Source organism: Neltuma alba, unplaced genomic scaffold (genome assembly GCF_004799145.2).
Source record: "Neltuma alba isolate B1F8T4 unplaced genomic scaffold, ASM479914v2 tig00012714_pilon, whole genome shotgun sequence".
NCBI classification, from domain to species: Eukaryota; Viridiplantae; Streptophyta; class Magnoliopsida; order Fabales; family Fabaceae; genus Neltuma; species Neltuma alba.
Genome location: NW_021637140.1, coordinates 249,715 through 384,090, shown reverse-complemented (window position 1 = coordinate 384,090; position 134,376 = coordinate 249,715). Strand labels below are relative to the sequence as shown.

Sequence of the window (134,376 nt, the reverse complement as noted above, 5' to 3'; positions counted from 1 at the left end):
GGCTCTTTCAGGACTTGAAAATCTTGTTTCTCTCAACATCTCCTTCAAAACAAGTTCACTGGCTATCTTCCGGACATCAAGTTATTCCATCAATTGTTACCAACAGATTTGGAAGGAAATCAGGGCTTGTGTCCAAGTGGCCGGGATTCATGCTTCATTAGCAATTCTGCAATGGCAAAAGCACAAAATGAAAGTGATTCTAAAAGAGCTGAGAGAATCAAATTGGGCATAGGATTGCTAAGTGCCTTCACCATTGCACTGGCAATCTTTGGGATTCTTACAGTGGTTCGAGCAAAGAAAATGGCTCAGGATGATAACGATTCTGAGATGGGAGGGGATTCGTGGCCTTGGCAGTTTACACCATTTCAAAAATTAAACTTCTCCATCGATCAAGTTCTAAAATGTCTGGTGACTCTAATATGATAGGAAAGGGATGTTCAGGTGTTGTTTATCGTGCAGAACTAGAGAATGGCGATGTCATTGCTGTGAAAAAACTATGGCCAACAACGGCTGCTAGATATGATTGCCAACGTGACAAGTTGGCAGTTCATGGCAGAGGAGTTCGTGATTCCTTCTCAGCTGAGGTTAAGACCCTGGGTTCCATTCGACACAAGAACATTGTGAGGTTCCTTGGTTGCTCTTGGAATCGAAATACTAGGCTACTTATGTATGACTACGTACCAAATGGGAGCCTGGGAAGTTTGCTGCATGAACGAAGTGGTGGAAACTGCTTGGAGTGGGACATCAGGTATCGGATATTACTGGGAGCAGCTCAAGGCTTGGCCTATCTTCACCATGACTGTGTTCCTCCCATTGTCCATAGGGACATCAAGGCCAACAATATTCTCATAGGTCCTGATTTTGAGCCATACATTGCAGATTTTGGGCTTGCTAAACTTGTTGATGAGGGAGATTTTGCAAGATCCTCTAGCACACTGGCAGGTTCCTATGGCTACATTGCTCCTGGTCAGTACGATGGTCCTAAAGTTCATCTCTATTTTTTGTTGGTCTTTAATGCTAACATATATTTATCATTTACCACTAACTGCTATGCAGAATATGGATACATGATGAAGATAACAGAGAAAAGTGACGTGTATAGTTATGGGATTGTTGTATTAGAAGTACTAACAGGGAAGCAACCAATTGACCCAACAATACCAGATGGGCTCCACATCGTTGACTGGGTTAGACAGAAAAGAGGAGGAAGTGAAGTGCTAGATCCAAGCCTATGTGCAAGGCCTGCACCTGAAATAGAAGAAATATTGCAGACTTTAGGGGTGGCTTTGTTGTGTGTGAACGCTAGCCCAGAAGACAGGCCAACCATGAAAGATGTAGCCGCAATGCTTAAAGAGATCAGGCAAGAAAGGGAGGAATATATGAAAGTTGATGTGCTTCTTCACAGATCTTCTGCAAATGAAGAAGATAATAATACTAATAATCATTCAAGTGAAGAGCCAAGAGGGGATACAATGAAGCAATCATACCCGTAAACAGCAACAACACTAGTTTTTCTGCCTCTCTTCTTGTCTCTCCTTCGTCCTCCAATACCAAAGTCACATTCAAATAGTCAGCACCAATCATGTGGTTAGACTTCTACTGTTTTTTTCGCTTGAAAAGTTCAGTGTGGACCCTTGGAGTTTTAGGGCTATGGTTTCTCTGTGTACATGTCCTAATAATTGTGATCAACAAATAAGCTCTGTTCTTTCTAATTTTCCTTCTTTGCAGTCTCTAATTGTGATTTTTAAATTAGAAAAAGCAGAGACGTTGGCACAGCACATATATACAAATATTGCATCACAAAAAGATATAAAATATGAGTATAATTTTTTGCCGTTAAGATTATAAAATAATTAATCAAAGCATTGCATAGTATTATAAGAATAAATTGATAGCTTAATAAGTATTTTTTATTCAACTGGAATTTCGGATAGTGACAAAGCATCTTATTAAATAACTTCTGTACATAAATGTATTTGGCTGGCATGATATTAAGAACATGGAAAAGAAATTCATCTAAAATATTTAACTAAACAAAAATAAAAGTAAGAGCACCCCGATATCCTTGGCATACCAAACCCCGGCACTCAGCCTTCCGGGTCTTCCTTGTTCCAATCCATTCATTTGAAGACTAAATTAAGACTTCGGCCAAGAAAAGGAAAAATTAAAAAAAAGACTGTCGAAATAAAAAAATTTTAAAGAAGGACCCATTATAGCATTAGTGTGAATTTTGATAACAATAGTATGAGTTTAACAATAATTTTTGTGACTGAGTCTCTGTATAACTTTTCAATTTTTAGGATCTTTTTTGTGATTTTTTCCCCAAAAAAGACTTTTCCGGTTATTAATGTATGACTTAATTTAAAGTTGATATTGGTCTTATATGTAATACTTATTTATCAGTTTTTTTTAAATTAATGTTATTGATATTTCCTCTAACAATAATCATAATACTTGCAGGTTCCAGCCTTGATCATTGCTTATAATTACCACAATACTCACACTCGCAACTGTTGGGATTTCTCGGTTTGATGAGCACGCAGCAACCAATGTTGGTTGCTAAGATTTGAAGTCCACTTTAGAGGCTTGTTGAAGGATCAAACAAGATCATGGCATTTCTTAGGTTTCTTCTTCTGGGGGATGATGGATGAATGGAGAAGGGGAGGTTTCGTTTCAGAAATCAGAATCAAAGTAACATTGGGAAGTGGAGGCATATGAGCCGCTTGTGTATTGCCTCCTTCAATATTCTCGGAGATTGCTATCAACCTGGCCAGGATGGCCCAGCATTTTGGAGTCCGTTTTCGGCCCAATAGGCCCTGACTTTAGTTCAAGGTCTCAAAAAGCCAAAGCCCATGAAATTCCATACCCACTTCAGATTTCATTTCAAGGCGGAGATTGTTGGAGAGGCGGGCACCTTCAGACGCATTTCCATGTACTTGATGAAATTAAAGTGCAGGCAGCCACATTGACAATCGATCACATACAAAATATTATTCCGCTTATTCTTACTTGTTGTGACTGCAATTACATATTACAGTATATACAATCCACTCACAAGGCCAATTACATCCACTCTCTCCATATATATATATATATATATATAATATAATGCATTCCAACCACAAAGTCCATTCATTAGATTAAAGCCTTTGCTTTCCACTCTAAACTCTGCCTTCATAATCTGTGTTCCCCTCCCCATAGGATCGTATCAGTTTATTTCCTTTCTAAATCTTTTCAGAGGCGACGATGGAGAGGGCGCCTCATTATTAGCAGCCGCCAGGTTTTTCTGATGCGTTTTTCCGCCTTTCTGCTCTGATCTGCTTTCGCCACCCCTGCTTGCCTTACTTTCACCCCTCTTATCAACTGTTTTTGTTCCCACCAAAATTAAATTCATTCACGTCAGAATCTATTATACTGCAATATTAATTACTGCGCGCGCGCGTGTATATATATATATATATTACTTATCTCATTTAGACTAAAGTAGTTAAAAGCTAAAGCTCACTTACAAATTTGCCACACTTGACATCTGAGTACAACACTATGAAGTCTCCCTCTTGCAGTCCATTGGCCTTCACGAAATCTCCTGCAAATTATGCATGCGTGTTCCAGTTAACCCAATCCACATCATAAAAAGACAAGAAACAATGCCAGGTTGATAAGCTTAGCGCACCAGTATTCTCGAGCAGATACATCCTGCTTTTGTTGTTTGGCCAGTATCTGAGACTCCCCAGATGAGAAAAAGTCCAACAGAAAATTCAGTTCTACTTATGAGAAAAGAACAAATCAAACCGAACAAGAAATTTAGTTCAGGCGATGTAATACCTGTAGCGCATGTTCCAAACACGACAAGTTCCAATGTCTTCCATTGCTATAGAAATGCCATCTCTCGCCTCTAATTCTGGCAAGTGGGTTTCTGCCTCTTTCTGACATATTTAATCAACAGCCAGGATAATAACATTCACATTTTCACGACCTTATGATATTATCGTAAATTTGTAAAAATTCAAATTAAGGACAGGATCGATTAATAATATACTTTTGGCAGCACAATTCTCCCCAAGCTACCAACGTCACTTTGCTTCAACACTTTTGAAGAAGAAACTTCAGGTTCTTCTCTGTCTTCAATCCCTATAAAATTAACGCACTACATTTATTATGCCCATCAGTTATATATCTTAAAGTCAGAACAAAAACCAGATAATTGGGAGGAAAATGGAAGTAAAAATACGCATAGTAATCATTAGTAATCATAAACTTATTACATGATCGTAGGGATCAAATTATGCAGATTGACTCACCTGACGCCTTTGATCTGTCGATGCGACACTGGTTTGATAATTCTGAGCTTGCATGGCTGTTCGATCCAGAGCCGGCCGGGTTTCAGCTGGAACGACTGGAACCACGGAAGCTGCCTCCTCGGCCAGTGCCCCCCAGTACGCCCAATTGGCCGGATTCGCAGAACCTCCGTTGCAATTATAATCACGTCCCAATCTTGCAAGCGGGTCATTATTATCATGATTCTGTAGTTGGCTATGGTGTTTCTGGCTCCTATGATGAGACAAAAACTTTCTCTGCCTCGCCATCCTCTTTTTCCTTGCTTCTTTGGTCGCCGAGGGGCCTAACCTCATTAACTTATCACCCGCCGCCATGCCTTGAAAATAATGATATGAATACTGATTCACATAGCCGTCAAATCCCGCCGCTACTGGTGGGCCAGCCTGGTGGACATTATTGTCCCCATATGATGACTGGTTGCAGTGGGGAGCAATGGTGAACTGAGATGGAGGCCATGAATGAGCTGCTTCCAACATTTGTATTCCGTAATAGCAGGTTGGTAGGAATTGATATTATTCGAAGCTCCATTTGAATATGGTCACCCGGATACCCAATCAAAGGATAAGAAGGCGGCGGCACGGCTACCATAGTCGCCGGATCTGTCCCATAAGGCTGAGGATGAGAGACCCATGGACATGACTGAGGTACTCCAAAGAAATTAGGGTTGGAATTAGAGCTAGGGTTTGTGAGGAAATTTGGAGGCGCACCATTGTCATTATTATTAATGTCACTCTCCTTATTACAACGGCTTTTGTTTTGAAGATGACTAGTTTGAACCCATTCAAGAATAAGCTTCAACAATTGCTTCATGGCTTCTTTTCCTCCTCCTAAGCGCTTCGCAGCACACTCTATGGTTGATTTTTTGAGCTTAACGCTCCTCAAGTCATTTGCAGAGACGCTATCCTTGTTCGTTTTGAGCCACTCCAAGAACACGTCGCTCATTTCCCCATCTGGGTTTCCTCCTTTTCCTTGAATCTCTTCTTCGTAGTTATTATCATTAAAGAGCACATGCCGATCTTGATCCTCTGATTGCTGCAGCAGTGTAATTGCATGTTGTTCCTGCTCCCGCTCTATCTGATTCTGGGGATATTCTTCTAATGGGCAATCCTCGTCTTGAAAAACTAATGCCGGGTCGAAAAAATCGTTGATCTCTAACATGTCCAAGTACGGAAAAGGCTCCTCTATCTCGACAGCACAATCGTAGGCGGTAAAGGGATCTCTGTGGAAGCGGCGGAGGACAAAGTTGCTAGTGCGGTGGCGGCGGCGGCTGCTCCTCCATCCGAAGATTATCTTCGGCATCGGACTTCAGAACTGCCCATGACACGGCAGAGGACGATGATGATGATGTAGCGGTGGAGGATGAAGATGTTGTAGAGCACGTCGTGGTCTTGACTTGCAGTGCTGGAGTTGAGGAAGATGACGAAGAGGATGACATGCATGGAAAATCTGGAAGAGGAGGAAAATCAGCATAAAACATGGAGACATCATTCACACCAAGAAGATCGTCTTGTTCATCTTGAAGCCAGATCTCAGTTTTGTTAACATCCAAGGCGTTTTCTTCCTCCATGGCTATATTACCACCTATAATTTGCATGCAGATAGATCAAAGGTTATAACTCGAAGGGGGAAAAAATTAAGAAAAAATGGGGTTTCAAAGAAATAAATTACAGAAAAGTAGGAAAGCAAAGGCTGGGTTTTGTTCATACCTTGCATGCAGATCTCCCACTCGAAAAAGATTGAAATTTGTTGAAATCTTCTGGAAAACTAGGCAGTGTTGAGATTCGTTTTGGAAAGATCAAAACAGTAGGAAGAGAGGGAAAACCAAAACTGGATGCTGTTTATTTTGTTCCCGGTTTTGCCACCCTTTGCATGCAGAGATTTTCCACTTTGAAGACTTTTGGACTTGTACGTGTTGGCTTCAGATGTGGTTTTTGAGAATAGGAGAGAGAAACTCGATATGAGAGGTATGGGCAGGGAGGAGAGACTTGGATCAGAGAGAGGAGCAAAGGCTTATTTGTGCGCGGATACGAGGCTAGTGAGGGATCTTTCAGTAATACTGTAACCAATTAAGGAAGCAAAGAAGATAAGAGCCCGCTTTTGCAATAACAGGCAGCAGACCTAACAAGAGAGGCAGCATAAAGCATCTGATTAATTCTATCCACAAAGAGAGAATTTAAAAAAAAAAAAAAAAGGATAACATAAACAATAGTAAACCAAACCTCCCTTACCTTCAAAGAAAGCGACTTTCTCTCCCCTAAAACCCGAATCTTTTGAAAATTATTCCTTTTTTATTCAAATTCGGTCATCATCAAACACACTCAAATTACCAGAACTGGAAAATATTTCCAACGGGGAAAGGGGAAGAAAACTTTCAGGCAGCCAAGAGAACTGTCACTGGGAAGACGAAGGAGGAATTAATGAGATGGAGAGGGAAAGAGTTCCGAAAGCAGTAAACCAATCACGGCGTTCACAGCCACATGCTTAAAATTGGACTGTAATAGAGTGAAGGGAAAACCCCCCATGTGTGAGTTCTGGTTTGTTCTGGGAAAGTTGTGAATAGAACAAATATTATTTAATGCATTTTGAAGATAAGTTCAAACGGGTTTGGGAGTTTCGCTCAATAAAATAAAGCATGAAGTGAGAGAGAAAGAGAGAGTGGTTGAAGAGGGAGGTTTATGAGGGAGAAGGAGGCAGTTTTTGGAGCCCGGCCCCTTGTTTGAGAGAAAGACTCCGGATTTTGTGCCAGGGCCATACGTTCACACCTAAATGGCGTACGCAAACGGTGCGCCTCAGAGTCATTAGAAAGAAAGGTATTGGGTGAAATTACCGCTCACATTTCTACTGCACATGGCAACTTTGATTCTACTCTACTGCTCATTTAGGGTTTCAATTCGTTCAGAAGGAAGCAGACGGTCAACGCATCTGCGTTTCTACACCCTTGTCACCCAATAGAATTGCATATCAGAAGGTGCAAAAGTAGTTAGCAAGGCGCATACTTATGGGCATTTAATGAGAGAAAATTCCTCACACACACTAATTTATAGGCCTTGGGCTGTTTTAATTTCCAATAAAAAGTTGACACATGGACTTTTGAAGCACGACATCTCCTAATAATGATGTTTTGTTGTGAGAAAAAGGAAGTAGCAAATTGGATGAATTCATCTGAGGTTAAAAAAGAGGAAGAACATAATGAATTCATCAGAGGAGTACGCCCCTAGGGGATGTATTTCACTGCGCTTAGACCACGCATGAGCATATATATATATATATACACACATATCTATGTATTGTTACGTGGAACAGTTTTCGGAAGCTTGCGGCAGAAGCAGTGGGAGAATGTTGTTCAAGATGGGACTCTGGCCAGCAGATAAAAGCATCATCACAAAATTATCCACTGCGGATCTCGGAGCACTCTTCCTTCTGTTTTAGTTCGGGCATGTCTGAGACTCTGCACTTGAAGAATGTAAATGAGATGTACGTCCTTAATGTTATGTTTATTGAAGGAAGTGCTGAATCCGAAGTGATGGGCCGCTTCCTTGCAAATTATAAGAAAGGAAGGAAAGGAATAATGCATGTTATAGTCAAGTGTACTCTTCAGCTTTGGCTAATTTCTTTCCCCTGCAACATAAAAACACACACAACACCTGATCCTAAAAGTAATTCCGTCGATGCTTGACTCTATGTTTCATATTTGTAACTGGTGTTACGAGAGGAGAAGGTTAACTTATAAGGGGAAAATCAAATTGACAAGCCCTACGCTGAGCAAATGTACAAGACTGCCCATTATTCCTTTCCATTTTATACTTGAAATTGCACCTTGCCCGTGCGGATCGGACATATTTGGGACGTCGTCAGCCTCCATTTTCCAACCAGTTTCACTTTTTTCTTTTTTGGTTCAGTGGTAAGGCCCGATAACAAAATTTGTGGCCTTGTGAATAATGAAATTGGATGTTTCGGAGGGGAATATATAATGCTACTCTTTAGGATCGAGAAACTTGAGAAGTCACTCTAGCTTCTCCAACACAGCTGACCTGATTGTTTCTTTGGTTTTGTGCAGGATGATAATGGATTCAAATCCTAGAATAAAGCAGCTGCAGTGCAAATTATATATATATATATATATATATAATGAGAATGATGAAATGAGGGTAATAAAAGTAAAAGAGAAACTCGGGGGGTTGTTGCACTGCAATATTGTTAACAACAGGAGTGGGGTTGATGACGAATTGGTGGCTGCTTTATGCACGCTGTCTTGTGAGTTGTGATTTCACTTTCCAACTTCTATGATCACATCATGGTTCATGGGCTTAATTAATTGAATCCAATAAGGCCCGTTATGGACTGTGTATATATGGGGTCGGTGCGGTCTGCATCCAAACCAAGCTACGACGAAATGTTATTCAAATTAAAGGAACATCTGATCTGATCTCTAGTTTCATCCTCGTTCGTATCAGTCCTTGTCAGGATGTTAGGTTTTCATTGTGAAGCTTTCATTAAATTCTTCGCTGTCCTCAATTTCACGGTCGATTTGAATTGTGTTGAATCATGTCCACATAATAATTTCTTCTTGAAAAAGTTATGCTTTTTAATAAAGTACATTTGATTCCCGTTTGATATTCATGGTGACAATTAAAAAATGGTAATAAATATTGGTGATGGGTTAGTCAATTGTGAATGCATGAATACTAATGGGAGGAGGAAATAGAGCTGAAAAGGACAGCCAAAGTGAGTGGTTGATCAAGCAAGCGTCCATTTCCAATCCCTTTCCATGCAAAAATAAAATATATTCAGAAATTTGACAAAAATTAAACGCCACACAAAACACACACGCACACACGCACACATTTCTATTTGCATTTCAATTACGGACGGACAGCTACATCCATTGACCAATTAATTTAAGGTCTTTCTTGAATTAATTAATTAAAGACACAGGGAATTTAACAGTAGTACAAGACAGCACCATGCATATTATTCTTTTATTAATGTAGTATTGATATTGATATTGGTCGAGGATGAGGACCAACATATATAATTGAGGCATCCATCCATTTTGTTTTTTTGTTTTGCATGAACAACACGACAGCGCACTTTGCACTAGCTGGACTTGCGCATCTGTCCATGCAAATTATCATCTAATGACCCCATTTTTTTAATAATCTATGATAAAGAATGATCTTAACTATTTTCAGTAAGTATAATGACCTTCAAACCTTATGAGAGGTTATATTACTTTTCCTAAAAGTAATTACTACTAATAGTTTGAGTAGTTTTGTAAAATGTAATAATATTCTGCAAAATGTTTTATAAAGTTCGATAATAGTTTTAATCTTAAAAGTAATTATAGCTTAGATAGACCTTTAAATAACTTTCCTATGTTTAGGTTAATCCTAATTAAAGGCAGTCAACACGTTTCAGACCACTAAGGAACACTTTTGGAATTTGGATTTTACTGTGATGTATGCGTTGTCTCTTTACCATATTAATTTGATATGACTTCACCGGAATGGGGGGTTGAGTTTTACGTTGCCAAAATATGCTTTTAAATTTTGTTTTTTGGCCAGCGCTTTAAGAGTTACACTTTAAACTGCCACGTTATCCATATTATTTATGTTTAAGCTGAGGTTATTACTTACTTTTTATGTTTGACGCCACTATATACGGTTTTATTTTAAAAAAATATCCATTATATATATAATACTACATATATAGCACTACCTCCGGTCTTAATTATAAGACTTTATTTGTATACTACAGACGAGGTCTTATAATTAAGACCGAAGGTAGTAGTAATTAATGTTACCCAAATTTTATATATTTATAAAGCTAATAAGTTACAAAAATAACTTATTTGCTGTCATCTTTTCATGTATCAGTATCTATTGATTTGAAAACAAATATCTACACGTAACTATAATATTAATTCTGTAGGTTTTTGAAATAATTCAACTTAACACTGCATGATCGATTATATCGAAGTCGTGTACTCATGTTGCTTTTGAAAAGAAAAAAATTGAAGGGAATGATTTTAATTCTATTAAATAGAATTATCTTTAGTCAGGGTCATTTAATTAGACCTAACTATTATTATTCAAGTCCTTTTAATGGTTTATTTATTCACATCTGACGAAGGACATACATCATCGACAAGAAACAAAATAATTAATTATTAAGATCAACAAAACCAAAGTTGTGATCTCAGATCTGATTGAGACACTGATCATATTCGCACACTGCGGCAATGGCTGGTTGTAAAATCTAAATCAGTTAATTACATTTAATTAACTTCTTTTAATTAATTCTCAAGTTTGGATTAATTCCACCACATGCATGCATATGCCGGGAACAAACAACTTTATTCCAAATTAATATTTATATCCATGAGATGCCTTGTTACTTTTCTGCATTCGTACACGTGCTTCTGTTTTTAGTTTATTTGAGGCTTGTTAAAATTAAAAACACCATAAAAACCTAATAATAATAATAATCAATTAGCTCTTGTTTCGGCCAGGAACCTTTCATTATTTACTTAATTAGAGAATGTTCGCAAGCCAATGTAAAACTGGTGGACCTATAATTTTTTTAGTTGTAGTAATTCGCCATAAACTATATATATGTCTCATCAAAAAATATAATAAGATATTTGGTCTCAATAAAGTCTTGTAAGATTCGAATCTGTTGTATTATGGGAGTCCTTTAGCTAGAAATCTCCCTTGGAGATGCTTATTACACTATAAATTGGTTTCGATGTTAATTTGATTATTTTTTAGTATGACTTAAATTAAAAACATTGAAAACAACTGACGATCAGATTAAAGAAGGATGGGGAAATAATAGAGATGTGGGGTCGATGAAAATAAAATGCAGAGACAAGAATGGCCGCACGTTAATCCAGTGAGATAATGAAGTTTAGCAAATATAGGACAATTATTTTAGCATTTTACATTGACATGTAATAAAAGCGGCTTCCGAGCCCCCAAAAAAAAAAACACAATAAAAGCTCCTTCATATCCTCCATAGGATGCCATATGGTCTCTCAAAAAGAGAATCAATGAGAACAACACACACTTTCTGGTCAATAATTTCTCCCCCTTTTTGCTCCCATATCTGCTTCTTTAATCCTTACTGTACTTATCGTTGTCATATAATTAATTCAATGATTACATAACCAAATTATATAATACATGCATTCATCTGTTTCTTCTCTATCATTTTTTGCATTGCTATTAATATGCATTGTTTTCCAATTTTTCTTCTGTACCGCAATTGCCTGTGAATTGATGATAACAATTACAATATCACTTTGGACGATACAAGATGTGAGATAGGTTGTGCATGAAACTAGTTGTGATGATAATCTCATTCTAAGCTTAAAATAATATATTTGATGAATAAAAAAACACAATCTGAAGTGGGTCCCTCGGCCTGCGTTGCAAGTGGGCCCGTGCGCGTTGGCATTGCTTTCCTTTATTTCGTGAATGAAACGGATGACATTCACTACTCTTTAAGAGGCAAAAGCAAAAAGTGATCAGTGTCAAACGCGTTTTATCTCATCTTTTAATGCATTTAACTTATTTGCAATGTAAAAGTTTGTATGTGACAGTTAATTAGAAGAGATTGAGAATGGATGAGAAATCAATTAAGGAGTTGAAAATGAAGCCTGAAATGAAGAATAGGGGTTGGATATAAAATGGACGTTGTTATGTTAGTATACATATATATATATATATATATATATATAATAAGGTTTTTTTTTTGGGGGGGGGGGGATCGGAATCTGAGAATGATTGAGAACATGTGAAAGAACGTGGGGACTCATGAGGACGCCTTGGAATCTCACTCTCTCTTTTTCCTTCAATCTCATCACCCAAATTCAAGAGAGGGAAAGTGAAAGCTGCCGTATACACATGTATGTTGAAAGAGAAAGAAGCATCATTCATATAAATCTCAGATCATACCCTGCCTCGTCCATGTGGTATACAATATCCTAGCTAATTCCATCAACTGGTTTCACTCATTAATATATTATCTATCTATGTACACCCATCCAACTCACTCACTCACTCAATCTAGAGATTCAATAATTGTTCCTTTTTTATTTTATTTTCACTCAGCCTACCCACCTAAATTCAAAAGAATCAAATCTACTTGTTTGTGATCATTGGCGAGGAACATATATATAGCGATAATTTGGGCAAGTATTGGATCATGAGTGTTGAAGCATGCACGTACGTACGTGCAGATCAATGCGTATATATGTATAAGGTTGAGAATACATATATTGATATTAATTGGTTAGTGGTAGAATATATGAATGAATGAATGTTACATTAATATTTGGAGAAGGTAGATGCCATACGTAGTTGGGCGTGAGGGACAGAAGGCAGCACGAGAGTCGGTGTAGCGATGCATATGTCTTTGTGGGTTTTGAATAAAATGAATAGTGAAGAACATACTTTATCCCCAAACACGCTCCTCGGTTTATCAAACGATAAGATCCCTTCTTTCCAACACCACCAATCCCATTCTCAGATCTCTTTCCTCATTACTATGAGGTTGCATCCGCGAAGTTTCTATTTGAGTTCCCCACATGCTCCTGCTGCAGCCACCACATATATGCTTCTCTTCCTTTTATATAGTCATGTTTCTTCCAAATTAATTATATGCATATATTAGTTTATTCATATATAATCCTGTCCTTTACATATTCTCTTGCATACCACTTTTATTTCCATATATCTCCTATCTTCAAGACTAAATTTACTATTTTCTTTTTGCATGCGACCGTTCGGAGAGAATAGTGACTCAAGTGGCCAATTATATTGGAGCCTGTGACGCATCAGTTTTGGAATTGAATGACTTGGTAGAGTATCCAGAGTTCTGATAAGATCTAAGAATCTTTGTATATATTCTACAGAAGAAACATAAATAAGTGCAGAACATGAGCAGCATATATTTATTAGGAGTGGCATGCATGTAGCTTGGGATGAAATGTATTTAAGCGGTGAGTAAAACCATTTAGGAGGAGCTGTTAGTTAGTGTTTATTTAATAATGAGATGAAGTGAAATAGTAAAGAGCGTTCAAATCCTTAAAAAAAGGAAGAAGTGGAGCGGGGGGGCGACCAATCCAATCAATTACGTACAGGGACCAACGTAACGTATATTTTATCATCATGTTATGGTCCAAAGATACTGACAAAGCAACGAAAGTGGTTCGGAGTTATTGACGCGCCCTGCAACGTACGTGAATGTCTCACAAATGCTTTCCTCACACTCAGGTATCCTTCCTTCCTTGGAAGTAGAAGTTAGAACTGCTTCCTTCTCCATGTCCTCCGATCCTTCTCATTCGCTTCCACTACTTTCGTAAGAGCCGATATTAATTAGTTGGAGCTGTAATGTTCAAACACTTCTTATTTTATTTCGTATTACTAATGTATAAGCAGCTGTCGTGCCCTCTTGAGCAGTGATCTTTATCGGTTTTTGGAGGCAATGAGTTGGAAAATTTTCATACTCAAATTAAAGTACGACCACCACCGTATCGAGGAAGATGCTGATGATCTCGAAGTTACCATGATGTTTTTAGGTTTCCTTTGGATTTGGGTGCCCATTTTGTCGTCTTTTCATGCTCTTTCCCTTTGTCCTCTCTCTCCCCATTCCTCTCATCACTACCCTCCATATTGGGCAAAAGCTTTCATATATACACTCATCACATTAATAATATTCACTTTCACTCCATCTCCCACATATATATTATTGCAAAATCATTGTCTCTCTCTCTCTCTCTCTCTGTTGTGTCGCGCACACAACAAAAGGGACAAACTTGCCTCTCTCCTGCAAAAACATGATAATTCTTTAATGATTTTAACATTATGTCCAATGGAGAGTTGGAAGTCACCAAACTCAAGGTGGATATGCATGTCTGATCTGTGGAGTCGTGTGTGTCTGTACACACACACAAAATTTACTCATCCAATTTGATTATAAAAATAGCAAGATTGGAATTTGTATTACCGCTCCAAACCGTTGCTCACAACTAGGATTTCTCGATGTGCTACAAATTTCTCCGTACTTTCTCTACCAGTGTAGCTTTGACTGCGCATGAGATGAAACATCACAATCATCATTTTTTGACAAAAACAAGTAATTTCAGTGTTGGAAACATGAAATTAACTGCTCCGGATACTATACACTCCATATTATAATACTCTTTTTTTTTAATATTAAAAGTATTCCCAACCAACAGGCAATAACTAATCTCTTTCGAAGCAAAGAGATCATATATAGAAGAATTGAAGAAGCAACCCATGCATCGTTCAACAAGATCTTTTTTCATATATATATTGGTAGAAATTAATTTTCCTAACCAAATAACTTAAGAAACCTTTTCTATACTCTTTTACTCTTATTCATCACGAATAATGAACAAATGCCAACTCTGGGTTTGAATTTTACATTTTATATACTACTCCTCCGGTCCTTAATATAGGATCTAATTGTCGAATTAATTTTGGTCCTAAATATAAAACCTATTTTTTATATTTATCAATTTTTTTTAATTATTCCTATGATACTCCCTCAAATATAATCAAGCAGAAGGGAGGGAGGATATTAAAAAGATGATTATGATATTTTAGGAAAAACATGTCATATTTCTTATAATTAACTAACTTATCTAACTTCTTTAATCTAATCAAATTATTTAAATAGGTATTATATTAAGGACCGGAAGAGTATTATATTATAAGTCACTTTATGTTTTTTATAATCAAAATAAAATTACCTAATTTAGACATGCTAATAAAATAACTTTCACTAATTTAATTTGTCTAAATTCTTTTTATCTTTTCATTTTTTTCCCTCTAATTAATACCCATCATCCTTTTTATTATTAACTTTGCTCTAAGATGGGCCAAGTCTTTTTATGTGGCATTTGAGGAAAAGATTACTTAAATTAATGACTCCTATAAATTTGTAAATTGTTTTACAGAAATGCTATACTCTCCAAAACTTATTATTCTTCTGGTCCTTAATATAGGACTTAATTGTGGAACTAATTTTGGTCCTAAATATAAGACCTATTTCTTATATCTATTTTTTTTCAAATCACCCTTATTGATATTCTCTCAACCATAGTCAAGTATGAGAAGAGGGAGGATATAATAAAAATGATTAAGGTATTTTAGGAAAAACATGTCATATTTATTATAGTTAACTATTTATCTAATCAAATTAATTAAATAGTCTTATATAAATATCGGAGGAGTATTATATGGCTAAAATAGCTGTTTGACGTGGTCCTTTGAGAGTTGTCGTCATTCCCATAGCTTCAAAATACTTGTAGTAAATCTGCATGTATTGAATTACGTTCTTGATATAGTACTCCTTCGATCCTTAATATAAAATATATTTAACTAATTTGATTAAATTAAGAAATTAGTAAGTTAGTTAATAATAAAAAATATGACATGTTTTTCCTAAAACACCATAATCATTTTTCTTAATATCTTCCCTCCCTCTTCTATTTAATTATGGTTGAGGGAGTATCCATGGGGTAATTTAGAAAAAATTTATAAATATGATAAATAAGTCTTATATTTAGCACCAAAATCAACTCAACAATTAGGTCCTATATTAAAGACCGGAAGAGTATTACTTGTTAGTCAAAGAAACTATTTATCTTATCTGGCTGTGCTAAAGTAACTACTTCAAAAGATGAAAACACATTGTCATCTGGAAACAACTTTCAACTAAAGACATATTGCTATCAGATAAAGCGTATTGTTAGAGTATGATGCATTCGATAAAGGTCTTGGTTTGAATAAAGTAACATTTAAATTGCTTTGTAGGTCTTTTACAGTGGAATATTAAACAACTAATTAATCATATTTTCATCGAGGAAAAGTTCCTGTAGTCATTAATTAGATTAACTTTTCTCATCAAGGGAAAGAAATTGAACAGCAAATCTAATTTTCAAGGACCAAAATCAAACCTTTCCAACGAAATACTTATTTTATAGTGAAATTCCCGAAATCATGAAAGATTAGTCAAGGGGCTCTATTTGACTGTGTCATCAAAAGTCCTATAACCAGACGATTAATGATAATTGATTATGATATGCAGTTGTGCACCCGTTAAAACTTCACACGCACATGTAATTAAGAATTCATCGATATACATAGTACTGCACTAAAATTAATAAATTATATACTACTCTTTCAGTTCTAAATATAAGATCCATTTTACAGTGTAATTTATACTATAAAATAGGTCTTATATTTAGGACCAAAGGAATATAATAATAATTTGCTCAATTAATTGATCAAGATTGTGGTGATTAATTACTAGTACAGCAAATTGCCTCTCAAATTATGATAAAACCATCCAACAAAATACAATATTTCTAACACATGTAGAAAGAAGAGAACCTGTGTAGTCAGTTGAGATTTGGGGTGATCAACATTAATTGAGCATCAGCAGAATATTTAGCTGCTGCAAATGAAAATATTCATTCGACTGGTGAACACATAAAGTCACTCTATTGGACATTAACATCCTCATAATTAACAATGCAACCTACAACTATTTAAAGTGGAAAAAAAAAAAAACAGGTTAAACGAAGAATAACTAACACATATTCCTAGGGTTTTCACAGGATCTTAACTTTTTTGGTCCAAATCATAAGATCTTAATTAAAGAAACAAAGCACTCACCATCCATCCTCGAAAGCTCTTCTCTCGATGTCGGGACAAATTGAGGAGTACTAAAGTTTAATTTGTTAATGAAATTGAAGCCATACTAACAAAAAACCAGAAGCTTCAGCACATAAAGGAACTGAGATTTCCTTTTGTTATTCCTATGGCGGATTGCTGCTAGTAGCGGAAGAAGAGATAAACCCGGAAAGGTCAGTCCAATTAGCAGCAGCAGTATTAGAATTACCGGCTGTAGTATTCCAATACTGCTCGTGATTTGTTGAATTGTTATTCATCCCCAAGAAGTGCCTTGAAAAATTCGGTTCCCGGTGATTATGGTCTTCCATTTTCACTGAAGCTAGTTGAGTTATTACGCCAGTTGGCACCCTTGGCCGGAGTTGACTTGAGCCGCCGCCATATCCCGGCACCGTAGCTCCACCTTCAAATTGGTACAATTCAGGCGAAGCTTCCAAACCAGTTAAGAAGGGAAATTGTTGTGTTTGTGGCATCCGCCACTGCTCCAAACCTCCGCCGCTGCCGCTTGCTCCCCCTGCCAAAGCGTTTCCTATATGGAAACTCAAGTCACCTACTCCTCCCATTGGACCTGAAATTGCGCTATAATTACTCAAACCATAGTTCAATCGCATCTCTCCGGATCCAAACTCTGTGAGTTGATGCAAAGGAGCCGAGAACCTCAGCGATGGAACCTGAGGCGAAAGGCCAACTATATCAGCAGCAGAAGCACTGTTGGAAGACGCTGAGTTGGTTGAACTAGCACTGCCTGTGTGGCAATCTGAGCTCACCGGCGACGACTTTGAGCTGCTTCCTTTGCTTCTCTTGTTCCTCCGGCAACCCCCACCGACCGGGACACTTCGAAGGGCCCCGCCTCGAGTCCAGTACCTTCTACAGGTCTTGCAGAAGTGGCGAGGCTGAGAGAGGCTGTAGTTGTTGAAGTAGCAAAACTTAGTATTGGCGGAATCACAGCGAGGGCATTTTAGCGCCGCCTCCGGCATGGGTATGTTGGCCATCCGAGCCCTATCAGCCATGGAACCAGGCCTGATGGAGCCGGAGCCACTGGCACCATGAGCCTGAGTAGGGGGCAGCGGCGGCGGAGGAGGAGGAAGAAGCTGAGAACCCGGGCCACTGCTACTTCCAACCTGATGATTGGGTTGCTGCAACAACATAGAAGAGGAGGAAGAAGCAAAATTGATATTAATAAAAACAGAAAAAGATGGAGAAGCAGCAGAGATGAAATATGTTAGTATATTCAGGAAGCAGGTAAACAAAAGTGAGAAGAATATTGTTTTTAGAATTATGCCTTTTGGACAAAAAAAAAGCACATACAAGATAGAATTAAGGTAAGGAGTGGGGAGAATTTGAAGGAAAAACACTTAAAGTTTACCTGTTGATGCCAGTTGGCCGGATCAAGATAAGGATGCATGGAAGAAAAAACCATGGCTCTTGCTCTGGGCGCCTTTCTTTTGTAAAGATAGATAGAGGAGAGGAGAGAATCACATCATAGGGGAGAGTTAGAGAGAGATGGAAAGGAAGTGAGAGGAGGAGGGAATGAGAGAAGCAAAAATAAAGGAGGAGGTTTTTAAGTATTTATATATATGAACTGCGCAGTTTCTCATAAGCGGGCCTCTTTTTGTTTTATTGCTTTTTAGGGTTTTGAGGATGAAGTTGCTGTGTGTTTCTTAACCCATAAGCTTCTTTTTGATGCGCTCTCAGGAGAATTAATTAAGTAAATAAATAATAATGGATGTGTATCTATGTGCTTTGGATGAAGGGCAGGGCTATGAGGTGGGGAAGCTAAGGCCAGCGCAAATGAACTTTGATGATGATGGTGGTATTATATATATGTGATGAGGAAACTTAAATGATAATGAAATGGAAAAGGAGGATTGGGTTTGGGTTAGTGTCGTGTGTCCTGACCGAATGAGCCTTTGTTAGGGTGTGGCCTCTTCTCGCCTTCCCCACTCACTTCTTTCTTTCTGGCTTTTGCCCTGCATGACTTCCCCACCCTTTTCCCCTTCACGCGCCCACTTCACCACAATTACAAAATACCTAATTAACTACCTTCTCTCTTTAATTTGTTTTAATATGTTTTTACCGTCTCAAAACTATCAAACTTCTAAATAACGATTCTTTTGTTTACGAGCTTATATATATCCGATGAGACTACTAAATACCTCTTTCAAGGGTTTTATTACGTTCAACCCTTCTGTAAACATGATAGATAACAAAGAATGAATCATTAAAAGAAATCTTTTTTCCTCATATTCATGCAAATTCAAACCCAAAATATTTTATTTAAGTAGTCTTAGCTCTTTCACTAGGACTAACTGCTGTCGTATTTACATGCATTTGTGGGAAAAGATTTCTTCAAAAAAAAAAATTCATGCATATTTGCACGTAATAATCATCACAAGTAAAGTACTTATTGGTGAAAATTCAATAAGCTACATAGGCGGCTGGTAGACACAAATTTCCAGTCCTATAATAACATTGGTTTATGCATGAGGCTCTGAACATACGTGATCTCCGTTACGTTCTTGGAATTTATGAATCAAGAGGGGAAATTACAAAAGCCATGTTTTCTTAATTATATAAATCAGTACACGCTACCATTGCCCTCCATGCATCTTTAACTACAATATAATTCCCAAGTTATATTAATCTCTTGTTTTACATTTCCATATTCTCTCCCAAAAATATAATGAAAGTTACGAATGAATTTTAATCTCTCTGTTTTTTAATTTATACCCTCTCTTTTAATTTGATTATTTTACCACATCTTGTTTTAGAATTAATTTAGCTCATTTGCGTATAGAGAAAATCTTTGAAGATGAAAATTCACTTTGCATATGAAGAAAAAGAGGAAAGTAGATAATGACAATTAGGAGCGTGCGTGCATGTGTACGAAATGATTTGCAAGGTCAGTCGTCTCTCTTGTATTCCAAAATCAAAAACAACGAAGACATTGCGACTTGCGAGTCAAAAATTACTTTATAATTGTAATGACTAAGGGTATGTTTGGCTAAACGAGAGAAGGGGAACGAAAGGATTTTAATGGAGGGAATGGGAGGGAAGGAGAGTCCCTTCCCTTCTAAAACTTGTATGTTGTGAAACAAAGAGAAATGATTAAAATCACTCCCCCTCCCCTCCCCTCCCTTTCCTCTTTAAATTTCTCGTACCAAACACACCCTAATTCTGTTTAGGCTAAAATGTAAATTTTGATGCAGAAACGGAACCAAAAGTAAAACAAAACAAAAGACGAACTCTTTTACTTTCGTGTCATGTCAAGATGCGAATCTCCGGAAAATATCGGCATGACTCAAAAGTTAAATAAAAGGTGTCAATAATGCAGTGAATTAAGTAACCCAGTTACTTATACTGCAACAATACATTATGAATCAAAACGGCGAAATAACGTAACATCAGAAATATGTATACATAACGTAGGATGGATGAGTCGCAAGATGATGCCACGGGCAGTCCACAAATTATTGGACACAGTGGGAAGCCTTAAGACACAAGGAAGACGACTTGTATTCCCATCAGAGAAATGAGAGGACAACATTTTAGTCAAAAAAAGCATGTTGACTTTTCAATCATTACTCCCCTATTATCTGTATTAACATTTTAGAATCTCTTCCCAGTGACCTGTTTTTTTTTTTTTAAAATAAATCCGAATGACCTTTTAATATCGAATTATCTAGATTCAATAGGGTTCCATTTTATATTTGAGTATTGCTGAGTCTGTTTGAGAGTGAATTTCATGATATAAATTTTTCGGTATACAAAATTTGATTTAACCATCACTGTTCACTAAAGCTATCCTCAGGTTCTTTATTAAAAATGAGAGGTACAGATTGTAATTGAAATTGAAAAAATTTATTAAAAGCGTATTTAGCATGAAAAATTACTTGTTATGTAGGATTAGATAAACTCATGCATGCGGGATTAGAGAATACCATGAGAGAAGTGTTATTTTCCAATCTCATATCTATGGGTTTACCTAACCTATATAACAAACAATTATTTATACTAAATACTTTTTTAATGAATTTTTTCAATCATAATCTCATTCTCTATTCCTTCGTTTCAAACAGGACCTAAGTTATCTCCATCATGAATATAGATTGATTGATGCATACATGGGGAGGGAAGAATGACACCATGCATCCAACTTGCTTTCTGATGCACCCCAGTCCAGAATTGATGTTGAAACACAGAAAACAATCCACAAATACAAGTCTAATGGACTAAGCCATAAACAGTGGTAAAATTGTACGAAAAACCCACAATACATAATCCTTACAGCTAATGAGTTAAGATACACAATCAGCGCATTCATCATGGGCCCATCATTTGCCCATGAGGAAGAATCAATTTTGGTTAAGCTTGAGCTCGACTTCCCCCAAATTTTGTTTCGATCAATCTTAAATTACATTTTTACCAACGACTTATACACAACCTGTGTTAATGGTTGAAAAATGCTCCTTTGAATCTCCCCTGGAGGCCATTCTTTGAAGCTTCATTCGTATGCTCATGTCTCTCTCGGGAAGGAATAAAAAAAACTCTGTACAGGATATGGGTAGAAAATTTAATTTCTTTCCCTAGTTATTTACACTGTTTGGACCTGAAATTTTCAGAATCTAACAGTTTCACCAATAGTTTCTCAAGCCTCTTTGAACTTGAAGTGGGTTTAAGTGCAACTGGATTGCCATGAAGTGCACAAGGATCTTTGCCCAGCACAGAGTAGCCCACACACCAACCTCCAGGTGTAAAATGTCCGGTTGATCTCTTCAAGATTTCTGAGTCAATTTTGTTGAGAACGGGATCGTCCTTGGCGAACTTTCGAGCAAAAGGTGCACCACTTTGAACCATGTCATCAAAATGTTCCAATTTCAACAACATAGGATGCTGTTTTGGAGGGTTGTCCCATTTTATGTAATGCAAGTCATGATTTACAGTAGTGTTCTGATAGTCCTTGTGATTGCAGATGATAGAATGAAAGTAGCCTTCAGGGGATGACACAAAATTTGTATAATACATCAGAAGAGTGCGAGGAAGATTATCCCAACCCCAAACGCAAAACTCTAGAAACGATCTTGTCAGGACAACCCATTCAGAACCTGAGCACATAACAACAAGAGTAACTCAAGAGATTAGAAGAACATAAAACTTCTGCATGTGAGAAACAACCAGACAGAACTGCAAGCATAGTTTACTTCCTAGTGCTCTACTGATGTGATTTTCAGGCCAGTTCTTATTCAGAAGTTTTCTCTGTCATGCAATGGCTTCATGAAATTAACATGGCTCTGAAACAAGCACTTGACCAGCGGTTAAACTTTCCAGAGATAAAGTCACGAGTTAAAGAGAGGCTGTCCCGTGGCAGTTCTCCCGTGAAAATTACAAAACCAATTTAGAGATGTTTTAAGTCCCATACAGACCAATATGCCAAGATTTGTTAGGTAAAAAATCTTCAAGTTTTTCCATCGACTTCACAGTGCAACATCCACCGAGATTATCAATCTCGCAACAACTTAGCACTGTACAAATAACAGGAATTGGAAATTATAACTAATAACGTGTACAAAACCTACTGTGGACAACAAATTCAAAGAGAGCCATATCATGTATTGTTACTGATCTGTATGTATATGATAATTCATGAGAAAACAATTATGAAAGAATTGGATTCCTATTAGGATAGAATTGACAAAAGAAGAGGAGCAAAAATAAAAAGTTTGTCTGGATAATTGAAGAGACAAGAGAATTCATATAAAGCTTAAAAGTAAGTTTAAACTAATACCTGTGAATAACTTGAAAGAAGATGGGACAGACCTTGTTTCCTTAGCCCAATAAACACCAGATTTCTTTGAATGATACAAGCCTGGATCTATAATGATAGGCATAGCTCTTTGACTCCTGAAATAACAGTTACAAGTATACAAATTAAAAGCAATATGTAAAATTTAAACCATTAAGTTCAAAAACAAACTGAAACAACATCAAGGTAACACTATTATGCTCACTCCTTCCAGCCAATACTACTTGTGTGCTCTATGAAGTTTAGATCCGTGGGAATGAATGAGAATATGTGTAGAAGATCTGAAGCAAGAAATGATATAAAATGGTCAGCAATTGGAAAATATCACAAAATCGAATTTATTTAAGAGCCACAAAACATAAGAAAGTACAGATTGATATATTTGCAGATACCACAGTTAAGCTAAACTAGAATATTTGAGGACAAATTGGGAAGTATCAAACAAGAACGTTGCATTGTTCCTGTTTTCAGTATCCAGACAGAGAAAACAACTAAATACATGTTCCTTTTACATGATTAGAAAGCTTAAAACCCAAGGAAGAAGGCTTTCCCCATATCAGTTAGAAACATATTAACGAATGGGAATAGATTATAGGCATGACACCAATAATTTTATACCATGACCTATGACCGAGCGCTACTAAGTAACCTCTATTGGATTTATCGATGCGTATGGTTAAGGTATCTCCTTTGGTGGGCTGAAGTCCGAGAATCGCATCCACCTTGAATGATAACTGCCAATATATCCATTGTAAAGAATCTTTTGAGGGGAAAAATGGCATTATTTTCTTTACAGTTCCATTATCAAAAGCATAGTTGAACAGTGTACAGTAATCGATATCATCGGCATATGAAGCTCAAGAACAGCAAGTGTCCGTCCCAAAGTCCACGCATTCATTTTATCATCCACCATCACGATGGCAATAATATGAGCAAAGTTAGCAAAAGGGCGTAATCTGTATCTGAAAACTCACCATCCTGTGACATGAGAGGATAATCAGACGCGCTTAGATTAATAAACCAATCCCAATCCCTTTTAAGCTTCAGAAGCATTGCAATTCCATGGAGGGTAGAAGCAATCATCGTCGGACCCTTGTAAGTAACCAAGTCTGCCTTACCTACCACCATCACATTCCTAAACTCGCTAAAAACAACTTCAGATTTCACATACTTGGCAAGCTCGAGTCTTTCAGCATCCAAAGCTTCGAGATCAAGATGCAGCATATAGTAGTTCCTGGGGTGATACGCTGCTTGAAGAATCCTCTTGAGCTGTGGTCCATCTCCTTTGGTACCTGTTATCAAGTACGCAAATCTGGGCAAAACCGGAAGCCCCAATGCGTCGTTTGGATCGAAACGGGTGAAATTGGGTCCGTCGTAGGAAGATCCAGAACCCGAAGAAGATTTGCTAAGCGCGCGAAAGGTGACCAGGAGGATGAAAAAAAGAGAAAAACCTGTAATGGTGGGCATGAGCCATTTCCGATCTGAATGATAAGGGGGAATGTGGTTTCGTTTCATCATCGCTTGGGATCGAGGATGAGAATTTAGGACATAAGAGAGCATATAGGTTCGTGAGATGTGTTTCTAAAAGTGTGAGTTGGCAAAGGCATGAAGATTTGATTGAGATCAGAAGTTCGGTAGCGCATTTTTGGTGTGAGTGTTGTTCTTACGCTTGAAAGAATGGAGAGGACGATGGTGATATACTAACCGAAGCTCCTGCAGCTTTAGTTTGAAAGCCGCATCGCCATCAAGTAGGAAAATGGAAGTTGGGTACTTTATCCCTTTAGCGAGCGTTGGCCTCTGAAGTCTAAACTAACCAGTAACCACTCCTTTTCGAGCAGTTATTATAATGGATCAAAAAGATAGTTTTATAAGTGTTTTTACGGTATACAAAATAAACATATGAAGAAATTTATATCGATTCACAAAAAAATGTTTCTGAAAAGTGATTATTGGATATCCAAACACCCCCTATAAGAATATTTAAATGCAAAAGCTAGGTACATTAACATCTTTGCTTCTCAATATTGGAGAGTGAAATTATTTATGAAATATGTATTCTTTGACAGACTAAACTAAAATGAAATTTTTCAAATTTGAACGGAACATAACAAGACCAGCTGCACTCTTGGGCAGCTAAAATCTCACATTAAAGGAAACCAGTAACAAGAAGTCATCATTTTTCTGCATACCACAATGAAACAGATGATAGAGGCATCAAAAGAGGATGCATAAATTTCTTCAAGTATTCTTCTTTTTCTATTTTACACAAACATGAATAAAGGGGGAAAAAAAGGAAAAAGGCTTAAAAAAAGTAAAATTCTGGTAAACAGGATAGATTCTCAACTCTGAGAATGTGCAGTTATGATAGAGAATTAGAGCGTTTAATTGGGGGAAAATGGGAAGCAGAATAGATGGAATGGCTGAATCTGAAAGAAGCTGCAGCTCTTCTCTCAGCTTCAAGGTAGTGACGAAGAGAAGGACAATCCTTCACATTCACTGCATCAGTGGTTTGCTTTGAACACAAGGAGGGCAGCCATGGCTTCATCTTGGGACTCTTCTTATTGTTGTCCTTCGAGGGTTTCATCGCTATTCTTGTTCTTGCCCTTGTAGATCTCTGTGAGAGTTCCAAGGGGCAAAAATCACCAACTAGCCTTCCAAGTGTGGTGGTCTTTTCATTGTACAACGATCCTGGGGACTATAACACACAAGACACATATATGAGGCATGGCTCAAAATAACTTCCTGCAAAATCTCAAGCCTCAAGCATTGTTGAACAAGTGATGGACGGTTTTACTTCTTCAAGGAAATAGTATTTGATTGTTTTAATAAAAGGCTCTCTCTCTCCTCCCTCCCTCCCTCAGTCCCTCTCTCTCAATGGTCACAAAAGTGTCATCGCTGTTTCTCATTCCTCAATCATTGTAGTTATGTTTGAACCCTTGCATTATTTTTTTTTTCAATTTTGTTTTGCTTTTGTTTTGTTTATCCACTTTAACAGAAAAATAATGATGTGAATAATCTCATTATCAAAACAATTATTTATATCAAAGTAAAATAAATAATGACAGTAATTGATAAATGATATGAACAATATATTAGTATGATCAAATTGATAGATACAAACACCAAGAAAATTAAAAGAGAGACATTCGGGAAACTACCGAGAAAATCCAGCCATAATAATAAAGAGAAGCAAAAACAGAGTAACTACTATGAATTGGTTCCACTTAATTAGAAGCTCAGGTTATCTTGAAAGAAGACCAACCTGCGATTCAAGATCTGGAGAAGAATGAGTGAAAGAAGTGGGAGAAGCAGTTAGTATTGATCCGGAGAAATCACTGCCAGTTTCCACTAACCCAATCCTCCCATTCAGTAATCCCAAGGGCCATCCTTCCTGCATCATCATTGTTTGGAATTCAAAAATGACCATCTTAAAATGAATTGACTAGACAAAAAGTATATTAACAAATTCAAATTTTAGTACTCTAAGTTTTTGAACCAAATTATATGTTCCAAAGTCGGTAAATACGATTGATCTCTGAGAAAAACGAAGTTTTTACCGTTTCAACTTTCAAGCACTTTAAATTCTGACCATCACCCACCCCAAGACCTCAACCCCAAATTGGGTAAAACGAAGAGGAAAACATCCTCAAACTTCGTTCCCCCATATTTCAGAAACACTCCAAATGATTCAAAGTAAAGAGCCTAAAAAATGCATAATGAAGAAGATGATGTACCTGCAGAGCCATGATTAGTGCGTTGGCTGAAGGATTTGCTAAGGCGAGATTTAAATGAAATAGAGGGATGAGTGAAGGAAAGAGGGTTCAAGAAAAGAAATTAGTGTCATTTTCACATCCTACACTCTCAGAGACATAACACCAAACAGGTCGAATTCAAAAATAACTAAAAGGGGTCCATATTCAACAGCAATAGTGTAAATTTTGGGATACTTAAAACGGCATAAGAAATAGACACAGGAGGTTTCTGGCTCCAAATTAAAACAATTCAACAGCGTTTCCTCTGGAAAGTGAAAACCACGGAAAAGTCAGAGAGAGAGAGAGGAAGATGAGAAAATGACTTTCTACCAAGACCCAGGTTTGTGGGGAACAGAAGTTGGTTGAAGTAGCGCAGGTTAGAGCAATTCCGGTAGACATATTAACGCCCCTGTCCCCAAATAAATGTTAGTTCTTAAATTTATTTCATTAAATGCGTTTATATATGTTCTGATTATTGTATAAATTAACTTGCACCCTATTTCGGCCAACAAAAACTCACACTTTACTTATTTGGGGGACAATTAATTCACATCATTATCTTATACATATTAATCATATTAGTAAACCTGAATTGTTAAATATATTGGATTTGATCAGAATTATTATTGAACAAATTTTGGTTGTACTTTCATTTCAAGAAAATTTTTGTATGAATTGAAAAGTAAATCATGTAACTGGAATATCTCTCTAGAAATAGGAAAGAATATCGACATTATAATAAAACAGAATCTGTAACGGGAAACAAGAAGAAAAGGACAGCATCGTAGAAGTATTATAGATTTGCTATTTTCATGTATGCGATCCCACTGGAGTATTATAGCTTTACACACAATTTTGTGTTTAGCTCATTTTGTCGTCAACCCTGACAAAACTTCAGGGCAAAGGAAAAAAATGAGAAAGCCCATGGTCTGGGAAAAAAGCCGTTACAATCAACAGTCATCTGTAAACTGTATCTGTAATATTACAACATCAGTAACCAACTTAGCTTGCACCATCACCAGATCGGTATTCTCCAATTCCTAGTAAGTCCTGGAAAAGTATAGTCAGACCAGAAATTAGTAAAATAATACAGCATTTGAATTTGGTCTGGGAAAACATTGAATTCTTAAGGCAAGCATAATAAGTAATGCATACGATCAAACAGAGAGAGCAAGTGAATTTAAAAAAAAAAAAGACAAAAGACAAAAAATTCATATTAACAAGCAGCATAAAATGGGGAATGAGCATTTGTGGCTAAAAAAACAAAATTTTTAAGTAACAGGAACCTGAATATGAAGCAACATGTTTTGGCTGAAAGATCATCGATGCATTTAATAGAAAAACCAAGTCTTATTAAATGATACGAGGTTAGCATATATTGGCTGGCCACATGACCATGTAGCCACATGAAGTACAAGTAAATTTGAGATGATTATATGAACTATTAAGTCACTTGAAGTATATAGGTGGAGGAAAAGCAACAAGAGCTATATAGTAACGAATAACTTCAAGTATAAATGGGGAAACTTAGGACATTGATAAAAGATGACTTACTTGACACGCTTTGTTTTTGGCTCTAGTCTCTGCCGTGCTTGGTACGTCATGATTCGGTTTCTGAAATCGCTTCTCACGCCGCTCACAAGAGCCCCAACCATCAGAGAACCTACCCCCTCTGATAGTGATGGGGTTAACCATAAAATGGCAACGTGATTGTGGTGAAAACGAAAAGCAATTAGAGAAGTAACATGAATTGCAACTACCGAATAGGGAAACATACTGCATGTATGCCCGAGCCACAAACTCAGCGCGTTGAACATTACGGTTCTCATCAAATTCAATATTCTTGTCTCTAATTTCAAAAGAAATATTGAAGAAGCAAGATATCTTCCTCCAACCTGTAGGAAGCACTTGCAGCATATTACATCTGATCTGATCTACTAAGTTCAACGAACAAAGAAGAAACTTCGTTTACCTGACTTTTTTATGAAAGGCTTCCCCGAAATTATGTGTAATCCGTCTTCTCCAAAATCTGTCCATTGAAGACACAAGAAATCGACAATATATTGGTCGGAAAAATTGCAGCTAAGAGTCGGGCCCCCTCTCCCCAAAAGGACCAAAAAAATCGCAGCTAATAGAACAAAATTACCGCCACTAAACTCCTGTGTTAGATACTTGCAAATAACAAGAAATCAACAATGGTTACTTGCATGACTTCTTGTGGCGAGACATGTGTAATATCATATGCAGGAAGATGGACGGACATAAATTTTATTGCTTAGCCCCCATTGGAAAGCAGCTGCTCATGTACCTTTGGGTTACAAGTATCACCAAAATCAAAGTCCTCGAACATATCTACTCAAGCAAGCTTATTATGGTTGTCAAGAAAATGTGGTTTCAATCAGTAAGGACATTTAAACAAAAACGCTGCTTAGATGTGCAATTATTTGTTCAGCATCAAAGTTAGGAGGGAAAAAATTGCATCTCCAAGCTGTCTAATTGATCGGAGTTGGATAAGCCTCACAAGAGAATGCGTTGAAAAGATGGAAATGATAGTAAGAATTATGATTTTATATGAGCATTATACTAACAGTACAATAGATAAGATAGAGTAATCCTAGATACAGACCTCTCAATGTTTCTTTGTGTCAATTATATGATTCACTTATCTCTTCCGTTCTATAACAATGAAGCATCCTTCTCATTTTCAAATTTTGCATTCATCGCTGACTAAACCATTAAGCAGGATATTGGAAGGAAGAAGAATTGACATCACATCGGTAGAAGTCCAAAAGCTTCCAGCAAATTAAACATATTAACTAGTATATCGGATAGTTACCGCCATAGCTGTATTTTGGTATTCCTTGAACAATGAAACTGAAGGGAACTTGCCAGAGAAGCCATGCGTCGTGATCTCCTTCTCTTCGCTCCTGCCACTATGCCCCGGAGAGACCTCTGTATAAGGACTAATCTCTTGCACTCGAAGCCTCCCTATCTCAGGCGACAGATGGGCCTCCGGTGAGGAATAAAAAGCTGCTACCGGTGGAGTTCGCTGCCCATTTTTCACCGGAACCAGAGGACTACTCTCGCTTGTCTCCGAAGAACAAATCCTTGCAACCTTCCTAGGAGGCCGGAATGACCAAGGTTCATGGTCTACTTCGCCGTCGCCTGTAGCCTTGGATTCGATTGAAGCCGAAGGGGAGTCCCTCGCGATTCTCTGGACCTTGGTCGGGGGCAAGGGTTTTGAGATCGGAGATGGAGATGTGCTATTATTGTATTTGATGGCAAGGGATTTGTACTTGGTTGCGGAACGGGAGGCGGTGGCGGAATCGATGACAGCCCACAAAGCGGCGTCGTCGAGGTCCTTGTCGTCGATTTGGGAGTACGCTATTGGGGAGGCCATTTTCTGAAGTCGGGGCGAATTAAGAGCAGAGTTTTCGATTGAGCAGCTCAGAGATAGGGGAGGACGGAAAGTGTTGGGATTTCGTAGTGTGACTCAGACGGGCGAATGAATTGACCAAAGAAGATAAGGCTTCTTCACGACTGTGAGAATGTGAATCCCATCTTGCCACTCTGATCCGGAGATCGGAAGATGCGCGGGTTTTTTTAATTTGAATCGGCTTCGTCTGGAAAAGATCTAAACGGCGCCGTCGGAAGCAGAACCATAATTTTTTTTTCCCGGCCCGGCATAATTGTTTGGTTGCTTACTCTCCATTTTCGTGTTTTGACTTTTGATCACAACTAGAGTCTTTGACTTTCTTCTAATTTCCTCTCATGTCTTTTAGATTTAAATTTAATTTTTTTTTGTATTTTAAACTTTCTTCTTTTGAGTTTTAGCAGAGCATATCATTAATGCATGTACTACTTTGCATCCAAAATTAAACGCTTTTACCACTTTTTAATTGTTATATTGTTATTTTTTGTTTATATAAATAATTAAGATAAAATGGATGACACATTTATATACATATACTCCTTTGGTCATTAATATAAGACCTATTTAGATGAAGAAAAGTATGTAAATTAGAAGTATGTATAAAATTAGTTAATTATAAAAAATATGATATGTTTTTCTTGAAATACCATAATCATCTTTCTTAATATCCTTCCTTCTTCTTTTACTTAATTATGGTTGAAGGAATATCTATAAGAATAATTTAGAAAAAATTAATCAATATGAAAAATAAGTCCTATATTTATGACCATAATCAACTCAGCAATTCAATCTTATGTATTAAGGATTGCCAGTTTAACCATGAAACCTATGATCTGGAGATATTTATGGTGTAATTTCCAATTTCACTTTTAAAACATGAGTTCAATATTTAAAAATCAAATATAAAATGTAAACTAGCAAATTAATAAAAAAAGGTTATAATTATTAAATAAATAAGGAAAAAAATACAAATATGAAGAAAGCCCCATTAAATGCATTATTATATTTGCATCCTTTTTTTAAGGGTAACACTCACTAATTTTTTTTTACCCGCCAACAACACTCACTAAATTTTTAACCATTAAAGTGAGAATCCGTCCCAAAGATCACCCTAGGAAAAATAAGCAAGTTGACTGATAATTTTCCAAATAAGAACGGGCCAAGAAAATGATTGGCAGAAGAAAAAGAAAACCGTTGACAGTTTCTTTACCTCCAAAATTCAGAAGCTAAACGATCCTCTTCTCCTTCCCTCGTTTCCTCTCTTCCACTTCTTTCTCAGTCCCAATACATCTTTCGAACATCAATCGAATTAAAAAAAAAAAGAAGAAAGAAAGAAAGAAAACAAATTATAATATCCAATACCTTTGTCTCTGTTGTTGTTTCTTTCTTCCTCACTTTTCCTCCTGTGATCTTTTCACCAAATTCCACGTTTCGCTGCATCGTCATGTTTATGTGAGATTCATCCGTCTTCTATCTGCCTGCAACAGAATTAAAATCTCCAAAATGGAGCGCAAGAAAACAATGACGATGAATTGGAAAGGTGTTGACGACGACAATGACGACGAGCACTTCTTCGAGAGCTTGGACGGAGCTTCGTCATCGGACGAGGACGAGGAATTCCAAGAAAGCCGCATGTCATTCTCGTCAAATTCTCAAAGATTCAGAATCATGACAAGAAAAGCGTCGACGGTACCAATGGCAGTGGCGATCCCTGACTTCGACTACAACATATGGATGGCGGCACCAGGATCGATCACTGAACGGAGGAGGCGATTGCTTTACGGAATGGGCCTAGACGAGAACAAGGAGAGTTTGCGGCTGGCCAGCATAGCAATCGGCCGTGCAATGACGAGGAAGTTCGAGAATAATGCTTCGCCCCGGCCTGATTCGTCCGGTAAGCCCGAAGAGGCGACGGTTCCTGATTCCCGTGATGCGCCTGTTGTTATAGCACCTAAAGCCGATGCTGCTGATACTACTGCTGCAGCTGCTGAATCAAGCGATGAGAAGAAAACAGAGCATAAAACAGTGTTTTTGCCGCCATCGGATGAGCATAAAACAGAGCAATCCCCTGTGCCATTCGTTCTCGTCAGGTCGCGTTCCGACGGAGACGTAGATTGCGATACTTATTCCTTGCCCAAGATGAGGAAAGAGGAACTCATAGGTATGGTTACTAAAAAGATGCTTGATTAGTGTTGGTTCCTTGATTAGTTTTTCCTGAGAAGAATGTGCCCCAAGATATCATCCAAAAATAATAATTTTGCACCCTTCACTTGGAAATACTTGAATGACTTGTAAATTAGATAGATACTCATCTTTTCTTTTCATGAAATTACCATTCAAACTGCCATCCTCAGTGAGCTTATTAAGTAGACTGCCACTCTTTATTGCTCATTGCAGGTAAGGTCTCAAAGCAGCGTCTGACAAGAACGTCGTCAGAGATCACTCTGGCTCGTCCTCGTATGTGCCCCTACACATACTGGAGCCCCGCCCCTGCTGCGGCGAAAGACGACGCCAGTTCAGGGGCTTCAGGGGATCAACAATCAAAACGCCAGCACGGCCGTAAACTAACCGCGATCGTGTCAAACACCAGGTTTGCTTCTTTCTTCCTCATCAAGAACCTCGACACCGGGAAAGAGTTTATCGTCACTGGGAAGGACCCCGGCGGTGATGGCAATTGGAGCAGTCTAAACGACATACAAACAGGGAAAAAACTAACGATGGAAGAGTTCGAGAAATCCGTAGGACACTCTCCAATCGTCAAAGAGCTCATGCGACGCGGGCGAGACAAAAACGATGAGAGTAAGCCAGGTGCGAACTACTACCTGAACAAGAGCTTGAGAATGAGTAAGAAAACTGGGGCTGCTCTGTTGAAGAACCTAAAGGGTGTGGCAAGTGGGTTCATTGGAGAAAGAGAGAGGTCAGAGAGCATCAAAGAATCAGCGCCTCCTAATTTGCCTCCTCTGCCTCCATCTGCGGCACAACCAGCCAACACAGATCCTAATCAGAAACAGACTAAGAACAACGAATGGATTAGGGTTAGGCAGAGCGGGAAAACTCACAAAGAGCTCTCAGCGTTACATATGTGTCAAGAATTTCAGGCTCACGAAGGGGGCATTTGGACCATAAAGTTCAGCTGGGACGGCCATTATCTGGCGAGTGGAGGGGAGGATAAGGTGATTCATGTGTGGGAAGTGCAGGAGTGCGAGCTCATGTCGTTGACCCCAGGGGAAGGCAATCTTACCCCACTTCATCCGGCGCTGCTTGCTTCGTCGGCCACCAATGAGGGCGCGGCGGAGGAGAAGAAGGGCAAATCTGGGAATAAAAAGGATGATAAGGTCCCGGAGCACGTTCATGTGCCCGAGACTGTGTTCTCCCTCTCGGACAAGCCCTTCTGCACTTTCCAAGGTCATTCCGAAGACGTTTTGGACTTGTCTTGGTCCAAATGTCAGGTCAGCCCACTTAATTTTCATTATGGAAATTCCTGCATGTTTAAACCAAGGGCCAAAATCTACATGAGCTGAAATTGGATGGATAACAAAATTATTTATCTCATAATGAAACGCCTAATGAGCTAAAGTGCTAAACTACCATATCTGAATGAGGCGCTTACTCTCTTTGTAATAATTGCAGTTACTTCTCTCGTCTTCAATGGATAAAACAGTGAGACTATGGGACTTGGAATTAAAGACGTGCTTGAAGGTGTTCACCCACAATGACTATGGTGAGGTTGCCATATTTTTGGTGTGAAAAAAAAAACTACATAGTGATGGTATTTGTAATGGCCTGATGTGCTGCTATATACATATGTTTTTGGTGCTGCACAGTAACGTGCGTACAGTTCAATCCAATAGAGGAGGATTATTTCATAAGTGGGTCCCTTGATGCTAAGATCAGAATATGGAGCATTCCTCGACGACAAGTCGTGGATTGGGCTGACGTCCATGAAATGGTCACCGCCGTTTCTTACACTCCTGATGGTCAGGTGAGCCTTCTCTACCCAACTCTTGTTCTGTTCTCCAGTATACGCAATATGATTGTGCAAGCTATCAACGTTGCAGGCTGCTCTTGTTGGTACACATAATGGCACTTGTTGTATGTACGGCACAGAAGGTACTAGCCAGCCACTTCCTCTCTATATACATTCATCACCATCCTGCAAAACTTGGAAGTCATGAATTCCTAAAATGTTGCAGATTGCAAATTAAGTCAAACAAGCACGATTGACTTACAACAGAGAAAGAAAGCTCCGCTGAGAAAAATCACCGGCTTTCAGGTAATTATGATATAGTAGCTGGCTATATAGCTTTAGTTTTGCTCCCATTATTGGAAGCAGTTTGATAGTATGGCAGGAACATGCAAATTAGTTACGGGCCTTGTATATGTTTTTCAGTTTGCACCAAGCAATCCATCAGAAGTGCTTGTCACTTCCGCTGATTCCAGGATTAAGATTGTAGAAGGCACAAAAGTTGTTCATAAGTTCCAAGGTGCCATCACAACCCTGAACCACGTTGGAATATACGTGCATGTATATCATGAGTCTTTCTTTGGATAGAATAATGTTAACATATATAGGTATTACGTGAACAGGTTTCCGAAATTCAAACAGTCAAATCGCAGCTTCATTCAGTCCAAATGGAAGACATGTTATAAGTGCAAGCGAAGATTCTCAAGTTTATGTGTGGAAGTATGATGAACCTCGACAAGGAGGCAACAATGCGAAAGCGAGAGCATTAGTTATGACTCGAGCTTTTGAGAGCTTCCCTTGTAAGGATGTTTCTGTGGCAGTGCCATGGCCTTTCACCATCAAGGGCGATCCCCCTCAAGCCAAGAAGACAGGTAAGACAGGTAATCTGCCCCCTCTTCCCAACAAGAAGGAATCAGATCCTTCCACCACAGATTCACCGCCCACGTTGCCGCCCCTTCCTCCTAAGAAAAATGCCACCGACGCTGAAACCAGCTCCAAAACTAATGATAATAACGAGGAAAATACTAGCTCCGCCGCTGACAGTGGTTCCAATGACCAGCAAGAAGTGGATCCCGCAGCCATATCGCGAACAGAGTCTTTGGCGTCAGATTCAACAACCAGCTCGACCAGGCATGATGATCCATCTGCTATCTCTGCGACCAATGCATCGTCCTCTTCCCGGTCTTCTTCGTCTCGCTCACTCGCTGATAATAATCAAGCAGCGGCTTCATCAGGTTATCCTGTGGCATGGGGCTTGGTCATTGCCACCGCCAGCATAGGAGGTGAAATTAGGTGCTACCAGAATTTCGGGTTGCCTAAAAGGATCAGCAGCGGCTTCTTTTGAGTTCTCTCTACTTAATGGCTTCTTTATTAGTTTCAGGAATACACATACAATAGTATCTCCAAGGGAGATTCGTTTCCAATCGTACGTAATCCTATCCATCTCCTATCTTACGATGGAATTCATCATTTCCAGACTTAGCGTCACAGACGGAAGTCCAGCCTCAGTGCCATGAAATGTCAGTCACTCACATCCTGGTGTCAAGGTAATCTCATCAGTTTTGTCATCATGATACACATCTCTATACATATTATGGTTATGTACTCTAGCTAGTATATATTTACATATATAAGCCTATGCTTGGGCGCGAGAAAATGTCCAACAAGGAAGGGTTCGCAAAGGGTTGACTTGTTAGTATAGACAAGGTAGAAAACTTTTTCAACAAGGATGATGACTTGGAAGATCTTCTGCCGTCACATGTATATAGACACTGATTATATTACAATAAAACCGATCATCAACTTAACTTGCATTTTGTACAATGCATATGACAAATTAATTAATGCGGCAACTTCTTGTGCTTCTTGTCTATTCTTTCTTCCCTAAAATCTGAAGACAGACTTACGTATATAGCGTCAAATCGAAGAAAGAATCTGTCAGTTTTCTTAAAGAAAGCAATCGTCTGATGGCCTTAAGAGATGAATATCACGATATAGCAAATATACATCAGAAGTTTCAGAACAAGTTCTCGTCCTTTATATACAGTATGTAATAATAGCAAAAACACCTTCATATAAGAACAAAAGAAGCTGATAATAATCAAAACTTGAAATTATTACAATCACACAGACAATAGCCTCTCTCTCTCTCTCTCTCTCTCTCTCTACACTACGCTACATTTTATCTTTTGCTATTCTTCGACTTTGCATCATCATTCCTATCAAAACACCAATTAGTAACCCAACACGATAAAACAATCAAGGTAATCAAAACTCTCTGGAGATCAAGTTCTCTTACATCACAAAGTAAAAAGTTATTTCTAATAACCCACCACCATAACATGTACATCAGGCGTCGTCATGGTTGGAATAAGCGGTAAGTGAAGATTTGCTATAATCATGTTCAACCCACCTTCAGTTTGGGAATTCAAATTAAACTCCTGACCACCCCATGATAGTTATATGAATTTCAATGCAACTCTCATCACACACGTGCCAATCACCAAGCGTACGTCTCATGATTTAAACACCAGAAGTCCAGGAGAGTTACATAGAAAGGTCCAACCTTCAAACTACAATAATGACAGATAAAAAGGGTAAAAAAAAAAAAAAGAACGCTAAAAAGCAAAATTTTGCACTTGCACCTTATTAGCACACACATGGAAACTATGGAACATGGTAGTTTTTGAGCCAACGAGATCACTAGGAGTCATTTCTTCGAACTTTCTTAGTGCTTCTGTGGGGATCGGAAAGTGGGTTATGTTGAACTGGGAATAATAGTTGGACCTCTTTTGATGAAAGATGAAGTGGAGTACTACTGCGCGTGTGAGTTGCTTTTCTTTTTAGCGATAGCTTGGGTTTTCTGGGTGCAGGTGGGCATTGTTTGACCTCTGGGATTCTGCGATCCAAAGAAGTTGGAGTTCTGAACCCATCTTCTCGTTCTTCTTCTTCATCATTTTCTTCCTCTTGCTCTTCTACCTTTAGCTTACAATTATCTTTTGATAATAAGGGATCTTCTGCTTCATAACCTCCCCGTCCTTCTTTCTTCTTCTCTATTTGGGCCGTAGAATGAGACTGGGAACTGTTTCTTCGGGCAAACCAGCTCTGATTTAGATCTGAAATTGGATTCTCCAGTCTCGTCGACGATTCTAACACGACTAAGTCAGAAATCACCGTAGACTTGGCACAGTTCGGGACGCTTTCATGGAAGTGATGATTTTGAAACTGGAGAGCGCGTTTTATGCTGACATCTTCATCGGGGTTCTCCTTTGCTAGAAAGAGATCTGAACTTGGCATCGTTGACAATAAAATGTGCTCAGTATTTGGGTACATAGAGTACTATGATTCAGAAGAGGATTGTTGGAGGCAAGAAAGAGGTGAAAAGAAGAGAGGTTGGTGGGTTGGTTATGGAGATCCCACAAATGGGATTATAGCATATAATCATCACTCATCAAATCACTTTCTTTGTACTTTTCTGCGTATGCTATGTTTCGGAAATAATATTATCTTTGGTTATTAAAGATTATTTTTAAAAATATTAATTATAACTTTGAGAAGATCTCACTTTTTTAATTTTAAGAATTGTCTAGTACTTCTATTAGAAAAAAAAAGAATTGTTTAATACTCACTTCCGGTTCTATTTATAAATTTCAAATTTAACAAGGCGTGTAGTTTATTTTATAATTTTTAATCTAGATTTGTGTCAAAATTTAATACTTTTTTTTAATGTTGTCACACTCTCTTTTATTACACTTCCTCTCACATTTTCTTTTATTTTTTTCGTTAGTTGTTTCTCTCACTTACTCTTTTTATAGATAAGAGCATGTTCCCAAAAAAAAAGTCTTTAACCCATTTATTAATTTAATTAATGTTAATTAATTTTTTATTATATGCATACACATCGGTTATTTGAAATTTATAATAAAAGAAAGAAGTATATAACAATAGCATCATTCCTTGTATAGGTAAATATTAATTTGTATTATATATAAATAAGATCCATTCCATAACTTTTTGTCTTACATATGTTTCTTTCATAGTCTATAGATTTGTTTGAGAAAGGAAGCAAAGAGAGAATGATATAGTGTAGACTGCAGACATATCCAACTTCAAAATCTGAATCTATTATTATTGTTGTTGTTGTTATTATTATATTGTTGTGGTTGTTTAATGTTTAATATACAGTTAATGAATATGTTGGAGGAGAGGGAGATGCACACTGCTTTCGTCTGTGATATATGCGAACTTTGATGCATCTAAGCAGCAAGCACGTGATGATTTGGTTGGTGGGGACCATTTTTACGCAACACGTTAGCTAGCTACAATATTTACCACATTGATGACTTCCCCTTTTATTTTGATTTTATGTTTGGTTGGTACATCGTCATCATCATAACTAATTTTATATAGGATGCTTTGTTTAACTTGCAAGCAATTGAACCACTTCTGTTCTAAAAGTTTCCAAAAGTTTGACTTTATCACAAGGTCCACATCAACTATATTCATTCCCTTCTTTCTTTTTCTTTTTCTTTTTTCTTTTTCCCCTTCAAGGCTTCTGCTTTCATCATCACTTCTATTTCCAAGGCATGCTCAGATTCTCGTTCCTTTTTATTCGCACTTTTTAATTACATTTCAAGTTGATTAATTATCGATCAAAGAAATGAAATTAAACATCATTTTATTAATTTCGCAAGTTAAGGAAATTGTGAATCCTTAAAACAAATAACTATCTATATTTATAGAGTACATGACAAGAGTTTGCCAACCATTTTCCTTCTTTGTTTTAATAGCCAGTGTTTATTTTACGTAGCTAAACATGCCTTCTTTTAATTAATTCCCCTAGTTTTGATTCTCCTCTTCCTATCACACTAACTAGGTATTATGGGTTTAGCTCAACCCCTCTAACCGATCATTCATTACATTACTAATATCAACTGCACAATAAAGAATGGGCAGCAGAAATTAATTGTTGATCATATCAGATCAGAATTTGGAGGATCCAATGATGGATCACATCACGGATCACTAAAATTCAACTTCCCCTGACATTATGAATCACCTAACCAACAAATTAACTAGAGGGCTTCTCTTAATTAGCATATACAAGTATGGGTATCTACGCATGGACCTCTTGCCGCCATATAAGCAATAATCCTTTTTAATCTTGTTGCTTTATGGAGTTAAAAGTCCACGCCCACATGTGTTTGGGGGTTGAAATCCCTAAAATTTCAAACTCTAAGGAAGAAAAATATGCAGACAAATGAAGAAAGGAAGAAGCTATAGCTTGTATTGATTTGTTTCGAAGTAAGTGTGTGTGTGTGTGTGTGTGTGTGTGAGAGAGAGAGAGAGAGAGAGAGAGAGAGAGAGAGAGAGGTATTGAAAAATAGGGTACGGTGGTCGCTTTCTTCTTTCTAAGGCTATGTCCAGAGAATAACGATTAAGGAGTAAGAGGACAAAAGCCATGGGAAGAGAGTTAAGTCACTCAGCTCACTCATCACAAGTTGATGAGGGCAATATAATATTGTAGACTTTGGATTCCCGTCACACAAAATGGAATCAAATTCAGATTTGGTAATTGGCTTTTTCAGCGCTTACGGCATAGCTGTCCTCCAAATATTATCAGCTATCATGCATATTGTTGAGACTGGGGGATATATATCCCCCCACAAACAAATCATAATTTATTACTACCATACAAACTAGATAATTAATTTGTAGAGATTAATAAATTTAGTTAACTTAGTTATTTGTAAAGAATACATACTACATCTGGTCTTTAATATAAGATCTTGTTTGACTTTTATTTTGGTCTTAAATAGAAGACTCCAATCCATTTTGTCTCTCATATTTATGTATTTTTTTTCAAGGTAGTCCTTCTAACAATGATAGTTCTAACCAATACATTTAATTAGTAAGGATATTTTAGAAAAGATACGACCTATTCATTACAAATAACTGATTTAACTTCTTTCTTTAATTTCATCAAATTAGTCAACTAGCTCTTATAATTAAAACCAGAGGAAGTATTAGTTTTCATAAAATATCCTCTTTAATAATTTATGTTGGAAATAACCCTCTCCCTGTAATATGTGCAGTATTCACTAGGGATAATTTGGTTAAAAAAATTATAAACGCTGTGCTAAAATTTTGCTCAAATCAATGCAATGGAGTTGATGACAAAGGCATATCATCTGCATGGTGCGTAGTGCGTACCATTATTAAGATATCGATATTTATGCTCAATATAATAAAGAAAGAGTTTGACTACTTTTTTACGTTAATTATGTTATAATTATTATAATAATTGTTATCCAAAAGTTTTCAGACTGCGAGGAGGAAGCTGATCAGATTAGGAATTGCAAGGTATGATTGAAGAAGGATGAGGAAGGTAACAGTAAGGGAAATGGTTTTCAACAAACAATAATTAGCTTTAGGGAATAGGAAGACTTTGGGTACCAGTGCATCATTGCAATTAAGGCATTTGAGCCTTATGATTCTGCCGGCCTCCATTGTCACCAAATCAATCATGTTCCTTATTCCTTCTCACCCTCTTCTTTCACCTATCCTCCGTATATTCAGGCGAAAAAAAAAAAAATCTATTCTCCATATATGGACCAGTTGTGGTCATCTGCATCTAATAAAATACTGGGCATATGTGTTCCATAAGATCATATATATGTAAATCCCCAAAGGAATCATCCTTTTTTTTTTTAACTACTCTCTAATTTTTAATGTAAAAGTTAGATATGTAATTTGCATATGCTAAAAAAGTTAGTTGAGTTAATTATTTATAAAAAATGTGTGTTGGTTTTCGTAGAATATCTTTTCAATTATGGGCATAAATTATAACACCCGTTTATAAAGACATTCTTATTATATGCAATCAATACTATACTTCTAAAAAAATTATAAATTTGATAGATAAAGTAGATTGAAATCTTCTATTTAGAACTAAAGTAAAACTCCTATATTTAGAATAGGAGGTAGTATAGTCCTATATATATTAGATCACCCTATGTGTGTTCTCTCCATTAAATTAATTGGATAAAGCATGATAACAGTGATATCCCAACAGATATATAATCTAATTAAACTGGAGAACCGCTATCGGTAATCAAAGTTGAGTTTTTATTCAATTTTTTTACTATATATACATCTTCCTTGGGCAAATAATTGATCTCTGTCATCTTCCGTGGATACAAATATTGGTGAGTGGTGACAAACTTTTTAAATCTGTTACACATGCATGCACATTATATATATGATGACTTGGATCATCCTTGAATTTTGCTTTTCTTGATCAAGCTTTTTCAACATTATGTGTCACGAGCTATGGCTATGCAATGCAACAAAAAATGGCAATTTCACCACATCCTTTTCTCAAGACAAAATGATGATCCCACCACAAATCCGCACCATGTGCTCAAACTACCTTCTCTCCTTTAAAGCCAATGGCTTTTCGAATTTCAAACATATGCCATTATATCCATCTTTATGGGATATTCCTGTCTCTGATTCCCTTGCTAACTTTCAGAATATTCCACAACATTTTTTACTCTGTCGAGACTCACTCAAGATTCGTAATATTCCTCCGGTCCTTAATATAGGACCCAATTCTTGAGTTGGTTTTGGTTCTAAATATAAAACCCATTTCTCATATTTATTAATTTTCTCTAAATTACCCTTATAGACACTCCCTCAACTATAATTAAGTAGAAGAGGGAGAGGGGGTATTAAGAAAAATAATTATGGTGTTTTAGGAAAAATGTGTCACTTTTCTTATAATTAACTAACTTATCTAACTTCTTTAATTTAATCAAATTAGTTAAAAAGGTCTTATATTAAGGACCGGAGGAGTATAATATTAGAAATATTTCATGAAAGAAACAAAAAGAGAGGAGATGAGGGGTGCGGTTCCCATCTAGAAATACATATTCATGTCTCTTTGGACTTCACCTTCCCACCCTTTTCCTCTTCACTGACTCCTTATTTTCTAATGTATGGCATTAGATATATTCGGGAATTCAATCGTTTGATTGCTTTTTTTGCTTCCATATATTAAAAAAAAAAAAACATGGTCAAAGTTGATATTAATTATATTCATGTGATCTGGGCTGGTGTGGGCTTAAGCATGGGCCGAAACGTAACTCATCATTCAAAATAGACCCAACTGTGCCGTGTGTTGGCTGTTTTTGAGTACACGGTTCATCCTCTTTCACTGAATTTTTAAGAGGTGTTTAAATAGAAACCAAACCATGATTTTAAAAATATTTTTACAGTTTACGAAGTAAATATGTGGAGGAGTTTGTCTTGTTTTGAGAAAAAGTACTTTTGAGAAACACTTTTCAATGTTACCAAACAACACCTTGATCAACTTTCATGTCTTTATTTAAAATGACACAACTTGATTAATAAAACACAAACTCGATGGTGCATCGACAGTCAGGGTGAAATTCGGAGGTTTAATGAGGAACGGAGAGATATATGATGCAGAATCATATTCGAATGTAGGAAATGACGAAAGTTGACCGTAGGAGAGCATGTGCTCAGGCAGACATGAGATATAAGGTAGAAACAAATTAAACGTACGAACGTGACGGGGAGAGATCGAGCGAATGATAAAATATACGAGGGCCAAGAGGATTCCCTGCGAGTAATTAATCATCAGCAATGATAATATTCCCAAACGGAATTCAGGAACTACAGGTGTACTTTCTGTAACAACACGACTTGAAATCTTGTCAAAACAGACTCTTCCACCAACTTGAACAAATTATATATATTTCTCTCAATTATTTCAATGACATTTCTCGCAACTAGCAATAATATAATAGTCATACGAATATGTTGAAGTCTAGATTTTTTGCATTGTACACTAATCTATAGGATATAAATTGTGAAGAAAGAATCAATGCAGGTTAGATCTAATGAAAGGAGTCAGTATCTATAACATGGTAAATCAATGTTTAAATTATCACCGAGAGAAGTGCTCATATTTAGTACTCAATAGTGCATTGAATATGATTGTTCTAATAGGAGGATACCTATGCCTACCAAAAAAATTGTGAAAAAAAAAGATTTAGGCCGTAAATAATTTGTTCCAGTACTTTCATGAGAATCACTTTTAATTTGTTCAGCAAATTAAAAAACACTTTTGGAAATTTTTATGACATTTAGTTTATCTACTGTAAATGTAATTAGAATATCCAAAAATTAGATTTTTAACTCGTTTGAGAAATTATTTTGATTAGCTTCTGAAGCTTCATCAAGTCGTTCAAGATTATATGAGTTATTAAAACAGGTGTCTAAAGGGGACAGGTTGTCGTCTCCGCCGCCTACGGCCGGACACATTCACCGACGCTTTAAACGACGACCCTATATATGTTTGGTTCCGGACTGACAATTTTAGTTGAACTGTGCATGCCTTCTTCGTCAAGTTGGCATCAATTATTCATAAGCCTGCATGACTATATAGCAGATGGCCCACAAAACCATGATCGGATTGAAAGCCCCATTTGCCTGTTTGACTGCTTAGTTCATCCTCTTTCAAAGTTTGCCCTCTACGCCAACCCAAACTTGAGGTTGTAAACTTTGATCTTGGATTAGGGAAATTCTGATATCATGTATATATGACCAAATATTAGGTTTAAATGAGGAAGAATACAAGAATTCACCTGCTAGAATTGGTGAACTTTTGACAAAAGTTGACCACATGATATATAGCAAAGCGCCCAACATTATTCTCAAACAGTCCTTGTTAATTCAACACTGACGACGTACTTGATGGAACTTACATATAAATAGATGGGTCACAATTATTATAAGTAGAGTTTCCGACAACATATATATTTGTGTGCGAGCGCGCGCGCATGCGAGGGGGAATTAGGTTATATTATAGAAGTCAATTGATTTTTCTGCAATCAGTCCTAACTTGACCATTTGGAGCAGTGAGAGGAGTGAGCTCACTCATTTTAATCATGGCATCAGCAAAGTCGTGGAAGAAAAGAGAAGAATCCCGGGCGTAATCTTGAACAAGAGAGTCTGTGCCGCCTCCATTGAAGAGCTCTTGGTCGGAGTGCAGCAGACCCTTCTGATTCACCAAGTTTTGGTAGTACAAGTTATCGAAAGAGTTTCCGTTATTGGTGGCGTCGAAAAATGCTAGGTTGCCGTCTCCGCCTAGCGCCGGACACACTGCTTGCTCCGACGTTTGAAACGACGACTCTATGTTGGTGTCGTTGTAGATCCTGTTCCTGAACATCCTGCACGCCGCCATCCCTATCGTATGAGACCCTGACAACAATATTCATCCAAAATCCCTCTTGGTTAATATAATTAACCCATATATAGCTAGTACGTAGCAATTAATTGTATGTGAAACTAGAGTGTTACGTACGTACCAGACAAAGCAACCATCTCTTGCTGAGAGAAGCCCTTGTTGGCGAAAGCAGTGATGAGGCTACTGAGATTGAGGAAGGGTGCTGGTAAATCCTTATTAGCATCACTAAAACTTGCGTTGGTCGAGTCTTTTCTTCCCAATCTCACTTCCCAGTGAGGTCCACCCAGCTGACACGTTTCCAATTCATTTATGCATGACACTGACATGAGAGTCTTATTCGCTTAATATGAAGAGAACCATTAAATCAAATCAAATCACTACTTACTGCATAAACAGAGTCCCTCGCAGCAACCGCCAGAATGTCAGCACATGAGACGACTCCGGGACACAATTGCTCTAGTTTATATTTTATGTTGTCTATAACATCAAATCCCCTCAGAGAATTATTGTTGGGAAATGCTGTTTTTTCACCCGTGAAATTTGCTGTGTCGTCCAATAATACTGACGCGTCACATCCCTATATATGTCAAAACACATCAGTCACATATACACAAGTCGACACCCATCTATACACTTTGCTAAATAATAATATTAAGACTATCAACTAATAATCCTCCGATTCCAAGACTTGTTCAGTTTTAATACCCTGGAAATAATGCACGGTTACGGCGTTGCACAATAGTACGGAACTAAATTTTCAGTATAGGCGAGAAATTATAATTAATTATGAGATGGGGTGAATATAATAATGAAAAGCAAACTTGCTTGGACGAAGCAGTCGTGGAAATGGAGACGGAGCAAGGAAGCACCCATGCGAGGCTCACTGGACACAGCAGTGACTACTTCGGCTTCAATGACAGAAAGAGCAAGAGGACATGAAAGTAGGTAATATGTGGAGGATAACTGAGCAACAGCTGTTCCACTGAGACATAACAGGAACACACAGAAGCTGAGTTTGAGGTGTCGATTAAGGAAAAATGAACTGGCAGCCATTGATTATTGATAGTATATATGATAGTTTGAGCTGGGAAAATGTACGGTAATGTTGGAGGACAGGCTCGTGTTTTTGGATTCGTCCTGAAACCTCAGCTATTTATACACCGTGTTTCAACTTTCAGGTATTATTCCCTTGTCTTGTTCACCACGTCACCATTATGTTTTAAACATTGAAGCTAGATTGTTTTCTGTTTTGAGTAAATTGTGATAGACATAAACTTCTTAATTAGAAACAATTTCCAGACAGATAGCCAATTGAAAAGGCAGAATATCCATGCAAATAGCCATATATATATATATATATAGTTGATTATGGCGTTAATAGTGGAGATCATGTGTTTACAATTTTAATGTTAGGTCCACTTAGGCTGCTGTTAGCTGTAGTGTGACAAACAAGTTGAGGTGTTAAGAACTTGCAGGTTCAACGGCAGATTTCATTGCAGATTCATAAATTGCCAATATTGAGACTTTGAGATCAAGTTTTTTCTTATATCTCTTCTAATATTCTTTAAAAGTTTCTTCTCTTGTAAGGCTCGAGAGATCTGGCATCTTAAGGGTGCTTGCGCATGTTCTGACATGTTAAAAATATGAAAGACGTGCGAAACAGGCAGCATGCACCTGGATGAGTGTGTTTTTGGCCAGAAAAACTAAAAGAAAATGAAACACAGTTTTGGTACATTTTTTTAATTTCGTTAGGTACTTGTCTCAGCTCCTTCCAAATGAGAACTGGTGGTGGGCTTGACCTGCTCACATGAGTAAGAATAAAAAAGCTTTCAATAATGACATTAATTATTAGTCATTACAATGAGACACTAGACTTTATAATTACATCTGGGTTACCAGATCTCATTCCTTGAAGGTACATAAAAGGCTTCTAACTTTACACATGAAGATGCTTTTTTGATACTCCTGTTTTAAGCTTCGTGGACTCATGAACTTATGGGCTAGAACTTCATCCCAAAATTAAAGCATGGCTCATCTGTGTTATGCAAAACTATTTCATTATCTTTCCGAGTAATAATGCACCTGAATTAACATTACATAACTCTCTCTGTTCAGATCCACTTCTCTTCATCTTCGCAGCTCATTACCATTCTTCCATTGTATCAAGTTAATTATGACCAATTATGGAGGAAACAACTCCAGCTCTAACTGTTACTTCACTCGGAATCATTCAATATTACTAATCAAAATAATCACAAAACAAGCTCTCGTAGGCAGTCCAATCGTTGGAGATATCGAGCAAATCTGAATAAAAGCATGTGTCTTTCCGTCGTTCTGCAGGTGAAACATGTGTGTGTTGTTCATGTCTTGTCCCAGAAGCCTCAGCAATACTTTGGAACTGTGCTACGCTTGTTTGATCTTCTTCATTGGCAACCTGCAATTTTAAAGCTTTTCTCTCTGCAGGGTCTTCATTCTCTTTTGCAAATATTGTTTTCCTACGTTTTCTTCTTCGACCACCTGTCAAACTTGACTTGCTCTTCCCTCTTGATGTCTCTGTTTCCCCATGATTATCCTAGTTTGTTATAGCAATTCCAAAAACAAAATGGTCATGGATTATGTTCAACATCATCCGGCTACCCAAATTAAGACTAATTAGCCATAGATTGGGGGGGGGGGGAAATCAATTTGTCTTCCAAAGATAGGTAAGCTTTTCAATCAACTTCTTCAAAATCAAGTCATTGAAATAATTGCATTTGTAAAATTCTCCTTCTATTTCATGTATATCGCAAGAATTTAACTTTAGATTTAACAATATACTCACTTGTAATTTTTTTTCAGAGGCATGATATTTGCAACTCAAATCATAGATTTATTTATCGGCAAGTACTTTGTACACACACAAAAATGAAATAATGTGACATTATTTTAACAATGAAGCAGTGCGATTCATTTTTAAAAAATATATATATGACGTATAAGAAAACACTTTTAATTACTTTGTAAACGGCCAAATTTGTCTATCATAGACTGAAATGTATTTTTTCCTCCCTTAGCTTTTCTTTTTTGGTCTGATATCCCCCTTTCTAATTTCATTTTCAGAAGTAGAAAAGTAATAATGGATGTATAAAATTTGTGTTTGACAAATATAAGAACTTAAATCAAAACAAAACTAAATTTTTGAATGCTGATTGAATTAAATAATAATAGGAATTGATATGCATGGGCAAATGATTAATAAAATAAAATTAACCTTGTTTTGTTGATCATTACCAGCTACATACTAAATTCTTACCTGGTGTAGGCTCCTAGTTACATCCATTTCCAGCCAGCGCAAATCTTAAACCTGAATTCTCAAAGCTGACGAGACTAGATTTGCTCAGTGAATGGTAATCGACATTGGAGAAAGATGAGATCCGTAACTAAGTTTGTGGTTTGAGTCTCGGGCTTTGAATTGTTATGATCATACTACAATTGTGATCAAACTGGTGACTATCTTCAAAAAATTTAATTCAATAATTTGGGAGCTGAGCTAGCTAAAGCAAAATTTATAATATTTTAGATGATGATATGAACTGCAAATGAAAGTGAGCTTTTAAAGATTATATAATTATTACAAGAAATAACCTCTGCGGTAAACAAAAACCTCATTTTAATTCTGTGGGGGAAAACCAGCAATTAGTAAATGTCGTTTAATTGTTTGTGTTTGAAGTTTTAAATTTTTCCTAATAAAAATTTAATTCTCTGAGCAATTGAGACTTGAAAAAAATAATTGTTTATTATGGAGCGGGATTGTTCCCATTGAATATAATTAAAATTGAACTTGTGACCAGTGAGAGTTATTTACTGTTACGCTAATTACTACCCGTGGCCTTTTGGAGGCTTGAAATAGGAGCTGGTTGCATATTTTAATCTGTGAATCTTAAATTATCTGTTATTATTTCTGCTCCTATATATGTGATTATAAGCTGTAATAATAAACTGATTTTAAAGCTTTGACGACTCTTCAAGTTTACTTTATTCCTTAATATTTCGACCTCGTCACCCGTGTGCACAAGTGAAACTTATTGTCATCTCAATAGTTTCGCATCATCTTGGATTTTCGTTATCAAAATACAAGGAGATATCAACATTTATATACGCATGTAGGATTCTATTGTATTTTATCATTCTGTCATCGATTAATAATTCGAACCCCAAAATTAAAGGAGAGAATTGAGAAGGCATAAATTAAATTAACAGCATAAGGTCATCATATATAACATAGTAAGCTTGATAATATGAAGGAGATCAGTTAATCCATGCATTATCACAGAGCATGAATGGTGATTAAAACTCATCAAAATATTTATCAAACAGGCTCTCGTACGCATTGAGATCGTCGGATATGTTGAGCAAATCAGTATCGGGAGAGGCCTGTTTTTGTGGTTCTGGGGGTGAGCTAGGGTTTGTGTTTTGTTCCTTCTGAGCATCCTGACCATCAGCTTTTTGAGTGGCAGCTTTTTCCCCATCAGTTTTCTGTTCTGCTTTTCCTTTTGTTTTTCTGTGTTTCCTCCTTCTTCGCCCGCCTCTGTAAATTGAGGACCTTCTTCTCTTTGATTTCTCCGCTGCTGCTTCTTCGTTATTGGCCTGATTCAAAATTAACCGTTATTTGCCAAACAAATCAATCCAATAATTAATAACTTCCCTTCTATCAAACTAACACCATGTTACGTGTATTAATCTTGTCCTTTAAAACACAAACATTCAAGAGATTTTACATATGAATGAATAAACTGATAATTAAGTTGGACATATCCTTCAGCTAGCAAAAGTAATTGAGAATAAAACTTCATTATGGCTTTTAAATGCGAATTCATCAATAGTATTGGCTATAGATTGAGGGAGTTCATTCCAGCGGCTCTTAAACTCAATGTTAAATAAGTGTAACAATATGCAAGATTATACTATTTGGTTAGAACAATTATTGCATGTGAACTTCACATCTCACGCCAATTTGGGTTTAAATTCTGCGCGGAAATGAACTGCAGTTCCCATATATATCTACTATATTACACAACTCTGAAATGGGAATTATGAATATCTATGTGTGTGTAATCTATACGGACACTATTATAAGAGTGAAGGAATAAGTCAATAAATCACCTGAACTTGTTTATGTGTATCCGGGCAAATCTCGTATAACATAAAGTCGATGACTTCATTCACAGATCGAAATGATCTCCTTCCTCTTGGGTATCGATAAAACTGCATCAGATATTACATTTTAATCAATTCTCCACTTTGTTCAACCCACGCTGTGTTTAATGTCTTCATATGGATCGATGCATTTGAAACCAGAATGAAATGTTTCAAGACTACAAATTCTACGTAGTCACACATGTAGGTATATAGTCTTAATTAAATATCATGTCTCAGTTTTCCACCCCACAAAAGAAACACAATAATAGAGTATTGCATCCAAAGTCGTATGTTTCGATGTAACCATATGAGTTCTTGGGAATGATCAAATATCAGTCATATGTATTACCATGTCGAGTCTCCCATGTGGGCGCATTCTGCACTGGATGTTCCAATTTTGCAACCTTTCTCTGAAAGAAAACTGAAGCGGTTTCATTGAATTTACCACCCCATCTCGTTCCTGCGGTTTTGGAAATGCGTAAGTCTGTTGTGTGTGTTGTGGTACACATCCACCCACAACGTTTTTACATCAAATGTAGCCTGTAAAATATATACAGAAATGCATAAACTTCACACACACATGTACGCAGATGTTCAGTTCCAATACAGTCATGATATTTCTATCCTCATTTTGACTGCCAAATGGGCGGCACACTTGGACAACTCGATCCTATTTATCTTCATTGGCAATTGGTATATGTCTCTGATCCATTCGCCAATTAATTATAGACAAATAATAACATGAAAACCAAGAACAAGAAATATTGAACAGCACTATATATGTTATTACAGGATTATCGTACCAAGAAATCGCGATAACATGAAGCAGCAAGGTCCATATCTACGTTGTTTTCTGTGAACAGTTGAGGACACTCAAAGCTGACGGCTATGTCCCCAATCACAACACTCGTTACCATTTGACTCTTCCCAAACGCAGGTGATTCCTCCTGACAATTTGAATTTAGCGTCATTTATGCAGTTACCAAGACGTAGTCAAGAATGAGCAGACAATACAATTCAGAAAGACGGTTGTAATGAACTTAATGTTGTGTCGCCCCCCGGGGGGGGGGGGTGGGGGAAGGATCGCCTACCCAAGCCATATCATTCTCTGAACTTAATCCTTGCTGCTGCAGTAGCGCGTATTTTTTTATTTGATCAACCTTTGCCTATATTATAAATCACCGCACAAAAAAGTTCATCAAAATATTTTCATGTTTCTTGAAAAGAATGCAAAACACAGTCATGTTTTGCAAAAGCTTGCATTCTGGTAATTAAGATAAAAATAGAAGAATTATGGAGATGATAGATGAGTAGAACTACTAAAAATTACGAAAAGATATGGTCAAGGTTAGGGCAACTTTGGAGTTTCACATCCCAACCCTTTAGCAACCACATTAATTCCATCCGGGGCTGCAATGAAATCATCAGATTAGCATTACAGCCTCCAAGAGGAGTCAGTAATGAAATTTATAAGTTTCTACCAGAATCTATCATCCGTTCTTGTTCATTTCAATGATGAGGTCAGGTAAATCACTTCCCTACTAAAAAAAGATTTTTTTTTTTAAATAATAGAAGAAAAATAGGAGGGGCCTAGAACCACAAATTACATTCCTTTATTCGACACGATCAAATTCTTGTAGCCAAGAAAGGGACCGGTCGATGAAACAAACAAAACATTCCTCTATTTAAATCGATCAAATTCTTGCAACCAAGAAAGAGGTTAGTCAATAAAATAGATAAAATAACAAAAAAATCATGATCAAATCGATTGTAAGTCATCAATTTGGGCAATCATTTCACTACTAACAAAGAAATCAGATTGAAAGGTAGGGTTCACTTACAGTCACTGTTAGAGTAAGGGTATCAATTAGTTTACTATGGAGTTCAAAATGTTCATAATCTGTGGGTTTCACAATCTCCCACCTAGTAACTTCCTGATTTTTCTTAGAATTTTGAGATCCAGCTCCCTCCATTGATCGATTTGACATTGCTTTATGCAAATGATCCGCCAGAGGAAGATAAATTGAAGACTAAAGCGAGACCTGTTTGGTTGCTAGAATCTAGATCCAGAGAAACAAGATAGACTCTCAAATATGCCTTGGGTAATAAAGGAGTGAGAAAGAAAATTATACATACGCATAAATAGGGAGAGAGTGCGGGAGAGGGTAAAATTTTTTTTTTTTTAATATGTACTGCCATAAAACATGTTTACTTTGTGTTTTTGTTTTTCTAAATATGTTTCCATTATTTTTTTATTTGTTTCCCAACAAATGAAATAGGGCAATATAGCTTTCATTAATACTATGTGTTACATATATGAAGAAAAGAATAAAACTAGGGGATAAATATCTTAATTATCATTTGTTTCGATAAATTATGTAGCTCTTTTAGGGCGAATTGCCATGTATTTTCTCATAATAATAAGCCTTTTATCACCGCCACCATCACCATTATTATTATTTAATCTCATGTTTGAATCTTCATTTTTTTTGGGGCCAATTTTAGTATGCATGGCTGTTTTTGCATTAGAATTTGCAAAATATTTATAAATAAAAAGTGACTATATATATTTTTTCTATGTTGGGGTGATGCATGTGAATCAAATTCAGATGAATTAATTTCAGAGGAAGTAGCAGGCAGCAAGCATGTTGTCTGGCAAAGGAGTCCAGCTTATAATTTTATGTCAGGATTAATATAATCTTTGATCTCTCTAGTTTATCTTTATTTTGGTTTTAGTTTCTTAAGTTTTAAACTATAAGTTTTAGTTATTCAAGAGACAAAATAGTTTAGATTTTTATTAAATTATATGCACTAATATTTTAAATGAACATAAAAGTTTATAATTTAAAATTTGAAGGATTAAAACTAAGATAAGAACGAATTTAAGAGATTAAAAATTATATACAAACCTGAACCTTTGGATTGCTGCTACTTACCTACTTCCAATCAATGGACGCGATTCCCTCTAATTAAATGCAATCAATGGAGGCAATTCTCTCCAATTAAATGCAATTAATGCTGCATGTTGAAAGGCTTATTCACAAAATGCTCATACATCCCATTCAAAATAAATAAATAAATGCTCATATATTCATGTATTTATCTATTTAGAAAAAGAAGGCCGTAAAAGAAAATGAAAATGTGATTCTATATATTTGGATCAACATATATGAATCCACACTTTCTCTTATTCCTGTTATAAATCATTTCTAGTTAATTCATTCATAGCAATAAAGACAGTCAAAAGCATTAAATTTATTATAAAATTTAAGTGATTTTTAGTATTATCATTAATAACTATACTAAATTCTAACATCATGTTAATTTTTATTCTCTAACTATTCTTATTATGTAGTATGGGCATAGATGACAAAAAATATTTAATGCTAATTTTTGGCCCTGAATGTTTAATGCTGCTTGAAACTAAGCAAATGTCTTATAAAAAGGATCAAGAATACTTATTAGTTGATGGCTTATAGTTATAATAAGGACTAGCCACTAGAGGGAGTATTTTACAAGTATATTAAATTATTGTTTCGTTTATTTCCTTCTTTGTTTTTTTTGACACACTTTATTTCCTTCTACACGTACCATCGAATAAATAAAATTAAATTCTGATGGATCTAAAAAAAAAAAAAGGAGAGATTAATCTAAATTTTAAATGCAGGAGTACATTTTGAAAAACAAAGGAAGGAAAATTACACAAACAGCGGGATCCCCTCCCAATTTCTCCTGTTATGAGTATTCATATACTCTATATTTTTACGCTACATAAAATTTTAAGAATAGAAGATGCAATTGATGAATTTAAATCACATATTTTTATGATGAATTTTATATATTGATATTATTGTCAATTATAATGATATTAATAACGAAGAGGCCAAATTCCTTAGTCATTGCCACGGGTTTTAATAAAATAAATATTACTATATATCACCATAACAACAACCAAAATAGAGAAGAGAGCACAAAATTTTTTTTGCTACAAAGTACGAATCTTTTTCTTTTACCATTACTCTCTGTTTTCAAAAGATGGGTTAGGCCGGATAAGACAAGTACGCCCATTTAAATTCTAAAAGTGCTAGCCTGCCAGGCCCTAAATGAAGAAAAACTCAAACCAAAACACAGACAAAAATTGTTCTTTGTTTTCATGTATTGGAAAATTTCAAAAAAAAATATTTTAAGTTATTTATTTTGAGACATTACTACTACTAGTGTTATATCAAATCATCAAAATCTAATCATAATTTTTTGAAGAAATTAAATATTGATTTCAGATATTATATAAATAAAATTTAAGAAATAACCTGCATTGTTCGCAGTGTATGAATTGTATAAACATATACTTCATATTGAATATAAAAAATTTACGATAATATTTTTCATGTTTAGAATAATTATAATTTTCGAAAATTTCAATATAATTATTTATTTGTTTGCCAGAAGATAATTATTCATTTTAAAGCCCACGGAGTATTAAACATTAATAATATAACATTTATTTATTTATTTTTCCGGACAGTGAAGTTTATTGATATAACGGGGGCAGAACTAATGTATCACAGATACGGGCGTTGAGTTGCATCAGCTTCCGATGCACGAACCCCTACCTATTCAGTTTCTCTGGGAAATGGGCTTCTTTTATTGTTGTGTTGTCCTTTTCGCAAGTGAATTCACTGGGGAAAAGTCAACGACGTCCTCTAGCTTTGAAGCCAACCAAGCGGGCAGCCCGGCTGCTTGCCTGTTGGTTCCACGCTTGTTCCTCTTCTTCTCCCTCCTTCTTCCCTGAGCGCGAATCGTGGTTCTTGTCTTCTTTCATGGCTAATCCTCATCTTCGCGCTCTACTACGGTGGCGCAAGTGGGCCAAGAAGGACTGGGCGATAGCCGCCGTGGGCTTCACTCTCATTGTCGTCTTTGCACTTTCTCTCATCTCCGATTCCCGGCGAAGGGTGAATGGTTCCGTAACCAACCCCTCGTTCGGTCTAAGCCAAAATGATGATCTCGTCGATCTGACCCTTCTTCGAAATGCTAAGGATAGAGGCGCTTGTATGTGAACTCAATCTCACTTCATCTCTAAATAATTAAAAACAACGCTCAAGAGTAAAGTCTATTACTTTATTGTATAATTTGAGCCTGTTTGCGCAGTTTGCTTGGATGGGAGCTTGCCAGGATACCATTTCCAAAAGGGGTTTGGATCCGGCTCTAACAATTGGCTACTTCACATTGAGGTTCTTTTGCTTGCGTAAAGCTTTATGAAACGCTCAAAGAAAATAAAAAGGAAAAAAAGATCACTTGAACTGCTTTATTACAACTGTGTTTGGATGTAGGGAGGAGGTTGGTGTAATACGATGTCTTCGTGTTCTCAGCGAAAAATGACTGCTTTGGGATCCTCAAAATATATGGATAGACAAATTCGTTTCTCGGGAATCTTAAGCTCTGACCCTGCGCAGAATCCTGGTGTAGCCTCTGCATCTTATGTAGCTACCTTATTGGCCATTGTTAACGTACCATATTGGTTTGGTTTCTTTTAGTTACAAACTGCAACTTCTATACCCGGCCATGTAATGCTGCTAACTCCGAGATAAATCCCTTTAACACTATGATTTGGAACTTTAATCTTTTTGGTACCAAATATCCTGTGATTAAATCATCATAAACATTTTACAAAATGTACATATAGCTGTGCTGCAGTGGAAGTAGTTTTAGTTGGTTGGACGTGAATATTCAGTAAACGGTGTTACTTAGCTTGGTTTATCAAACTACTCAGATTTCTTTAGCTGGAACAAGGTTAAGATACGTTATTGTGATGGTGCGTCCCTCGCTGGTCATCCAGAAAACGAGATTATGGTTGGTCTCGCTTCCACTTGTGCAGCATTGACTTATCGAGAGTTTCTTAATTATGTGCAATGGGTTTTCCATAGCTCCGTGACATGTGTGTCTATATAAGAAGTTCCTCTTGACATTTCTTTCTTGTTTTTGTTCTGTTACTTCAGAAAGGAAATAAATTATTCTTCAGAGGTCAGCTCATATGGGAAGCACTTATTGATGAACTCTTGTCAATTGGCCTGTCTGAAGCCAAAGAGGTTATTCTCCCATGCCTTTCTAACATATATCTCTCATTCTTTGCTCTCTAAAGTTTGGTGAAATTTTGACCAACTAAAGTATTGTACACCTGTAAAAAGATATCCGGCTCTCTGTTTAAATTTTATCACATCCACGGGTTATATTAATAGAATATCTGAACTAAGATGGGTACTTCTTTTAATGCTCATCAAAATCCCGAGGAGCTGATATAAATAATAAAGTCATTTTGTCCTTAATCCTTGTGCCATTGTAGATTATGAACCCAATAAAGCTATCATTGTTTCCAGCTGCTTTTATTTTTGTAGGAAATTCTTTGTTGATTGACTTGGCGAGTGCCATTGCAAACATGATTGTTAAGTATTGATGTAACTAGTCCAATGGGTTAATTATGCAATTAATTTTTTCCTTCTTACAATTGATTAGTTGATTTACCAAGAATGGCATTATACATAGATTGTAAATGAAAGCCGAATCAATATAACCTAGAGTGAAAGAAATTGTGGGATTATTTAGATTTTATTGACTAGCTGTAAATGAAGCAAATCCTTAGTGGACGTAAGTGACAGATGGAAGGTAGCACACAGAATATGCTTTCTTTTCATGCAATTTATGTTTATCTAATTATATTTTTGTTGCATTATACTGGTGAACTTAGATATGCAAATGTGACGATAGGCGGGTTGCTTATGCAGGCTCTGCTTTCAGGATGCTCTGCTGGAGGATTGGCAACTCTAATACATTGTGATGCCTTTCGAGGACTTCTTCCAAGGGAAGCAACTGTAAAGTGTCTTGCTGATGCGAGCTTCTTCCTTGATGAGTATGTTTCATTTACATATCATTGTCTTTTCCTGCCATAACCTTTTCTGATTGTTATTGAACTTAAAGTTTCCCAAAATACTTTCATTGTTACACAATGTATTCCAAGGTTGACGATTCTTTAGGACTGAGTCTGTAACTAGAAGATTTCAATTGCATTAAGCTATAACTAGGATTTGAAGCCCTTTTTGAGCGGATTCACTACTTTGCACGTACTTGTACGTTTCACCGACAAGCAAAATAAGAATTGATCCTTTTTTATGCCTTAAATTTCAGGAAGGATATTCTTGGCAATAACACCATGAGATCCTTCTATCATGATGTTTTCCAGCTTCAGGTAATGCATACCTTCGCTATTAAATGAAAAGGCATAGACACTTAGTTGGATGTTGCGAGCTTGCCATGAAACTAAGTAAAAAAATCTGGATATTATTTGAAGTGCTTTGCCATATGGCATCAATTTCTAATGTGTCAGAAGCAGACATGGGACTATTTTTTTGAACTTTACTTTATTTATTGAGTGATCTTTTTTTTCCCCCCCAATTTAAAGCCCAAAAAGATATTTTCCCAACTAATGTCTCTTCATGTTACCTGTCCTGTCAGAGTGTTATGAAGAGCTTGCACAGGGACTGCACTACTGCTATGGAACCATCTAGGGTATGTTTCTTCTTGCTTAGACACCCCTTAGTGCTCTTCAATGATAAAACTAAACGGTTTAAGGTTAGTTGGCATGATTCAGACCAACGATAAATGGTACCACCAACTGTTGATTTGCTTTGCAGTGTTTCTTTCCAGCCGAAATTATGAAAAGGCTACAGACTCCTGTGTTCCTAGTCCAGCCGGCTTATGACTTCTGGCAGGTAAATTTCCTCAATAAACAAGTTAAGTACCTAATTTTTTTTTTAACCCTATCACAACGACACAACCATATGATCGGAAGTTGGTATATCTAGATACAACATGTTCTGGTACCAGAAGGGTCGGATCCTCAAGGCCACTGGAAAAGATGCAGATTGAGCATTTCCAATTGTGATACTGATCAGATGGATATTCTTCAAGGTAACCAAACATCATAGCTGAAGGCCAACAGATAGTTCTGCACTACTATATTGCTGCTTCACAATATTGACTAGATGATATAATCCTGTTTGGAATATCCAGTTGCCTTCTTGGCAAATCTATTATATTTTGAGACGTCATCAATATGTCCATTACAGTTGTAAGAAGTCACATTGTTCACCAGCTGTAAATAGTGTAACTCATCTTGGGTTTTGTGCAAATACAAGAGACCTATTCTAGGTATACTAATTTAAGACTAGGGAATTCCTGGTAATTGACTGAATAGAAAGCAGTGAATGTTATATTGATTGATAACTTTTATGGGTTTAGTTACATGAAATAGTCATCCTGTTCCCTTATCCTACCGGGTCATATTTTGAAGGCCATAGTAAGATGTCTGCATTCAGTCTCACTTCATTGAATGATATTCCAGGGATGTACACTTTGCATCCATTTACAAGTTTTTTTATAGTACTGTTTAGGAATATGGTCTGAAGGAAATTAAGGCAGCATATCAGCATTAGAAATTTTTTTAATATTTTTAAGTTTGAACATCCTTTTTTCTGACTGTTGGTTGGTTTGCATGACTGAATATTGCCATCGAATTGGGATCTAACTTGGTGTTATTAAATATGAATGATAACTTGATTTGAGCAAGCTTTTATTGTCTTTTATGTATCCGTACTCGGTCTTGATTTTTTTAATGATCATTCAGGTTTCCGAAATTCTTTTCTGAAGTCCTTGAGTGAATTCCGCCCTCGAAGGGAGGTGGGACAGTTCATAAATTCTTGTTTTACTCATTGCCAGACTTGGATGTCTGAGACGTGGCATTCAGCCAGTTCTCCTAAAATAAACAAGAAGGTAAGTGCAGTTTCACTTCATTTTCTGTGGAGATCAGACCACATAATCATTCAAGCCAAGTTCACATTTGTGTTATAGGAGTCATTTAAATAAATTCAGTCTCTTCTCTATTTTCAGACGCTGTATACGTACTGTCATCACCCGATCAATTTGGCATTCTGGCATAAAAATACGATTCAATGCACTTAATGTCAAGTTACAAGCTCTCTGCTTAGAAAAGGATGTCTAACTGAGAAGTTTAAGTATTTTGGGATTATCTTTTCCTTTTGTACATGTCTATAACTTTAGCGTTTTTCTCCATGTTTCAATTTGAATTGTGTCCATCGGGAAGGGAACTCTTGGAGAAACGCAGCTTCAGGAAAGTGGAGCCTGTGTTCTGTTTTCTAATTCTTATCTGACTCTTAACTTGTCTTTTGGCCCATGTTTTGTTTTCCAATTAATCTGACTTCTAACTCATCTTTTTGGCTGCCATTGGAACAGACCATAGCTGTAGCGGTTGCTGACTGGTTTTTTGACAGAGAAGTGGTGAAACAAATCGACTGCCCATATCCATGCAATCCCACTTGCCATAATATGGATTTCACTGCAATATACTAAAATTTAGGACCTCGGTCTTCTTTGGCTATTCTATCTTGGATTGGCTATCTAGTTCACAAAGATATATTTTCATTCATTTCATGCTCTCAGCATGATCTTGGGCTTTATATCGAAATGGAGTTAGAGAAGATGATGCGGACCGTTGATGTTACTCGAATGCATGAAATTTAATCACCTCTCCTCTTACATGCAGCTTGAAGTTTCTCACTTTACCAGATCAGAAGTTCGGCGATCGAATTCTCTTTTTTTTTTTTTTTTGGTGCAGCAATCAGGTTTGAACTTTGTAGAAATTACCATAATCTCGCACCACAACTAGATCAAACCAAGTGGCTTACTGTACCATTACATTCAAATCTTTTGATTTATGACAATTCAGTTTCTGTTAGGATTTCCATATATATTACTGTGTTGATACAGTGGTTTTTTTCCTTTTTCTTTGTTTCTTAAATGTCTTAAAATTTAGATCAAGATTCTAAGATATATACAATTCTTTCGTTTACATTTGTCAATCGGCGCTTGCTTTATTAGATTGCTCACCATTGCTCGTGAATGTTACTGTACCTTTTTATGGTTATCAATTCTACTTCTACTACTATTATTATTATCATTATTATTTGATTGAGTTCTTCACTTTATTTGTATTACTGCTTCTTCACAGGAACCTGCAGAAGGAAAGTGAAGAGGAAATTTTACTCATTTTTTTTATAAAAAAATGTCTGAAAATTTGAAATCCTTCCCAGGGGTTTTTCCTGCTCAAAGGTCAAAGCTTGTTGGTCAACTCAATTCTGAAATTGATTAAAAACATGAAATACTAACTGTCATATGTTTAGTTTGAATTTAAAAGAAACATATTGAAAGCAACATTATTTGCATACCTCTGTTTGTGATATCTTTGCAGTTTGCAAATTAGTGACAAGCAACAAATGTGTTTGTAAATGAATCTTTAATTTTGTCTTTATAATTAGAAAAGCCTAGCCTCATCAATCTGGAACGTGACAATATGAGAGAAGCACCCTTCCTTCTTTTTTTTTTTTCTTTTTTTTTTCTTTAAGAAACAAAGGTGCATTCTGAGAATCGCTTGAGAGAAAAATCTATGATTAACAGCTTAAAGTGTTTAACACGACCAACATTCCATCTGACAAATATATTTGCGGAACAGAAAAGTGTGAAAATAAATATGTACAAAGGAAACTACCCAATGATTGCTTTGTCTGAGAATGGGATTTGGACTCTGGAGAACCCCCGGAGACCATGTGCAATCGGCACTGAGTGAGGAAATCAGAAAGTGTGGACTCAGAAATCCCGTACCCAAACACTTAATGGGCTCTGGCCCTCTATATGACCCTATTAGGTCCACTCCTTTCTTTAATAAAGGAATAGCCAAGCATAATAAACATATGACAAAAAACAACAAGGTTAATAACAAGAGTTGATCTAGTTAATAAGGAGTCAGCTTATAATATACAAGATCGTGAGTTTGAATCCTGTTGCCAATATAAAGACCTTGTTGATAGACAATTTGTAAGTATCTCTGTAAGCGCTCTCTGAGTCTAAAAGCATGCTCTGACCCTGGTAAGTCCCTGAGACCTAACTCACCTAAACTTTTTCTTACAAAAAAAAAAAACAACAGGGTTGGATTTAGCAGAAGAGAATAATTTCTCACAACATGACCAATCAAGTTTGAATTTCTATTGAAAGAGATACTCACATTTAGTGCCTAATAGTATTTTAAATAGAATTGCCTCCGATAAAAAAAATATATATGCATAGCAAAAAAAAAACACGTGATAAGAACATTATAAAAATGTGAGTTTCTATGGCAGCCCAAAAGGAGACGTTGAGGTTGAAATTCCATAGGGAAATATACGAGAATTGATTCCCAAGAAGCGTCCCTGGTTTTCATTACCTTGGCAACTGATGATGATGGACACATGATTCTATTATATTCTATTCCTCTAATCGAATTTCTTGTTCTGTTAGTAGTCATTTATCAACGTCAAATCTGATTTTGTACATTTCTCTGTTTACATATTTCATTTCTCACACTTCTATTATATACCCTTCATTTACCAGGCGGACAGAGGACTTTGTAAAATGCTCTCCAAATTGTCCTACCTTTTTTTTTCCTTTTTCTTTTTCTTTTTCTTTTTAACGTTTTTTGTTTAATTAATACATGTACTAAACCTTGCACACCTTCTAATCTAACCTTTACGTATTTAGATCTTTGGGTCATCTTCTGAAATTTGATCCTTATGTATCTTGTTCTCGGAAATATCATATTAATTTTTTTACCCATTACATAGTGGTGGATAAAATAGTTAATGAGTTAAAGTTTGACGCATTGATCCGTTTTATCCAAATTAAAATGTATAAGGTAGGTAAGATGAAAGCTAATCACACTAACTGCTTTTTTCGAAGTGAATTACTTTCGTGGGGGTAGAAAAAGAAGTGAATTAATTTCATTTCATTCCTGTAACTCATGAAGCGAATTTTTAATAGGTCTCTTAAAAAATTAGTGCAAAAACATACAGTAAAATTGTACTCCTCCAGTCTTAAATATAAGATTCTTTTTGTAGTGTAATTTAGATTACAAAATGAATCTTATATTTAAAACCGGAGGAGTATATTTTTAAAATAGATCCGTGAATATTATAGGGAGACTTGTAAAAAAAGTATCATCCCAATTATGTAGTTTAGAACTTAACTGAGAATTTTATTTATGAATCCTCTTATAATAGCGTAGAAATTTACAATTTTTTCCGCGTATTATTTCACAAGTTCTCCCAAAAAAAAAATCGCTTAGTACTTATTCAAATTTGAAAGACTTATCCATAATTTCCCCTCTACTAGTTCATTTCATTTTTGTCCTCATTAATTCAAAATCTCGTGTCTAATTTACTTGAAGTAAAATCATATCTGAATTGGCTTGCCTACATGAACAACATTTAATACAAAATTTAGTACGTAAATTCATATTTAAGCGTTGGCAAACATTTAAACAAGGTATTTCTTCTAACATCCTCGTTTATCTTCAAAATTTGATCATATATATGATGTTTGACTTTACATTTCACCAATAAAAAAAAGGCATGTTTCTTTTTTTATTTTTTACACAATTAAATACATGTATGCACATAAAAAATGTCAGCATCATCCCAGCGTGGAGGATGGCAACAAAAATGAAAAATATTTCTTTTCACCCGAGTGGTTGATTACATAAATAAATGGTTGGTCAACGCATATGACATCCCAGAAAAGAAAACAACATGGATGACGAAACTATCTACCTGGAGCAGTTGAATACCGGTTCCACCATGTAGAGCTTCCCTCATATCACAACTAAATTCAAGTCGTACACTCTTACCGATACCTAAACTCGCTCTCTAGTGTTATCCACTGCATGAATCTGGATTTTTCTGTGTGGATATATCTAACCATCTTTCTTGAACCGCCCTTAAAGCTCTTAAAACCTCACATTAATTAGCTTGTACGTCATGCGGCTGACTTCTGGCAAAATCGGAAATCTTCAATTCCTAGATTGCTTCTTCCACCGTTGTCCACAATTTAACCAATTAAAGGAATCAAATCATAATTTCAAAAGTGATTCTATGATATACGAAATAAATATGTAGAGAGATTTATCTCGATTTATAAAAAAGTATTTTTCCGTAACACTTCTCATGCCATTTAAACACCCTCTAAATATGTCACCATAGACTACATTTCTCAAATTCAAACTAATACTTCAATACCAATCGCTTTTCTTTTCTTTTTCCTTTAATCTAAAACATGATGACTTTAACAAGGAAATGCCAATTTTCTTGACTATCTTTATCATGATTCCAACTCTACTTAATTACGATATTAAACTCTTTTCAACCGCTCGGCTTCTGCAAGTAGTTGATTCCAGCTTCGCCTTTATTCTTCTCTGTCCTCTTTCTTCTAAACTATAACTACGATCAATTATATTCTCAAATTTTGTACAGGGATTTTGATTTAGTATAATTTAGAATACAATCTTTTATATCAGCTTTCTCTACTTTGAAAATTTTAATCCCATAAGAAGCCGTGGTCCTGTTCAGAGAAATTGAACTAAGTCAAATGATGTTATCTGTGGTGTGTCCAGCATATTGATTTTTTTTTTTACTTCTAATATCCTAATTGTACTTATAATCTCTCTAACAATCTAAAGTTTAAATAAGATTAGGGTGCGAGAAATACCATAAATAAGATTGAAATTCTCGATGTTACTGTACTCTTTTAAATTTTTAAGCCATATGTATTTGGTATTTAATTTTTAAAATCTGAGCGAAGCTTAAATTGTACTATTAACCCATAATCAAGGGGATTTATTATTAATTTTGGTACATAGTTTTTTTATAGGATGGGACATAGTATTCTAATACTACCTTCAGTCATAAATATAAGATCTAATCTATGGTGTAAATTACACTACAAATTCATTCTTATATTTAGTACTAAAAATAGTAATAAAATAATAGGCTAATTAATGAAATAAATACTATTTACACAATTTTTTTTAAAAAAACTAGAGATCATTTCAACTAGAAATTTTAAGAGGTGTTTAACTGTTTATTCTTCTTGACTGAGTTTAGCAAAATATCAAAGTTTCTGCCAAGTGTTGAGTTCAGCAGACATGGAAAGGAAAAAGCCCTGATTTTCATATCAGCAATTGTGATTCACCTCTTCATATTAACATAAACTAAATTTGATGTTACAGCAAAAAAAAGAGGAAACAACAAGAGGAGAAAAAAGTCATGATGAAATTGTTGTATTTAACTATTGTTAAAAAAACACTATTGTTTCCAACAGAAATTTGACCAACTTGTTAGTGTTAGTATTTTCCAAAGTAACTTCTGTGTATTCCTATTGTATGATCTCCAATCCAAAGAATTCACAAACCAGTTTCTCACAACATCGGCTTCCGGATTTTCATACCTAAAATTTGAACCAAACATCACACTCTACCATCAACTTGTTAATCCACCTTTTAATGTGTATACGAGGCTGATGAGCGCCATATTTTCCCCTCCAAGGAGATTATGACAATGGAAATATCATCATGAAATAAACGTCGTTCTCCTTGTGGGATTTCCAGCAACTCATGAAAATCCATACCTGCAATGCAAAATCACATGTCAAAGCTGTTCATATCCAATTATAATGAAAGAACCCTTTTTTCCGCCTTATTTTCATTATCATCAAGCACGTCAGAGAGTTGAATTCCACAATCTAATTCCAGAAGAAAAGGGCTTTTACCGGCTTTTGTTGCTGCTCTGGCCAAAGCTTCTTCAATGAGAAGTTGTGCAGGATCTATCTCTGGATACAAAGTCATGAAAAATTCAACTCTGTAGACTGCCTCTTCATTGGTGAAGTATTGGTAAAGTCCATCGGAGGACAATATCAAGAATCTGTCACTAGGGCTGAGCGTGTGGTGTTTAAGAGAAGGTGAGCATGTGATGTAGGGTGAATCCCCTATATAGTCCACTCTGAATGTCTCTAATACTGCATTGTTATATTTAGGCTGTCAAAATAACCCAAAAAGCTTTTGGTTAGCTCATTAATAAGCATGAAACTAATGGTTCGCATAGGTAGATTTTGAACCAAGGCTTGCCTCAGTCACTGTCAGCAAGCCAAATCTTTGTTAGTTTGTTGATTTAATTCTTATTACAATGCTTAAATTCAAACTCTGTGACCGTGCTTATGAACTAGGGATGCTTTAAACATGGATGTATCAGACTACCTGCTTGAGGAAACCAGCCCCAAAAGCCCTTGTGACATTCAAGTGACCTTTCACTCTGCCTTTAGTTACTGCAGAAGGATCGTCTGGGTGTTCCCTCCTAATTCTCTGAACCTCCTGGGATTTAAAATAGATCTCAAAATTAACCATCTTTATGGTTTTTCCCCTTTTTTTTTAAAAAAAGAAGTCCCGGGCATTACCTCTTTCACGTTCGCGCCGTGATCTACAGTGAGCTGAAGAGAATTCAAACCATGCTCTGAACTCTGAGCTAAAACTGCTCGACTATCCCCAGCATTCATTACGTAAACATCATCTCCTTTCATCAACACCACCAATACACAAGAACCCATCATAGCCAGCACTGGATCCTTCGTTATTGTATCATCAGAATCCTTCAGAAATTCGTCCTCTGCCTTCCTTAATGCCTCCGAAAGTGCTGTTAGCACATCAGAATGACTCAAACATTCTTCATTTGCTGATTCTGAATTGCCATTACTGAGGAGCTCCTTCAACTCAGCGTGAACAGACCAAAAGAGATTGTTCAGAAGATAATCAGTGGCATCTGGGCCGTTAAATCCATCGTAAATTCCAACGAAAACCCAACCATCATCCTCCGAAATCACAATATGAATTCTATCTTCCCCTGCTCTTCCTTGAGCCCACTGAAAATTCATACTTTGCACTGCACAACCTTCATCGTTTTCGATCTCATCTTCATCGTTTTTCTTCTTCTCTGAAGTGGACTCTCCGATCGAAACCACCCCTTTAATCGGTGTGACGCTCGAAATCGCTCTCCGAAAAATCTTCTTTAAACTATTATTGGGTTTTATCAAAGACCCATTTTTGCGATCAGATAAAGTCCTTTTGAATTTTACAGATTCAGTGCATTCTTGTTGTTCTTCTTGAAGGGAGCTCCCATTCAATCTCGGCTCAAGCCCCCCGATAGGACCCGAACCCGAATAAGAGAACCTTCCGTCCAAGGGGCTGGACACCGTGCCAGAGCTTGCAACGGAGGAGCCACGGGGCTGATGATAATGGAGGGGCATGGAGGTGAAGGAAGTGGAGGACTCAAACGATGCCGTTGCATCAAAAGCAGAAGCTCCGTGCTGGGAGGAATTGGCAAGATATATGGAAGGTGGGGTGGAAGAGTTGGCGCTCACAGAAGCGCCGGAGATTGATCTGAAAGTCATCTGCGTGGCGGAATCCTCGTCGGAGAAAATATTGGAGCAGGACGATAATCGAAATGGGTCCGGTCGAGTGTAGCAGATTGAATTGCCGAGAGACTTTTCGTAGGAATTGGAGGGAAACATTTCGTACCGGCGGGAGATTTCTCCGACACCGGAGGAGCATAGGCAGATTTTTCCAAAACCGTTACCCATTTCGGGAATGCCAAGAGCACAAAGTTGTGAGCTTTCGAAGAATAAGTAGTGGAAGGAGGAGAAAGAAGAACATGAGAATATGAGAAACAGGGGGAAGGAAGAAGAGGAAGGACGAGGGAGTTGACTTTTGGGAGGGTTGGTTTCATTGCTTTATTTGGAAAGGGGAACATTAAATAGGGTTTTTAATTTGGAGTTATAGTTGACTTTAGAATGAGGTTAAAAGGAAAGATTAGTGAGCCGGTGGTTTTGGTGTTAGTGAGTTATTTAGAAAGAGGACGATTCCTAGTGCCTTATTTTGAGATAAAAAGAGTCATTAATTTTGAAACTTTTGACTTTTGATACATTCATGTATCTTGTTAGTAACTTTCCGGCCAGAATTTCAAGTTCAATACTAAATTACTAGGATCACAGGAGTAGTGTGCTGTGGAGTGTGGGGTGTGACAGTGTGAACTATTGAGTAAGATTTGGGCGACTTTTATGAGTGAATTTATTTTTATTGAATTTTTAGGGATAAAAGATTTTGTTTTTTTTATATTTTTATAAGTCAAATTAAAGAAAATTTTATTTGTTTATCAATTCTATATCTTAATTATGTTCACGTCTTATAACTACATTTATGTCTCACTTAATTAGTCTAACTGATTTTTCTTTCTGCAACTTTGTTAAGTAAGATGGTTGAAATTTGATGTCTTGTTCTATTTCTACTTGCGTTTCCTTTTACTTGTGAGTTGTGATATCTTGCCTTGCCTAGCTAGAAATAGCAGCTTTTTCCCAAATAATTAAATACGGGAGCAGAAAATATATTTGGAACATCCATTGTCCAATGACTTTTTATTCAAAAAATTATAATTGAGGATTCAATTCAAAGATTTATAAAATTTTAAGTTAAAATCATTTTTAAAAGGTGAAAGGATAAATTTACTTATTATAATATCAGAAATAAGCATCAGGTACCATGATAAAATGTCAGAAGCAAAAATATCTATCAACATTAAAAAAAGATGCAAAAATAACCATGCTGTTAATTACTTCAATGTTGACTGTTCAAAGAAAAAAATTTTGAGATAAAAACACAAATGTGGTTCTTACATGGCAAAATGACATCCTAACTGAGAAAGGGGGAAAAAAATATAACAATTACAAAAGTTCTTTCCCTCCTCATCATGACATCACCACCGCTTTTCCGCCATCACCCACCCCGTGCCTTCATGATCATCATCACCTCCTTCCATCTGTCCTCCTCCCACCTGCACCATAAATCAAAACCCAAATAATCCTTCTAATATGGAGGGGTGACAGACGAGCCTCGGCATTGTAGGCGACGCTAACAGCAGGAACGCCAGCTATCGAATCGCCAACGGCTTTACCGTCGGCATCTCAGAATAACTAAATAAACTAGAATTTGAATAGGGCTCCAGGAAGAAAGTGGGACACTCTGAATCGCTAGCGGCTTTACCTTCACCGTCTGATAGAATAACGCCATCGTTGATAGGTTTGTAGTACTTGGAATTGCAATGGTGCATTAAGGCAGAACTGGAAGTGGGTTTTAAGGATTCCGGAGGGGTTTTTTGGGATTTGACGGATCTACGAGGAGTTGGGTATTTGGAAATTGGGATCAGAGGAGGAGTGGCGGCGTTGGCGATGGTGTTAGAAGGTGGTGGTGTCAACGGCAAGGACGAGAAGGGGTTGGGTCCAAGTAGTAATGCGACAATCACCATGAAAGTTTTGGAACAGGTGGGCTTTAGTTCAAGTTACTTGTGAATATTGAAGCTGCCATTGAAATGGATAGGAATTTTGAGCTTGCTGCTGCTACTTATTTGACCATAGTGAGCGGTCAAGGAGATGGCAGATGGGCATAGCGTTAAGCAAGAGGAGAGGTGAAATAATGAGCCTGTTTTTTTTTTTGGGAAAATTTCACTGTAGGACCGCAGAAGGCAAATAATTTCAAAGAGCCCCCAAAACTTTCTGAAACCTCACTGCAGGACCAAGGGACCAATCTGATATTAATTTTTAGAGTGAGATTACAATAATACCCTCCCTTTTTATTTTATTAAAAAATAAATATTTACCGGAGTTACTGTTCCGGCCACCGGAGGTCGGAGGTCCGGCCACCGGCGCTCAGGTGGCCGCCGTCGGGGTCCGGTCACCGGTGGCCGGAACAGTAACTCCGCGGGACCTCCAGTGGCCGGAGTTTTTTTGTTTAAAACAAAGTGGCCAGGGGAGGGTTTGAACCCAGGACCCCTTGGCACACACAACCAAAAGAGTTGTAACCATCAAGCCAAGCAACCCATTCAATCATAAAATGCAAATAAAACTACATATAACACAAAATAAACGCAACAGTCCAAATGTAAGTTAACAAGTGAAATTAGATGATTTACAAGTGGAATTTTAGAAATTTGCAACAAAAGTTAGGCAATTTACAAATAACATAATAGAAGTCATAACCCAAAATGCAAGTGTTTGAGTGTAAGTGAACAAGTGAAATTAGACGATTTACAAGTGGAATTCAGAAATTTACAACAAAAATTAGGCAATTTACAAATAACATAATGGAACTCATAATCCCAATACAAGTGTTTAAGTGTAAATGAGCAAATAAAATTTGAAGATTTACAACAAAAGTTTATAGATTTACAACCCAAATTTGGCAAACACAAGAGAATTCACAACCCAAAATGCAAGTGTTTGAGTGTAAGTGAACAAGTGAAATTAGACGATTTACAAGTGTAATTCAGCAATTTACAAAAATTAGACAATTTACAAATAACATAATAGAAGTCATACCCCCAAATGCAAGTGTTTAAGTGCAAATGAGCAAGTGAAATTTGAAGATTTACAATAAAATTTTATGAATTTACAACCCAAATTTGGTAAAACAAGAGAATTCACAATCCAAAATGTAAGTGTTTGAGTGTAAGTGAACAAGTGAAATTAGACGATTTATAAGTGGAATTTAAAATTTACAAAAAAATTAGACAATTTACAAATAACATAATAGAAGTCATAACCCCAAATGCAAGTGTTTGGCAAATGAGCAAGTGAAATTGTCGAATTTCACTTGCAAATCTATAAACTTTTGTTGTAAATCTTCAAATTTTATTTGCTCATTTACACTTAAACACTTGTATTTGGGATTATGAGTTCCATTATGTTATTTGTAAATTGCCTAATTTTTGTTGTAAATTTCTGAATTCCACTTGTAAATCGTCTAATTTCACTTGTTCACTTACACTCAAACACTTACATTTTGGGTTGTGAATTCTCTTGTGTTTGCCAAATTTGGGTTGTAAATCCATAAACTTTTATTGTAAATCTTCAAATTTTACTTGCTCATTTGCACCTAAATACTTGCATTTTGGGTTATGACTTCTATTATGTTATTTGTAAATTGCCTAACTTTTGTTGCAAATTTCTGAATTCCACTTGTAAATCGTCTAATTTCACTTGTTCACTTACATTTGGACTGTTGCGTTTATTTTGTTATATGTAGTTTTATTTGCATTTTATAATTGAATGGGTTGCTTGGCTTGGTGGTTACAACTCTTTTGGTGTGCCAAGGGGTCCTGGGTTCAAACCCTCCCCTGGCCACTTTGTTTTAAACAAAAAAACTCCGGCCACCGGAGGTCCCGCCGGAGTTACTGTTCCGGCCACCGGTGACCGGACCTCGACGGCGGCCACCTGAGCGCTGGTGGCTGGACCTCCGACCTCCGGTGGCCGGAACAGTAACTCCGGTAAATATTTATTTTTTAATAAAATAAAAAGGGAGGGTATTATTGTAATCTCACTCTAAAAATTAATATCAGATTGGTCCCTTAGTCCTGCAGTGAGGTTTCAGAAAGTTTTGGGGGCTCTTTGATATTAATTGTCTTCTGCGGTGCTACAGTGAAATTTTCCCTTCTTTTTTTTTTAAATAACCATTTAAAACAAGAAGTTTGAGAGAGAGAGAGAGTATGACAGGTGGGACTAAATTAATTACTTGGTGCATTGTGATTGGAGGGTGTATGAACGAGATTGTATCAGACGACATCTGGACAATAATGTGGAACTTTGCTCTGTTTTAAAAATTTTACGAGCATTTTTACTTCCAATATTTTATTACAGTGTCTGGTATTCCTTCTTAGTATTACAATAAGTAAATTTGACCATTTGCTCTTTTTTAAAATATAACCAGGAAATAAATATTTTATTGTCTGACTAGAAGATAGATAGGAAGCCGTTCAATAATACTACATCCGGTCCTTAATATAAGAATTTGTTTGATTTTTATTTTAATCTTAAATATTATATCCCAATCCACTTTGTCTCTTATATTTATATATTTTTTTTCAAAGTAACCCTTCTAACAATGATAATTCTAGTCAATATACTTGATTAGCAAAGATATTTTAGAAAAAACAATACCTATTTAGGATAAATAACTAACTCAACTTACTTCTTTAATCTTCTCAAATTAGTTAACTGACTCTTATAATTAAGACCGGAGGTAGTATATTAAAAGCAACCCAAAGAGTGAATAAAATTTAAAAATAATAAGAATCAGTCACCCAGAAAAAATAACGAGAACCTATCTTTTGACTTTTAGTAAAGTATATGCCTTTGTTTTCGACAAAATCTGAATACAGCGCATAATGCACATATGGAATTATACATATTGATAATAACGTAAATATTAATTTAAGGAGTATATAACGCAATTTTTTTTTTTTGCCAGCAGTATATAACGCAATTAAATTTTGGTCCATTTGACTTTTCGAAAGGAATAATGCACATTATTCGAATATTTGTACTCTCGGGATCTTAACATAGTTGAATTGGTCGTTATAAGGAAAAAATAACTCCTAATTAAAAAAAAAAAAACAGATGACTGATAAAAGAATGCAACGGGAACTGCAATAAATTAATACTCCTCCACTTCTTAATATAAATTTTATTTAACTAATTTAATTAGATTAAAAAATTAGATAAGTTGATTAATTAGAAAAATATGGTATGGATTTTTTTTTTAAAAAACACCATAATTATTTTGTTTAATATTCTTCTTTTCTCTCTTACTTGATTATCATTGAGAGAATATTCATAGGGATAATTTAAGAAAAATTGATAAATATAAAAGATAGGTTTTACATTTATGACTAAAATTAAGTCAACAATTAGATCTTATGTTAAAGACCGAAAAAGTACTCAAGAATATAATACTGATAATGACAAAATTTAAAATTGCTTAACCACGCCTCATTATTTGTCTTACAAGTTGCTCTTCTAAATTCATAATGTTAGTTAAAGTAGTTAATATAATATTTTTTTTCTTCTAAAAACACTCTAATCATCTTCCTTGCTTCTTCCTCCCCCCTACTTGATTATTACTAATAAAATATTAATAGAGTTAATTTAGAAAAAAATTGAAAAACATGTGAAAATAAGTCTTACGTATAAGACTAATATCAATTTTCTAATTAGGCCTTATATTAAGGATCTAGATAGTAATTGAAATTTAACTTAGTTTTCATTGATTATATGGACTGTTTTAGCATGGTAAAACTAATGCAAAATCTTATGTTAACTAATATTAATATGTTTGTCATCATGTTTAAAATTATTTATAAGTATGTTTTAAGTAAGTTGAGACAAAAGTTTTTTCACATATTTATTTGTATTCCGTAAATCATAATTAAAAAGCTATTTATAAGTTATTTCAAATCATTCAATTGTTTTCTCCTGGCTCTGTCCCTCTCTACATCGATTTATTTTCATGTTGATGTTTTGTATATATGACAACCTCCGTCTGATAAAAACCGTGGTTATAAATATAATAACGGAATGAAGAGACCTATGATTTAATTAAACGGGAAATTACAATCAAGTTTTAAAAAAAATAATTATTAAAAGGTCCTAATAACAATTTAATAGTCTGTAATGATAAATTTCAGAATAAATAATGATAACCTCTATGACTTATTTTGTAATTTTTTTATCAAGATTTTATATAATTCTCCTCTAAACCGGCCAGACATTTTTGATCGAATAAACGGGCAAGACATGAAAAATGATTCCTCCCCTCCACGCCTCCACCCAAAAAAACAAAGGTTTGTATTTTGTTTATAATGCAAGCAACTAAACAATAATTTACACTCTTACGACTTTTCCATGAAAGATATACCTACGTTTGCACTTACAACTCTTTGCAAAGGATAATCACCGCAATAAAACTTAGAATATTCCCTCATATATTTGTAGACATTTAATTTATTCATATTTATATTAGTTTGTTGGCCCCTGGGCTTTACATTAACTTATAACCAGAATATTTTATTGTTATAAAAACGATTCGTACGTCCTTGGGTTGCTAGGTTTGTCTAGACTTTGGTTAGCTTCTATGACTCAACCCAGATTAAATATTATACATATTCATAGTTTTTTTTAATATTATTTTGTTACATATATGAAGTGGTTCGATTTTATTCATAAATAATCTTCGATTTTGGTATAGGCACATTTACAAAATATTAGTCGATGGAGTGTGATGATATTGAAACTTTCTTCCATACAGCTAATACGGTAGGACGATTGCAACTTACGAAATAATGCAAATTGATTTTGATAGCTCAAACATTTACCTTAATTTCTTTTTCGCACTATATAATTGATAATAGAACAATATATACATATATAGTGAAAACGTTTTAATAATTACTCATCCGATCCTTAATATAAAATCCATTTAACTAATTTGATTAAATTAAAGAAGTTAGGTAAGTTAGTTAATTATAAAGAAAGTGACACATTTTTCCTAAAACACCATAATCATCTTTTTTAATACCCTATCTCCCTCTTTTACTTGATTAGGGTTGAGAGAATATCTATAGAGGTAATTTAGAGAAAATTAATAAATATAAGAAATGGATTTTTTATTTACGACCAAAATCAACTCGAGAATTGAGTCATATATTAAGTACCGGAAGAATATTATTGTCCTCCCCCATAACTGGATCGTGCTTAAGTCTAGCGAACCGCTGATCGCAAATCCTCACCCGCCACCCCCCCCCCCAAAAAAAAAAGAAAGGTGTCTGCTTTATCTTTTTCTCCCCAGAAAATATTATTTGTTGCAACTTGCGCTTGCATCCATAGATTTATAGTTGTACGAGATATAAAATGGTAACCTGTTTACACGACATGCAGATTTGGATATCCTGTCCACTTCATGCACAACTTATATATAAGATATCCTACTTATTTTCTATTGTGATCAAATAAATATTGTAATCAAATAAATCAGACGTCGATTTCTTTTTAACAGAAATTTTATGCAGGGATTTGAGCTCAACCTAAATCAAAGGACAGGGCAATTGATCCAATCCTACTAGATAATACAACTTCCGGTCCTAATTATATAATTTTATTTATAGATTATAAACGAGATCTTATAATTAAGACCGAATATAGTATTAATATTAAGTAATAGGAACCTATATTACGTCTTTTTTAGGCATTTAGTTAGATACTCTAGATTTAGGATGCCTTTTCAAGCGCTGTACCGAGAAATCAAATCCCTTTTCTTAGAAGTGAGGGGGGATGGTTTTGCTGCTAAGCCCACGAACCCGAGGGAAATAATCAGAGATTAGGTCCATGCCATATTCTTCTTCTAATTTTGGGCCTGGGCCTGGGCCTCAAAAGCCATATATAACGCGCATAATCTCACTTTCATTTTAGGTTTTTGTTGTTGCAACTTGGTCCAATAACCCTTATTACTTCCGATCTTTAATATAAAAATTTATTTAATTTTTATTTTAGTCTTAATATAAGAGTTTATTTACATTTTATTTTTTTAAAATATAAGATTCCAATCCATTTTGTCTCTCATGTTTATTTATTTTTTCTCAAGGTAGTTTTTGTAATAATGGTAATTCTAACCAATACGTTTTATTATCAATGATATTTTAGGAAAAACAACACTTATTTATTACAACTAATTAACTTAACTAATTTCTTTAATCTACTCAAATTAGTCAACTAATTCTTATATTAAGGATCGAAGGTAGTAGGACCTTAGATACTAAATATAAAAGCTAGCTACTAGCTCCAGCTCTTAATATTACTTTCGGTTTTTAATAGAAGAGCTAATTGACTAATTTGCACGGATTAAGAAAATTAGTTAAATTAGTTATTTGTAATAAATAGGTGTTATCTTTTTTAAAGTACCCTTCCTAATCAAGTGTCATTTAATGATACAGTTAAGATGTGCAACTAATAAAGTGACCACATTATGAAAAATAGACAAATATAAAAGACAAAGTGGATTGAGGGTCCTATATTTAAGATTAAATTGAAAATCAAACAAGTTTTTATATCAAAAACCTAATGTAGTATAAGAGCTATTTTGACATTCAATTTGATTTTAAATATAAAATCTCAATTCATTTTGTTTTTCATACTTAGTTATTTTTAGTAGTTCTTTAGTAGTTGCACATGTTAAAAATTCTATTAAATGGTAGTCCTAACTAACATATCTAATCAGTAAATGTATTTTAGGGAAGATAACACTTATTTATTATAAATAACTAACTTAACAAATTTTCTTAATCTATTCAAATTAATCAACTAATAACTATATTAAAAAAAATCAAAGGTATCAATTTGTAATATAAATTACCCTACAAACTAGTTTTTATATGCTAGAGCGGAGGTCTGTTTTGGTTTGTGTGTTGTCTTTGCTCAAGGTGCTGGATATGGCTGCCGAGTGGATGATGATGGGTTGCAGATCGATGTCAAGGTTCTTCTATTTCTCCGTCTTCGTGTGCCTTATCGAGTTTTCTGTTTCTGTAGATACTTGATTTTGTATTTTTACCTCAATCTCATAAGAGATTAATTGGATATTTCTATGTACTTTGGACGCTGATGAATCTTCTATGGCTGGGGAAGAAAATGGTCAGAACGCAGGATAAATACAGAGCAACACTAAAAATATTTCCTAATATGTTATGTTTTAATAAAAGTTAAATCCATTTTCTCCTCATACTCTCTCTTAAGATATACAAAGTCTTAGACGCATCGATTACTTAAACTACCTCCTTTTTTTCTTTCCTTTCTTATCAAAGGCATTTACAGACATAAATGCTTTCTAGCTCCTATATAAAATTTTCTAAGCTCTTGTAAATTTTTTATGGAATTTACCATTTATTATTTAAACCTAAAAAATAATATATCATGCTACCTTTTCACACAATAATATGTTTTTCTACCGCCAAGCAGTATTTCAATTTGTATTTTTAAGAGTTGGCAAAATAATTATAATTTGAAAAGTATTAAAAGCTTATTTGGAATGACTTAAAAATAGTTTTTTTTTAATTCTAATTTACGGAATACAAAGATATGTAAGGAAAGTCTCAATTTACATAAAAATATTTATAAACACTTTTTCTAATTGCAGATACAAATGAAATTTTGAAAAATGAAATCGTATCGTATGGTGCAAAAAACCAAACGAAAGAAATTTTGGGCCACACGTCCAAAGAGATTCGGCGTCCACAACAATCGGTCCAAGTTCAATTGGGCCCCACCTTAGGGCTGTTATTGGCTTATTGCATCTGTGTGGGTCCCATTTTCCTTTTCTAAGTGTTGACTAAAGATAAAGATGCTGGCCCAAAAACAAAAAAGACTGAAGATAAAGATGGGAGATTATCTCGAAGCCCATATATATACAATTACCGAGGGAAACGTGGATTAGTGGAGTACGGTGAACTCAGATTATCACGTCCCAAGCAAGGTATTTTCTGCTATCTGGGTTCTAAATATAAAAATTATTTGAAAATTTAAATTATTTCAAATATAAGACTCCTATTCATTTCTGATAAATTACGCAATATATGAAAACAAAACATCACAAGTCAATTCGTAAGCTTTCTGTGGGATGCACTGTACAGAGACTTACCCATTTAAATCGTATCTTGAATTTACTTGTATCCATATATAATGATACAAAATTACATAACGGATATCGTGAAAAGAATTAAAAAAAAAAAACTTATTCTTCGTCGTGTTTATATTATAGCATCGTTTTCATAAAAAAAAAGGAGGTTATGAATAAAATAGAGAGGAGTTTTACGAGTGAACTCTGAGGATATACTCAATTGGATAAATATTAAATACGTCTTTGTAGTTTTAAATCTAAGAACTGATTTGGATTTTTGCCTAAACAAGAGAAAAAGCAGACGCAACAGTTGGTGACTCGTTATTCTCAAGAAAACTTGATAGCTATATTATATAAACCCTTGCCAGGGCTTCTTATATACTATTACCTCTGGTTCTAATTATAAAACCTAATTAACTAATTTGAAGAGATTAAAGAAGTAAATTAAATTAATTATTTGTAATAAATAAGTATTGTTATTTCTAAAATATCCTTGTTAATTAAGTGTATTGACTAGAACTATCATTATTAGAAGGACTATCTTGGAAAAAAATGCATAAATATGAGAGACAAAATAGATTGGGGTCTTATAATTAAGACTAAACTAAAAGTCAAATGGGGTTTTATATTAAGAACCGGAAGCAGTAGTATGTTATACTTTCTCCATCTGCAGTACAATATAATCCATACATGACTACATATGAATATATTTGAATATATATCTGAGTTCACTTCACATCTATAAATACAGATTCCTCATAAATTATTGTATTCTTGAAAACTGGCGTATACCATGAATATTAGGGACTGCATTTGAAGTTTTCTTAACAAATCCATATATAGGATCATATTATATGCAAAGATGTTAATTAAATATTTTGTTATATTAACTTTACAGTCTAAGAGTCTGTTAAGAAGAAAAGGGAGAGGAGAGAAAATTTTGATGAGCTCATTTTAAAAAATTGAAGAAGTGGGGTTAGAATTTTTTGATTAATTTTAATTACTCTTTTATCTTAGATTTTTTCCTTTTCCAAATTTGATAACCCCACTTCTTCAATTTTTTAAAATAAGCTCATTAAAATTTTTCCTCCCCTCCCTCTCCCTTCATTTCCCTCATACCAAACATACCCTTAATAAAAATCAAGTACTATTATCTTCATTAATTTTAAGTCAACTTGGACTCGAGTTACATAAATAATGTATGACATAGAGATGGCATCTTTTTCTTTTTTGTTTTCTTTTTTCTTCGCCATTAATCGATAATAGATGTTTTAAGAGAGGTGTTCAACTTTCTCACGTTACTGCATATCTTTCGGCAAAAAACCAAAAAAAAAAAATCTTACGGAATGTGGCCGGCCAGCATCTCAAATCTCGACCGTGGACTTATCTTTGATTTTCTACGACTGTCATCTATGGTCGAGATCTTCATGTCATTATAGACCCCGGGACAAGCTAGAAATTAAAAAAGGAAAAATTACACTCAGGTCTCATAGAGTATAATTAATATCAAAAAGGTCATTTGAAATCGCGAAATGATTCTGAAGTCCCCAGGGACCTGTGTGTAATTAATTCTAATTGTGAAATTACCTACTTACCCTTGTTAATTTTATTGTAACAATTCGTTTACAATCTCAACAGTGGTTGTTAACAACTCGAGAAGACGTGATTGACAACCTCGGCAGTGCTGATGACAACTCACTCTGTGGAATGTCAGGGGCGTTGTTGAGGTTGTTAACCACCTCTTCTCGGGTTGTTAACAGCCACTGTTGAGGTTGTAAATAGGTTCAAATTAACAGGGGTAACTACGTAATTTCACAATTATAATTAATTACACACAGGTCCCTGAGGATCTCAGAATCATTTCGGGATTTCGAGGGACCTTTTTTATGTTAATTGTGCTCTGTGGGACTTGAGTGTAATTTTCCCATTAAAAAATTCCCTACTCTCTTCCGTCCATAAAAGCAACTTGGACAGTTTGATGTCCACAAAAATAATAAATAAAAGGATAAAAATACTATTTTCCGTCCTAGCTATTAAAAAAAGGATAAAAGATACAAGGCATACATAAATATTAAATATAAATTTTTATTATTCTTAGTGTGAGAAATTAATTCACCTGAAATGACAGACGAACGAGATAGAGAAGTAAAAATCGATATAAAAAAGAATAAATAATTAATTATTGCGCTTTCTTCGAATGCATCAACAACGCCATTGGAGAAGAAAGATTTATTAAATATAGTAGACGATGACCCCAAAAGACAAAAGGAGATTTAATTGATAGTAGTCGTCGTTGGATGATGAAACGTGGACGGTAGATATTGGCGTGGTCCGTCACGAAGGAGACTATAAATAGGGTGGTTCAGGCGGCTTAAATCATCTGTGCGTGTGATATCAGTGGTTGGATCTTCTTCTTCTCCTTCTCTCTGTTTGCTTTTGAGAATCAACATGTCTTGCAGCTGCACTAACTGTGGGTGTGGAAGCAGCTGCGGCTGCGGAAGGTTAAATTCTCATCTCTTTGAGCTTCTCTCTCTTTTCATACAATATTATATGTACATACATATATATATATATATCATATCTGGCTTCTTTGATTAATTGCTTTCTGAATTAATCCCTGACTTTTAAAAGTGTCATCACGGGGCAAATAGCTAGAACGATTATCTCTTGGAAACTAACCCCAAAATCAACCAACCAGCGGGCGTCAGCTGGTTCAAAATATAATTTTGATCCAATATGTACACGCGTGATGATCACTTTAATTATATGCGAGATAGATCGACTGATAGATGTTGATCTTCATATCATGTGCTGCAGCAAGATGTACCCAGACTTGAGCTACACAGAGAAGACGACCAGGGAGAGTCTGGTGTTGGGGGTGGCGCCGACGAAGGTGGAGTTGGAGGGAGCTGAGACGGGCGTCGCCGCCGAGAACGAGGGCTGCAAGTGCGGATCAAACTGCACCTGCGACCCCTGCAACTGTTGAAGCGCAGATCAGAAACAAGCAGAGATGATGACCCCTTCATGATAGATGATGCAGAAATAAGAGAGACTGTTTGTGTGTGCGTGCTTATGTTTGTTGTTTTTCCTGTACTTGTCGTCGCTGCCTGTGACTTTAATGGCCGCTGCTTTGTTTTCTATTTGGTTGTTGTCCATAAAGGTTCATCTCTGCTGATGAATGTGAAAAATATGTATCTTGGATGTGTGTTAAGGAAGAGACTGGTATATGATTGTCTTTGTTTCGTGTTAATTTGGTGTTAATTGTGAGATGGGAATTAAGCCGAGCGTAGTGAACACGTCAACGATACTGATATCTTGGTTATTTTCAAGCTTGGTGGCTGTAATGAATCAGTGGTAATGGACCATTTCAGCTATCGTTGGGTTGGCTGGCTGGTCTTTTTCTTATCTTGACGTGAGCCCTTTAATTTCAACCCATTTAATTTAAAGAAGGCAAGCAAATAGAAAGTGAGAACCATAAATATATGTGAATCATACACATACACGTATGTTTCAGTCTGACCCTTGACGTACGCTCTAAATGAACTATTCCCTCAATTATCTGAAAAGATTCATCATTCCCCTCTAACCTTCTTTTCTTATCGAAGTGTTCTACGCGATTCATCTTTTGACTCCTATCTTCTGTTTCGCCTTTAATTTGCCATTGACCCCTTCCAAAGAATCTCGGAGCCTGTTTGTTTATGTTGTTTGTTTTCTTGTTCTCAAAACAATTTTATAAAATTATTTTTTAGAATAAGTTCTGAAAACAAAAAACAAAAGAATTTGTTTGGATAATAATTTTAAAAAAATCATGTTTGAAAAAAAAACCGTAGAAAACCGATAAATAGTGGATAGTAGGATAGAAGAGAAGAAGATTTTTTAAAAATTTTCAAAACAAACAATAAAAAACACAAAAACAAGAACAAGAAAACATGTAAAAGTTGTTTTGGTTTTTAAAAACATGTTACTGTTTTTTATTTTTTTTAAAACAATCACCTAAAAACAAATTTCCCAACAATTCTTTTTATTTTTTTGTTTTTAAAAACAAAAAATTGTTTTCAAAACAAGAAACCAAACAAACCCTTGATTACTTCGCTTCTGAATTTTTTTTTTTTTGAAAAGGAAGAAGCAGGAACGATATAATTCCTTTAAATTATATTCAAATGCATGTTATAAGTTTTGCATCTTCAGGTGAAACTTATTATCAAGTATCAACGTCAAATTTACATTCTTTATATCTCTTTGGTTTTAATGAACAGCATGGTAAATCTCAAAAATGAAAATTCAAATGATCCAGTCTGGGTCACGGTTCCAAATTACCTGAAGTCATTTTACATGTCGAAATCAATGATATAAAGTAACCCTACTTCTCACGGCGACTACTAATTAAGAAGGCGGGGCATCGAGAATAGTTTTTTTTTTTTGGCACTTGATATCTTGTGATTAACTTTTTCTTTATTGTGTTTCCATGTATTGGAATTATGCACCGTTCATATATTTTCACTATCCATATCAATTTAAACTTTACAAATTATTATTAACTCTAAATCATCAAATTAAATCCCTTGGATAACGTGGACAAAGGTTCAAAGCAGTTTCTGGGGAAATTTCAATGTTAACACGAACGCTTGTCTGTGATTAAACTATTATTTGAATTTATTGGTTTGGAGTGGGGGCAGTTGAAGTTATATTTGTACGATGATTTAAATATTAGGAAGTATGCGAGAATGCGCGAGCTGCATACAATCATACTGAGTACGGCGGCATGCAAAGCAACTGGATCATAAAATACAGTTTGTGTCCCCCTCTTCGACAACGCAGCATTATTTAATTTAGTTATCCAGTTCACTACCAGCAGCTAATTTAGTCTCAATTATTAAGACGGCTTCCTCAAGGCAGTGGTATCTCTTATTTTTTTTCTAGAGCATAGGTATACTTTTATTAAAAGCAATTTTATTCGAGACACTACTATCGGGCACTCTTTATTAATTAATTCATATATTTTTCAAGTCTTTGCCTTGGAAGTTGTCCTGGTGCTCATACATCATCTCTTCATCAAATATATATGTAAACTCAGCTGTAATGTCTTGTCACCTCAGGCAATGCTCCTCATCTTGCATATGAAACTTTGTTAACTAATTTATAATAATTAAGAAAATTAGTTAAGTTAATGAGAAAATTATAAATAAAGACCCTCCAATATATAAAATAGCTATTAGGGACCTTGAATTTGGAAAATAGCTCCAAAGGACCCGGTCTCAAATTGTAAATATGAAATGATGATGAAATATCCAAAATGTCTTTCTGTTTTTTTTTCTCTTTCTTCCTCTCTAGATCTTCTTCCCGACCTTTCCTCCTCCTTTTCCTCTCTCTCTTCGTTCTCTCTTTCCTCTCCAAATTTCCTTCCCTCTCCTCACTCTTTTCCAAAGTATATGGAACTCACAATGTCTTTCGGTAATCCTCTCTTCATTGTCATCCCCCGTCACTTTCTTCTTATCTTGTTTAGCTGCTCTTTCGTTGATAATGAAGCCTCTTCCATCATTCTCTCTGTTGCTGTGGCAGGAGAGGAGAGTCGGGGAGTTTGAGGGAGAGTGACAGTCATTTGCAATGCTTGCAATGTGTGCGATGATTACTTGGTGCTGAGACAACGCTCAACAAATCTGTATTTTTATTCTTCATTTCTATTTTAATTTTCAGCTTGTGTTCATAATTGAAAATAACAAGTTTGATTGAGTTGTTGAAAATAACAAGTTGACAAGTTCTGATATCCACTTCATGACAAGTTCAGTAATGCGAATAATAAGTTTAACAAGGCAAATAACAACTTCTGATAAGCAATTCATAGAAATTCGAGTTTCTATGTTAAAATGACAGCATCTTCAGATTTCTTTAGCAGATGACAAGTTTTGATACACAATTCATGACAAGTTTAATAAGGCAAATAACAAGTTTAGTAAGGCGAATGACAACTTCTAATAAGCAATTCATAGAAATTTGAGTTTCTGTGTTAAAATAACAGGTTTCCATTAGTGATAGCACCCACTTCTGATAATTGCAAACAAGCTCTAAATTGTGAAAATCAAGTATGATAATTGTATTTCGGTGGATAAATCGATCAAGATGTAGGATGTGAGGAACAAATGAGCCTTAAATACAGTGCTAAACGAATAAAGTTCTCGCCTTATATGTAGAATTTGATGGTTTCTTGTTCATACGATATGACAATTTACATTTGAGATTTCATGGTTGAGGATGCACTTGTGAGTGGATATGATTATCGTAGTACATTTGCTGCTAGTGTTGATATGAGCATGCTTCTTGAGGGGCTTATGAGAGTTCTGGTGCTATAGTTTTATACATTAGGAGGAAATGAGAGGTGAAGTTGATGATGAAAGATGTTAATCAGAAGTGATTGCTGTCAGAAATCTGCATATTGTTATTTCAGCAGAGAAAATTACAATACGTGATGGGAACTTGTCATTTTACATACTTAACTTGTCATTCGCTATTATGGACTTGTAATTTACTGTTTATCAGAAGTGTTTGCTGTCAGAAATCTGCACATTGTTATTTTAATAGAGAAATTTACAATTGTATGGAAATGTTATGGGAACTTGTCATTTTACATACTTAACTTGTCATTCGTTATTGTGGACTTGTCATTTACTGTTTATCAAAAGTGGTTGCTATAAGCAATGTGCAAATTGTAATCTCAGTAGAAAAAGTATGAAAAAGTATGAAAACGTTGTGGGAACTTGTCATTTGCCATACTTGGCATTTTTCATTGTGAACTTGTTATTTCGTATTTATCAGAAGTGGTTGTTGTCAGAAATGTAAAAACTGTAATTCCAGCAAAAAAAAGTATGAAAATCTTATGGAAACTTGTCATTTTATAAATCAATGTGGAAATTCAGTCATTTTAACAGAAAAAGTATGAAAATCTAATGGGAACCTGTCATTTTAACACAGAAACTCAAATTTTTATGAATTGCTTACCAGAAGTTGTCATTCGCCTTACTAAACTTGTCATTCACCTTATTGAACTTGTCATGAATTATGTATCAGAACTTGTCATCTGCTAAAGAAATCTGAAAATACTGTCATTTTAACACAGAAACTTGAATTTCTATGAATTGCTTATCAGAAGTTGTTATTTGCCTTGCTAAATTTGTTATTCGCATTACTGAACTTATCGTGAAGTGGGTATCAGAACTTGTCAACTTGTTATTTTCAACAACTTATCAAACTTGTTATTTTCAATTATAAACACAAGCTAAAAATCAAAATAGAAATGAAGAATAAAAATTCAGATTTGTTGGGCGTTGTCTCAGCACCAAGCAATTATCGCACACATTGCAAGCAAACATTACAAGCATTGCAAATGACTGTCACTCTCCCTCAAACTCCCCGACTCTCCTCTCCTTCCACAGCAACAGAGAGAATGATGAAAGATGCTTCATTGTCAACGAAAGAGCAGCTAAGCAAGATAAGAAGAAAGTGACGGGGGATGACAATGAAGAGAGGACTACCGAAAGACATTGTGAGTTCTATATACTTTGGGAAGGAGTGAGGAGAGGGAAGGAAATTTGGAGAGAAAATAGAGAATGAAGAGAGAGAGGAAAATGAGGAGGAAAGGTCAAAAATCTGGAGAGGAAGAAAGAGAAAAAAAACAGAAGGGCATTTTGGACATTCCACCATCATTTCATATTTGCAATTTGGAACCGGGTCTTTTGAAGCTATTTTCCAAATTCAGGGTCCCTAATAGCTATTTTATATATTGAAAGGTCTTTATTTGTAATTTTTCTTTAAAAAAATTAGTTAAGTTGATTGTTTGTTATTCATGAAAAAAAAGGTGTAATTTCTCCCAAAATAGCCTTATTAAATAGGGTTTTAATTGTAGGAGACAGAGAGGGGAAAAAAATGAAATTAACGAGGGTAATGTGAGAAACAATATTATATTTAAAACTAAAATAAATATCTCAACTATATCGTATATTTCGAATCATGTGAGTACTTGTTAATATGGAGTAAATACAGTAGCACATATCAAATGAAAGTTGAAAACTTGACATGAACAAAGTTAAAAGATGACGTTAAAATAATAATTCAATTTGAAAATACCAAACTATTAATTTAACATATAAACAAGAACATAGTTCTTCTTCGCTATGGTACACACACGAACACAAGGCAACATTGAGGATGTTGCTAGGGGAAAGGGATGACCTAACTTTATGCTAATAATGCTATTTAAACAAACGAGAAGAGAGTTAGGACTAATGGTACAATTATTGATATTGGCTAGAGAAAAACAGCCAAATCAGCGAGTTACTGTTGCATCTTTTGCTTTATCTTCAAATAGCGTTCTTGCAGCTTTAGTGAACAGGTTATATGCCTGTAAAGAAAAGGTCATTTAGTTCTTTTTATATCCTAATGTTTTCTTAGAACCAATCTCTAACACATCTGATTAAAAAAGAGGCAAATTCAAAGATCAAACCATTAGGAATGAAACAGGGAGTGCTCCCCCTATGTACACCCCACATTTTAAAGATGATAGCATAAAGAAGAGCTCGACACCACATCTTAACCAAAACTTTAAGACGATGAGTTTATATGTCTTTTACTTATAACCCTCTTATTCTGCCCAACCCTATGTGATGTGAACTTCTTCGTTTTTCAATATCAAATCAAGTTAACCCAGACTTAATATCCCAACAATCATGTTTAACAGAACTATTATATTAAAGCTATCCTATCGGTAAAATTACAACAATTAGTGTGATGGTCTCCTAACTAGCATGTGAGGAGCTTAAGGTCAAAAGCATCATTGAGATAAAAGTTAGATAAGAGACTTATTTCTTAAAATTTGAAAGCTTGAAAACCTAGTTCTCAGTTTGGCAAGTTTAAGAAGAAACTATTTGCAAACAAGGCAAATTCCAAACAATATTTGCCATATCTCATATAGTTTTTCATTACCATACCTGTTTGGAAGAGAGGCCAATCTTCTCCAAATCATTTAACTGCGTAATGCCCAAACATCATTAGCAAAAAACTATAAAAAATTTGCTCCAAAAAAAAAAAAGCAAAGAAGCATAAAATTGCACATTGTCTCACAAATTTCTCTTCACTTACAGATTTTATAGGGCTTTCTGCTCTGAGATCTATAATATATTCTGCCATTTTCTCTCCTATACCCTGAAGAAAGTGAATCACAGGCATTAAGAAATATAGAAGAAAAATAATGAATACATAAGCAACGAAAAGGACAAACTTGAGATAAATAAAAATCTTTTTATCTAACTGGCTTAATTGATTGGGTCAAGTTGTGTGAAGCAGTGTGTATATTTCACATACCTTCAACTCCAGCAGTTCCCTTCTGCAAGTTAAAAAAAGAAAAAAGAAAAAAAGATATCAAATCTCTGGTTAAGAATTAAGAAATACAAAGAATGATTACTAAATTTCTGTAAATGAAGCAAGCAAGAGAGAAGAAGTATAAGGATTTGTTTTACCTGCTTGCATTATTCAAGAAATAAATGTATTCCTGAACTAGACAGTTCTGCAGATTATTAAATTAGAGATTAGAGATGAGATGTGAGAATGACAGTTCAAAAAGTCTAGGGAACTTGGGAGGTATAAATAGTTGAGTACCTTCAATGTAGAACTTCTTGCACTTAATTTGTCGAGCGGAGTGCCGTTCCTATGGTTCTCATTGATATTGATGGGAGAGAGTGCTTTTCTTAGAGGACTTCGTAATGTATTTTCATTGTCAGTGGTGGTTGACAAATAATCCTTTCTTCTGTTCATAATGGGTGAGTTCTCCTTCTTGCCCAATGACTCAACTGCAGAGCATCAAATGTTGCTTTAGGAAGTATAATATGCTTCAATTTCTATGTTTCATGATGTATTATAAACTATCAATCTATTGCTGAAATCTCTCTCTCTCTCTCTCTCTCTCTCTCTGACATGTCAAATACATATCATGAATGTTTCACGACATTGCCGGTGTCTGATGCCTGCACATAAGTGGGTTCGTGATTCATAACTAATAAGTAATTACATTAAATTATACGAAGCATCTACAACAAAATAAATAAATAAATTAGCCTTCTCATACTATAGAATAATGATGTTGAGAAGTGACTGGCGACATACCTAGTGGATAATTATTTGATTCTGATGCAACCTCACTGGCTACAATCTCTTCTTTATTGTACATATCACCATGGTGCGGGCTCTATAGAGTATTTCATATCGTTATATATGAGCAAATGAGAATAAATTCCTTCTATTTAATGCACAAAATATGCATAATAAGCTAATATTCATAAACATTGCGACAAAAGTTCTTTCTAAATCTTGGATGTTATTTATAGAATATCAGATTTTCAAAGAGTATATCTTCTCAAAATATTTCATCAATTTAAGCAAAGAAACATCATAATGAACATTAAAAATAAGGTCTTGAAATTTCATTAAAGATGATTGACTTTTAGTCAAGATTCTTCAGCATATTTCTTACACCAACTAGTTGTGCAAGTAAGATTAGTGAAAAAATGATGCAACACATGTAACCCAAAAAAAAGATGATACAACATAATTTTTAGGAAGCAGATTGTGGGGATGTCTAAGTGCGAGTCCGCATGGAAAGAGTTCTAAAATTAGATAGAGTTGGGCTGAAAGGGGAAACAAAGTTTCTAAGCGATGAGAGAGTTGGACTCAAATATTGTGACTCGAAACATTCAAACTTTAATTTGATAATTGATAGGAAGGTCATCTTTAGAAGAAAATGAGAGTTTACTAGTATGTATTTGTGCATTTTTTGCAATTTCAGTATTAGTAACACTTAGAAGTTGTGCTGGTGGGAGTTTTAGCACATTTAATACACTTATAGTATTCACACTAACCTCCAAACAAAAATCAAAAGGGCCTTCACCATCTGGTAGATTTCTAAAGGCCACAGCAAAAGCCCTGTTAGCACAATAAGACATAAATAGTAGTATTAAGTAACACAAAATGTCAATGACAAAAGTAATATTCCGTCGTTATTTCAGAAAAGCTTTAACCTCTATCTACCTTTCTTTTGTTTGTTCAGCATCTTGGGTCCTAGCAGTTCCTCCTCCTTTCACAGAACTGTCGAAGGTTACAGATCTCTTGGCAGAGTTTACGGACTTGGGAGTTTTCCTTAAACATGGAGAATTAAATGCTCTAAGTCTTTGTGAGCTCTTTGTTTTGCCTTTTGATTCTAGCCAAGCTTTTAGTTTGGATTCCATGTCAACTTTAACTTTTGGGGTCTCTTGTTTCTGAGTTGAAGGTACAAAATTAGAGATATGCCTTGACCTAGCAGCCAAACTCACTGTGTGAACAGACTCCTGGTATTCTCCTGGATTCTGAAATAAAATATAAAACATTTTCATGGCCACTCAAATGGTAAATATGGAAACTTAGAACAAAAGGAGACTTGTGCCCGCATCCAATATATGTCTTTAAAAACATTATATCAGATAAAGTATGAATTTCGAATTTCATATAAATATTACACAGTTTATCATTCAGCAACGTTTTGTGGATCATGTCCGTGTCAGTATTCATACTTTTTCATATAACTAGAGTATCTATTTCAAGGTCTACTGAACCAAAAGAAAAAACGAAAGAAAGAATCATTAAAAGTCAAACTTACCAAGCAAGCAACCATGAGTGCCCGGCTAGTTCCTCCAAGAGAGTCTTGCAATATCCGGGTCAACTTGGTTTCTCGATAGGGTACTCGAGGTTTGTTATTGTTCAAGGCATATATCACATTTGACAATGCGAACAGAGACTGATTTATTTTGGCACTTTCTTTTAGACGAATCCCTTCATTGCAAGTTCTTCTGTTGTCTTCATTACCTGGTTCAATCATACGCATATCAGCATGGTATGAGCATAAGTTCTTGCAACCTAGGCCACGATTGACATTTTTAAATTCCTGCAATCTATGCTACGAATGACATTTTAAATAGTAGTTTAACGTGACCTGTTTTTATGTCACACCATGTCTTAGGATCAATAGGATGGGATGAGGATAAAAAGGCCTTCCCTTCTTCCCATACTTGTCACTCCCTTGCCTCTCAATCCTCATTCTCCACTGCAAGAAAAAGTTCTCCCCTCCCCACTTTCTTTTCCTATCAGGATATGTATGGAATCTCCATATTTATAAAACTCCATTGAAAACTCAAATTTTGGAAGACCAGAACTTTGAATAAATCCTTAATAAACATATAAAGTTATTAGTCTATATTATAGATTACAAACAGTAATATAGATATGTGAAAATAATTGAATAAATGTAGGCAGAGAGTATGGTTTCAAAAAGAAAAAAGAAAAATTAATTAAATGGCGTTATATGTGTCAATATTTATGTCTTTTGTAACTAAAAAATTCATCCCAAACACCAATTGAATTGAATATAGAAATAACCTGCCAAGTCTATGAGGTTCAACTTCCCACACACAAATCCTCTGGTGCCATCATGGGAAGGAGTGGAGACGGAAATCACAAGCACCCCATGACTCCTACTTGAGACATCATTGAGGCCTGTGTGTGCAACTTTCCTTCTCTGCACAGCAGTAGAAAATGTCTCCATAAATTCAGACATTGTGTGTATAGGAACCTGAGAGAGTCCCCTGAGGTGAATTTGTCCATCCTTGTCATCCATCACTGAAATTTCCTTTGCTTTGACCTCCAAGAGATCGTAGCACCTGTCCATATAAACCTCATAGTATGAAATCTGAGCTGTACCACCAGTGCTTTGGCATATTGACAAGATCGCAGACATTGCTAGTGGCATTAAGCCAGGTTGTTCCTCAGTGCCCTGCAATATTTTTCACAAAACACAAAAGAACAAAAGACATGAATATGAAAAATTTATTTCCCCAATAATTACCATACCATAATCACCACATTCTCCCAGAGCACCAAGAATCACGGGTTGTACGAATTCATACCCCTTCTAACCGCTATAGTTGCTAAGCGAGGATACCAAAAGGAGGGAAAAGGTTCGGATAATAAAAACATCTCATTTAAGGCTTGTCTGGAGGTTAAAGTATCATTAATGAAAAAGGGGAGCAAATGGTGAAATTATTAATATTAACCTTACATAGATGAAAATCAAAGACACAAGAAAACACATCCCAACCTGTTAGATTTTTTTCATTGAATAATGCACCCCGCCCTACTCTCAAACAAATGCTGGTCATACCCTCTGCAAATTCCCAAAAGAAAAGGCTGAAAATTGAATAAACTCAAAATCCTTCTCCCCCGTTAATTGCTGAGCTTGGATGCAAAAAAGAAGAAAAGTTCTCGGTTCTAATTTTATGAAGACTTCGACCAATTCTTTTGGTGTGCATAGGATTCTACCATTACCTATTGCAGTCTAATATATGAAAACATCACCGTCCTAACCTCAGATTTCACATCTACATAGAACGACAATGCTGGTCATACGTTTAATTTTTTCTCAACACGACTAACGTACAGTTAAGAAAGCAAGTAAATGTTTCATAAAGATCACACCTGCATAGTGTATGTTTTTCCACTGCCAGTAGCTCCATAAGCGAACACCGTTGCATTGCAGCCACTGAAGATACCTGATATCAAAGGGCTTACTTCTCGGTGGAAAATCTTACCCACATTGTTATCCTCCTGGCCAAAGAAGGAATCCAACTGATAACACTCTTTTCGGCTACAACAAAACAAAAAACATAGAAAGAGCCTATCATCAAAATCAAAACTTCAAAAATATAATTTCCTGAAAGGAAATCTTGAAAAGAAGCTCGCTTTTCAGACCTGGTTTCAGGATCTTTGAGATAAACTGTGATTTCCTCCGGGGACTCAGAATCCAGGCCCAGGACGGAGATGCATGCACTTGAGTTTCCATTTCTTGCAGATATTTCGTGAGGAAGAAAGGGTCGAACTCTTATAATGACCCTGACCTTGGAGATTGACCTGGGGTGTGAATGTTTCAAAGGGGTGCAAGAGTCGGAAGTTTTCGGATTGTTCAACGAGCAGCTAAGAGTTGCCATGGGGGTAAAAGGCCTCAACTTTCAATGACAAGTTCTCAAAGATTAATGGATGTCAAGAAGAAGAAGAAGACGGAACTTGAAAACGCAGTTCAAGATCCCGGAGAGGCCCGAAGCTGGTGGTTTCGAATATCTCCCGACCGTTTGGACTTTAGGCGAAAAAGGATCTCTCCTGACCGTTAAGACGAGAGGCTTCTCAATTTGAATTTGAGTTTGGGCCTTGCCAATTTTTGTGGGCCCACAAAATTAAACAAACGGATAACAGACAAAACCTTTAAACCATCCTACTGTTAACACTCAAAAGTATTTTTACTTTTTTTTAATTAAAACAAACTTTTTTACGTATTTATTTTATATATTATAAAATTATTTTTAAAATTATGATTTGATTTCAATCCAAACATCTCTTAAGTTTCACCGGCTAGAGCCATAAGGCAATACAATTTTACAATCTACTAATTTTGGTTTAATTGCACTGCAAACTAAATTTTATAATTAATGTCTGAGGTATTATTTATTTTTTTAAAATCTACTAATTTATAATCAACAGGTGCCACTTAGATTCATTAAACACATAATCAAATCACAAATATTTTGTAGGCTGATATAAAAATGCTTATATTATTTTTCTTTTAGAGATATAATATCTTTAGATGCCAGTTATCATACAAAACTATAATTTAAGATCATTTGCACTTTGTGTTAAATTTCATCGCTATAGGGCAGCTTGGAACATTTGGGGAGATATATAGGAGTGTAGGTTTGATCAAGTGATTTGCCGCTCCTTATTAATTGGATAATGATGTGTTAATTAATCCAAGAAGCATTTATTAATTGGAGAATTGGATGGATTGAATATAAGAAACTGGAGGTAAGTTTTGTCCTTGCAAAAATTAAAAGACTAATGCTGGGCATTTAATAGTTTAATAATTTAATTAAGTATATTTCGTCATACAAATCTTAGAACTTGGCTATGCTCATTTTCAAGTGTGATCCGCATGAACAATCATGTCATTTAGTTTCTGAGGTCCCGTTTGGTAAGAAGTATTAAAAATTAGAGATAAGAATTGAGGTTGGGATTGAGAAAATCCATTAAAAAAGTGTTTAATATAAAAGATTATTTGTTATATAGAATTAAGCAAACTCCTGAAGGTAGGATTGGAGAATATCACTTCCCCTATGATATTTTCCAATCCCATATACATGGGTTTGACTAATATCATATAACAAACAATTACTTATGTGAAATATTATTTTAATAATTTTTTTCAATACACTCACAATCTCTATCCCTTATCTTCAGTGCTTCCTACCAAGCAGAATATCAGGGTCATGAACATCAGTTCCACAAAATTAAGGTAAGAGCATACAATAATTCACTTCATTTATTTCCTTTACTTCTAGTTTTCTACACTGAGACCGAGCGAAATACCAAAAAGAGACAATGCTGGGTCAGGTGTTCTCATTAGTTCTCTCTCTCCCTCTCTGTCTCTCTGTCTGAAGATCGAAGGGCATTGCAGCAATGATATGTAGAACATGATTCAGGAAATTATGGACAATAGGAATATATGGATGCTTTAAAACTGCACTCACATGGGATATGTACAAACGCTACAATTTCAATGTCTGGCCACAGTGCTTTTCCATGTACAAAAGGTTAAAAAAAAGCGGCTTCATTCTGGTGTGAGCATCAAAGTCTTCATTATATTGGCAGCATTCTTGGATCTTGTCGTTGGTTCATTCTCTTCTCGACAAACAAAATTGCCATATCAGGCTGTCAGACAAGAAATCCCTGACCAACACGAGTGGAAATAACGTATGTGTTCGTTAGTCTTTTGACTCTGTGGAGGTCAACCACGCGAAGCCATTTAAGGTTTTCAAGCCTCGTGGCATCAACAAATATGATGACCTGGTAAATCAAAAGGGTCTTGGTCGCCCCAAATTAGTCCAGCGTAATCCTCCAAGCCACCCTGATTATTGCTTTAATTATAATATTCCTCCGGTCCTTAATATAGGACCTAATTATTAAGTTGGTTTTGGTTTTAAATATAAGACTCATTTATCATTTTTATCAATTTTTTCTAAATTATTCCTATGGATGCTTCCTCAACCATAATCAAGTAGAAGATGGAGGAGGTATTAAAAAAGATAATTATGGTGTTTGAGAAAAAATGTGTCACATTTCTTATAACTAACTAACTTACCTAATCTAATCAAATTAATTAAATGGATTTTATATTAAGGACTGGAGGAGTACTTCAATTGTGGCAATCAATTGACGTTAGATTTAATTATCATAACAAACATAAATATTGCCATAACTAAAATTTTTTATTAATTTTTTTTGCCAACCAAATTTTATATTAAATTAAATCTATGATTAAAAATATAAATTAGAAATAGGATAAATGTGCAATTTTACTCTAGATGCACCCAACATCACCATCATTTTAGCACTGCAATTTTACTCATGGTTTTGTTGTTCTGTGCAATTTTACAATGACTTTTTTGTGCAATTTTATCTTAAGATTAAAAGTAAAATTATACCACTAAAAATATCGGGGTGTAGCATGCACCTAAACAATAATATTAGCTGTAAAATTACACGTTTACTTTAGATAATATCATAAAAGTATTATAATGAATTTTATTTTGGATAAAAATAATATTATTTTTAAAACATTTTGACCATATTTTTTGTATGCTTAAGCCATATTATTTCATAAATCATAATTACTTATTTCAAAACATAAAAGTGCACTATTTAATCTAAGCTAATGCAAGTTGTCAATATTACTCTGTGATGACGTTTCCGACTTTCCGTGAATTGGCGAAGAGGGAAGGGAATAACGTGGCCAAAAACCAAAAAAACCGAAAAGAACGAGTGAAGGAAACAAAATCAATAACGGCAGTTAACGGAGACGTCGGTGCTTATGTATTCGTTACATATAAAAAGTCGCTAATTCTTTATATTTTATTTGTTTTCCCCATATTGCCTTCATTGTTTCAACGGGCGAGGTTTTTTCGAACCCATAGCTCGCTTTGTTTCCCAGAGAGGTATCTTGGGCTCGGATTTTTTGGCTCCCTTTTTATGATATTCACTTTGATTCACTTGGATTCCCGCCACTTATCCCCAGGCAGAGGTACTTCACTATTGGAAATTCACTATCTTTTCTCGATTTTGTTGTTTTTTGCTCGCCAAATTCAGCTCGCTTTCTTCTTATTTCTACCTCCGTGTTTGATCGAGTCTTTACGGTTTTCTCGACCACGAGCAAGTTTGGTTGATGATTTGTTCCTTACCCAAATGGACCCTGGTGTTTGTTTGCTTTCGGTGAGAACCCACGAATTCAGTGTTTCAAGCCATCAGGATTCAAAGGCGTTTCCTTCTGTAGGTTTTCATCTGATAACCGTTTATAAGATCTAGGTTCTGCTTGCTTTTATATTTCGCTGCGGGACTTTCGAAATTCTGGAATTTAGTGGGGTTTTTTTAGGGTTTTTGTTGGTTGGTGTATATTTCGGTTGATGTCGTCTGAAGATCTTCCTTAGCCTTTTACGATATCCACCGGTTTGTTGATTAGGATTTTGGGTTCTGGAGATGGTTATAGCAAGATATGGCTGAATTGAAATCAGAGGAGTGTTGTCTAGAGAATAAGCAATCTACTGCTGCCTCTACCTCCTCTATCTCTGAAGGCAGTGCCAGTGCTATCCACAAGTCCCCGGGAAGATGTAGCCCAGCATCAACATCACCCTCCCATCGGTAACATCTGATATGATCTTTGCCTTTTCATTACAATCACAAAATTAATGTCATTCTTTGGAAATTGAAAATTGTTTGTTCGAACCTGGCATTAATTCAGCGTCCACTGGTTTTGCCAAATTTCACATTTTGCAATAGCAACTGATTTCCAATCTATTTTAGAATGATTTGACTATTCTGAATCTTGCATGTGATAGTCATGCTTTGCTTGTCATCATGTGTAAATAATTTGATGATACAGGAGGACCACTGGCCCCATCAGGCGTGCAAAGGGAGGTTGGACAGCCCAGGAGGTTAGTCCTTAGAGACATTTGCTGCTTGTCTTCTGTGCTTCTTTTCTTTGTTAGATATCTTCCTGCTTACTTGCTATCCAATCAAAATGGTACCTGTTGACGATGAAGTACTTGTCCATAAGCAATCATTAGCTTAAAACTCTTAGGGTTTTATATTGTTGTTGCTTAGTCCTGAACATTACGGCATTTCTTCTTATTCTTGGTTCTTTCCTCTTTGTTGTTGAATGCTTTCCTCAACTTGCTGCAGGACGAGACATTGAGGAATGCTGTTGCAGCTTTCAAGGGCAAGAGTTGGAAGAAAATAGGTATTTATATATACCTATTTATTGCAATTCAGCTTGGTTGTATACAGATATCTAGTTTCAAAATTTCAGTGATGATTCATAGACGGTTCAAGAAGTTCTTTCTGCAGTTCATACTATCTTCTTATAGGAAGCGATGCTGTTCGGATAACACTGGTATTTGAATTTAAATGAGATTTTTAAAAGAACTGAAGGGATAAGATCAATAATATGACAACTGGAAGTTTAAGGAACAAGGTAAATATAACTTTCAGAGCTTTAATCAGAATTTTGTGTGTATACAGCTGGCATGTCATAATGAAGGCATGATGAATCTTCATCTTGAAGACATAATAATGAAAGTCTTGCCCTTCTAGACATGACTACTGTGCTTACAATTTATGGGTTTCTGATACTCGAGAAAGTTTATTACTGGCTTGATGATGATTGTTAGTTAAGTTGGCATTACTTTGGCAGGCGTAAAGTCGAACGCAAAGAACTATAATTGATACATATATTCATTTTCTTGCTTTCTCGTATAAATTGTTGATCACTATATATATTGTAAAGGACGAGTAATATGTCTCTGAACTGCAGGAGTAGCGTATGTTAATAATATGTTCTTATATGTGTTGATCATACATTCCTGTAAAATAATCACACTTGTTATCATGACACCTATTTAAAATTTGGAATGCAGCTGAGTCTTTTCCTGATAGGTCAGAAGTGCAATGTCTGCACAGATGGCAAAAGGTTCTTAATCCTGAACTTGTTAAAGGCCCTTGGACTCCTGAGGTTGAACCTTGCCCTGTTTCCTTTTTTTTTCCCTACTGTTTTACTGAAGCATTAATTTCTCTTGCTTGCTTGGCTTACAGGAGGATGACAAAATTGTTGAACTGGTATCAAAATATGGGCCAGCAAAATGGTCTATGATTGCCAAATCTTTGCCTGGTCGCATTGGGAAACAATGTCGAGAGCGGTATGTTTAATGAAGTGTATGTGGTAGTGTGAGCTTATAAATGACGGAATACCTTGTTCAATTAAATATTCAAGTTTCAGTTGTTTCTGATTGTTTTAAATCAATTGATAATTCTCGTTCAATCTTCTAATTATTAGGCTCCAAAAGATCAGTTTTTGTTCAGAACCTATTACATTTGACTATTATTTCTAGCTTTGCCTATGAGCTAAATGATGCTACTTTGGTCCTTACTATGGGTAATTTTAACTACCTTGCACATGCTAAGAAAAGGTTTTAAAAGTTGGTTAGATGATTAAAAAAAAAAAAAAAAGGCAATACTTTGCATCACCGCCCTTACTAATTGCATTAAATTTCAATGTTATATTAATTGTCTTAATTGCAAACCAAGGGCGTAAATGGAAGTAAGTAATTAATGCAACAGACATATGCTGAAGTGACTTGTATACAAGATTGAGAAATCCTTCTAGGCTGTGACTGACATAAAGGACCTGAGGGAGTATTTTATTTGTTCCTTTTCCCTTTTCTCTAGTTTCGCTCTTATCATGTATTTTTCAGAACATTGAATCTGTAATATGCTTAAAAATGATGTCTTGGCTTAATAATTGGGTTCATGTTCATGATATTAAATTTCCGGACAGATGGCACAATCATCTTAATCCTGAAATAAAGAAGGACGCCTGGACTTTGGAGGAAGAACTGGCCCTCATGAATGCTCATCGCATACATGGGAACAAATGGGCTGAAATAGCTAAGGTTTTGCCTGGAAGGTAAGCTTTTCCTATCAATAATTAAATTAAGGTCATAAATATGTATTACATCCAAATTTTTGTAGATAAAATTTAAAAAAAAAAAAAAAAAAGCTTTCAGATTTACGAACAAATTTAAAGAAGTGGATTTGGTTTTTGATTAACTTTTAACCCAAAAATGTAAGTTAATGAATGGTATTTTAGCCGCAGAATTGGCCTGTTATGTTGCATTATTTTCTGTTTCAGAGTGGTTCATTTGTATGTGAAAATAAGGGAAGAAGTTCATGTAACTTACTCTAATATATCTATGATGTCAAATATAAAAACTTGTTTGGCATTTTCATTGCATGTATGTTTTCTTGTATAAATTCAAATTAATGAACAATTTTTTTTTTTTTTGTGTGCAGGACTGATAATGCAATAAAGAACCACTGGAATAGTTCATTGAAAAAAAAATTAGAATTTTATTTAGCTACAGGAAACCTTCCACCAATCCAAAAGAACAGTGCACAAGGTGGTGTGAAAGATACAATAAGACGCTACGCTAGTAAAACAGTACATGCTTGCTCAAATAAAGTATTAGATGCAGCTGCTGATACATCATCAGAAAATACAGACAATACTAAAGATGGCAGTGGAAAGAATGAACTGGAGTCCTTCACAACAGTGAGAGAGTTTGGTAATTCTCTGAGCGTTCCTGCAAATGAAGGTACTGATTCTGACTTTGTAGAATGGAAGCCCAGATCATCTAATCCAGATCTTGGCTACAGCAACTCAGAACCAGAGTCAAGGGATAATTTTGGATTGACCGGTGACCTAAAATTGGATAAGACTCGTCTGAATGGCAAGCATACAGTTGGGAATTTTGTGAATAATGGTGAAATGAGTAGTGGCAGGCTAATTGGTACGTCTTCACAGGATAGTCCAGCCTCTGGTTCATTGTGTTATGAACCTCCATTGTTGGAGAGCTCAGTTCCGTTAGATTCCCTTTGTTTAAGTATGTATTGCCTGCAGAACGAGTACAATGCTACTCCAGTGATGTCACCTGTTGGTTTCTTCACTCCACCTTGCTTGAAGGGCAGTGAATTATGCACAGAGACTCCTGAATCAATATTGAAAATGGCTGCTAAAACTTTCCCATATACTCCTTCCATATTGAGGAAGAGAAAAAATGTAGTCCAAGCACATGTTACTCCTTGTAAAAATGTGAAAGTGGATGATGGATTTCATACTTCTAATGAAGAGGAGAAAGCCAAGTATAATGCTGGTTCTGGGCATGGTGAGCTATCCAAGAGGCCAGCAGGGGATGGCATTCTCAATAATAAGGCTTTTAATGCTTCTCCTCCTTACCGGTTAAGATTCAAGCGAAAAGCATTTGCTAAGTCTGTGGAGAAACAACTTGAGTTTGCTTTTGATAAAGAGAAGCATGATGTCAAAAAATTGGAAAAATCTGCTGCTAGGAGCACTGCCATGGCTGGAGATTGTTTACCTGAAACAAAAGTGGCAGTGACCTAGTGCTTTAATTTAAGGTACTGATTTTCTGAGTTGAATTGCATTATGTTTCTGCTTAGACTCAGGGGTCAGATGAATTATTACCTATTTGGTGAGGAAACAGGTGTTCTTATAGGGAGAAAGATAAATGATGGTTAGAAATTTTTCTTTTGGGAAACAGGCAAATAGTATTAAGTTAAAAGGAAAATTTCCCAACCAATGGCCAGGAATGCAAAGTACAAGGAAACTGAGTAGCATCATTAGATGCAATGGAGCAGGAAGAATTTAAAACGTTAGAAATTTAATTAAAGAATAATTAAGTTAAACGATTATTAGAAATTTAATCTAGCTGAAATGGAAAATGTTGGTGAGCTTATGACTTCTGGATTATGGTAGTTAAGGCTTAATTTGATATGGCATGAATTAGCTCTGCAATTTTTTTTTTGGGGGGGGGGGGGTCTAAAACAATTTGGGCATCTTGTTACATTTTTTGATTTGGTAATTCTGCTTATATTGTTGCTGATTGCATATTTGTTGAAAGTTAATTTTCACTTGGTGTCAATAGTTGTTTTAGTCATTAAATACTACTACTATTGTACAACTAGCCAGAAATAGAATATCTTAAACCAAGGTTATAAGAAGTGCAAGATTTATCCTGGACATTTTATTTTCTTTTCTTTTTTTAGGGTGAAAAAATTATTCTTAAATTTAAGCAAGCGTTGTGTTCTTTTAAGGTTCTTTTCTCGTGGAGTTGTGTCCATTTTATTCAGGATTCACAAGAATGTTTAGATAAACTTGAGCGATCTGCATATACTTAACCCCCCCCCCCCGGGGTATGGTTATTTGCTATCAACATGTAGTCAAGAACTTTCCACAAAGAATATGGGTATGTTCTGTCGTGGGAAGCTTGTTTGTTGAATTATCTTCTTATCAGTTAGCCTGTGAATCTACAGCTGCTCTAATTACTTGAGATTTGAGAACTAGGCAAAAACATGTTATTTCTTTTCTGCATCCTTGAAGATTTAAGTTGGACGTCTTGAGGGATTAATGCCAATCTTGAACCCAGCCCCTCAGGGTTTGACCTACTTATTCTATGTGTTGACGTGTTGAGAAATGCTCCTCAAGTAACATAACTGGAATTACTGCTCTTAACTTTGTTCATCGTTCAGAAGAAATGCAAAAGCGACTCTTTGTTCCTTGCATGATATGATTCTCAAGTCTCAACAGAGAAAATAGTTTCCACTGGCTTCTTTGTTGACCGTTAAAGTCTGACAGAACACTTAGATTAAAACTTAGTAGTAGTAAGTAGAGCTGTTGAAGGGGTTTCTTTGGCAAATGCATATGATAATAGGTCGAAGCGCTAGTTGATATGTAACATTGTAGTATTGTTCCTTTTTATTTATTTTTCTAGATTGCTTTGGGTGTTTGGTATTATTATAACATGCGATGAGAATGAGAATCACATTATTGAAAAGAGTCTAGCAAAAACTTTTATCCGTCTAAACTTGTTCCTTTCTGATCATTTACCTCAGCGGGTTTGATTCTTCATGTAGGGATCAAAGGCGGATGAATTTTGTCAGAGGAGATCTTGCCAATTTTGACAATCTAATATAGAATACATGAATCACGATGACTTGAATATCCACGCGAAAGTTAGTTTTGCAGATGCACTCAATAACTTGCTTGTGAGCAGAATTAAGGAGCAGTAGATGTCTCTTTTTTTTTTTTTTTTAACCAGCAGGAGCAGTAGGTGTCTGGTATATGTAGCATAATAAATTTTTATAGGTCCCATAAAGTTGTGGATATGTATGTAGCAATATTACCAGATTTGTACAGCAAGCCCCCCCTTGGAAAGAGGAAAATCTTTTGAAATTTTTTATCAAGTCTGTCCTTTTTTGGCCTTTTCGCCCTGTTAAATTGTAATTATATGTTTCTCTGGGCCAGGTAGCATCTAGGCGTGAAACATTCTCTCCCCAGTCTCCCTTAGGAACCGTTTGGTTCGCAGGAAAGTAGGGGGAAAAGGAAAAGGAAATGGCATTTTCCATTGTTTGGTTGAGATGAATTTTGCTTTTTGGAAAGCCAATCCACTACCAGCCCCCCTGGAAAATTCTTTTTTCCCCTTCAAATACATTTTTTCGACTACTTCTTTTTTCTTCGAATTTTTAAGATGTCGCACTCTTTATTTATTTTTAATTCAAGGAAGAGGAAAGCATGGTTGAGTCTGCCTGATCGGTAAAACGAAGCTCCAAACCGCCGATAGCGACACCACTAGTCCCTCAAGCTCCACTTCCTCATCTTTCTACCTCCGCTACGCGGTCGCCAGCTGCAAATTTGTAGCTCCGGTTTTCAAAAACTCTTCCACGTCTGTTTCATGGTTCGACTTCGTGGATCTGTCACTCAAATGATTTCTTGATTTTTGTTTTATTTTGTTGTAGATTTGTTGATTTTTACCATTCAAAATCTCAGACAAATGATTGCTTTTCTTCCATTTACAATTTAGTTATATGCGACAGCAAATGATTTCTGTTTTAAAGATTTTTGTATAGTTATAAAAGCAGTTGCAGAGTACTCCAAATTCTTGTCGATAAAAGGTATGTTTAGATCAACGATTAGAAAAATAACTTACTAGAAAAGTAGCTTATTAGAAAATCAGTTTTTGGAAAAGTAAAATTAGATAAAAGTTAAATTAAATAAATTGAATTGTATTTGGATTGGAGTTCAGAAAAACTAGTTTACAAAGTGATATTAGTAAAAAGTTGTTTGGATTATAGTTGAGTAAAAGTAAGTTTGGTTGTAAAATAATCAAAATAGGTACGAGTTTTAATATATAATGAAACATGATTAAAAAAAATCATTTCATATAATACAATGAAATTAAAATAATTTAATATGAAGAAGTTAAATTTAATGAGTGAATTAAATTTTAAAACTTTAGAGAAATCATAAAAAATATTTTAAATATAACGTAAAACAGAGAAAAAAATGAATTGAGATAATACAATTAATTTAAATTAATTTAATATGAAGAAGTGAAATTGATTGAGTGAATTAAATTTTAAAACTTTAGAGAAATCATAAAAAATAATTGAAATATAAAGTGAAACATGAAAAAATAAAAGTATATTTCTAGGAGCATATTTAAAAATAAAAGTATATTTCTAACTTATTTATTATTTTCAACTAATTTTAACTGATTTTTTGTTATCTACAAGTTAGTTATTTGAGACTTATAATAAGAACCAAAAAAGATAATAAATTTCTTAACTTTTTCTCTCTCAATGTTTCAAAGCCTATAAGTCATAAACTGTTAATTTTAGCTTATAGCTTATAGTAGCTTTTCATACAAAAGTTATATTGCCCAATCGCTTAACCAAACAGCATCAAAATTTGCAATCGTGCTTTTCAGGCTCATAAGCCACTCTGGGCCGAAACTTTTCAAATAGAAACTTCTAACCGAAATTGCTGTTTTCTTTTTTAAAAAAAAAAAAACTATATGTAACTAGGGTTGGAGTGAGAAAATTGGCTGGATGCCTCTCTTTCAAAGTCATGTTTCAAATTTTAAGGATTTTTAAACATCAATAATTAAATTAAATTTTCAAAATAAATTTTAATAATTTTCATTAATATAGACATTTATGAATGTGTATGCGTTTTTTACCTTTTATGAACCTATTCGATGGTACTTAAAGTGAAAATTTGTTGTTTGCACCATTGTTTTCCATTGACTTTTTAATTAACAAAACAGACACATGAAATTTAGAAAAAATAACAATTTTTATCTCGCTCTGCCAGAAAAAAAAGCCCATGGGTTTGTTTAAGCTCCTAGAAGCCAATTCACACTAAAATATCCTGACCTACAAAACTTGGCTCTAACAAAAACCTGAGTTGAATGGGTAGCTCGACAGACTTAACTCGTATTTTCGGCTCGTGACAATATTTTAAAAGCAAACTGCATCTGTGAATCATATATTTTTTTCCATTATAATATCGTTACAAAACCAACTAATCACGATCTTAGATTTTTTTTTTTTTTGACCAAGAATCACGATCTTAGATTTAGAACCTAGATACATCTCACTCTATTATCCTGTTATTTTGCCGCTACTGTCCGCAACACTTAAAGCATGTAAAGAATTAGTGAATTATAGACTGGAATCAAATAAATAATGTGACTTGTATTACAGGCCGGCCATGTTATGTTATAGGCTGGTGACAAAAAGACAAATAGTGCGACTTTCATAGCTGCACAACATTTAAAAAATCGGGTCACATTTGTCCATGACTCAAATTATCAACTTATTAGAGACTTCATAAATATTTATATTCAGTTGCAAATTCAGAAACACGAGCATTCTTCAATCTTAGCCATAAATAATTTATTCATCTGAAACAAAAAAAAATCATTCTCGTCACGCATTTTATTCTAACCAATCCGAAAAGATTACTAGAAAGCACAAAAATTACATACAAGCCTGTTGTTAAAATTGAAAGGGCATCCAACAACTGGCCCGCCATACATTCTTTCCCCTGAAAATATGAACACTTCAAAAAGACATCAGATTGAAGAGAGACCAGATTTTACTAATAGCCTGAAAGACTTCATTCCATGAAAAATAAATAAAAACAAAAAAGAGCCACAATATTGGCAGTGAAAATCAGACTTGATATACAAGGAGCACATGTAAATGGCATTCACAGTGTTTTTCCCAAACCCGGAAAGAGGGGATTGGTCAACAAAAACTCAACCCACAGAGGCAGCGGAAGCACAACGATACGGTTGTCTCAATCAACAAGCTAAACCACAGATGTGGCGGAATAAGCACATAATTCCACAGATTACCCTTCAAAGCAGTCGCTCCCCGCTAGTATTATATAATGATATGCTTATGTACACCCGTGCAGCTGCTTCATACAGCAGGAAAAACGCTTCCTGCTAAGTGAGCATAAACCAAACCTGTACAGTCGCATCCAGAGGCTAGAGTATACCACAGGAGCCAGGCTTTCAAACCTTCAAGCAGAAACTGTGTCAATCTGCAAATGGTAAGAGAGGAACTTTGTAATCTACAAGCATATAGAAATACACAACCCTGTTCCTCGAGTGACCAATAAATAGAAGCAATTACAAGGATATGTTCACACATTTCAGTCAATGTGGCCAGAAGCCCCATAAAAAACAAACCTAAAAGAGACTGGCTTTAAATGTTCTCAAAGAATTGAACATAAACGGAAAAAAAATTTCAGTTTCGGGCTGACTGTTAAATTTGATAACATAGTATGGAGGATAAATATACAACTCCATATGCCGCTGATACAAACAACATATCTTTAAAAGATCCCCATAATGTCCACTCAAAAAAAAAAAAAAAAAAAAAAAAGAAAAAAGACACTCATAATCTCATGTATCTGACATCAGCACAACACAAATCCGTACGAAAAACATTTGAACATTATTGTTGAAAACCAATTCAATTCAAGATCAAAGCTTTTTTACACATGAAATTTTCAGTTATAAAAATTTATTATAATTCATAATCTCTAACACACCAATGCAATAGCCCTCCGAGATTTTAACATAGCAAGCGAGAGGGTGAAGGACAGGGAGTTTGCACAATGAGGGACAGAAAGGACTGAACTGACCACTTTATCATTAAGATATGCTACGTTAAGCTATACGGCTTTTAGGGATGAATTTACGTTCTTTTAGCACTAGCAAGATTCCGACTTCTCTTAGCATTATAGATAAGGACCCAACAGGCTGACTGAGCAAGCCAATATCTCCAACTTTAGTATTTCACACGTCACCAAATTAACTCAAAAGCTTAAGCTCTAAAGTGAAGGCCGCTCATCGTTTATTATAAACTCTAACATTAACAACCATGACGAAAGCAATTATTTGACACATTATAAGATATTGGATTTGGATCAGGATCAGGATCAGGATCAGGGCAGGGGGCATATCAGGTAGACTGACAATGCTTTAAGCTGGACCAGCATTTCCGTTATCCCTTGCATAGGGTAACTCCCTTCACAAATTTCAATGAGATTCCCATATCCCCCAAAAAAAAAAAAACTCATGCGATAAATTTATATTGATAAAATTAACTAGAAAAAAATTACTACTAGACCACAGCAATTTAGATTTACTAGGTAAATGGGAGGTGAGGATGTAGCACAAGTCTGGTAATTATGGGCCTATTTAACATCAATTCTGACACGTTCTCCTTTACAATGCTTCCTTTCTTTCCTTAATAGAGGTATAAGCCAAATTAACGCCCATGAAGACATAATAGAAGTTCTCAATATAGCGAAGATATTGGAACTGCGTAAATCAAATACAGGCATGCTCACCTGAATGATCTGTACAGTTCTATCAAATGACAGCACGGAAGATGTTTGTATTCTTTCTCCTATCGAGGTGAGAATAACATCATATACTAGCATTTTCTAGAGCCACTTTCACCTTCCAAGAGATCTGCCAGCCACAATTCCTGCTTTCCTAAGGTCATCAATAGACAATGTAAGCCATGGCTCACCAAACAAGAAAGTAAATGTACACACACACACACACACACGGGGAAAGTGTGATGACTCTAAAGTCTGACCTTAAAATTAGAGCTCAAATAGAGTCAGAATTAAACCAAGAAGAAAGATCCAGTGGTAGTCTGGCCAAGAACCTTTGAACTTCGGTCCAGGCCATGAGAGGCAACCTAACAAAAAATAAACAATTATTTTAGATATTAATTAAGGAAGGCAGGGAGGCACTGCCCAAAAAAAAACAGAGAGAGAGAAGGAGGCAGTGAGGCCGTGGCATGGGGAAATCTAGTCACCATGTAGGCCAAAGCAGCATAACGTTCCTCATTCAGGTAAAGAGGCTTGCCTCGATGCATTTCAAAATCCTGCTAAGAAAAATAGAATAATGCAGTTAAAACAAATTGGGATGAGATACATTTTGGCTTCAAATCTTAGTATCATCTTGAATGCTTAAAAGTGCATTGTAGAAAGGCAACATGGCCTTATTTATTTTCAGAAAGACTTCGTTCAGGTTTCATTCATCTCTAGAGGCAACTAACCAAATAAATATGGATAACCCAAGCAGAATGAGTTTTTCCACTTTTCTGGTTCTTAAGAAGCCAACCCAACGTTAACAGACACATAAAAAATCTAGCAGAGTTCAAGTCAGCATTAAGAAAATGACCAAATGACCAGGTAGATCCAATACGCAAGGTCAATTAAGTAGTTGAGTGTGAAATGCATTATTAAGGTACTAAATTCAAATTAAAAATAGCATCCTCATCCGGTGAAGGGTAATTTCTCAGTTGAAGCTCTAGCTCCAGAACAAGATTTCTGGCCTAAAGCAAACTTCAAATTTGACACATATTGCAATTGTCCCACCATAGTATAATTGTCCTTGTACTAACAGAACACAGCAGATATGGCATCCAAATTTTCCTTAGTTTCTGATCTCCACTACTCTATATGTTACACCTTGAAAAAAAAAAAAACATTCCATTATGCAGCCAGTCATCAACATCCTTATTTGGAATCTTCTCCTTCTAGTAACTAAACAACACTAGATAGTGTACAGAAAATATTACAAAATACTGAACCCAACAAAGCCATAGTGTGCGAGATAACCGCATCCCCCAAAAAAGAAGAAAGAATTAAGAAACATGTTTAACACTACATAGTCATTCGGAAGTCCAATTACACATTACACATGGTAGGCAATGCTTGTTGAAACAAATTTTAAGAACCCTGGCAAACTTAATGGTATATAGAGCTAATTAATGATAGAAAACAAAAAGGAAAAAAGAAATAATCTTGTTCACGTCAATTAAAAAATGCCAAAGGACCAATTACCTCCTCTCCAAAAGCATCCAAGTAAGGAGAGGGCCAGGGAGCTTGACGTGCAGATCTTTGTAGTAGGATTGTTGTCCTCTGTACATAACGTCAACTCATTACAATGTCCCAAATAGCAAAAGATCAAAAAGAGCACGACCACCTATAGTTGGTCCGAGAGATAAAGTTGAGAAAGAAGCTGCATACCCTAATCAACAGAAAGACTCCAGTACCCGCTCCACAGGATATAGCATGTGTTTGGCAACCACTTTCCCTTGAAACATAATAAAACCAGAACGGTCAGATTCTCAGCTAATGGCCTTTTGGTACCATGATGAAAAGTATTCCTTTTCTTTTGTACAGAAATTAAGATACGCAATAAATATTATACTCGTTAGCACTACTTAATAGAAACAATTTTTCACCCCCAAATTCACTCTTCCCCTTCTATTTCTCTTTCCTTTCCAATCTATTTTGCAAGCTGAATGAGCCCTAAAAACACCCGCAAGAAGACTAATCAAACTTTCCTTTGAACTATAGTTATTAAAAAAAAAAATAATAACAACACATTTCGTTTTAATCCACCATCAAACATAATATAAATATCAACAGCAAGCATTTTGTCATAGGCAATACCACCAAAATGCATGATGATTGATGACTGAGTTCTCAAAGTCCATCAACCACAGAACAGAATTCCTTAACCATTAATAATGTTTAGATATAGTTGTTACAGGAGAAAGGACTACTCTATCCCGTCCTTTTCATTAACGATCTGTTTGAATGGGGGGATAACGAAGGGGATGGGTTGTGGGGGGGTGTTCCAGAGTTTAATTAACAACAGGCTGCCTAAAATTCTGTGACAGCATGATACTAAAATGAAATTGAATCTAAAATACACTATGAAGATAAGATCAAAGGGTTATTATGAAACCTTAAATGCTCACACGCATTTCAAAGCATAGAATTAATAAACGAAAAAAGATGAACTTCGTGAAAATAAACCTGCAGCAAGATTTCCAACTTGGGGAGCACAATCTACCACACAGCAGGCACAACGCAGGTTCATCAAGAAGAGATTTGCATTCAGGGCAGCGCTGTTTGATGCACCTGCAGAAGTATGGATGTCAGTTAAAATTTTGAATTTAACAGAATATAGCTCTTGTAAGACATGGAAAATATAATTAATCAAAACTACCTCTGCAGAAGATCCTGATAAACGTTTGGCAATCTCATCAATTCAAAGGGAATGGCAGGGGTCAAATACATGTTACGTTGAACCCCAGCTAGTTCAAATTCCTTGCAAAATTGATGACACCAAATAGAGACCGAGGATCTTGAAAATTCATCCTTCAGAACCACATCAAGGGCAGGAATCTTGAACATGTTCTCAAGCTCTTGTATTTTAGCAATCTCAAACATGTCAAGATTAGATCCAACCATTGTGTCATTTGCATAACTCCACGATCTATCTAATACATTGTCCTCATCACAAAATGGTGCTGGAATAGAAGAATATAGTACTTTCCACAACAGTGCACATCTACGCAAATAGGGGAAAGTGAACCTCCTAATTACATCTTTAACACCAGCAAGTGGGTTAAAATAGTTTGACACGAAATACTGCTGAGCACATCCAGATTCACCCATAACCTTGTATATGTCAGTGATCAGGCAATCGGCAACACCTAATTCACTTAATTTATGCTGGGTTCTGACACAATACAAAATAATAGCCTGCATCCAGATGAACCCGCATTACAAAATCAGCAGAATAACAGAAAATGCATAACATGAATAACTGAAGCAAGATGACCAACCTGCGTTACAGCTACCATGTAGAAAGCATGCACAATGGATAGCAAAGATTCTTCACATGACAAAAAGGGGGATGGAAGACAAAAGAGAATCCACATCAAGGTTGAAAAGGGGTCATGTGCAAGTACAGGATCAGAAGCTTGCCTCCAAAACAGAGTGTCGGAACTAGATAGGTCCCCTTCAATATGTTTTAGGATAGATAACATATCATCTGTGAACACACAGCAGTCATGGAACAGACAAATCAGTAGCAGACCCCCCAAAAAAACAAATTGAGCACCCAACAGTAAAGAAAGGAAAAACGGACAGATCTTGGGCATGCAGGAAATATAAATAAATAGTGATCCAGTTAACATTTATTTTTTGGCCAACGATCCAATTAACAAATTATCAATATCTATGTTCTCATGACGAAAACAAAATATGTAAATCTTTTGGCAGGGAATTAGGCCTAAAACTAGTTCATTTTAACACAATGGAAGAAAGGATTATTAAAATACAGTTTCCAACCGACCAAATTCCTATCAAATTAAAAGCGCAAAACATACAAGTCAGTCCCACCAGCTTTTCTTTGCAACTTCATATTTTAAATACTCAATCTGTTATAAAAATTGACTGAGCTGAAGTTGGATCAACATACAAGAATTTACGCGTCCAAATGGAACAGATAATATTCACATTTGAAAGCAATGTTACCAGAAGGTTACCTCTCTGAGACACCCCAGAACAAATAGATTCTGCAAAGAGTTGAAGACCTCTAAATCTTTGAAGCACATGAAGAGAACTCTTACTCCTTGACTTATGAGCCAGTTTCAACAGCAAGGATAATATAAATCCACTCGAAGACCTAAGTTCTTCATACATGGTACTAAGAGCATAGTTTGGAGTTAAGGAAGTCCTTCCACATCGTGCAGCAATCTCCATTGACATCAAGGAGTACTTAAGAGTGTCCCACATGAGCATTGAATGATTTAGTCTTGCAGATTTTGATGATTTATCTTGCTTGTTTGGCACATACATTTTAGCCAACATCCAAGAGAAATGCTCAAGATTTTGGCCTGCCTTATCACTCTGTCGCAAAGGAACAGCTTTCTGGAATTTGTCCTTCCCAACAGCAGTAGCAGCAGATTGCAAGATCTTCAAGGCTTGCCGAAGGCGGAGTGGATAAATCTCTTTAGTTGATGCAGCCACAGGATCTGTAGCAGGTAGTGAGCCCTTAATTAAACCTGTAGGCTGCTTCAAAGGCTTCTCTAAGTTTCCAGGTATACTAGGCAAGACACAGTTTACAAGCCTGCGGCATACAGGGCAGAGAAATTCACCCTGAAAAAAAAAAAAATTTCAAGTGTTTTGAAATCTGGTATGTTTCCAATAGAACCAATAAAATAACGATTATTGACCAAAACAAAGATGCATGCCTGGTCTGGGTCAACAATATGTCCTCCTTCAAAAACAATTCTTCTCACAGACCTGTCCAAGCAATGTAAACATAGGTCAAAGGCTTTGAATAACATTAAGACAAAAATTGCTTGAAAAAGAAAAGATCCACAGAAGCAGCTTTTAAATTGACCAATTTATTACATTTTAGTCATTTCTACATAAAAATCATACTATCCTGGGATCGCACAATCCATGATCGAAACCACACATAAATTGAGGGCAGAAAGTTTAGCCAGAATCACTGGCATCATAATGAACTGCTAAGTTGAGCCCAACAGTTTGCCATTTATGTTCACAACATCAATAGTAACTCATCCTGATAAGATCTCCTTTGATACAATCCAGCTTTAAAATTCATGCATGAAATCAATGTCAATAAGAGTTTTGAGATAACTTTTAAGTTTTTATTAAAATCTAAATAAATAAAGCACAAGGCTCAGTCCATGTCAAAGGTAATGAATTCAAAAGCATAATCCAATTTTAAAATTTTCAACATTATGCCACATATTAAAGCACAAAAGACTGCAAGGAAACAACATTAAAAGATGGCAGCTAATACAGAAAATTTGATGGAACTCACCTTTCCTTCAGTGAAGATAAATAACGGTCAAGGCATTGCTGATGTACCGCATGGCCACAGGAAGAAAGATGAAGCCCATCACAATCTGTTGGGCCAAATGAATTGTTTGCCATGTGCTGCAAAGTAGATTCCGCAGAAGCATTCTCACTATGAACATTTTCAGATGCTGAAGAGTTTTTTGACACGTCTCCTGCAATATCAGCTATATATTTTCCAAGCAAGACAGCTCCAGCATCTCTACCAATGTTCAGGCCCCCCCCTGAAGTAGAAATTTTATCATCATCATTCAATTCACCACAAATGGAGAAGTACATATCCTGTTCCAATGTCTCAAAAGTACATGGAATCTTCTCTTTTTCATCATAAGATGTATCAGGAAGCTGGATATTTCCCAAAGTTGGAAAATGATCCTTTACATGCTGCAAAAAGGCATTGACTTCACCATGCCGCCCACTGGAGACCAATTCATTGGCAGCATTCAAAACCAACTGGGCTAAGTGAGAAGATGAAGTTGACCCTGAAGTGCCTGGAGTCCAGTCCATTGCCAATGTATCTGTCGCCTTAGAGGTGGAAACAGGCATATGTTCTTTATCTGCCCGACGAAGTTGTGACCATGAAGGGGGGCCTCTATCAACAAAACTGACAAGCCTAGATTTCTTGTACATATAACCAATATGAAAGTATAAATTAGGTAAGAAGAAACAAATCAGGGAAAAATGAATTCCAAAAATGTGCAGTTCAACCTATGAAATAAAGAAGCTCCTAAGGAGTGATATGCATGTCTGATGCATGTTGTCGACTAATACAAGACACAACAGAACATTGCACAAAATTTTAAACCAAATATGGACACCTAAGATTTTGTCACGTTGCTGTGATTGCATCAGTGCAGTGTCACATCTCTTTGGAAGTGTCTATGCATAATAGAGTTCAACGAGCCAGAACAAATATTTGATCTGGTTCGCAGAAGTCATACCTGTAGAAGAATCAGAAAAGATATGGGAAGCTTCGAATTGTAATCATGGCAAAGAGAACAAACAACTTCGGTGGATTCTTCAGCATCAGGTCCAGTATCAAAGTCACCTTCATGATCAACTTGGGAAGTATCATCAACAGTGGAATCAACACTTGCCAAAAATTTTGATTGTTGAGCCCGCATCTTCTCCTGAATTGCAAACCAATAAACCAAGATCTCATTCAAAAGGTAGAGGCGATTAAATTGGCATAATTGAACATGTCCAGGTCAGCTTAACATAAAAGTATATCAAAATGAATGCTTTCGTCCACCCTGAATGCTACCCAACCAAGATTGTATTAAGGCGCATCAAGCAACACATCATTACTTTTTAATATTCTTGACCATAAAAGAATAATGCAACAGCATCCTACCAACATAGCAGCCTGCCTCTCCCGGGCTTTTGCCTTGCGTTTCTCACTATCGGAAGCTGAAACGGTGTCACTTGAGTCTCTAATTGGAAGGCATTGAGATACATGACTAACAACTTCAGGGGCAAGTTGCTGCAGTTTAGTCATGCATCTTTTGTCAATCTCGGCAAATTTCTTCAGCAAGTCTTCAATTAAAGCAGACAGGTTGCCACCACCTGCTTCTACAAAGTTGTCTACACCTTCCTTCCTGTGCAAACCCATCAAACTAACAAGAAGTGACAACAAGCTCTGTTCACCAACACCATAAACAGAGCTTTCATCAATAATTTCTCCAGACAAAGCTATTATGGGAATTTGTGTCTCATCATCAGATGTCTTGTCAGTAAATTCTTTCTGCTGAAGACAGATATCTAAGGATAGTGACAGTAAATGCAGTGCAGTTAGAAGAACAGCATCAGGAGCACGAGATTCAGCTGATTTGAAAGTAAAAACGGCATAATATAGAACTGCACGGATTATCTGTAGAACCACTTTACAAGTAGCTATCTTCGAAATCCCTTCCAGAGGAGGATAAATTTTTGTCCAACGGGGAAGCTGTGTGGTTAGTGCAGAGATGCTACGGAAGCGTAAATATCTTTCTTCCGCAACTTGTAAATCCTTCGAATTCCAACGAGGATGATACAAATCCAATTCTTCCCACAATGGCCATCGCAGGGAATACATGCCCTAAAAGGAAAGAAAAAGTCAAAGGCAAACACAGGGTAAATAAAAGAAGCACTTTCTCTCTCTCTCTCTCTCTCTCTCTCTCTGGGAAGAAGAAGAAATATCAACAAAACCTGATTAAAACCAGATGGATTAGAATATACAGCAACTGTATCCAAAATCTCTTGAAGCTGCTCAAACTTGGAGAGATCACGAGGAAGAGACTTCACCAACTGACTGTGAGTGGCATCTCCAATGGCTAACTTATAAATTAGTTCTCTTCTCAAGCTTTCAGAAGTGCTTAGCCCACAAAAGCGCCTTTCTTTCAATATCTGAATCAAAAGAGTGAGCATTTCCTGGACCAAAACTGGTTCATACCTGTAAAATAAATATCAATTCATTATGGACAATTTACATTGTAGATATTACAAAGCAACACTAAAGGAGTTAAATGAGTATAATGCTGACCAAACAGAAGTACAAATTCTCATGGAAAACTATATTTCTAATATCATACCGACCAAACAAAGTGGATTTGATGAGACTCATTTTCATTTAATATTGATTGTGTTGTCATAAATGGGAGAACCACAAGGCATCGTCAGTTAGTTAATGAATAAAAATTGCAAATGATATTCCATTAAAATTCCTATATAACTGAAAGTCATCCAGACAGGGCTAGAAGAACTCTGGGCAAAAAGAGGATATAAATCCCAAAGGCCCAGAAGCCCCCGCAAATTTTGCCAGGTAAAACTTTTATGGATATATTTTATCAGTACATAACCATACAATTATATTATCATAATCAAACGAGGAGCGGATGGAAGTAATCATCAGATGCTTCGGAAACACACTTGTAGTGTTATGCTTCTCTACTCAGTAAAACTTCAATTGCTGTTGCTTTCCTTAATTCCAGGTAAATTTGACATTAAACTATTAACTGTCTCCTATGTATAACGAGTCCAACTTTTTTCCAAAAAATATCTTAATTTCCACAGAAATGTGGGAGCAGCCAGTGGAGATAATAGTATTATACAATATGCAAGCATAACTTCTGTACGTGGACTGAAAAATATCCTAATTATTATTCTAACATTACTTATCTAAACATTAAGCAGCTTCAGGAAGTTTTGATGTGATACGAAGGAATTAAAGAGAATCAAAATGTAACCCAGAAGAATGATAAAGGAAACTTTTCCTTTTAGTTCCCTTTCCTTGTTTGGAATATTTAACTAATCATCTAAGGGACCAGTTAGCACATAGAATGGAAGGAATGAAGTACAAAATTGAATCAAAAAGGTGACTTTGAGGAGGAACAATGACTCTAAATGACCTACTTTAAAAAAGTTATTAAAAAGACAGATAGATACAATTGAATAATGATTACGAGGGACATAACAGATATTGCCAAAGAGCATGGAAAAGGATTCCCATTCCATCATCGTGAACAAACAAGGCGACAGCATTTTCCACTTAACAGTGAGCAGCACTAAGTATTTGACAAGGTGGGAAGAATGATGAGAGACTAATTTCAATCATCTGTTTGCAAAGGATGAATTATACTAGATGAACTTAAGACCCCATTTGGGAACACCGTGGCTTTCGGTCCAGCCAAATTTTACCAGACAAACATAAACGTGATTGATAAAATCTTTTTAAGCCACTTCTTCCGGTGCATTTTACTGGTCACATGTGCTATTGAAAATCACCTTGTGAGAAACTATAGAAACTGCTACAGCTGTCAAAAATACGAGATACCTAAGAAACCTTCAGCTTACTTAAGTTCTAACTATAACCCTTTCCTAATTCAGAACTATTATTCATTTACACTTGCAACACCTGCCTCTATAATTTTAAATACTCATGCTGTTTTATAAAAATATTACTAAATACTGTTGTTAAACAGAGTAAAGTTCACAGTTACTTTAAGCACATTTTTACAAAACCATGTTCTAACTGCTCAACATTAGTTTTTTCTTACCACCTTCAATGGACCACTACCAAATCGGGCAAGTTAGATAGAGTTTAATATTGAGGGGACATAAAGCAAAAGCAAAAACCTAAAAGTTCATCAGTAAATTGCTGACCCATTAGAGGGAAATCTACAGAAGACGTGGCAATAAAAAAGACATCATAAGAAACGAGAACATACTCGCTTGAACATTCAAGATTCAAGGATAGGTAGTTTGAAAGTCCAAAGCGCTCCAAAATTCTGCTGACATACAGATCTGGCGGAGCTAGTGCAGCACAACACTGAAGAAGAAATAGATCAAGCTCCAGCCCTTGTTCAGACCTGCAGAGGTAATGAACCGTAGTAAAGACCAGGACAAACTAGCCGAGGGAATAAAGAGGATTAACATAACACTGTAACGACTAAAAATCCTTGGATAAAATTAATAGCCATATAGAACAGTATACTAACCAGCGAACAGACCGATACCATTCACAAGATAAAAGAGCAGCATCTCCATTCTTCCTCCACATTCCAGCATGAACTTCAGCACAGAAAACCCTAATGCGCAAGGGATGTTCCATTATATAGGAAGAAAACCCGTAGGGATGACAGCTCCGTAAAGCATGTCCAAAGAAGTCAGTGTAGATTGTTGAAGATGAATGAGTAGAACAAGCATCAGACACATCTGGAATTGTAGATTCACCAAAATATCTTCTCAGTGACCTTTGTAGCAGCATGGAAAGTAGCCGATGTAACGGAATGTGCACAGAAATATCTTGTGAACTAACATCGTAGAAAATTTGTGGCCAATCAGACAAAGACAAAAAACGAAGGCCACCCAACTCTGCAGGAACATCTGTTTCCATTGCGCTATCATGGAAACCAGATGAAATATCAATATTATCTGACTCGGACTCACCATTCATTTTCAGTTTACTATCCTTCATTGCATGTTCACTGTTTTCCAGGTCAGACGCTAAGTAATCAGCGCATTGCTTACCATGATCTTCACCTGAGCTTGCAAGCCTACGAAAAATCTTACCCTTTCTAATATTGGATATTGTTCTCTTTAATGCTGAAAGATTGCTGTCATAGATGCTACCACTGTTTGGAGACGACATATGTAACCAAGTCTTATTTTCAATTTCCAACCAATTCTCAGTGGCCCCTAAACACTCACATATCAACCATGTGACAGAACGGGGAAGTTGCAGATGAGAAGAGGCATTAGATTTTATCTCAGAAGCCTTAGAAGAACAAGCAAAGGCATTATTCCGACCAGTCATACCACATGCAGAGCTATCCTGGGAAAGCCGCCCCACTTTTGAGTGTCGTAAATTATCTCCATCATCAGATTCCTGTTTATTTGAGCTCCAAATAATTTCATTGTCCAACTCTCCCTTACTAGCATCTGAAAAAGCCCCATCCACCAAAAGAGAATGAATATTAGCAATAGAGTGGCCTAAAACAAAAGGTAAATGGACATTCTCATTTTCTTCTTCTATATGTTGACCAGTTTCTCTTTTTTGAGGGTTCATCCCTTGTACAAAGGACAGGAGTCTCATCCAAGTTCTCGAGATATCTTGTTGATCATAGGTGACATATTTGGGAACCACCACATGGCTCATAACAAATCGAATATCTTCAACAACCCGTATAGTTGTCTCATACAAATTTCCCCACCTTGCAACCTGCAATGAAAATCTGTCTCTTTAAGTAAACATAATTTCACTGGGAAAAAAAAAAAGGACTTGGAAACATGATTGTACCACAGCAACAAATCTTAGTCATAAGATTCACCAACTTTGAGATCACAACATGCACCGGGCAATTCAATTTAAAAATAACAGACTCGGCCATTAATAACAACCACTAGCTCATCACCTGTAATCGGCCATCTTCTCCAGCACAAGACAAGAAAATGTCTTCCAAACATCCCAGAAGCATTGTAAGTAGGTTCATTTCCTTCACTAGACGAGGCGTAAGTGTGGGCACTGTAAGTATCTGCACAGAGAACGTAGATAGTAATGGATACCTCTTCAGAGGGAAGTCGCTGCACTCTTTTATAGCCTCACTTATAACAGTCGGATAGTAAGTGAGGAAAACTTTAGCAAACTCATACTTGAAAACAGGTTCCCCCAGCAATTTCAGGAGTAACTCGTGAAGTTTTCTTACAACAACATCAGTTAAAAACCTCTCAGCTCTCAACAGAATGGCAAGTAAGCCTGCTGAAGAGAATAACATCCTAGCAACAAAACCAAGCAAACTCTCACTATGCTTGCAAAATTCTAAAAGCGTATCAACCATTGCAAATGTTAGCTCATTAGCTGCCTTCTTTCTTTCAACAACAGCGTTGCTTGATCTAGAGTTTTCCTGACAGACAGTTTCTGCAAATGTTAGCTTGTCTTTCCAACAGCTGAAAAGAGAATTAAGCACAGGTTCCACAGAGTTCGCAAACTCCTCTGGAAGTGGTTGTATCTGCTCCGCACCCTTATGCTTTGAGCAGAATCCCTCACGCTTCCATGCTGTCACATCTCCACAATCACAACAACCGCCGCCTGTGTATATCACAAAGTAATCATGGCCTTCGTGATTCCCATTCTCAAAACAAGGTACACAGATTGCGCATGTTGGATCGTGTTCACATGTTCTGCACCTGTATGCTATGTCATTATGTCCCCAAACAGCCCCGCAAACACCACGTTGCCCAACGGACAGCTTGGAAAGGTTCCTCAGAGCTGCAGCGGGGTCACCCTCAAACATCAACCACTGTAACCAGTCCATGCTTTCATGGAACCTTTTCTTCATGGTTACACCCAATGAGGACTTTTTAGAGCCAAACTTAGAATCTTGCAGCGCTTCAGCCACTTCCTCGTCCGGAGGTAATATAACAGATACTAGTTCAGGTATCAATGACTTTTTATCCTTCATAAAATCAACGAGGAGAGGCTGATCCAGTTGATCCTCGGGAACTCCAAATTGAAGAAGCCTCTGTAGGTGGCAATAAAAGACATTGATATGCAAACCATAAAGAATCGATATTAACAAATTACTTCAAATAATAATATATAAAACCAATCATAAAATTATGGGCTACATTCACGAACGATAATTCAAACTACGAAGGGTTTAAAAGAAAACAAATAAGTCTACTGCTAGAGACCATCAAGGAGACGAGCACAAATGGGTGTTACCCGAATGATTCGATCTCGAGGCTTGAGAGGCTGGGACTCCGAAGGTGAGTCGATTTCCATGTTATCCACCATGATGGGGCGGCAGAACCGCAACAGCCAATCCACGCAACACAAACAGCGACCAAACCCAGAGCTTTCACTCCCCAGGTTTGCTTCCTCAGTAGGCGATAAAAGATTCAATTCCGACAAGAAATCACTAACACCGCCAGTGATTCTGAACCCTAATTAGATTTTCGTATCGCAATTATCTGAAAACTTCTTTGACTTTCATGCATCCACAAATCAATTGCTTCACGGAGTGCTTCTTCGTCGCTCTTCTAGGCTTTCAGCCCCCTCTGCTCCTGGAATAATCTATTTTGCACATAAGTAGAGCATATACGCTACACCATAGGCCTGTGTTTTGTGTCCGGCCAAAAAAAAAAAAGTCTGTGTTTTATGGGAGAAAGTTATAATACTGATCTTTTATCATTTAAAAAATTAAAGTGCTGCAAATATTTAAATATTTTGAATTTTGAATTTTCTGCTATTTTTATTTTTATTTTCATTATTTAGTTTATTTTAATTATTTATTTATTTTTATAGTTAGTGACTTAATAAGCAGTTATCCCACTCCCCTACTCCTCATTTCAGATCTTTTATTAGTATTATTTTATTTATTTTTTTGGTTTAGGTTATATTACCTCCGGTCCTTAATATAAGACCCTGTTTGATTTTTATTTTGGTTTAAATAAAAGATCCAATCCATTTTGTCTATCATATTTACTCAATTTTTTTCAAGATAATCCTTCTAATAATTATAGTTTTAGTCAATACACTTGATTAATAAGGATATTTTAGGAAAGACAACACCTATTTAGGACAAATAACTAGCTCAACTTATTTTCTTAATCTCCTCAAATTAGTTAACTGGCTCTTATAATTAGGACCGGAGGTAGTAAAACATTATTAGGATAGCATTATACAATTGATGTTACAGATTTATTCTCTTTCAACTTTCTCCTCTCTTTTTCTATTCTTTTCTAATTTTTTCTCTTCTCTATTCAATTTCTTAATTTTTATTCTTATTTCACATGGTCAAGCTATTCATTAGAAATATGGGAAGAGAAAAGAGGAGTAAAAAGAGTTTTTTGGGTACAAAAATAAAAAGGAGTTAGGAGAGAAATGTGGCGGCTCATTTTATAATCCAAAGAAAAACATGGTTTGGTTGCCCAGGTTGATAGGGCCACAAAAAAAAAAAAAGTTAATATGTACAGTTATTATCTTTATTTACGACAATCAATTTTTTATCCTGGTAAAAAAAATCAATTTTTTATTTATTTGAAATAAATTACTAAAACTTTAAAATACCGAGTTATTTCAGTTTTAAATTCTAACTGGACCAAAAAAAATTAATTTAATGTATAAGAATACTTCTAGAAATTATTTGAGTTGGGATAAAAAACATATTACTACCTTTTTGTTTTGGCCAAAGAAGATATATCTCTTGATGGCGAAAAAAGAGAGAAAATATATCTCTACTTATATATGACAATTATATATTTTAATTGAATGTTCTTTTGGTTTTTGTCCATGACAAATGTATTTTTTAATACTTCAATTAGTCTTTTATTATTCAAAAGATAATTCACAATTTTTCCTTCAGTACAAAAAAAGAGGTTATTTCTTTTACTCTTTAAAATAAATTACCAAAGATAAGAATTGGTGTGTTGCTAATGTTAGGTTATTTTTATATGGACATTAATAGCGAGTTGATGGAACAGAATGGGATCAGGACAACCCCATCTCAATCTTGTCCTGATAATCAGGATGAGACAGTTTTTCTGTCTTGTGTCCCATCCCCATCTTATTCTTTTTTTTAACTTTTTTAATTTAAAAACTAACTATACATGAAGTATAAGAATTTATAGCAAAAACTATACAAAGAAAACAGATAAAAATAAGAAAATAATGGTAAAGAAAAATGGTTTTTTTTGTAATATTGAGAAACAAAAAATAAACAAACTTAAAATGCTCACAACAAATAATATCACGTAAGCATACAAAATAACTCATGAACAAATGAAAAAAAATAACAATTGATAAATATCATTATCAAAATACTATTACAATGATAAATAAAATAAATTTATAATAATTAAAAAAAAGATAATATATTAAGATGGGACTTGAGACAAGAAAACTTTCAGGGTAAGACTATCCGGTTCTAAAATGACTGAGGCAGGAAGGGGACGGAACGTTGAGACGGGACACAATTAAAAACCCCTAGAGATTGACATGTTAATGTCAGTCATACATATAGTAAAACTTAAAATTTTGCTAATTATTTAGCTGAAACCTTCTACATTATGGATGTTCTTGATCAGCCTTCAGATCTTTATTGAGAAAAGGAGATTGATTAGGGAAGTTATTTTAACGTGATGTACTGCTTATGCTTCTTTTGAAGCTCTGAACCGTAGTTTCTATTAAAAAAAAAAACTTAATAAAAGATGTAACAATGTGACATCCCATCCCATTAGTAATATTACTTATTTTAGAAGCTTAAGGGAGTAACAAGAAATAGGAAAAACTAATCCTCAATTGCTTATAATTCTATCAAGTTTTGAAAACAGAAGAACAGCAGAGAATTTCCTCCCCGGCCTTCTGCTGCTACTTGCATTATTTGCTTGTATAAACAATTAAATCCCACCACCCCACGATGATACCTTACCTTTCTCGTCTCCTTTCTCCTTCCTCCCTTCCCTGTTCAAGTTTCCCAACATATTCCCCCCAGCCCTTAATATCTTGACTCTCTGTATTACTTTCTTCTTTTCGATTAACAAAATTCTCAAGAGATCTCGAAAGTAATTTTCTGGCTTGCAAAGCCCCTGCATTGGAGACACATTATAACTAATCTTCTGTACATCCAGAGTAATGCTTTTTCTGTCACAAGGTAATACATAATCCCCAGCAATAAAAAGAAACCGGAGGCCTCTATGCTGTGCTAAATGTCTTCAGGAGGTAATGGGTTTTGTCTTGTCCCGGAAAGAAACTCAAGACCTCGTTCGCACAGGGCAGATTGGTTTTGGAGCACACAAAATGAACAGAGAACGCCACGAACCTGCTCTTCAACGACGGACGGGCTATCATAATCGTGTCGAGGCTCAGGAAGTGTTTGGGATACGCCCAAACGCATTAATACAAACATAAAATTACTTTTAATTTGATTTTTACTCAACCACTCTCTCATTTAAATAGAGAATGTGATCTTCGCTCTCTTATTCGATGGAGCTCATCCTTTGAAACTAGAGTCCATCCGGTCAGCCGCCTCACCGATCAACGCTGGTAAAGCCACTTTTAACGCTCGTTCAATCTCACGATCGCACAGTCTGGGCGAAATATAATTGTCATCAGGGTCCTCACATGAAATTCTCCCAGCCATGTTTTGTTCAATACTTACAAGCATGGCAGTGGATGGTTCTAAGCTTAACGCAAACAAATATATCAATCCACTTGAACCAATCGACAAGCGAGCATGATACTCTATTAGCATTATACTCCAACATGCAAGTTATTTGAGGTTTCAACGCGTCAGAAAGCGTCCTCGCTTCTCCCAATTATCCAAACCTCTAGGAACCATCTTCTTAGCTCCAACAAAACATTTTTCTATCAAGTCTGGATATTAGTCACCAAAGCAGAAACTGACAAGTCAACATGCCATCACACTCTTCCGGAGGACAAGTTATTCATACAAATTTGTTGTCACGACCAAGTTTGTATTCGCGACGACGGATGCAAAACCATGCCTCCTACATCAACCAATACCCTCATAGTCGTATTAACCAATAACCTCATAGTCGTGTAAAATAAGTAGGACAAACGGTAGTACAATTTCTGCGAGAATAGACACAAAATCGAAACAACATAGAAGCAAACACAGTTTAAATTTCATGTTCCAAGAGGATGGAGTCTTCATCTTCCATTTTGCTCAGCAAGCCTGGTTCTGCACCCCATCTGCTCCAGAAACTTATTAAGCTTTGAGTGCTTTGCAGCCCATTGCTCAGCCAACTTCTGCTCCTTGGTTTCTGCATCTCTTCTCAGTCCAGCTAGCTGCTCCCGGTACTCAGCCTCAATTCTATCCAAAGCAGCCTTCTCTTCTTCCCGGAGAGCTTTAATCTTCACCTCAATCTCTTCCATCTTCTCCCGCCTCCGACATGCCTTCTCTGACTCCAACTGCAACTCCACCCGCCTTAACCTCCATGCTGCTTCTTTCCGATGGGATGACAATGCCCTATGCCCCTCTTCCAACTCTTTACAGCACTCAATTAGCTCAGGTAGTAGCAGGTTATCACCAAAAGCCGGATTAGTTCCGTGAGGTGTTACATTCCCCATAACAAGAGAAGCATTCTCTGGCGCTCTCTCAGGTTGTAGCCATTGAAAAGGAGGTGGTGCAGCTACAGCTGAGGAAGAGAGACTTAGCGTCACAGAAGGGGAAGGTGGCCTAATAGTTGTAGAGTTATTTGGGTTTGAAAGCCATGGAGGAAGCATAGCTGACGCAGGAGCTGATGCATCAGTGTGAATAAAAGCTCCATTTGAAGCAGCCATAAGGTAGGATGGAGAAGGGCGTTCTTTCACCAGCTTCTCAGCAAAAGTCTCAAGTATATGATCGTATTTAGTGTCGTCAATTGGGTCAACTGTTTTATTGATTTCTTTCTTTTCCCTCTGCTGCTTCTCTTTAAATACTTCCCACCACTTACCTAACCTCTTAGCAGTGCGACCTGGGACTTCTGCAGCAATTTTCTTCCATTTGTTGCCGTGCTTTGCTTGGAGTCGGATGACAAGTCGTTGTTCTTCTTCAGTGAGAGATCCCTTCTTGATGCCAGGCTTGAGATAGTTCTTCCACCTTTCTAAGCAGGATTTGGCATCCCTGTTAAGGGGCGTGTTCATGCGCTGGGACACAAGATTCCATTCCCTAGGACCATACTGTTTGACATAAGCACGTAATAATGCGTCCTCCTCAGCTCTCCAACGTTGCCTCTCCTTCATTTCCAAGTGCAAATCCCACTGCCCATTTCTTTAAACTTGAACTCTTCATCATGTATCTGCAAAATGTATGATAAATTTAAGACGTAACTATGCTAGAAATACAGCAAAAAATAAAAGTATCGCGAGCATAACAACTAAGCAAATCACAACCAAATTTTTTGCTACATGATGCTCCCCTTTGTCCCTATTGTAGGAGCCCTTCTAGTAAGAATTTTTGGTCCTTCTTGTAAGACTGTTTGATAGTTTCAATGAATACTAAATATGTTTTTCTATATATGCCCACATTTAATGAGGTTAGTGACAGAATAAAAATTAATATAATGTTAGAATTTAGAGTAATTTATGAAAGTAATATTGGGAATCACTTGAATTTTATAACAAACTTAATGCTTTTAACTGTTTTTACTGATATGTATGAATTTTTAGAATAAGGACCAAAGTAAGTATATCCCAAAATAGCACAAGGAAAGATACCATTTCTGCAGAAGCTATAGTTTGACAGGACTAAAAATTCAAAATCTAATGAGGATTATATTTCCAAAAATACATATCTAAATGACAAAAATTGTCTAGATGCAGAAGCTTGGAACAAGAACTGCACCAATAATTGTACTAGATTTTCCCCTAATTCAAACGAAAACCTAATCATGCAATTGAAAATGACAGTTAAACCGGCAAAAAAATCAACATACTGAATCTAAAGCTACAAGGATAAAATCTAACCAAAAGAAAGAAGACAGACATAACATCCTTGCCTGTCCCATTAAATAATCTACTGGGATTGCACCGCAGCAATACAAATCAAGTGTTCACATACAAGTATTTATAAGGCCAAATATATCAGAAGATTCAATTTCGAACAGGCTACAAAGCCTACACAATGATAATTCAATAAAGCACCAAATAAATACAAATCATGTATGCAAAATAAACAATAAGAGAAAATGCACGCAATTAAAAAAGAAAGAACACACAAACAAGAAATCAATGTCCCAAAGCAATTCCATTCCGTCAGCCCAACTACCAGTCATTATTGGAAATCCAGCAAATGATATGCCAATCTGCCTTGAGCAAATTTGTAAAAACTTGTTTAAGATCATATGCATTTCTTACCCCAATAACAAATTGATATCCCTTTCAAGAGTGAGATGTACACCTTGTAATGAACTCAAATACATGATTTTTAGACTCACTTGCCCTTGCATACTGGGTCTTTCTTATTCGAAAATCTACAGTCAAATTCTATTAAAAAAAAGGGAAGGTTCTAAATTGTTGGAAAAGAAATTATACTAACATTACCCTCCCAATACTTTCAAAGTAGACAAAAAGCGTAACCATTAATAATCGAGTAATTTTGGAAAATAATAGACATCTTTGGTCTCCCACTAGAAAATAGGAAGTCCGAAGAAATGAAAAGCTAATCAGTTTCCCCAACCTATTGTTACCTAATGAATTGATTATTCATTATAAATATTACGCATTAAGGGGAGCAAAAAAATTTTCATACTAAATATTTATTAGTTTTACCGTGTTTTGAAAAAAAAAAAAAAAAAAAACGATACAAATGCCTGAGCAAAAACTCAAAAAATGCATAGAACAGAAAAAAAAATTGCCATGCAATCATACAATAACCAAGACAAAGTCGTTATAATATAATTCTTATAGGATTAGAGCATAACTTGTTGCAATTTTTTGGAGTGAAATAAAATTTGGCAACATGTTCTTCAAAATCAAACGGTGAATATTCTTTTAATCTTTTGTCGTTCCTGCATTGATAATTCAAATTCAAATTAAGTGATTTTTTTTAACCAGGAAATCAAGTGCTAAATCAAGCCATATCAATAATCTGCAATAGCACATTATAAAACTTATGGGCGCACGTGTAGGGAAGATTCCTTTTCACCATAAATATGTTAACCCCCTAAACTACACTGCAGAAGATTGCTTTGACACGGACAAACATCATAACAAAAGAAGATATTAACATGCACAAATGTAAAAGTCGCGCATCACACATCATAATTCGAAGAGTAAACGTGCTATGCACGTCTACATACAATTTTGCCAAAAAATGAAGTCTTCCAACTTCACCATAAATATAGGTGATGAATTTGAATTTAATTTTTCTCCACCCGCAAAAATACAAACTTTCCATAACATAAACAATACGGGACAATCAAGTATATCGATAAAAGCTCTGAAGTTCAACAGGAAAGCAAGGAGTCAAGGACGGTCTCGAGATATTCAAGATAACTACAATAAATTGTACAAATAATAATAGTATGAAAACCCAAAGATAGTCGAAGAGTGATGAGCATGTACGATATAGCGTCTTTGATGATTAGTAATAAAATTTCATCGACAGATAACGAACAGGCGCAAGTAAGAATCAGCACTACCAGCTCAAATCAAACAACAAAGAGATTCAGACTCGGAAAACATTACATTCAAAACAAGCAAAGTAATCCCGCATCAATGGCACGGAGATGCAAAAAAGAAAGGCTTCAAATCGTGAGGGGCTTCGTACTCAGGGAATCCGAGGAAATTTTTAAAGACTCAAACCAAAATCAATGCTACTATAAACAACCAAAGCAATCTAAGAGGGCTTAAGAAAGATATTTCAGCACGCACTAGCCAGGTATACACCGACAAGAGAACGACAGCATTGACTTCACTAGCAAATTTAAACGACCCCAACTTTTCAAGTTTAACTAAAAACAATACGAAGAAAAAATCCCGGAAACAAATCTCGGCTACAATCTAAGATTTTAGATTGAAGGAATGGAGAAGCAGACAAATGTTGCCGGTTGCTACCCACCCTCCGGAAAGGATGAAATTGAAAAAAAAAAAAAAAAAGATAAGAGAAAAAGAGACATTTCTTTTGTATTTTAAGCACCACCCATATACTGGTCCTAAATGGCAAAGAATCTTCATTCTTTACAGCAACCAAAAGTCGAAACAAACCTTAGATGCTCAAAAACAGAAGAGAAAAAGTTAGTCCGAAAACCTTACACTCACTCTCTAACAACTTAGCAACAACTGGGTTCGTCTCCGACGCATCTCCTGCTAGATGAAACAGAGAGCAGCTGGCCTCTTAAAAACAGAGGAGGAAAAATGCAATGTATCTCAAAAAAAAAAAAAAGATAAACCCCCTCAAATGAGTCCTAGAGAGAGAAATATTCCCAGCTATGAAGAAGAGACAGGGAGAGCGCTGGGGAGAAAAAAAGCATGGACCATGGAGAGAGAAACTAGGGGATGGGTGGGATTAGACCAGACTAGACGAAAGAGAAAAAGAGATCTGACAGTGAGCGAAAAAGAAGGGCACGCGAATTGGAATAGGAATAGGAATTGGAATGCAAGACAAATAAATAAAATTAATAATAATAAATAAATGAGAAGAAGCGAAGAAGATGAACGGAGTATGCTTACGTCGTGAGGGGAATTTGCTAGCGTAAGCTTCATTTCCATTGCACTTGTTTCCACCTCCTTCCTCCTCCCCTCCTTCCTCTTCTTTCCCCAGGAACAGTTACTGTCCGAATTACTGTGCAATAATTCTGTGCAAGGTAAGGCCCCGTAAAATAGAGGAAAATCGAGCCGTGAAAACGAAAGGCGTTATGGTGCAAATTGCGAAGTGCTTCAGCGATTAGAGTGGCAGAGATTTGCAGAACGTGTGAGAGAGAGAGAGAGAGAGAGAGCATTAATGTGGCAGAGACGTACGTCGGTTTCAGCGCTAAAAAAGCGACACTCTCCTTCGTCGCGCGGCTTTTAGTAACAATAAAATCGCTGACGTCACGTGTTTTCCGGTTCAGATAAGACAGCGCAGTGGAACTAGGCCGGTTGGCGTTGCGCTGGGAGGCCAGATAATGACAAATCATAATCATAATTACTACAACTCGGATATTAATTTCAGCAGATCAAGGTGCATCGGCACACTAACTATTTGCTGCTATGTATTTATCACCCAATATATTTTGTAATGTTTTGAAGTATTTTTTTAAAATATGTTTAATATCTTGAAATATTTTTATTATTTAGATACACAAAAAAATATTTTTAGATACTATATGCATCTAAAAAAATATTTTATGATATTACATGAATTAAGAAATACTTTAAAATATTATATGTACTTAAAAAATTATTTTACTGTGTTAGATGAATTACAAAATATTTTAGAATGTTGAATAAATCAGAAAAAAATTTTGGGTGTTGGATGCGCATTAAACTATTTCAATATCTATGATAAAATTGCAGCTAAAGAGTCGGTTTAAAACATTAAAAAAAATTAATTAACTTGATTATCTGTAATAAATATTGAGAATCGTTCGGCACATATTCATATGGATGTTCGTATGGATTGATTTTGTTAAAATGTGATACTGCCCTTTATATTTAATATAGGGGTTAGTTGACAAATTTAAATATATTAAAAACATTAGTTAAGTTTGTTATATATGATGAATAGGTGTTTTTTTTTCTAGAATATCCTTACTAATCAAGTGTATTGGCTAGAATTACTATTATTACAGGACTATCTTAAAAAAAAGATAAATATGAGAGATAAAATAAATTGAAATATTATATTTAGAATCAAAATAAAAGTCAAATAAGCTTTTATAGTAAGGACGGAAGTAGTATTTATCACTCTTATTGAAGGGATTTTATTGTTCTTATTTTGAATTATTAAAAATATTGTTCTTATTTTGAATTATTATAAGAAATTTAAAAATGGTTTTATATATATGTTAATAAAAAACATAATCAATTTAATTTGGACCAACTAATGAGATAGTATTCTCATCGTTTAAATAAGTAATCTAAGACTTTTTTTTTGGCCAACATTAAGGGTTAGATTTTTTTTTTCATATGATTATTTGATTAAATCATATTCAAATTTTATCAGTTATATTTAGAGCTAACCTTTTAAAAGATATTTTCTGAATTGTAATCCTGATATAAATGGTTAGGAAGAATCTATTTTTACCCCCAACATTCAAAAACAATTTTTAGTAGATGAAACTAGTAGATTAGTGCAGACAAAAGTTGGAGAAAAGTCCCTCATAAAAAATGAGTAAGATCGATTAAAATTTTTGTTTAAAAAAATATTCAAATTTAATAGCTAACGGTCTTTGAAATTAGACTGCGGGGGCTAAAATGTATAGTAGGAGACTTTTTAAAGGTAATAAATTAAATTTCATAAAAAAAAAGGTAATAAATTAAAAAATAGAGAGAGGGAGATGAATGATGATTAGGGGGGAGGCAGGGGGGAGGTGGGACTGGAGTCCGGGTTTCGCGGCACAACAGGACGAGGGCTTGATGGAGACGCGGCCTGCCTGCTGCCTCCCCTTCCCCCCCTTCAGTGATACGTAACATCAGCCCTTTGTCCTCTTTTTTGCTTTTCTATTCACTTTACCGCTGTCACAACCCTGCACAGCAACATTAATACCAAACACCCCCCCGCCAAAAAATACCCAAAAAAGAAAAAAAATACTCCTCCGATCCTTATTATAAGACCCCATTTAACTTTTTATTTGGTCCTAATTATAAGACCTCAATCCATTTTGTCTCTTATATTTATACATTTTTTTCAAGATAATCCTTCTAATAACGATAGTTTTAGCCAATATACTTAATTAGCAAGGATATTTTAGGAATGACAACACTTATTTATTATAAATAACCAACTTAACTTACTTCCTTAATCTCCTCAAATAAATCAATTGAGTCTTATAATTAAGACCGGAGGAGTATTTTTCTATATACAAATAAACTTATTGACCCCTCCTGCCTTTCGCACTAGACCGGTCCTTCCTTGTTTTACATGCTCTCTAGTTTCCTCCCGCTTGCCTTGCTTACGTGCCTACGAGTTATGGAGTTTGGATTTAAATTATATCACTTTCGATCTTAATTATAAAAATCAGTTAATTAATTTAAAGAGATTAAAAAAATAAATTAAATTAGTTATTTATTCTAAACAGGTGTTGTCTTTACTAAAATATCTTTACTAATTAAATGTATTAACTAGAACTATCAATATTAAAAAGGCTACTTTGAAAAAAATGTATAAATATGAGAGATAAAGTGGATTGGGGTCTTATATTTATGACCAAAATAAAAGTCAAATAAAATCTTATATTAAGGACCGGAGATAGTATGTCACATTCAAGGAGTGTTTGGGTAAGAATAAAATCATGATTTCAAAAGTGCTTTTACGGTATACGAAGTAAATTTATTGAGGAATTTGTCTCGATTTATAAAAAGTGTTTCTGAAAAGTGATTATGGGGTTACTTAAACACCTCCTCAGTGTTAAAATATTGCAAGAAATAACATATTACTCTTACCTCTGCCTTTTAATATAAAACGTTGTTTGATTTTTTTTGTCCTAAATATAAGAATCTAATTTACTTTGTCTTTTATATTTATCTATTGTTTTCTAAGATAACCCTTCTAATTATACTAGTTCTAACCAATAAATTTGATTAGTAAAGATATTTTTAAAAAAATAATACGTATTTATTAATTAGATTATAATAAGAAATAGTATTATTACAACTATTATTCCCTCCACTTCGTCCCTGAAAAAAAAGGAATCTTGTAGATTAACGAAATGAAATGCCTCTCCACAGTTACCAGGAACAGCACTCTATGACACAGAATAGGATAGGATCCCGTTTGGTGCCTTGATCCTTTTGGCAGGCTGAGGAGAAATCTCTCCGCACTCCATTTTCATCCTCGCAACAGAAGCCTCTCTCCCATTGACCATTTGACCTCCTGAGGCGATAGCGAGGCTCTGCTGGAAAACTTTGTAGAATGTCCAAAATGCCCCGACACCAGCAACTGATCTGCCTATCTGGTGCTTGCTGGGAATTACCCGTATTTGTTATTTCAAATAAAACTATCTTGGGAGAATTATAATGAGATCCCAAACAAAAAAAATAATTAAAAAAAATCTCAAAAGCTATCGTTCTTTACTATAAAACTTGTTATTGTAGGCTGTTGAGGTTGTTATTAGGACTTTTTAGTAATTACTTTTCTTTTGTGAGACTTGATTGGAATTCTCTCAACTATCTTTTCCATTGGTAATGGTAATCAACATATAAATATAATTAATCGTTTTTTAATTATAAATACAGAAAGTTATTATCAATACATAACAAAATATCAGTAAAAAAATAATCAGTTTTATTGGGACATTATGATCATTTAATCTCCCATCTCTGTTATTATCTTAACATTTTCGTCTTATCAAATATAGTATAGTAGTTCAGGACAAAATGCTGCGAAATAAAATTTGTATGACATATAAAAGTTTTTTTAAAAAAAAAATTAAATGCCTTTTTATGTATACTTTTAGGTATTTAAGTACTTTGTCTCGTTAAAAAAAATACATTCTTCTCTATGGAACGGCCTCTAGAGTGGTCCCAAAAAGGAGAGGGGAAAAGAGAAAAGGAAGAGGGGTGAAAAAGGAGAGTGATTTGACAGATGAACGGAATTGTAAAATTTGAGGCAGATCAGAGCAGACCCCATTCTCTGATACCCTGCCGGCCTCCTTATCAGGCCTCATCCAGACGCCTCATCAACGTCCCCACATCTCACATCATACCCCAACCCTTTGAGAGATCAACGGTGAATATTTTCTGCCACAGTGACAGTGACAAGACTCGCGGGTGTACAACAGTGCTATCTAGAAGAGACAGATAGTTCTTGATCACCATTTAAAGAACATCGGGATCCATGACAAAGGGTTTAAAAAGTCCTCCACCACCACGCTCCGTTTTAAGAAAGCAACTGTTAAAAATGTTTTTTCACCAAAAAAAAAAAAAAAGTCCACACCCATCAAAACCATGACATATTTTTAGGTTAAAAAAATGATTGCAGAAATAATTATAAATTACTCATTTTTTATAATTCCCATATCAAGACGTGATTTAAAATTACACTTGTTTAGTTTTAAATATAAAATGTATTATAAAATGAGTTTTATATTTAAAATCAGAATAGTAATAGACTTTGAGGTTGTCTCTGGTGGCTATTAAAAATGGTGTTATTACATTTATTTATCAAATTGTAAAAAGGTCAGTTTCCACCAATGTCAACTGACCCGGGCTTTTCAATTTTGTTTTTTTAAATTGATTTGAAAGAGAATTATTGGAATTTTGGCTGAAGAGAAAACTATGAGTGGCCTCCCTTCTCTCTTTCAGTGTGCCAGGAAGGCACGGATCCGTGGTCCAACCGAGACCGAGACCCTTGCTAAACTATAAGAAGCGTGGACACTTTCTTTTTACTATGTTTCTCCTTCTTTTTTTTTGTTAAAATATAGGTATTTTCTTATGAGAGATAATCCTATTTGAGACACTATCAGGATACTAAATGTGAGTACCTCTCTCAGTGGGAATTCGAACCTTGATTCGCCACGTTGTGAGAAACTAGCTCTTTCCGTTAGATCCGACCCCTGTTGGTTCTCCTGTTTTATTTACAGAGAATTTTATTAGAGACTACTAAATTCCAAAATCTCTACGCTAAGACTTACACTTTTAATCAATTTTTAATCAGGCTAAGTGGCTCTGAAAAGTGTTTAGTATTCCCAAAAGTATTTTAAAAAAATATAATTATGTAAATTGAGAAAAACTCTTCCCTCTGCTTATCTCAAACTCTGTAAAATTGCTTTTAAAAAATTAATTCAAACACTTCCTTAATAAAAAGATTCTTAAATCTTGGTAAAATAACAAAATGCCTCTTCATAGTTAAAAAGGAATATTAAAGTTAATAGGCCTAATTTTGATTTAACTATTGTAACTAGATTTAGAAGGTGTTTGGATATTAGCAAAAGTTTTTTTAATAAATTGAGACAAACTCTTTCACATATTTATTTCGTATACTATAAAATTATTTTTAAAATTATAATTTGGTTTTTATCTAAATATTTTTTTAATTGAGATTTTTTCCAATGAAAAAGTAATTGATGAGCTCCAGTGCCGCTTGCGAATTCGCAAGTTAATCTGCACCTTTTAATTCCTTTTGCTCAAACAAATATCTCTGATCAAGCTAATCTTTGATATTTGAAATTGTAAACCCGTTGTCACCAGTCCTGATGTTTTAGTGACTTCATAAATCTCTGAAAATAAAGAATTTTCTATCTTGAATTTTCAACTGTTTTTTTAATTGGCCATAGTCTTGGTTTTCTTTTCTTTTTTTTGTTTTTAATTGTTTAAAGAAGAAAAAACAATAGTTAAATCCCGTTAAAATAATTAAAACTAAAATTAGTCCTACGCCCACGTTAAATTTTTTTAAAAAATATATATAGTAGGCACTTTGGAATTTTAACAACATTAAAAAATCTCTAATTTGGCATTTTCACCTTATTGGAACTTTGCTAAGGGTATGGATATAAATTTGAATTTTGATGTTTTAATTTGATTTAATTGGGATTTTCCCTTTTATTTATAAAACATTTTTAATTTTATTAAAAGTAAGAAAAATCTTAAATCTCATTAATTCTATTTTAAACTTCAGTAACTATCTAACTTTACCTGATATATGTTCTATATTTTAATACCTTGTTCTTAGAAATAGCGAAATATAAGTATATATTTATGTGAAAAGATTAATAACATGACATAAATTAAAAAATATATATTTTATAGATAGGATTAATCATTTGTTTACTTCGAGGAAAATAGAGGTGAGGAGAGAAAAGAAAAATTTTCAACAAGCTCGATTTAAAAATTTAAAAAGTAGAGTTAACATTTTTATTTTTATTTTTTTGACCAGCGAGTTAACATTTTTAATTGATTTTTTATTTTTTTGGTTTTACATCTTATGTTTATCAAAATTTTATAAACTCTGTTATGAAGAAAAAAATTCATAACCTCACCTCTCTAATTTTTCAAATCCAATCACTCTAGATTTGAATGATTTAATTATTATGGATAGGTTAAAATATACTTTTAATCCTTTAATTTTTTACAAAATTTTAATTTAATCTATCAACTTTAAAAACCGCACTTTTAGTTCTTTAATTCTAAGATTATTAACAAAAAATAATAATATGAATACTCAAATACTAACGTATTAAGTTTAAATTTCAAAACAACTATAATTATTGTATAAAATTATTATTTAAGATCAACAATTTTAGAATAAGAGGACTAAAAATATACTTTTATAATTAGGGAATCAAAATAAAATCTTATATAAAGATAAAGAACTAAATGTATACTTTAGTCTTATGGATAAGTAACTTAGTTTATACTACCTCCCCAGTTTTTAATATAAGAGTTAGTCGACTAATTTGAGTAAATTAAGAAAATTAGTTAAATTGGTTATTTATAATAAATAGGTATAATCTTTTCTAAAATATCCTTACTAATCAAGTGTATTGACTAGAACTATCATTATTACAAGGATTACCTTAAAAAATTGGATAAATATGAGAAATAAAATAAATTTAAATATTATATTTAGTATCAAACTAAAAATTAAATGAACTCTTATATTAAAAACTGGAAGCAGTATGTAACAACAAGGACATGTTTATCCAGAATAACAAGCGCAGGCGACGGCGACTCCGGCGGGAGAAGTTTTCCTCAGAAAAATTTAAAAAGCTGAGGGCATTTATGTAAATATGTAATGAATTAATGAAAACGCATTCGGAACTTTAAAGTCCGATTCCATTGAGGACGGCCCTGTAAGGGGAAAAAATCCATCACTTGGATAATAATCCGTGAACATGTCAAGAGCACCGTTGATCAGCAGCCCCCGAAACGAGCATCACTGGAGATCACGATTGAAATATTTTATTTTCTATTTTAACAAGGAGAAGTTTCCTCAAACAAATGAAAAAAACAGGGAGAAGGAACAGTAAATAAAAGAATATATTCATTGAATACACATGCCTCCATGCAGACCAACGTCTTCGAAATCAACTCTTGGGGGCCCTGTCAAGAACTTTGGGTTCAAGTCACAACCCACGCTCTCTTAAAAAAGATAGGTTGTGGTATTAAATTCCTAAATGAATATAGGGGAAATGAGCGTGTGAATTTAGGATGAATGGGCGTGGCTGGTGTGTGGCAAGTTGGGAATAGCCAGCACTATTTTAAGGTTCAATAAATAGTGAGAACATATAGCGGAAGTGGTCATAAATTAATACTACCTCCGGTCCTTAATATAAGATCCCATTTGACTTTTTGTTTGGTCCTAATTATAAGACCCCAATTCATTTTGTTTCTCATATTTATACATTTTTTCCAAGATAGTCCTTCTAATAATGATAGTTCTAGCCAATACACTTAATTAACAAGAATATTTTAGGAATGACAATACTTATTTATTACAAATAACTAATTTAACTTACTTTTTTAATCTCCTCAAATAAGTCAATTGGGTCTTATAATTAGGACCGGAGGTAGTATATTTTTACCCCAACCACTTGCCTCATGAATGGCATATTTCTTTGGTGCGGGAAAAATGAGGTTCAATCGTATACATGCCTAATGCTTTATTGCTTTTTTGGGATTTGCTGAAGAAATGATGGGAGGGAAAAGAGGAGGCGGAGAGATATAACAAAATATACGTGCTCCCCTTATGCTTAGGCAGTGGAAGTAGCTATTTACCTCGTTGTGCATCACCATCGGAAGTGTGCCAGTCTTTTTTTTTGTTTTTGGGCATTTCGAGATTAAATTTGGATTACATTATTCTTTTGTTTTTGACAAGGCAACATCACAAAAACTTTTGGCGCGAAAATGAAGGAAAAAGAGGAAGCACAATCATATCCACACGAAATCATACAAAACATGAGTTTAACATGATACTCGTTTATTTGGCTACTGTTAAGGCCTTATGGATCACTAAATGCAAACATCTTTCCCAATAAAAATTTGAACATTAATTTATTACTATCTCCGGTCCTTAATATAAGACCCTGTTTGATTTTTATTTTGGTCCTAAATATAAGATCCCAATCCACTTTGTCTCTCATATTTACTCAATTTTTTTAAGACAGTCCTTCTAATAATTATAGTTCTAGTCAATACACTTGATTAGCAAGGATATTTTAGAAAAGACAACACCTATTTAGGACAAATAACTAATTCAATTTACTTCCTTAATCTCCTCCAATTAGTCAATTGGGTTTTATAATTAGGACTGGAGGTAGTATATTATAAGGAATTAGTCCATTTTACTAGATCCAACCCGCATTGATCTTGTTTAACACTTTTATTAGTCCATTTTGTTAGGCTCTAAGAGCCTGTTTGGTTGGGCTTATTTGGGGTGAAAAGTAGCTTACTTTTGCTACAAGCTCGATTGCAAGATGATCACCTGTTTGGTTGGGCTTAAGTCCAAAATGAGCTTATTTGTTTAAAGCTGTTAGACCGGTGTTGGGAGAGAAGCTGTATTCTGTAACTTATTTTTGAGCTTATTCTGCTTTTTCACTGTTGCACATGTGTCAAAGCTTTTATTTTTCTCTGACTTCAGCCATATTAACACATTTCACTTCCTCAGTTTTTTTTTCACCTCAGACTCTCAGACCTCTCCCACATCCTCCGTCGTTTTTTTTAACTTTTATTTTATTTTTTCATGTTTCACTTTATATTTAGATTACTCCTCCGGTCCTAAATACACTCTAATTGGCGTCTTATATTTAGTACTTGACGAATTTTTTTATAATTTCTCTAAAATTTTAAAATTTAATTCACTCAATCAATTTCACTTCTTCATACTAAATTAATTTAAATTTATTGCATTATCTCAATTCATTTTTTTTCATGTTTCATTTTATATTTAAAATATTTTTTATGATTTCTCTAAAGTTTTAAAATTTAATTCACTCATTAAATTCGACTTATTCATATTAAATTATTTTAATTTCATTGTATTATGTGAAATTATTTTTTCTAATAATGTTTTATT

At 35.5% G+C, this 134,376-nt stretch overlaps 13 protein-coding genes and 2 pseudogenes across 21 annotated transcripts; 4 read left to right on the top strand and 11 right to left on the bottom strand.

The window, feature by feature from the left end:
- The first annotated feature begins 7 nt into the window (after positions 1-7).
- On the top strand, positions 8-1,678 carry LOC114730180 (LRR receptor-like serine/threonine-protein kinase RCH1; annotated as a pseudogene).
- A 1,556-nt stretch (positions 1,679-3,234) lies between these two features.
- Positions 3,235-5,932, bottom strand: LOC114730179 (B3 domain-containing transcription factor ABI3-like). The gene is given in 9 exon segments (XM_028917213.1): positions 3,235-3,363; positions 3,510-3,586; positions 3,674-3,720; positions 3,826-3,926; positions 4,040-4,089; positions 4,092-4,131; positions 4,302-4,815; positions 4,889-5,608; positions 5,610-5,932. Coding segments are annotated over 9 exon segments (2,001 nt in total).
- Positions 5,933-16,801: 10,869 nt separating this feature from the next.
- LOC114730185 (dof zinc finger protein DOF5.1) lies at positions 16,802-18,566 on the bottom strand. The gene is made up of 2 exons (XM_028917219.1): positions 18,430-18,566; positions 16,802-18,199 (listed from the first exon to the last, which is right to left on the bottom strand). Exons 1-2 carry the CDS (start codon positions 18,481-18,483, stop codon positions 17,192-17,194), a joined length of 1,062 nt encoding a protein of 353 aa, XP_028773052.1. The 5' UTR covers positions 18,484-18,566; the 3' UTR covers positions 16,802-17,191.
- A 2,706-nt stretch (positions 18,567-21,272) lies between these two features.
- On the bottom strand, positions 21,273-24,616 carry LOC114730166 (beta-glucuronosyltransferase GlcAT14C). Of its 2 annotated transcripts, XM_028917198.1 has the most exons (5): positions 24,318-24,616; positions 23,841-24,178; positions 23,072-23,147; positions 22,849-22,964; positions 21,273-22,168 (listed from the first exon to the last, which is right to left on the bottom strand). In XM_028917198.1, the coding sequence occupies exons 1-5, from the start codon at positions 24,338-24,340 to the stop codon at positions 21,654-21,656; spliced, it is 1,068 nt and encodes a 355-aa protein (XP_028773031.1). In that variant the 5' UTR covers positions 24,341-24,616; the 3' UTR covers positions 21,273-21,653. The 2 variants fall into 2 exon arrangements, with proteins under 2 accessions (XP_028773031.1, XP_028773030.1); XM_028917197.1 differs by having other exon boundaries at positions 23,841-24,616.
- A 355-nt stretch (positions 24,617-24,971) lies between these two features.
- LOC114730168 (uncharacterized) lies at positions 24,972-26,849 on the bottom strand. Its single transcript, XM_028917200.1, has 3 exons — positions 26,598-26,849; positions 26,129-26,257; positions 24,972-25,561 (listed from the first exon to the last, which is right to left on the bottom strand). The coding sequence occupies exons 1-3, from the start codon at positions 26,610-26,612 to the stop codon at positions 25,226-25,228; spliced, it is 480 nt and encodes a 159-aa protein (XP_028773033.1). The 5' UTR covers positions 26,613-26,849; the 3' UTR covers positions 24,972-25,225.
- A 608-nt stretch (positions 26,850-27,457) lies between these two features.
- Positions 27,458-30,181, bottom strand: LOC114730167 (uncharacterized; annotated as a pseudogene).
- Positions 30,182-31,447: 1,266 nt separating this feature from the next.
- LOC114730164 (uncharacterized) lies at positions 31,448-35,729 on the top strand. The gene is made up of 8 exons (XM_028917196.1): positions 31,448-32,212; positions 32,449-33,500; positions 33,682-33,772; positions 33,876-34,033; positions 34,110-34,161; positions 34,245-34,324; positions 34,442-34,535; positions 34,639-35,729. Exons 1-8 carry the CDS (start codon positions 31,555-31,557, stop codon positions 35,358-35,360), a joined length of 2,907 nt encoding a protein of 968 aa, XP_028773029.1. The 5' UTR covers positions 31,448-31,554; the 3' UTR covers positions 35,361-35,729.
- Positions 35,730-36,091: 362 nt separating this feature from the next.
- On the bottom strand, positions 36,092-37,371 carry LOC114730192 (uncharacterized). The gene has a single exon (XM_028917226.1). The coding sequence runs from the start codon at positions 37,346-37,348 to the stop codon at positions 36,719-36,721; it is 630 nt and encodes a 209-aa protein (XP_028773059.1). The 5' UTR covers positions 37,349-37,371; the 3' UTR covers positions 36,092-36,718.
- Positions 37,372-43,916: 6,545 nt separating this feature from the next.
- On the bottom strand, positions 43,917-45,344 carry LOC114730191 (cationic peroxidase 1-like). Its single transcript, XM_028917225.1, has 4 exons — positions 45,117-45,344; positions 44,677-44,868; positions 44,413-44,578; positions 43,917-44,305 (listed from the first exon to the last, which is right to left on the bottom strand). The coding sequence occupies exons 1-4, from the start codon at positions 45,342-45,344 to the stop codon at positions 43,917-43,919; spliced, it is 975 nt and encodes a 324-aa protein (XP_028773058.1).
- An 8,714-nt stretch (positions 45,345-54,058) lies between these two features.
- Positions 54,059-61,091, top strand: LOC114730151 (pectin acetylesterase 5-like). Of its 2 annotated transcripts, XM_028917178.1 has the most exons (12): positions 54,078-54,518; positions 54,618-54,700; positions 54,800-54,929; positions 55,240-55,319; positions 55,466-55,555; positions 56,249-56,373; positions 56,649-56,709; positions 56,976-57,029; positions 57,155-57,232; positions 57,326-57,431; positions 58,147-58,292; positions 58,773-58,941. In XM_028917178.1, the coding sequence occupies exons 1-12, from the start codon at positions 54,290-54,292 to the stop codon at positions 58,887-58,889; spliced, it is 1,299 nt and encodes a 432-aa protein (XP_028773011.1). In that variant the 5' UTR covers positions 54,078-54,289; the 3' UTR covers positions 58,890-58,941. The 2 variants fall into 2 exon arrangements, with proteins under 2 accessions (XP_028773012.1, XP_028773011.1); XM_028917179.1 differs by lacking the exons at positions 58,147-58,292; positions 58,773-58,941 and adding an exon at positions 60,963-61,091 and having other exon boundaries at positions 54,059-54,518.
- A 2,654-nt stretch (positions 61,092-63,745) lies between these two features.
- LOC114730186 (probable protein phosphatase 2C 4) lies at positions 63,746-66,145 on the bottom strand. The gene is made up of 4 exons (XM_028917220.1): positions 64,851-66,145; positions 64,654-64,767; positions 64,170-64,434; positions 63,746-64,028 (listed from the first exon to the last, which is right to left on the bottom strand). The coding sequence occupies exons 1-4, from the start codon at positions 66,027-66,029 to the stop codon at positions 63,901-63,903; spliced, it is 1,686 nt and encodes a 561-aa protein (XP_028773053.1). The 5' UTR covers positions 66,030-66,145; the 3' UTR covers positions 63,746-63,900.
- Positions 66,146-83,947: 17,802 nt separating this feature from the next.
- Positions 83,948-90,077, bottom strand: LOC114730181 (kinesin-like protein KIN-10B). Its single transcript, XM_028917214.1, has 13 exons — positions 89,755-90,077; positions 89,482-89,650; positions 88,387-88,780; positions 87,611-87,816; positions 87,007-87,320; positions 86,838-86,901; positions 86,086-86,167; positions 85,582-85,772; positions 85,443-85,489; positions 85,288-85,309; positions 85,066-85,128; positions 84,915-84,953; positions 83,948-84,328 (listed from the first exon to the last, which is right to left on the bottom strand). Exons 1-13 carry the CDS (start codon positions 89,988-89,990, stop codon positions 84,254-84,256), a joined length of 1,902 nt encoding a protein of 633 aa, XP_028773047.1. The 5' UTR covers positions 89,991-90,077; the 3' UTR covers positions 83,948-84,253.
- A 2,919-nt stretch (positions 90,078-92,996) lies between these two features.
- LOC114730170 (transcription factor MYB3R-3) lies at positions 92,997-99,435 on the top strand. 3 transcript variants are annotated; one of them, XM_028917205.1, is made up of 9 exons: positions 92,997-93,130; positions 93,566-93,744; positions 93,986-94,037; positions 94,285-94,342; positions 95,019-95,113; positions 95,194-95,297; positions 95,936-96,064; positions 96,451-97,572; positions 99,088-99,435. In XM_028917205.1, the coding sequence occupies exons 2-8, from the start codon at positions 93,599-93,601 to the stop codon at positions 97,556-97,558; spliced, it is 1,692 nt and encodes a 563-aa protein (XP_028773038.1). In that variant the 5' UTR covers positions 92,997-93,130; positions 93,566-93,598; the 3' UTR covers positions 97,559-97,572; positions 99,088-99,435. The 3 variants fall into 3 exon arrangements, with proteins under 3 accessions (XP_028773038.1, XP_028773037.1, XP_028773036.1); XM_028917204.1 differs by having other exon boundaries at positions 93,012-93,375; XM_028917203.1 differs by having other exon boundaries at positions 93,012-93,375; positions 93,479-93,744.
- Positions 99,436-101,899: 2,464 nt separating this feature from the next.
- On the bottom strand, positions 101,900-116,785 carry LOC114730169 (E3 ubiquitin-protein ligase PRT6). Of its 2 annotated transcripts, none has more exons than XM_028917201.1 (19): positions 116,445-116,785; positions 115,135-116,241; positions 113,719-114,941; positions 113,449-113,589; positions 111,431-111,674; positions 110,598-111,320; positions 110,185-110,373; positions 109,209-109,864; positions 108,607-108,658; positions 107,899-108,511; positions 107,194-107,402; positions 106,572-107,110; positions 106,379-106,483; positions 105,581-105,647; positions 105,395-105,472; positions 104,362-104,430; positions 104,137-104,241; positions 103,883-104,030; positions 101,900-102,565 (listed from the first exon to the last, which is right to left on the bottom strand). In XM_028917201.1, exons 1-17 carry the CDS (start codon positions 116,514-116,516, stop codon positions 104,167-104,169), a joined length of 6,162 nt encoding a protein of 2,053 aa, XP_028773034.1. In that variant the 5' UTR covers positions 116,517-116,785; the 3' UTR covers positions 101,900-102,565; positions 103,883-104,030; positions 104,137-104,166. The 2 variants fall into 2 exon arrangements, with proteins under 2 accessions (XP_028773034.1, XP_028773035.1); XM_028917202.1 differs by having other exon boundaries at positions 103,883-104,022.
- A 3,348-nt stretch (positions 116,786-120,133) lies between these two features.
- LOC114730148 (transcription factor AS1-like) lies at positions 120,134-125,146 on the bottom strand. Of its 4 annotated transcripts, none has more exons than XM_028917173.1 (2): positions 124,896-125,146; positions 120,134-121,522 (listed from the first exon to the last, which is right to left on the bottom strand). In XM_028917173.1, exon 2 carries the CDS (start codon positions 121,464-121,466, stop codon positions 120,393-120,395), a length of 1,074 nt encoding a protein of 357 aa, XP_028773006.1. In that variant the 5' UTR covers positions 121,467-121,522; positions 124,896-125,146; the 3' UTR covers positions 120,134-120,392. The 4 variants fall into 4 exon arrangements, with proteins under 4 accessions (XP_028773006.1, XP_028773008.1, XP_028773007.1 ...); XM_028917175.1 differs by lacking the exon at positions 124,896-125,146 and adding an exon at positions 124,474-124,803; XM_028917174.1 differs by lacking the exon at positions 124,896-125,146 and adding an exon at positions 124,479-124,803.
- Positions 125,147-134,376: the final 9,230 nt, after the last annotated feature.

Bases quoted from the DNA above. Each gene is read 5' to 3' on its own strand.
- LOC114730185 (XM_028917219.1), bottom strand. From the start codon at position 18,483: ATGGTTTTTTCTTCCATGCATCCTTATCTTGATCCGGCCAACTGGCAT. The intron at 18,200-18,429 runs GTAAACTTTAAG...ATGTTGTTGCAG, and splicing joins CGGCCAACTGGCATCAACAG to CAACCCAATCATCAGGTTGG.
- LOC114730166 (XM_028917197.1), bottom strand. From the start codon at position 24,426: ATGCTCTCTTATGTCCTAAATTCTCATCCTCGATCCCAAGCGATGATG. The intron at 23,148-23,840 runs GTGAGTTTTCAG...TTCTTGCTTCAG, and splicing joins TCCTCTCATGTCACAGGATG to ATCTTCTACACATATTCTCA. The intron at 22,169-22,848 runs GTATTAGTTTAA...TTATGTGCTCAG, and splicing joins TTCTTTCAAGTTATTCACAG to GTTCTGAATGGGTTGTCCTG.
- LOC114730168 (XM_028917200.1), bottom strand. The intron at 25,562-26,128 runs GTTGGTCTTCTT...TGTGTGTTATAG, and splicing joins CTCCAGATCTTGAATCGCAG to TCCCCAGGATCGTTGTACAA.
- LOC114730164 (XM_028917196.1), top strand. From the start codon at position 31,555: ATGGAGCGCAAGAAAACAATGACGATGAATTGGAAAGGTGTTGACGAC. The intron at 33,773-33,875 runs GTGAGGTTGCCA...GGTGCTGCACAG, and splicing joins GTTCACCCACAATGACTATG to TAACGTGCGTACAGTTCAAT. The intron at 34,034-34,109 runs GTGAGCCTTCTC...TCAACGTTGCAG, and splicing joins CTTACACTCCTGATGGTCAG to GCTGCTCTTGTTGGTACACA.
- LOC114730192 (XM_028917226.1), bottom strand. From the start codon at position 37,348: ATGTACCCAAATACTGAGCACATTTTATTGTCAACGATGCCAAGTTCA.
- LOC114730191 (XM_028917225.1), bottom strand. From the start codon at position 45,344: ATGGCTGCCAGTTCATTTTTCCTTAATCGACACCTCAAACTCAGCTTC. The intron at 44,579-44,676 runs GTAAGTAGTGAT...GAAACGTGTCAG, and splicing joins CGAGGGACTCTGTTTATGCA to CTGGGTGGACCTCACTGGGA. The intron at 44,306-44,412 runs GTACGTACGTAA...TATTGTTGTCAG, and splicing joins AGAGATGGTTGCTTTGTCTG to GGTCTCATACGATAGGGATG.
- LOC114730151 (XM_028917178.1), top strand. From the start codon at position 54,290: ATGGCTAATCCTCATCTTCGCGCTCTACTACGGTGGCGCAAGTGGGCC. The intron at 55,320-55,465 runs GTTGGTCTCGCT...CTGTTACTTCAG, and splicing joins ATCCAGAAAACGAGATTATG to AAAGGAAATAAATTATTCTT. The intron at 56,374-56,648 runs GTATGTTTCATT...CTTAAATTTCAG, and splicing joins GCGAGCTTCTTCCTTGATGA to GAAGGATATTCTTGGCAATA.
- LOC114730186 (XM_028917220.1), bottom strand. From the start codon at position 66,029: ATGGGTAACGGTTTTGGAAAAATCTGCCTATGCTCCTCCGGTGTCGGA. The intron at 64,435-64,653 runs GTAGTCTGATAC...TTATTTTGACAG, and splicing joins GGGCTGGTTTCCTCAAGCAG to CCTAAATATAACAATGCAGT. The intron at 64,029-64,169 runs GTAAAAGCCCTT...TTTGCATTGCAG, and splicing joins CAGAGCAGCAACAAAAGCCG to GTATGGATTTTCATGAGTTG.
- LOC114730181 (XM_028917214.1), bottom strand. From the start codon at position 89,990: ATGGCAACTCTTAGCTGCTCGTTGAACAATCCGAAAACTTCCGACTCT. The intron at 86,168-86,837 runs GTTAGTGTGAAT...AATACTCTATAG, and splicing joins CTTTTGATTTTTGTTTGGAG to AGCCCGCACCATGGTGATAT. The intron at 85,310-85,442 runs GTAAAACAAATC...TTTAACTTGCAG, and splicing joins TTCTTGAATAATGCAAGCAG to AAGGGAACTGCTGGAGTTGA.
- LOC114730170 (XM_028917205.1), top strand. From the start codon at position 93,599: ATGGCTGAATTGAAATCAGAGGAGTGTTGTCTAGAGAATAAGCAATCT. The intron at 93,745-93,985 runs GTAACATCTGAT...TTGATGATACAG, and splicing joins TCAACATCACCCTCCCATCG to GAGGACCACTGGCCCCATCA. The intron at 94,343-95,018 runs GTATTTATATAT...TTTGGAATGCAG, and splicing joins CAAGAGTTGGAAGAAAATAG to CTGAGTCTTTTCCTGATAGG.
- LOC114730169 (XM_028917201.1), bottom strand. From the start codon at position 116,516: ATGGTGGATAACATGGAAATCGACTCACCTTCGGAGTCCCAGCCTCTC. The intron at 116,242-116,444 runs GTAACACCCATT...TGCCACCTACAG, and splicing joins CTCGAGATCGAATCATTCGG to AGGCTTCTTCAATTTGGAGT. The intron at 107,403-107,898 runs GTAACCTTCTGG...GTGTGTTCACAG, and splicing joins TTCTGGGGTGTCTCAGAGAG to ATGATATGTTATCTATCCTA.
- LOC114730148 (XM_028917173.1), bottom strand. From the start codon at position 121,466: ATGAAGGAGAGGCAACGTTGGAGAGCTGAGGAGGACGCATTATTACGT.